The 136,262-nt window shown below is 54.8% G+C and overlaps 7 protein-coding genes and 1 pseudogene across 8 annotated transcripts; 6 read left to right on the plus strand and 2 right to left on the minus strand.

Moving 5' to 3' along the window:
* Nucleotides 1–4,197: 4,197 nt before the first annotated feature.
* Nucleotides 4,198–9,108, minus strand: LOC104308973 (folate receptor gamma). The gene is made up of 4 exons (XM_054164856.1): nt 8,958–9,108; nt 7,551–7,739; nt 6,454–6,589; nt 4,198–4,553 (listed from the first exon to the last, which is right to left on the minus strand). Exons 1-4 carry the CDS (start codon nt 9,093–9,095, stop codon nt 4,198–4,200), a joined length of 819 nt encoding a protein of 272 aa, XP_054020831.1. The 5' UTR covers nt 9,096–9,108.
* A 15,787-nt stretch (nt 9,109–24,895) lies between these two features.
* Nucleotides 24,896–26,435, plus strand: LOC104308965 (hemoglobin subunit rho). Its single transcript, XM_009910219.2, has 3 exons — nt 24,896–24,995; nt 25,270–25,492; nt 26,283–26,435. The coding sequence occupies exons 1-3, from the start codon at nt 24,904–24,906 to the stop codon at nt 26,409–26,411; spliced, it is 444 nt and encodes a 147-aa protein (XP_009908521.1). The 5' UTR covers nt 24,896–24,903; the 3' UTR covers nt 26,412–26,435.
* A 3,072-nt stretch (nt 26,436–29,507) lies between these two features.
* Nucleotides 29,508–31,868, plus strand: LOC104308972 (hemoglobin subunit beta-like; annotated as a pseudogene).
* An 893-nt stretch (nt 31,869–32,761) lies between these two features.
* LOC104308971 (hemoglobin subunit beta) lies at nt 32,762–34,861 on the plus strand. The gene is made up of 3 exons (XM_054164893.1): nt 32,762–32,957; nt 33,127–33,349; nt 34,628–34,861. Exons 1-3 carry the CDS (start codon nt 32,866–32,868, stop codon nt 34,754–34,756), a joined length of 444 nt encoding a protein of 147 aa, XP_054020868.1. The 5' UTR covers nt 32,762–32,865; the 3' UTR covers nt 34,757–34,861.
* Nucleotides 34,862–36,890: 2,029 nt separating this feature from the next.
* On the plus strand, nt 36,891–38,881 carry LOC104308964 (hemoglobin subunit beta). The gene is made up of 3 exons (XM_009910218.2): nt 36,891–37,076; nt 37,246–37,468; nt 38,648–38,881. The coding sequence occupies exons 1-3, from the start codon at nt 36,985–36,987 to the stop codon at nt 38,774–38,776; spliced, it is 444 nt and encodes a 147-aa protein (XP_009908520.1). The 5' UTR covers nt 36,891–36,984; the 3' UTR covers nt 38,777–38,881.
* Nucleotides 38,882–45,406: 6,525 nt separating this feature from the next.
* LOC104308963 (hemoglobin subunit rho) lies at nt 45,407–47,125 on the plus strand. Its single transcript, XM_054164590.1, has 3 exons — nt 45,407–45,506; nt 45,627–45,849; nt 46,992–47,125. Exons 1-3 carry the CDS (start codon nt 45,415–45,417, stop codon nt 47,118–47,120), a joined length of 444 nt encoding a protein of 147 aa, XP_054020565.1. The 5' UTR covers nt 45,407–45,414; the 3' UTR covers nt 47,121–47,125.
* A 1,534-nt stretch (nt 47,126–48,659) lies between these two features.
* Nucleotides 48,660–75,733, minus strand: RRM1 (ribonucleotide reductase catalytic subunit M1). 2 transcript variants are annotated; one of them, XM_054164685.1, is made up of 19 exons: nt 75,641–75,733; nt 74,828–74,916; nt 73,355–73,532; nt 71,673–71,773; nt 69,538–69,597; nt 64,109–64,148; nt 62,887–63,049; nt 61,355–61,496; nt 60,054–60,137; nt 59,346–59,507; nt 58,132–58,211; nt 57,122–57,323; nt 55,834–55,983; nt 54,621–54,842; nt 53,606–53,682; nt 52,358–52,493; nt 51,859–51,954; nt 50,965–51,153; nt 48,660–49,071 (listed from the first exon to the last, which is right to left on the minus strand). In XM_054164685.1, exons 1-19 carry the CDS (start codon nt 75,657–75,659, stop codon nt 48,883–48,885), a joined length of 2,379 nt encoding a protein of 792 aa, XP_054020660.1. In that variant the 5' UTR covers nt 75,660–75,733; the 3' UTR covers nt 48,660–48,882. The 2 variants fall into 2 exon arrangements, with proteins under 2 accessions (XP_054020660.1, XP_054020661.1); XM_054164686.1 differs by lacking the exons at nt 71,673–71,773; nt 74,828–74,916; nt 75,641–75,733 and having other exon boundaries at nt 73,355–73,527.
* Nucleotides 75,734–76,183: 450 nt separating this feature from the next.
* Nucleotides 76,184–95,099, plus strand: LOC104308969 (sodium-dependent proline transporter-like). Its single transcript, XM_054164857.1, has 15 exons — nt 76,184–76,261; nt 87,095–87,725; nt 89,286–89,417; nt 89,813–89,961; nt 90,372–90,421; nt 91,448–91,586; nt 91,668–91,802; nt 91,955–92,058; nt 92,694–92,818; nt 92,992–93,104; nt 93,274–93,408; nt 93,573–93,672; nt 94,027–94,145; nt 94,395–94,568; nt 94,968–95,099. The coding sequence occupies exons 1-15, from the start codon at nt 76,184–76,186 to the stop codon at nt 95,097–95,099; spliced, it is 2,316 nt and encodes a 771-aa protein (XP_054020832.1).
* The last annotated feature ends 41,163 nt before the right edge of the window (nt 95,100–136,262 follow it).

The raw sequence follows: 136,262 nt of genomic DNA on the forward strand, positions 1-136,262 counted from the left end.
ATCTATGCCCACAATGTGCCCAATCTGTGCCCAGATCTGCCCACCTTGTGTCCAGAATGTGCCCACCCTGTGCCCAATCTATGCCCACAATGTGCCCAATCTGTGCCCAGATCTGCCCACCTTGTGTCCAGAATGTGCCCACCCTGTGCCCAATCTATGCCCACAATATGCCCAATCTGTGCCCAGATCTGCCCACCTTGTGTCCAGAATGTGCCCACCCTGTGCCCAATCTGTGCCCAGATCTGCCCACCTTGTGTCCAGAATGTGCCCACCCTGCACCAAACAAGTGCCCAGAATGTGCCCACTTTCTGCTCAAAACAGTGCCCACCACGTGCCCAGAATCTGCCCACTTTGCACCCACCTTGTGTCCAGAATGTGCCCACCCTGCACCAAACAAGTGCCCAGAATGTGCCCACTTTCTGCTCAAAATGGTACCCACCTTGTGTCCAGAATGTGCCCACATTATGCCCAGCAAGTACAAAGAATGTGTCCACCTCGTGCCCACAACGTGCCCACTTTCTGCCCCCAAAATGCACTCTCTACCCAACCTGTGCCCAGACTCTGCCCACCTTCACCGCCAACACCTGGAGGGCTGTCTTCCCCAAGGCTGCCCAGGGGGCACTGGCTGGCACCCCCATCTCCTTCACCCACCTGCTGGCCTACACCTCGGCCTGTGCCAACCCCCTGCTCTATTGCTTCCTGAACCGCTGCTTCCGCCAGGCCCTGCTGGCCACCCCCCTGCCCACCCTTGCCAGCCCCTGCCCCACCCCCAGGAGCTGCCCCCCACTGCCCCCAGCAGTGCCTGGCACTCCAGGGGCAGCTGCACCACTGCCAGCAGCCTGACGGGGGGGCTGTGCCCAGAATGTCTCCACTTTATGCCCATCTTGTGCCCACAATCTACCCACAAGGTGCCCAACCTATGTCCAGGATGTGCCCACTTGGTGCCCCAAAATGCACCCACTCTATGCTCAATTACAGTCCCAAATCTGCCCACTTTGTGCCCAGAACCCGACCACTCTGTGCCCACTTTGTGCCCAAAATTGTGCCCACCCTGTGTCCAGAGTGTGCCCACTTTCTGCCCAAAATTGTGCCCACCCTGTGTCCAGAGTGTGCCCACTTTCTGCCCAAAATTGTGCCCACCCTGTGTCCAGAGTGTGCCCACTTTGTGCCCAAAATTGTGCCCACCCTGTGTCCAGAGTGTGCCCACTTTCTGCCCCCAATAATGTTCTCACCCTGGACCAAACCTGTGCCCAGAATCTGCCCACTTTGTGCCCAGCATGTGCCCCCTTTCTGCCCAGGACTGTGCCCATCTCCTTCTTCCCCCTGCTGGCCTGGGCCTGTGCCAATCTCCTGCCCTGCTGCTTCCTGAACTGCTTCCACCAGCCTGGGCCTACCCTGACAGGGGGGGCTGTGCCTGCAATGTGCCCACCTGATGCCCAGAATCTGCCCAACCCGTGCCCACCTCCTGCCCAGAAGGGTGCTACTTTCTGCCCAACCTGTCACCAGAATGTGCCGTCTTTGTACCCAAAAGTGTACCCACCCCGTGCCCAAATCGTGCCCACAACTTGCTCACCCTGTGCCCTGTTTGTGCCCCCTTTCTGCCCCAAAATGTACCCAGAATGTGCCCAGCAAGCACACAGAATCTGGCTACTTTGTGCCCAACTTCTGCCCACCCTCTATCCACCTTGTATCCAGAATGTGCCCAGAGCATGCCCACTTTCTGCCCAAAAATGTGCCCATCCTCTGCCAACTACTGTCCAGAATGTGCCCACCCAGTGCCCACTTTGTGTCCATGGCCTTGGAAGGTGCCTCCAGCCCAACCCCTCTCCTGCCTCCATGGCCTTGGAAGGTGCCTCCAGCCCAACCCCTCTCCTGCCTCCACCACCTTGGAAGGTGCCTCCAGCCCAACCCCTCTCCTGCCTCCACCACCTTGGAAGGTGCCTCCAGCCCAACCCCTCTCCTGCCTCCATAGCCTTGGAAGGTGCCTCCAGCCCAACCCCTCTCCTGCCTCCACCACCTTGGAAGGTGCCTCCAGCCCAACCCCTCTCCTGCCTCCATGACCTTGGAAGGTGCCTCCAGCCCAACCCCTCTCCTGCCTCCATAGCCTTGGAAGGTGCCTCCAGCCCAACCCCTCTCCTGTCTCCATGAGCTTGGAAGGTGCCTCCAGCCCAACCCCTCTCCTGTCTCCACCACCTTGGAAGGTGCCTCCAGCCCAACCCCTCTCCTGTCTCCACCACCTTGGAAGGTGCCTCCAGCCCAACCCCTCTCCTGCCTCCATGACCTTGGAAGGTGCCTCCAGCCCAACCCCTCTCCTGCCTCCATAGCCTTGGAAGGTGCCTCCAGCCCAACCCCTCTCCTGCCTCCACCACCTTGGAAGGTGCCTCCAGCCCAACCCCTCTCCTGCCTCCATAGCCTTGGAAGGTGCCTCCAGCCCAACCCCTCTCCTGCCTCCACCACCTTGGAAGGTGCCTCCAGCCCAACCCCTCCCCTGCCTCCATGACCTTGGAAGGTGCCTCCAGCCCAACCCCTCTCCTGTCTCCACCACCTTGGAAGGTGCCTCCAGCCCAACCTCTCCCCTGCCTCCACCCTTCACCACCTTGCTGGGAGCAACACTAAAGAGGAGAACTCGAGGAAGGACCATTTGAGGTCAGCGTTGGATCCAAACCCCAGGGCAAGGGTAGAAACCTGACCCAGCTCCATCAGGACATCAGCAGCCCCACCACAGCCATCAGAGAGGTGAACCTGAGAGCTGATCAATAACCTGCAGGAAGGGCAGGGCCTTAATTAATGGCCAATCAATGGCCTCTTGGGGTGGCCTGATGGAAGCTGTCCTCCCTTTGGCGGCTCCCGGTGGGGACCTGATCTTCCAGCTGGCACCTGAGGGGCAGCAGGAGATGGGTTGGAGGCTCCAAGCTGATGGCTGGGGGTGGGGGAGAGGATCTCAGTCATTGCTAATTGGGTTTGGAGGCAGGAGGTGGTGGTGGGGAGGGGGAGGAGGGGGAGAGATGCAGAGTCATGGGCTGGGGGGAGCAGGAGGAGGAGGGGAGAGGTGAGTTGGGGTCTACTGGAGGAGGAGGGGTCAGGAGCCATCCCCCAGGAGGAGAGGACCAGCCCCAGGAGCCATGCCCACCACCCAAAGACTGCCACCCCTAAAAGGAAGACACCCTCCCCCCCCCCCAGAAACCACTCTACCACCAAAAGGCCACCAGCCCCAAGAGCCACCCCCCACAAAGAGACCACCACCCCCAAAAGGAGCTAGCCCAAGAGGAGGACCACCTCCAGGAACCACCCCTCCACCCCCCACAAAGAGACCACCACCCCCAAAAGGAGCTACCCTTCCAGCCCAAGAGGAGGACCACCTCCAGGAACCACCCCTCCACCCCCTCCCCAAAGGAGGACCCCCCCCCCCCCCAAGAGGTACTACCCTTCCACCAGACAAGGACCACCCCCTCCCAAAGGACCCCCTCCAAGAGCCCCCCCCAAAAGAGGGTCACCTCCAGGAGTCATCCTAAGAGGAAGGCCACTTCTAGGAGCTCCCCCTCCACCCTCAAAAGGAAGACCACCTCCAGAAGCCACCCCACCACCAGGAGAGGATCCCCCTTCCTGCCCCCAGGAGGGCTGGAGCCACCCCTCCACCAAAGGAAGACCACCCCCACCACCCCTCCCCACGAGGCTAGGGCCCTGGTTCCTCTCCCATGGCCCAGCTCTGTCCTGCTGCAGGAGTCCCCTGGTGGCTGTGTAAGCAGCTCTGCACCTCCTCCACCACCACAGCCCTCCAGGGCCCCCAGGACCCACTAACATCTTCCCCTTCTTCCTACCTACCCTCCAGAAAGTCCCCAACCCCACCACCCCTTCAGTGTCAGCCCAGCAACTTGTTTCACCCCCCCCAAAAAGGCTTCTACCTCCTCCCTTCTCCTTCACCACTGCAAGGCTGAGCCAGAAGAAGCTTCTTTTATTGTCATCTACAACCCACCAGGGCCTCCAGAAGCTGCTTGAAGGACCAACCCCTCAGAGCTGAAGACCTTGGAAGGAGCACAACCAACCCAACCCACAGCCAGGTGGGGATGGAGGGCTTCTAGAGAAGCCAAAGAGCCTTGGGACAGCCAGGCTGGAAGTAGAGGTAGATATCAAGGCCCACCAAGGTCACTCCTGGAGGTGTGGACCACCAGCAGCTCCACTCCTGGAGCAGTCCAAGGTTCAAGGAGAAGTCCCAGAGAGGCTCCAGCTCCTTCCAAAGGTCACTACAAGCACCAGAGGCACCAACAGGACCATGCCAGAGCAGGGGAGAGGCCTCCTGGCCTTGTCCACCTCAGGAGTCAGGTTGTCCACCCCAGCTGGCGAGGTCCTCCTCTTCCAGGCATAGTACTTGGCCACCACCACGTTGGGGTTGCCCTGGGCAGGGTCAAACCACATCTGGATGCAGCGGCCGCTGCCCCTCTGCAGCGTGGTGTAGCTGTAGGAGTGGGACCAGATCTTCTCACACAGGTCCTTGGGGTGGGGGAAGACCTCCTTGAAGGGTCTGCACATGGCCCCCCAGGGGCAGCGGTTGGTTCCTGGGGGGGCAACAGCAGGAGGGCAGCACCGGGAGCTTAGGGCACTGCAGCCAGGAGGACCCAAGGGCACCAGCCCACAGCTCCTCACCACTGGTGGCTGGTGGGTGAGGAGTCCCAGAGCCATGTCCCAGCACCCAAGAGGACCCAAGGGCACCAGCCCACAGCTCCTCACCACTGATGGCTCTGGGACTCCTCACCCACGTCCCAGCACCCAAGAGGACCCAAGGGCACCAGCCCACAGCTCCTCACCACTGATGGCTCTGGGACTCCTCACCCATGTCCCAGCACCCAAGAGGACCCAAGGGCACCAGCCCACAGCTCCTCACCACTGGTGGCTGGTGGGTGAGGAGTCCCAGAGCCATGTCCCAGCACCCAAGAGGACCCAAGGGCACCAGCCCACAGCTCCTCACCACTGATGGCTGGTGGGTGAGGAGTCCCAGAGCCATGTCCCAGCACCCAAGAGGACCCAAGGCCTCCAGCCCACAGCTCCTCACCACTGGTGGCTCTGGGACTCCTCAGCCATGTCCCAGCACCCAAGAGGACCCAAGGCCACCAGCCCACAGCTCCTCACCACTGATGGCTCTGGGACTCCTCACCCATGTCCCAGCACCCAAGAGGACCCAAGGCCTCCAGCCCACAGCTCCTCACCACTGGTGGCTCTGGGACTCCTCACCCATGTCCCAGCACCCAAGAGGACCCAAGGGCACCAGCCCACAGCTCCTCACCACTGATGGCTCTGGGACTCCTCACCCATGTCCCAGCACCCAAGAGGACCCAAGGCCTCCAGCCCACAGCTCCTCACCACTGATGGCTCTGGGACTCCTCACCCATGTCCCAGCACCCAAGAGGACCCAAGGCCTCCAGCCCACAGCTCCTCACCACTGGTGGCTCTGGGACTCCTCACCCATGTCCCAGCACCCAAGAGGACCCAAGGCCACCAGCCCACAGCTCCTCACCACTGATGGCTCTGGGACTCCTCACCCATGTCCCAGCACCCAAGAGGACCCAAGGGCACCAGCCCACAGCTCCTCACCACTGCTGGCTGCTGGCTCTGGGACTCCTCACCCATGTCCCAGCACCCAAGAGGACCCAAGGCCACCAGCCCACAGCTCCTCACCACTGATGGCTGGTGGGTGAGGAGTCCCAGAGCCATGTCCCAGCACCCAAGAGGACCCAAGGGCACCAGCCCACAGCTCCTCACCACTGATGGCTCTGGGACTCCTCACCCACGTCCCAGCACCCAAGAGGACCCAAGGGCACCAGCCCACAGCTCCTCACCACTGATGGCTCTGGGACTCCTCACCCACGTCCCAGCACCCAAGAGGACCCAAGGCCTCCAGCCCACAGCTCCTCACCACTGATGGCTCTGGGACTCCTCACCCATGTCCCAGCACCCAAGAGGACCCAAGGGCACCAGCCCACAGCTCCTCACCACTGATGGCTGGTGGGTGAGGAGTCCCAGAGCCATGTCCCAGCACCCAAGAGGACCCAAGGGCACCAGCCCACAGCTCCTCACCACTGGTGGCTGGTGGGTGAGGAGTCCCAGAGCCATGTCCCAGCACCCAAGAGGACCCAAGGGCACCAGCCCACAGCTCCTCACCACTGATGGCTCTGGGACTCCTCACCCACGTCCCAGCACCCAAGAGGACCAAGGCCACCAGCCCCCTACAGCTGATGGAGGGTGTCTTGGCCACCATCTAGTTGGAGAGAGAGGTGGAGAGGAGCATTCCATGGTCTTGGGTCCAACCCCCACACTGCTAGGAGGCTTCTGCCCCCTGGCTGAGGAGATGTTTGCTCCACAGTGTCCATCATGGAACCCCAAGGCCAAGAGCCAGCTCCTGGAGGCACCCCCAGAAGAGCACCAGGAGCCAGGACACTGCACCCCTGTCCTGTCACCAACCTGTGGCCCAGTTCCAGCCCTTGTGCCAGTTCTCCTTGCAGGTGACAAAGTCCTTGCAGTCCTCCCACCACTCCTCGCAGTCCTCCTTGCAGAGGGGCACGTGGAGGATCCTCTCCCTGCGCCAGCTGCTGTCCACCTGCAGAGCAACAGGCCCAGGACCCTTGGAACTTGAGGAGCAAGGCACTGCCCCCATCCAAGAGCTTCCCTGGGTCTCCAGAGCTGAGCTCAGAGGGCTTCAGCCCCACAGAGACCACAGGGGTTGCTCCATCACTTGGTGTGACCACCCAAGGGGAAGCCACCAAAGACCTTTCAGTCCCAGCATGGTGGTGGGAAGGGATCTCTGGAGCTCAACCAAGGCCAGGAGCACCCCCAGCAGCTTGCCCTGGGCAGGGGTTGGAAGCTCTCCACACAAGGAGACTCCAGAAGCTCTCTGGGCAGCCTGCTCCAGGCCTCCAGGACCCTCAAAGCCAAGAAGTTTCTCCTCACCCTCAAGTGGAAGCTTCCCCCTGGGGCCCTCTCCAGCAAGTCTCAAGCTCTCTGCAGCTGGGGAGCCCAGACCTGGACCCAGGACTCCAGATGTGACCTCCCCAGAGCAGAGGGGCAGCAGAACCTCCCTGCCCCTGCTGCTGCCCACACTCTGTTCCATGCCCCCCAGGGCACATTTGACCTCCTTGTCCCCCAGGGCACCTTGCTGGCTGCTGGGCACCTCCTTGCCCCCCAGCACCCCCAGCTCCTTCTCCTGGCAGCTGCTCCCCAGCAGCTCCCCCCTGGGCTGTGCTGCTGCAGGAGGTTGTCCCTGCCCAGGGGCAGGACCCTGCCCTTGCCCTGCTTGGCCTTCAGGAGGTTGCTCTCCCCCAGCTCTCAGCCTGCCCAGGGCTTGCTTGGAGCCAATTCCACGCACAGAAAGCTCCTGCCAGACACCTCAGAGGACTTCCAGCTGAAGGTTAACCAAGCCCTAGCAGGTCCTGGGGGTCACACACACCCCACCCACCCCCAATGCCCCAGGGAGGCCAACTCACCCCTCCAGGGGCTGCCAATCCCCACCCCTTCCCCCCCAAGCCCCCAGGGGGCTTCCTGGCAGCAGCCCTTGGTCCTACCTGGTCGATCCACGGCCCCAGGTTGGGGGAGCACTCGTAGAGGCAGGTGTCCTGGATGAAGTGCCGCTTGCACTTGGGGGGCATCACCCCACAGTGGTTCCAGTTGAAGCTGTAGAGGTAGGACTGGTCTCTGTGAGCCTCTGCAGTGGTGTTGGCTGTGCAGCAGGCATTGTCCTTCCAGGGAGAGCACTGCAGCAGGAGACAGAAGCCAGCAGGTGAGACCCCACCTGGAGCACTGCACATCCCAGCTCTGGAGCCTCTGCTCCAGGAGGGATCTGGAGGTGCTGGAAGGTGTCCAGAGCAGGGCCATGAAGAGGAGCAGAGGGCTGGAGCTGCTCTGCTATGGAGACAGACTGTTGAGGCCATTCAGTATGGAAAGGAGAAGGCTCCCAGGAGACCTTCCAATATCTGCAGGGGGCTACAGGAAAGCTGGGGAGGGACTTTTGAGGGTGTCAGGGAGGGATAGGGCTGGGGGGGATGGAGCAGAACTAGAAGTGGGGAGACTCAGATTGGATGTCAGGAAGAAGTTGTTCCCCATGAGGGTGGTGAGAGCCTGGCACAGGCTGCCCAGGGAGGTGGTAGAAGCCTCACCCCTGGAGGTGTTGAAGGCCAGGCTGGAGGTGGCTGTGAGCAGCCTGCTCTGGTGTGAGGTGTCCCTGCCCATGGCAGGGGGTTGGCACTGGCTGAGCCCCTGAGGTACAGGGGGAGACCCAAGAGGCACCCCTGGGGTACAGGGGGAGAAGACCCAGGGGCCTTCTGGGGATGATGGGGGGAGGGACAAGGGGGGAGACCCAATGGCCCCCTTCCAGCACCTGGAGGGAGCCTGCAAGAAGGCTGGAGAGAGAGGCTGTTCCCACAGGCCTGCAGTGACAGGATGAAGGGCAATGGCCTCCCCTCGGGGCTATGTAGCCCTCTGGAGGACTTGATGGCAGGACAAACAATCCCTAACCTACTGCACCACCACCCCAGGAGGGCCAGGGAACCCTTCTCCTCCTCAGGCATGAAGGGTTCAGGGCTGCAGCAGAGTGGAGAGGAACACCAGGAGAAGGTTGGGTCCTCAGCAGGAGTCAGAGCCAAGCTGAGGAAGAGAAACAAACTCTCTTCTCCTGCCACCTTGGCTTGGTCCTAGCCCCATCTCCACCAGGGGCCTGGGGGGGAGGAAGTAGAGTGGGGCAGGGGTCTTCAGTCTGCCAGAAGAGGCCCTAAGATGAAGGAGAAGTAGAGGAGGAGGTCCTCTTCTCAGCAGCTCCACCTGGGCTACCCAAGGTGACTGAAGGAGGTACCACTGAGGTGGCCACATCTACCCTGGCCTTCTGCTGGAAGCAAGCAGCCAACAGGTCCCAGGGCCAGGAAGAGAGGTCAAGGAGACCCCAACAGTCCCAACCAAAGCCACCAGCAGAGTCCTACCTGCTCATAGAGCTTCCCCTCCGGGCCAGGCTTGGTTTTGTGGTGCTTGGCATCCATGCAGACGTTCAGCAGAGGGTCCCTGGTGGACACCACCAAGCTGGCAGCCAACAGGACTAGCAACATCTGCCCCACTCCCATCTCCACAGCTGGATGGAGGAACTGGGGGGTGGCTGGAGCTGTGGAGGAAAGGGCACAGGCACAAGGAGGGCATGAGCCTGCTGGAGCAGGTCCAGAGGAGGGCACAACCACGAGGGGAGGGCAGGAAGCCCTCTGCTGGGAGGACAGGTTGGGAAGAGCTTGGCTTGGCCAAGCCTTGTTGACCTTGGAAGGCCACCTCCAAGGCCAAAACGTTCCATGAAGGTGGTTTGCTAGCAGAAGCAGCAGAGGAGGAGCTGTGTGGGAGCCCAAGTTCTCCTGAGGCCTCAGCAGCCATGGAGTGCTTGGGGTGGGAAGGGACCTTTGAAGGTCACCTAACTCCAGGGACATCCCCAACTCAGGGCAGGTTGTGAAGAGCTCCAACCAACCTGACCAGGACTGGGACCTCTCCAATCTCTCTGGGCAACCTGGGGCCAGGGTCTGGCCACCCTCAAACTCTTCAACCAGAAGATGTGAGGGGACCACCCAAATCAGGGTCCTTCTGCATGAAGCCACTGGGGTGGTGCAGAGCTTCCATCTCCCCAACCCTCCTGCCACCAGGTGTTGCCAGTTGAGAGTGGGTTGGAGAAGGGAGGGAGGTGTAGCACCACACTGACATCTCCTCTGGGCCAAGAGCTGCAGGAGGTCCACCTTGACCTCAAGGAGGTGCTAAGAGAAGTCATTTCCTTTAGTAATCTTCAGCTAGAACATTGGAGGCCTACAGCTGAGGTCCCCTTTGAAGTGTTCCTCAAGTGAGGCCTCCACAGGGTCACCTCTCAACCCCTTGGGGCCACCAAGAAGCTGAGAGGACCTTTGGAGGCCTCCCTTGAGGACCACTTCACAGAGTGACATCTCAGCCTCTCAGCTTCTTGATGGTCCAAAGAGGACCTTTGGAGGCCTCCCTTGAGGACCACTTCACATGGTCACCTCTCAAGCTCTTGGGACCACCAAGAAGCTGAGAGGACCCTTGGAGAGGTCTGCTACAGAAAACCCAACCCCAAAACACCAAGCAAAGTCCCCAAGACCCCACCACAACCCTCCCCCACATCAGCACTCATCAAGGGCCACCACAACCACCCAGGAGCAGGAGAACCTCTTTCCAGCCTCAAAAATCACCCAAAAGCATCAACAGAAGCAGAAACAGAGCAGAAGAGGACATCACAACCTGATGGTTGAGAAGAAGCCACCCAAAACCACCCCAAAGCCCTCAGAACTCCACCTTACCAGCCCAAAAGAAGAGACCCAACCTCTGAACCTTCTGCAGAACCTCAAGACCACTCCTCAGGCCAACTTCCTGGGCTTATCTTTATAAGGAGGATCTTCTGAGGCAGGTGGTGGCACTTGAGGGCCCTTCCCTGGTGCCTCTAATGAGGTTGAACCTCTGCCAGCCTTGCAAGCAGCACCTGGTGGTGGTTTCCACCAGGTAGATCTCTTCTTGGCCTTGGGACCTTCCTAAGGAGCCCGTTGACCTCTTACCACCAGTTTGGTTTCCACCATGGCATGAAGTAAAGAGAGCCAAGGGGGAGAAGATCCAAGGTTCTACCAAGGAAGGATGCCCTGATGGTGCTCCTCACAGCCTGGTTGGGGTTGAAAGGACCTTCCTTGGTGGCTTCCATGGCCTGCTGGCACACACTGGGTCACCAGTGACCTTCTGGATGTTCCTTCTGACCCAGACTTGTTCTTGAAGGTCTTCTCTTGGAGGTGGCAGTGCCCAGACCTTCCCCTCAAGCCTTGTCCCACCTCCATCTCCTCTCCCTTGCCTCCTCCCAGCCCAAGCCAGGTTCTCCTCACCCCTTTCCCATGGGGGAAACCTTCTTCTCCTCAAGGCAGGGGGACCCCAGCCCTTGTTGAACCTTCAGATCCTGGCCCCTTGCTCCTTGCTGAGGAACCTCTGACCTGCAGTTGGGCTTTCTGGAGCTGCTGCCTGGTGGCACCACTCATGGTGGTGACAGCCTGGGGTCCTCAGAGGCCACCAGCAGCTACCAAGCTGTCAGTTGTCATCTGAGGAGGCTTTGCTTGTCCTCAGGAGCATCATTGGATGGTTGATCCCAGCTCTTTGGTTCCTCTCTCTTGTGGTTGGGATGTTCAGTGACTCCTCTCTGTTGGGGTCTCCTGCTGACTGTCCCTCCTGCAGGTCCTCCTGTGCCTGCAGGAAGCAGTAGGACCTTGGTTGCCTTCCTCTGCTCCCAGACAAAATTGGTGTGAGGAGCACAAAGCTTGTTGGAGAGCCATGGAGCTTGGAGCTGTGATTTAGATGCCTGTGGAATGGGTTGGGTTGGAGAAGGCCTTGAGGAGCTTGGCAGGTTGGAAGGACTTCTCTCCTGGTTCTCCTGACTGGGGGATCTTCTACCACCAGGCAGCAGCTCCCACCACAACCTCTTCTCATAGCATGGGTTGGGTGGAAGGCACTTTCCAAGGTCATGGAATGGGTTGGGTTGAAAGGACCTTCAAAGGTCATGGAATGGGTTGGGTTGCAAGGAACCTTCAGGGGTCATGGAATGGGTTGGGTTGCAAGGAACCTTCAGGGGTCATGGGATGGGTTGGGTTGAAAGGAACCTTCAGGGGTCATGGAATGGGTTGGGTTGCAAGGAACCTTCAGGGGTCATGGAATGGGTTGGGTTGCAAGGAACCTTCAGGGGTCATGGGATGGGTTGGGTTGAAAGGAACCTTCAGGGGTCATGGAATGGGTTGGGTTGCAAGGAACCTTCAGGGGTCATGGGATGGGTTGGGTTGAAAGGAACCTTCAGGGGTCATGGAATGGGTTGGGTTGCAAGGAACCTTCAGGGGTCATGGAATGGGTTGGGTTGCAAGGAACCTTCAGGGGTCATGGGATGGGTTGGGTTGAAAGGAACCTTCAGGGGTCATGGAATGGGTTGGAAGTGCCTTCAACCCAACCCAACTCATTCCATGACTCCATGACCTTGGAAGATGCCTCCAGCCCAACCCATTCCATGATTCCATGGCCTCTGAAGGTGCCTTCCACCCAACCCATGCCATGAGAAGAGGTTGTGGTGGGAGCTGCTGCCTGGTGGTAGAAGATCCCCCAGTCAGGAGAACCAGGAGAGAAGTCTTTCCAACCTACCAAGCTGTTGCCTCCTTCTGGGAAGCGGTGGATCTGGAGCAGTGATGATCTGGAGAGCTAAAGATAGCTGGAGGAGGCTTGGAGCTGTGTGGGACCTCCCTCAGGGTCCTCTTTGCTGTCTATTTTTAGCAGCCCCTGGAAGCTGAAAGTTGAATTTTGATGATGTTCTGCTTGAGGTCCAACTTGGAGATGAATCATCCCTGACTCCCAGCGTGCTGCTGGTGGGAAGGGACCTCTGGAGCTCAGCCAGGGCCAGGGGCACCCCCAGCAACTTGCCCAGGGGCACAATGGCCCAGGGGGTGGGGTGGAAGCTCTCCACAGAAGGAGACTCCACTACCTCTCTGGGCAGCCTGCTCCAGGCTTTGGTCACCCTCAAGCCAAGAAGTTTCTCCTCATCTTCAGCTGGAAGCCTTCCCTGGGCTATCTCCAGCAGTTCCCAGGCCCTCTGCAACTGGGAAGCCCAGACCTGGCTCCAGGACTGCAGATGTGACCTCCCCAGGGCAGAGTAGAGGGGCAGCAGAACCTCCCTGCCCCTGCTGCTGCCCACACTCTGTTCCATGCCCCCCAGGGCACATTTGACCTCCTTGTCCCCCAGGGCACCTTGCTGGCTGCTGGGCACCTCCTTGCCCCCCAGCACCCCCAGCTCCTTCTCCTGGCAGCTGCTCCCCAGCAGCTCCCCCCTGGGCTGTGCTGCTGCAGGAGGTTGTCCCTGCCCAGGGGCAAGGGCAAGACCCTCCCCCACCCCTTGCCCTGCTTGGCCTTCAGGAGGTTGCTCTCCCCCAGCTCTCCATCCTGGCCAGGTCTTGCTTGGACCCATTCCAGATGTGGCCTCCCCAGGGCAGAGTAGAGGGTGAGAACCCTCCACTTGCTTCAGCTGAGGTTCCACTCCACCCAAACCTCCATCCTGCCCAGATCCTCTCCATCCTGCCCTTGCCTCTTCTCCATCCTACCCAGGTCCTCTCTAACCTGTCCTGGTTTTCCTCTCCATCCTGTCCAGGTCTCCTCTCCATCCTGTCCATATCTCCTCCCCATCCTGTCCAAGTCCTCTCCATCCTGTCCAGGTCCTCTCCAGCCTATGCAGATCAATAACCACGTCCCAAACCTCAGGTGTCCCTCCCTGTGAACCACTTGGTGGCACACAAGGTGTCCACAATGTCTCCACAAGGTCTTCACGAGGTGTCCAGGTGGACAACTTCTCTCACTTCCGTTCTGTCTCCCACCCCAGGACCTCTGAAGGCCCTAAGGACATCTTTTGGCAGTAGCCAAACATCTTCCATGGGTTCTTCTCTCCTGTCCCACCTTGGGTGGCAACCCACAGCTGAGCCCTGGGGAGCAGACATGGAGTTGAGGCTCCTTGAGCTAACAGTCTCCAACTCCAAGCACTTCCAACCTTCCTTGGGGGATCCTCTTGCAAGGTACCTTCAGTAAGGCACTGAGGGGAGGACCTTCTCATGGGGACTTTGCCTCTGGACTCTTCCTGCTCCAGAGAAAGGACGAGAAGGGGAAGGGGGGAAGGGGGAAGGGGAAAGGGAGAAGGGGGAAAGAGGAAGGGGAAAGGGGGAAGGGGAAAGGGGAAGGGGGAGAAGGGGAAGGAGAAGGGGAAGGAGAAGAAGGAGAAGGGGAAGGAGAAGAAGGAGAAGGGGAAGGAGAAGGGAAAGGGGAAGGGGAAGGGGAAGGGGAAGGGGAAGGGGAAGGGGAAGGGGAAGGAGAAGGAGAAGGAGAAGGAGAAGGAGAAGGAGAAGGAGAAGGAGAAGGAGAAGGAGAAGGAGAAGGAGAAGGAGAAGGAGAAGGAGAAGGAGAAGGAGAAGGAGAAGGAGAAGGAGAAGGAGAAGGAGAAGGAGGGAAGCAACCTCTCCATGAGGTTGACAAACAACCTCCTGGTCGCACCTGGTGGGGAGCAACCCGTGAAGCCTCCATGGATTTGCCTTCTCCTTGGTTGTCTCCAAAGTGGAGACCCCCCAACAGCCAACCCCTCTCCACCGTGGGGTAAGGACCTCGGGGGTGGCAGGGCGGAGGAGATGCCACCAGCAGCACCCAGTAGAGGGCAGCAGTGAGCTGTGCGCCGCAGCCTCCCTTGGGGGGACCTGGAAAGAAGGGTCTGGGGTGAGGTCTGCGGGACCCTGGGGCAACATCTCCATGGTGCTGCTGGCAGAGCTCGGGGAGGGTGAGAGCCTGGCTGGCTCCAACCATGCTGGACCCTCTGGGAAGGACCAGCAGGGCAGAGGCAACCATCTCCTGGGTGACATCTCCAGAGGGTGAGCAGCAGGTGGGGTGAGACCTCCATGTGCAGCGCTGCTTGGAAGGTGCCTCCAACCCAACCCCTTCCATGCTTCCATGACCTCTAAAGGTCCTTCCAACCCAACCCATTCCATGACTCCATGACCTTGGAAGGTGCCTCCAACCCAACCCATTCCATGCTTCCATGATCTTGGAAGGTGCCTCCAACCCAACCCCTTCCATGCTTCCATGACCTCTAAAGGTCCTTCCAACCCAACCCATTCCATGACTCCATGACCTTGGAAGGTGCCTCCAACCCAACCCATTCCATGCTTCCATGATCTTGGAAGGTGCCTCCAACCCAACCCCTTCCATGCTTCCATGACCTCTAAAGGTCCTTCCAACCCAACCCATTCCATGACTCCATGACCTTGGAAGGTGCCTCCAACCCAACCCATTCCATGCTTCCATGATCTTGGAAGGTGCCTCCAACCCAACCCCTTCCATGCTTCCATGACCTTGGAAGGTGCCTCCAACCCAACCCCTTCCATGCTTCCATGACCTTGGAAGGTGCCTCCAACCCAACCCCTTCCATGCTTCCATGACCTTGGAAGGTGCCTCCAACCCAACCCATTCCATGCTTCCATGACCTTGGAAGGTGCCTCCAACCCAACCCCTTCCATGCTTCCATGACCTTGGAAGGTGCCTCCAATCCAACCCCTTCCATGCTTCCATGACCTTGGAAGGTGCCTCCAACCCAACCCCTTCCATGCTTCCATGACCTTGGAAGGTGCCTCCAACCCAACCCCTTCCATGCTTCCATGACCTCTGAAGGTCCTTCCAACCCAACTCATTCCATGACTCCATGACCTTGGAAGGTGCCTCCAATCCAACCCCTTCCATGCTTCCATGACCTTGGAAGGTGCCTCCAACCCAACCCCTTCCATGCTTCCATGACCTTGGAAGGTGCCTCCAACCCAACCCCTTCCATGCTTCCATGACCTCTGAAGGTCCTTCCAACCCAACTCATTCCATGACTCCATGACCTTGGAAGGTGCCTCCAATCAATCCCATTCCATGACTCCATGACCTTTGAAGGTGCCTGTAGAAAGTTCTTTTGCCCTCAAGCTTCTGAACCCCAACAGCAGAAGTCACATCAAGGCAGCTGAAGAGCTTGGCCCAAGCACAGCAGGCTCAGTGCCCACCCTCATGGAGGGGCTGAGAGGACATCACCCTCAGTGCCAACCTTCATGGAGGGGTTCAGAGGACATCACCCTCAGTGTCAGCTTTCATGGAGGGGTAGAGAGGACATCACCCTCAGTGCCAACCTTCATGGAGGGGTTCAGAGGACATCACCCTCAGTGCCAACCTTCATGGAGGGGTGGAGAGGACATCACCCAAGGACCAACCCAAGTGGACCAAAGCTCTGCTGAGGAAGAGGGGCTCTTGTTGTGTGCCAGGTGTAGGAGCAGATGTCCTATGGCCTTCTCCATGTCCTCCTTTCTTGAGGGGACAACCTTCCCTTCATGACACTTTGGGTGCCACCACCTTGCTCCCTGCCTCAGTTTCCCTGCCTGGACTTCTGTTTGCTGGGGAAACCATGGAGTGGTTTGGGTAGGAGAAGACCCTTTGGAGCTCATTGAGCCCAACCAGGCCCTAACTCTACCAAGCTTGGTGCTGCACCATGGCCCTCAGCACCTTCTGCTGCTGAGGCTTCAACCAGCTCCCTGTGGAGCCTGCTCCATGGTAGCTGAGGAGAACTTGGATGCCTTGAGGACCACTTGGATCCCCTGAGGCCCTTCCTCTGGGAGGGAGGATGGAGAAGAGGAGCTGCTTGTCTGGGCACGTTCTCCCATCCCTTGGGGAGATTTGGACTGTGGGGTGGAGGACAAGAAGGTTCTGCTGAGCAGAAGGGAAGTCATCACAACTAACTCCCCCTTCCCCCCCCCTTAAGACCTTCCAGCTGATGCCAGTCAGCAGCAGACCTTTATTTTGCCTAGTCATGACTCTGACTCAGCAGAAAGTGGAAGGCATCTCCTTGGCCAAGGTCCTTATCTCTGCCCAGCCAGGCTGCTGTTTGTCCTCCCCAAGTTATCTTCCCCCTCCCCTCCTGTGCTGCAGCTGGGGCTGGGAGAGGCCAGGGTGACTCAGCAGCCCTGGGCACCGCTGCTGGGGATGGCAGCACCCTGGGCTTGGGGGGGTGGCAGAGCCCAGCACAGAGGCTGGGCAGAGATGTTCCTCAGAGGTCCATGCTGGGACCAGGGAATGTCTCCAGCAGTGACACAGTAGGATGGAAGCAACCTCCAGCAGCTGGGAGGGCACCCCCAAGCCTGAGTGGTGGGGCTGAGACCCCTGAAGGGACAGGATCCAGCCAGAGGGACAAGTTGGAGCAGGGGAACATCATGAGGGGCAACAAAGCCAAGGGTCAGGTCCTGCAGCTGGGCTGGGACAACTCCTGGGGTGCATCCAGGCTGGAGAGCAGCCCTGGGGAGGTGCCAGCTGCAGTGCTGGGGGCAGCTCTGGAAGCCTCAGCACAGGCAGGGAGCTGCTGGAGCAGGACCAGAGGAGGCCACAGCCATGCTGGGAGGGCTGGAAGGGCTCTGCTGGGTCCCCAGGCTGGGAGAGTTCAGCCTGGAGAGGAGAAGGCTGCAGGGAGAGCTGCTGCTGGCCTGGCAGGGCTGGAAGGGGCTGGGGAGAAAGCTGGGGACAGAATGTTGAGCAGGGCCTGTGGGGCCAGGCCAAGGGGGGATGGTTTGGAGCTCCAAGAGGGAGACTGAGTAGATGAAGGCATGAGGCTGGGGAGAGCCTGTGCCAGGGTGCCCAGGGAGCTGGGAGCTGCCCCCTGGCTGGCAGCAGCCCAGGGCAGGCTGTTTGGGGCTCTGAGCTCTGCTTGGGGCTGCAGGGGGCTTGGGCTGGGTGACCTCTGAAGGTCCCTTCCAACCCAACCCATTCCAGGACTCCAGGGGTTCAGGGTGGGCACCAGGGCACCCCTGGGGCTGTGTCACTGCCTGAGGGCTTCTTGCTTTGCAGCTTCCCCAAGCAGGGCCCTGAAGTGCCTGGCTCTGGGCCACCCTCTGCTGACTTCCTCTGCATGGCCAGGAGACAGCAGAAGGACCTTTGGGGTGGCTCTCATTTCACACCATCCCAAAGCCCAGCATGGTGCTGGTGGGAAGGCAGCTCTGGAGCTCAGCCAGGCCAAGCCCAGCCTGCTCCAGCAGGGCACCCCCAGCAGCTTGCCCAGCAGCACCATGGCCAGGGGGGGTTGGAAGCTCTCCACACAAGGAGACTCCACAGCCTCTCTGGGCAGCCTGCTCCAGGCCTCCAGCACCCTCAAAGCCAAGGAAGTTTCTCCTCCTGTTCAGGTGGAAGCCTCCCCTGGCCTCTCCCCAGCACTTCCCAGGCTCTGCCCTGGGCAGCCCAGCCCTGGCCCCAGCCCTGCAGCTGTGGCCTCCCCAGGGCAGAGCAGAGGGGCAGCACAACCTCCCTGCCCCTGCTGCTGCCCACACTCTGCTCCATGCCCCCCAGCACCCCTCCTTGCCCCCCAGCACCCCCAGCTCCTTCTCCTGGCAGCTGCTCCCCAGCAGCTCCCCCCGGGGCTGTGCTGCTGCTGCAGGTTGTCCCTCCCCTGCTCCTTGCCTAGGTCCCTCCAGGAGGTTCCTTCAGCTGCAGGAGCCCTTCCTGAGCTTCCATCCTTTGCTCCCCTCCTGCTTTGGCCCTGCCCAGCAGCTCTGGAGGACAGCCCTGCAGGGACATCACTGGGGGAGCAGTGGGGAAGGTTTGATGCCCAGGAGCCCTCTCCCATTCCCCTGCTGTGTGGTTGGAGGGGATCACTGCTCCTTGCCTGGCACCCTTCATGAGGTTCCTCCACCTCTAGGAGCCCTTCAGGAGCTTCCAGCCCTTTCCCTTTGCTGGAGCACCTAAAGCCCTGTCGTTTGCTACCTCCCACCCACCCTAGAAGCAGAAACTGGGGGTGGGGGGGAGCACAACTCAAGGTACAGCCCCCCCAACACCCCAGCTCCAAGCTGCTGTGCCAACCACACTGGTGGGAGGTGAGGTGTGGATGGAGGCCCACCTGCCCACGTAGCAGAGAGCAGCAGAACCACCCCCTCCAGGCCTCATTTCATCCTAAACCCACGGTCAGAACCCATCTCTTCCCACCTTGAGGGGGTGGCTTTTATCTCTCCTTGCAGCCAGGGTGGTGAGGAAGCTATCTGCTCTTGGGTCCCTAAGGGTGTGGGCCCCCCAGAGGCTGCCCAGGGGCGATAGAGGTGGAGCCCTGGGCACGGTCAGCCCCTCTCAGGTTGATAGCTGAAGTGTTGTCCGACGTGCCCAGGGCTTGGGGATGCTCCAGCAGCCCTACCATGGTGAGGTTCTGCCCTGGAGGACCGGGCTCCAGCACCAGAGTGCGCCCCATGCTGTGGTGGAGGAGCCCAGGGAGCTCCCTCCAGCCTGGCCCATTGCTCTTCTTCAGCCTGGAGGCTGAGGTGAAGGACTCCCTGCACCCCCAAAGCCCAGCATGGTGCTGGTGGGAAGGCAGCTCTGGAGCTCAGCCAGGCCAAGCCCAGCCTGCTCCAGCAGGGCACCCCCAGCAGCTTGCCCAGCAGCACCATGGCCAGGGGGGGTTGGAAGCTCTCCACACAAGGAGACTCCACAACCTCTCTGGGCAGCCTGCTCCAGGCCTCCAGCACCCTCAAAGCCAAGGAAGTTTCTCCTCCTCTTCAGGTGGAAGCTCCTCTGGTGTCACCAAAGCCCTTGTGCAAAGCTCAGCCCCAGCAGGTGCAGGATTCCCTGGCCAGACCTCGTGGTCTGGCCCCATTTGGGTCTGGGGAGAGCTTTCAGAAGCTTTCAGCCAGACCTCTGCTCCATGCCAGTTCCAGATGCAGACTGCTCCCTGGGCTGGAGCCACACTGAGACCTGGCACAGCAGAAAGGCCCTGGGGGGTTGGTGGCAGAGGCTGGAGAGGAGCCAGGGGGTGCCCAGGGGGGCAAGGAGGGCAGCAGCAGCCTGGGCTGGAGCAGCAATGGTGTGGGCAGCAGGAGCAGGGCAGGGATTGTGCCCCTGGGCTGGGCACTGGGGAGCCCACAGCTGCAAGCCTGGGGGCAGGGTTGGGCCCAAGGGCTGCTCCTGAGTGCTGGGCCAAGAGGAGATGGCCTCAGGTTGTGGTCTTCTCCAGCCCAAATGTTGCTGGCATTCCATGACTCCAGCAGGCTCAGGACACATCTCCTGCCATGCCCTGGAGGTCCTCTGTGCATTTTTGTTGCCCCCAGCCCCACATCTCCACAGAGACCCAGATCTGAGGGCAGGGAGACCTCCTGAGCAGAGTCAAAGCCTCAAGAGTCAGAGCCTCAACATCAACCAAACCCCAAAACCCAGCCATGAGGTGCCATGAAAAACCCAGAGCAGACCATGAGCTCCTCCATACCCTCTGGGCTCAAGGCCTGGAGGCTATGAAGGGTTAAGGATGGATCTTCCAACCAGAGGTCCACCTCCTGGGGCAAGGAGACCTTCACCTGACCTGCAGCTCAGGGTTATTTTGGGTGGTTGTTGTTGGAGCTGGAAGGAACAGCTTGAAATGTCCTTTGTGTTGCCATGGGAGATGAGCCACAGGACAATGAGGTCATTCTCCTCCTGGGGAGAACATCCAGCGCTGCTCTGAAGCTCTCCATCTCCTCCCCAAGCCCACCAGACCCCCATGGTGCCTCTGTGGCCTTCCCTCATCCTCCCTTTTCATCCTAAGGAGAGACAAAAAGGCTTTGCCACAGCCTCTCCCTGGCCTGCTTGGTGGCCACTCATGGAACGGGTTGGAGAAGACCTTGAAGGTGATGGAGGCCAAGCATGGCCTCAGCAGAGCCCCAGCACCACCACCCCAGGGCCCTCAGCACCACAGCTGCCAAACCCCTCCAGCCATGGGGACTCCACCACTGCCCTGGGCAGCCTGCCTGATCTTCTGTCCTTCAACCTTCCAGCTGAAGATGGAAGTCCTATCACAGAGGAGGAGACAAATTGCTCCTAACAGACCCAGATCTCAATGAGGTTCTAGCAGGATGTGAAGTGTCCACTCTGAAGGAGTTAAATGGAGACCTGAGGTGTTCAATGGAGACCTTCTGAGGTGTTCAATGGAGACCTTCTGAAGGCCTTCAATGGAGACCCTCTGGGGTGTTCAATGAAGTCCTTCTGAAGGGCTTAAATGGAGACCTCCTGAGGTGTTCAATGGAGACCTTTTGAGGCCAGGCACTAGTGGTGTGCCCCAGGGCTCAGTGCTGGGCCCCAGCCTGTTCAATATCTGTATTGATGATCTGGCTGAGGGCACTGAGTCCATCAGCAGTCAGTTTGCAGATGACACCAAGCTGGGGGCAGGAGTTGAGCTGGTACAGGGTAGGAGAGCTCTGCAGAGGGACCTTGCCAGGCTGGGCAGATGGGCAGAGTCCAGGGGCATGAGACAGAACACATCCAAGTGCCAGGTGCTGCACATTGGCCACAGCAACCCCAGGCTGTGCTACAGGCTGGGGTCAGAGTGGCTGAGAGCAGCCAGGCAGAGAGGGACCTGGGGGTGCTGGTTGAGAGCAGGCTGAACATGAGCCTGCAGTGTGCCCAGGTGGCCAAGAAGGCCAATGGCATCCTGGCCTGCATCAGGAGCAGTGTGGCCAGCAGGAGCAGGGAGGTCATTGTGCCCTGTCCTCAGCACTGGTTAGGCCACACCTTGAGTGCTGTGTCCAGTTCTGGGCCCCTCAGGTGAAGAAGGACATTGAGATGCTGGAAGGTGTCCAGAGAAGGGCAACAAAGCTGGGGAGGGGTCTGGAGCACAGCCCTGGGAGGAGAGGCTGAGGGAGCTGGGGTTGCTTAGCCTGCAGAAGAGGAGGCTCAGGGGAGACCTTCTTGCTCTCTCCAACTCCCTGAAGGGAGGCTGTAGCCAGCTGGGGGTTGGTCTCTTCTGCCAGGCAGCCAGCACCAGAACAAGAGGACACAGTCTCAAGCTGTGCCAGGGGAGGTTTAGGCTGGAGGTGAGGAGAAAGTTCTTCCCAGCAAGAGAGATTGGCCATAGGGATGTGCTGCCCAGGGAGGTGGTGGAGTCCCCATCCCTGGAGGTGTTCAAGAGGGGACTGGATGTGGCCCTTGGTGCCATGGTTTAGCAGTCATGAGGTGCTGGGTGACAGCTTGGACTTGATGATCTCTGAGGTCTCTTCCAGCCTTATTGATTCCATGATTCTATTCTATGGCCTTCTGAGGTGTTCAATAGAGACCTTCTGAGGTGTTCAATAGAGACCTTCTGAGGTGCTCACTTGAGACCTTCTGAGGTGTTCAACAGGGACCTTCTGAGGTGCTCAATGGAGACCTTCTGAGGTGCTCAATGGAGACCTTCTGAGGTGTTCAATGGAGACCTTCTGAGGTGTTCAATAGAGACCTTCTGAGGTGCTCACTTGAGACCTTCTGAGGTGTTCAACAGAGACCTTCTGAGGTGCTCAATGGAGACCTTCTGAGGTGCTCAATGGAGACCTTCTGAGGTGTTCAATGGAGACCTTCTGAGGTGCTCAATGGAGACCTTCTGAGGTGCTCAATGGAGACCTTCTGAGGTGTTCAATGGAGACCTGAGGTCTTAAATAGAGACTTTTGAAGGTCTTCAGTGGAGACCTTCTGAGCTCTTGAATGGAGACTTTCAGAAGGGCTTAAATGGGGACCTTCTGAGGTGTTGGAGACCTTCTGAGGTGCTGAATTGAGACCTGAGGTTAAATGAGAGGTTCTGAAGGTCTTCAATGGAGACCTCTGTGGCCTTAAATGGGGACCTTCTGGGGTGTTGAATGGAGATCTTGTGAAGGTACTAAATGGAGACTTTCAGAGGCCTTAAATGGAGGCCTTCTGAGGTGTTGCATGGAGACCTTCTGAGATGTTCAAGGGAGAACTTCTGAAGGTCTTAACTGAAGACCTTCTGAGGCCTTAAGTAGAGACTTTCTGAGGTGTTCAATGGAGACCTGAGGTGTTAAACAGAGACCTCCTGAAGGTCTCCAGACCTGCTTAGGAAAGGAGGGTGGGTGACCATGGGGCTGCTGTTTAGGTGGGAGCTGAAGCCAGGGCTGGCCACCACTGTGATACTTTTATCTGCAGCCAGCAGCTTCTGCTGCACATCCTCTTATCAGGGCACAGCCCTGGCCTGGTGCTGCTGGCAGGGGCCTGAGGGACCTCCTCTTGGCTCCTGGACTTGACAAATAATGAATAATGGACACCCAGGAGCTGCTGCCAGGTGCCTACAGGCAGGGAGCACCTCAGCTGGTGTTGGAAGAGGTCCTTGAGATGATGGAGGCCAAGCATGGCCTCAGCCCTGCCCCAGCACCACCACCCCAGGGCCCTCAGCACCACAGCTTCCCAACCCCTCCAGCCATGGGCACTCCACCACTGCCCTGGGCAGCCTGACACAGGCCTGGGCACCCCTCCAGGGGCACCAAGTGCTCCTCAGGGCCAAGCTCAACCTCCCCTGCCACAACCTGAGGCCATCTCCTCTTGGCCCAGCCCTCAGGAGCAGCCCTTGAGCCCCAGCTGGCTGCAAGCTGCTCTCAGGGAGCTGCAGAGAGCCACAAGGTCTCCCCTCAGCCTCCTCTGCTGCAGCCTCAACCCCCCCAGCTCCCTCAGCTGCTCCTCACAACTTCTCCACAGCCTTCTCCTCCTTCCCCAGACCCCTCCCCAGCTTCCTTGCCCTGCTCTGGCCCTGCCCCAGCCCTCAAGCTCCTCCTGGCAGGGAGATCCCAACCCTGCCCCCAGGCTTGCAGCTGTGGGCTCCCCAGTGCCCAGCCCAGGGGCACAATCCCTGCCCTGCTCCTGCTGCCCACACCATTGCTGCTGCTGCCCAGGCTGCTGCTGCCCTCCTTGCCCCCCTGGGCACCCCCTGGCTCCTCTCCAGCTGCTGCCACAAGCCCCCCCAGGGCCTTTCTGCTGTGCCAGGTCTCAGTGTGGCTCCAGCCCAGGGAGCAGTCTGCATCTGGAACTGGCATGGAGCAGAGGTCTGGCTGAAAGCTTCTGAAAGCTCTCCCCAGACCCAAATGGGGCCAGACCACGAGGTCTGGCCAGGGAATCCTGCACCTGCTGGGGCTGAGCTTTGCACAAGGGCTTTGGTGACACCAGAGGAGCTTCCACCTGAAGAGGAGGAGAAACTTCCTTGGCTTTGAGGGTGCTGGAGGCCTGGAGCAGGCTGCCCAGAGAGGTTGTGGAGTCTCCTTGTGTGGAGAGCTTCCAACCCCCCCTGGCCATGGTGCTGCTGGGCAAGCTGCTGGGGGTGCCCTGCTGGAGCAGGCTGGGCTTGGCCTGGCTGAGCTCCAGAGCTCCCTTCCCACCAGCACCATGCTGGGCTTTGGGATGGTGTGAAATGAGAGCCACCCCAAAGGTCCTTCTGCTGTCTCCTGGCCATGCAGAGGAAGTCAGCAGAGGGTGGCCCAGAGCCAGGCACTTCAGGGCCCTGCTTGGGGAAGCTGCAAAGCAAGAAGCCCTCAGGCAGTGACACAGCCCCAGGGGTGCCCTGGTGCCCACCCTGAACCCCTGGAGTCCTGGAATGGGTTGGGTTGGAAGGGACCTTCAGAGGTCACCCAACCCAAGCCCCCTGCAGCCCCAAGCAGAGCTCAGAGCCCCAAACAGCCTGCCCTGGGCTGCTGCCAGCCAGGGGGCAGCTCCCAGCTCCCTGGGCACCCTGGCACAGGCTCTCCCCAGCCTCATGCCTTCATCTACTCAGTCTCCCTCTTTGACTTCCAATCCATCTCCCCTTGGCCTGGCCCCACAGGTCCTGCTCCACACTCTGTCCCCAGCTTTCTCCCCAGCCCCTTCCAGCCCTGCCAGGCCAGCAGCAGCTCTCCCTGCAGCCTTCTCTTCTCCAGGCTGAACAACCCCAACCCTCCCAGCCTGGCCTCCCAGCAGAGCCCTTCCAGCCCTCCTCTGGCCTCTGTCCCTGCCCCTCTCTCCTTGTGACCCCTCTGAAACCATGGGATCATGGAATGCATCGGGTTGGAAGGGACCTTCAGGGGTCCAACCCCAAGTGTGCTGGGATCCTGGGAAGGGTCTGAGGATTCCCTAAGCTCCTCCATCAGGACCTCTGTCCCACCAGAGAGCCATCCCTCCAGGTCTGAGAGCCTGCTGAGGGCTCCAAGCTTGGGTGATGCTGACGGGCAGGAGCTTGCCCAAGGGTTGACATCCTGCTGGAGGCCCTTGGGGCGGCCCTGAACACTTCTGTGGTGTGCAGGAGGACAGAGGAGTGGATGGAGGAGGAGATAAGGAAGGTATTGTGTCCTGAGCCTGCCTGTTAAGGACTTTCTTCTTGCAGGCCACACCTCACAGCAGGCTGACCGCTGCCTGGAGACACCAACCCAGCGCCTGCCGGAGACCCCCAGCCAATGCCCCCTGGGGGTGGGACGGGGGAGGAGCTGCTGCTGGGGGGGATAAAAAAGCCACCAGCAGCAGCCTGGGGGTCTGCAGCTCAGCTCCAGCCCTCTGTGTCCTCCTGCAAGCTCCTGAGGAAGCCAGCAGCCAGCAGCCAGCATGGTGCACTGGACAGCCGAGGAGAAGCAGCTCATCACCAGCATCTGGGCCAAGGTCAACGTGGAGGAATGTGGTGCTGAGGCCCTGGCCAGGTGAGCTCCAGGCTGCTCTGGGCATCTCCTCAGCTCCAGCATGGGGGCAGAGGGACCAGGAGGAGCACCCCTGGCAGCCTCTAACCTCTCCATCTCTCCTTTGTGGCCACCTCCACCATGGGGGCAGAGGGACCAGGAGGAGCACCCCTGGCAGCCTCTAACCTCTCCATCTCTCCTTTGTGGCCACCTCCACCATGGGGGCAGAGGGACCAGGAGGAGCACCCCTGGCAGCCTCTAACCTCTCCATCTCTCCTTTGTGGCCACCTCCCTGCAGGTTGCTGATTGTCTACCCCTGGACCCAGAGGTTCTTTGACAACTTTGGGAACCTCTCCAGCCCCACTGCCATCATTGGCAACCCCAAGGTCCGTGCCCATGGCAAGAAGGTCCTCACCTCCTTTGGGGAAGCCATCAAGAACCTGGACAACATCAAAGCCACCTACTCCAAGCTGTCAGAGCTGCACTGTGAGAAGCTCCACGTGGACCCTGAGAACTTCAGGGTGAGTCCTACACTTGGGGCTTGACCTTCTCTCCCTCCAGCCTGAGGAGCACCTTGGTGCCTGGAGGGTTCCAAATGAGCACCATCAACCTGGCAGAGACAGAGGAGGGGGCTTAGGGAGAGGAAGGTTAGGGGAGAGGAGAAGGTTGGGCATCTGGTGACACCAGGGGGATGCCAGGCTCCAGGTTCTGAAGGGCTTGGGCTTGGGAGAAGCTTCTGAGGTCCTGGAGGTTCCTGCAGGCTTGGGTTGGAGAGAAGTGGGAGAAGGCAGTTGAGATCTTGGTTGGGGGTGAGGATGGAGACCATCTTCTTCTCTTCTCCACATCCCATCCACCTTCACTGTTCCCAAGGCTGGGAGATGGGAGAGCAGAAGGAGAAGCAAGGGTGGGGTGGCAAAGGGCAGGAGATCAGTGGCAAGAGGTGGAGAGGCCAGGTCTGAGGGTGGGGTGGAGGGCAGCAGATGTGGGAGGGCAGCAGAAGGGGGCATGAGGCCAAAGAGATGAGGCTGAAGGTGGTGAGGAGTCACTGTGGGGTGGTGAGAAGTCACTGGGCCCTTGGTGCCCTGGGCTGGAGCTTCCAGGAAGCCACCAGAGATCTGGGGTGCCTCCAGACTTTGCTCCTCGGGGCTCATCCTCCACGGATCTGGGTTCCCTCCAGCTCCTGGCCCTTGAATTTCAACCTCCAGAGCCCACCTGCAGGTTGGGTTCCCACCAAGCCTTGGGTGCCAGGGTCCTGTTGCAGGGTGAAGCTGTCCTCAGCACCACACTGACCTGGTTCCTTCTCCTCTCCAGCTCCTGGGAGACATCCTCATCATTGTGCTGTCTGCCCACCTCACCAAGGACTTTGGTCCTGCCTGCCAGGCCACCTGGCAGAAGCTGGTGGGGGTGGTGGCTCATGCCCTGGCCTACAAGTACCACTGAAGCCCCTGGAGCTCCCCCAGGGGTCTGCAGCACCCAATAAACTCAACATCTTCTGTACTGCTTCTTGGTGTCCTTCCATGGCTCAGAGGCTAACCCTGGGGGGTGGGGGAGAAGGAGGGACCAAGGGGCTAGGGAAGGGGCAAGGTGGGCTTCAATCCCTTGGGCTGGTCCTGGACCTCCATCTACCATGAGGTGATGCTGGGGTGGTCCTCACAGGCAGAGCTTGGGACAGAGCTGGGGGTGGGGGGTGGGTAGTGGCTTCTAGAGCAGTGGTGGCCACAGCCCAGCACACCCAGGACCACTGAAATTGAGATGGAAATGGTCTTAGGGTCACCATGGGGCATTTGGAGACCAAGGAGGGCAGCAGCAGCCTGGGCTGGAGCAGCAATGGTGTGGGCAGCAGGAGCAGGGCAGGGATTGTGCCCCTGGGCTGGGCACTGGGGAGCCCACAGCTGCAAGCCTGGGGGCAGGGCTGGGCAACTCCCTGCCAGGAGGACCTTGAGGGCTGGGGCAGGGCCAGAGCAGGGCAAGGAAGCTGGGGAGAGGTCTGGGGAAGGAGGAGAAGGCTGTGGAGAAGTTGTGAGGAGCAGCTGAGGGAGCTGGGGGGGTTGAGGCTGCAGCAGAGGAGGCTGAGGGGAGACCTTGTGGCTCTCTGCAGCTCCCTGAGGGCAGCTTGCAGCCAGCTGGGGCTCAAGGGCTGCTCCTGAGGGCTGGGCCAAGAGGAGATGGCCTCAGGTTGTGGCAGGGGAGGTTGAGCTTGGCCCTGAGGAGCAATTGGTGCCCCTTGAGGGGTGCCCAGGCCTGTGGCAGGCTGCCCAGGGCAGTGGTGGAGTGCCCATGGCTGGAGGGGTTGGGGCAGTGCTGGGGAGAGCCCTTCCTCACCTTCAAGGCCTTCTCCAACCCATTCCATGGCTCTATGGTTTGGATCAGAAGATGATATCTGAATGTGTAGGAATCCAAGAGGAGGAGGTGAGGACAGGACCCCCCCAGGTGTCTCAACCACACCACTCAGGCTTGGTGCCACCTCCCAGCTGCCTGAGGTTGCTTGCATCCCACACTGGCACTGCTGAAGGCATGAACTGGTCCCAGGGTGGACCTCTGAGGAGCAGCTCTGCTCTTGGGCCTGCAGTTACAGGTGGGATCCCACCAGCTCCATGTCCCTCCTCTGATGGACCCAACACTGCAGATGGGATCCCACCAGCTCCATGTTCCTCCCCTGATGGACCCAACCCTGCAGATGGGATCCCACCAGCTCCATGTCCCTCCTGTGCTGAGGGATGGACCTGGGCAGGGATCTCCAGGTGGGAAAAGAAGCTTCTGGTGGGAACAAAGACTCCTGGCTGAAGAGAGAAGAGATGGGATGTGCTGGAGGAGAGAACAAGAAGGTTGGCCATGGTCCAGAGCAGGGTCCAGATGTCTCCTCAGCTGATAAGGCTCTGCTCAAGCTTGGCAGGGGACACAGCTGCAATCAGAGTGACCAACCAACAACCTCTGCTGCCGCCAGGAACCTCCCTGCAGGATGCCTCTTGCCACCACCAGCATGGTTGGGCTCCTGCAAAGGGATCTTCTCCAGCCATGGAAGTTGACCTGGACCACTGTGGAGACAAGGGGTTGTGGAGACAGAGCCTTCTTCATGGCACCTTCCACCCACACCAAAGGCTGGAAGGATCAGAAGGGCCTGGTGTGGTGGTGGTGATGGGACGGGACCTCTTGGAGCTCAGCCAGGCCAGGGGCACCCCCAGCAGCTTGCCCAGGGGCACCATGGCCAAGGGGGGTTGGAAGCTCTCCAAAGAAGGAGACTCCACAACCTCTCTGGGCAGCTGCTCCAGGCCTTGGTCACCCTTAAGCCAAGAAGTTTCTCCTCATCTCCAGCTGGAAGCCTTCCCTGGGCTATCTCCAGCAGTTCCCAGGCCCTCGGCAGCTGGGGAGCCCAGAACTGGCCCCAGCACTGCAGCTGTGTCCTCCCCAGGGCAGAGCAGAGGGGCAGCAGAACCTCCCTGCCCCTACTGCTGCCCACACTCTGCTCCATGCCCCCCAGGACACTTTTGGCCTTCTTGGCCACCAGGGCCAACAATGTCTCCTCATCTCATTTGGGGTCTAAATCTCCCCCTCTGCTCCACGCTGCTGAGACCACAGCTGGAGCTCTGTGTCCAGTTCTGGAGCCTCTGTTCCAGGAAGGATCTGGAGGTGCTGGAAGGTGTCCAGAGCAGGGCCATGAGGAGGAGCAGAGGGCTGGAGCTGCTCTGCTATGGAGACAGACTGAGGGAGTTGGGGTTGTGCAGTCTGGAGAGGAGAAGGCTCTGAGGAGACCTTGTGGTGGCCTTCCAGGATCTGCAGGGGGCTACAGGAAAGCTGGGGAGGGACTTCTGAGGGTGTCAGGGAGGGATAGGACTGGGGGGGATGGAGCAGAACTAGAAGTGGGGAGACTCAGATTGGATGTGAGGGAGAAGCTCTTCCCCATGAGGGTGGTGAGAGCCTGGCACAGGTTGCCCAGGGAGGTGGTGGAAGCCTCACCCCTGGAGGTGTTGAAGGCCAGGCTGGAGGTGGCTGTGAGCAACCTGCTCTGGTGTGAGGTGTCCCTGGCCATGGCAGGGGGGTTGGGACTGGCTGAGCCTTGAGGTCCCTTCCAACCCTGCCCATTCTATGATCTCATCTCATTTTGGGTCTCTTCAGGTCATTTTGGGCCTACACCTCATGTCATTTTGGTTGTTCTCATGTCATTGGGGGTCCCCAGCCCACATCCAGCTCCCAACCTCCAGCTCCCTCTGCACTCCTGTTGTGGGTAACTCCACCTCGACCTTGTGTGGGGAAGGGGCTACCAGCAGAGGTTCTTGGCTATCAGATGATGTTGTCCACTCGAAGGCAGAGGGGGCTCAGGGCCCCTTGGCCACCACCCAAGGTTGCTATCTGTACCTGCACAGCCCAGTTCCCTCTCTAGTCCCCACCAGCAGCTCCCCTGAGCTGAAATTAGAAGCTGTTGCTGCCCTGTAAAAACCCTTGAAGCAGCCTTTGGCTTCCACCACTTCCTTCTCATCCTCCTCCTCCTCCTTCTTCTTCAGGGAAGCCCTGGAAGAACCTTCCACCACCACAGCCAGCATGGTGCACTGGACAGCTGAGGAGAAGCAGCTCATCACCAGCCTCTGGGCCAAGGTCAGCATGGCCAAGTGTGGTGCTGAGGCTCTGGCCAGGTAAGGGCCAAGCTGCTGTGGGCATCTCCTCAGCTTCACCCTAGGGGGCAGAGGAACCACTCCTGGCACCATAAAGGTGTCCTTGTGTCTGCTTGTGTCCATCCATCTCCTTCCCCCAGGCTGCTGATCGTCTACCCCTGGACCCAGAGGTTCTTTGCCTCTTTGGGAACCTCTCCAGCCCCGCTGCCATCACTGGCAACCCCATGGTCTGTGCCCAGGGCAAGAAGGTGAGGACCTTTGGGGAAGCTATGAGGAACCTGGGCAGCATCAAGCAAAGCTTTGCTCAGCTGAGCAAACTCCACTGTGAGAAGCTCCACCTGGACCCCGAGAACTTCAGGGTGAGCCACGCTTGGCCTCCAGCCTTGGCTGGCTCCTGTCCTCTGCAGAGGGCTGCAGGGGGAGGTCCTGGAGGTGTCTCAAAGTCAGTGAGACCTTCAGAAGGGGGCTGAGACCTGGAGCCTGCAGAGGACATGGGTGGTGGTGGAGAAGAGGACATAGTTTGGGAAGAGCAAAGAGGAGTCCTGGGGCTGGGAGCTGTCAGAAGAAGGTCCCAGACTGGAGGAGGTGGATGGAGAGTTGGTGGGACCCAAGGTTGGCCTGGAGCAAGCAGAGAGCAGAAGAGAAGCAACTGAGGCAGGGCTTGGGGGGAAGAGCTGAGCTTGGCTGTGGCTGGAGAGGTTCCAGCAGGAGATCCTCACCATGGTCCCTGCAGCAGGAGACAGCAGGGGTGGGGAGGGGGTTGGAGGACAGGAGAAACCCAGCCATGAAGAGGACACCAAGCAGCAGGCAAAGGAAAGGGTTTGAGGAGGAGGCTCCAGCTGATGGAATCATGGAAGGGTTTGGGTGGGAAGGGACCTCAGAACTGCTCCAGCCCAACCCTCTGCCATGGGCAGGGCCACATGCAGCTGGAGCAGGGTGCTCCAAGGTCTAACTAACCTGGCCTTGGATCTTCCCATGGCTGGGGACATGGTGGTGAGGAGCTGTGCAAGGATCCTTATTCCCTTCCTTGCTTTGGGATGGGGTCCCCAATTGTTGGTGGCCAGATGTGAAGATCTGGGTGGTGGGAAGGGGGGGGGGGGGGGGTTGGTGAGATGGTGTGGAGGCTGCTGAGGTGGTGGGGAGGGTGGTGGGAGGGTGGGGAGGATGGGGAGATGGTGGGGAGGATGGGGAGATGGTGGGGAGGATGGGGAGATGGTGGGGAGGGTGGTGGGGTGGTGGTAAGGGTGGTGGGGAGGGTGGTGAGAGGGTGGGATGGAGGGAAGGGTGGTGGTGGTGGGACAGTGGGGAGGGGGGTGGTGACCTCCATCCTGATGGCCTCTCCTCCTTCCCTTAGCAGCTCCTGGGTGACATCTTCATCGTGGTCCTGGCTGGCCACACTTTGGCCAGGACTTCTCCCCTGCCTGCTAGGCTGCCTGGCAGAAGATGGTCAGGGTGGTGGCTCATGCCCTGGCCCATGAGTTCTGGGCCCCTCAGGTTAGGAAAGATGTGGAGTTGCTGGAAGGGGTCCAGAGAAGGGCAGCAAAGCTGGGGAGGGGTCTGGAGCACAGCCCTGGGAGGAGAGGCTGAGGGAGCTGGGGTTGCTTAGCCTGCAGAAGAGGAGGCTCAGGGGAGACCTTCTTGCTCTCTCCAACTCCCTGAAGGGAGGCTGTAGCCAGCTAGGGGTTGGTCTCTTGTCCCAGGCACCCAGCACCAGCACAAGAGGACACAGTCTCAAGCTGTGCCAGGGGAGGTTTAGGCTGGAGGTGAGGAGAAAGTTCTTCCCAGCAAGAGAGATTGGCCATAGGGATGTGCTGCCCAGGGAGGTGGTGGAGTCCCCATCCCTGGAGGTGCTTAGGAAGAGACTGGATGGGGAGCTTGGTGCCATGGGTTAGTTGATGAGAAGGTGCTGGGGGATAGGTTGGACTCAGTGATCTCAAAGGTCTCTTCCAACCTGGTTCATTCTACTCTACTCCACTCCACTCCACTCCACTCCACTCCACTCCACTCCACTCCACTCCACTCCACTCCACTCCACTCCACTCCACTCCACTCCACTCCACTCCACTCCACTCCACTCCACTCACCACTGAAGGTCCTTCTGCATGTTTGGAGATGCTGTTTGGCTCCTGGAGAAACATCTCCTTGGCTTCTGCTGTTCTCCAGCAGCCCAATAAATGCCAACTGCTTCCAGCCCAGCCAAGTGGTCTCCTTCTGGATGGGGACAGCCCTGAAGAGGTTGGAGGTGACCACAGAGATGGGTGAAGACCTTGAGCTTTTGTCTTGGCTATGACAAGCCACCAGGGAGGCTTGTCCAGGGTGGAGGATCCCAGGGAAGGTTGAAGAGCAAAAGCCAAACAGAAGCACAGATTTAGGGGTGGTGGTGGACACCAGGAAGCATCTTTGGGGCTCACAGAGGAGAACATTTTGGGTTAGGAGTGGGACTGGTGGTCCAGACTGGGACCAGGGCTCCTCCACATGTTCATCAGGCACACAGAGGGATGGAGTCAACCCCAGCAACCTTGGAGGTGACACCAAGGGAAGGGGTGAAGGTGACACAGCTGAGGCATGAGACTCATCTAAAGGTATCTGAGACCAGGAGAACCTCATGAGGTTCAAGTGGTCAATGCAATCAGGTTGCTGCATGGTCACCTAGACCCTGCTGGACCTCCTGGCACTCCATGGCCAATGCAATCAGGTTGCTCCACGGCCACCTAGACCCTGCTGGACCTCCTGGCACTCCATGGCCAATGCAATCAGGTTGCTCCACGGCCACCTAGACCCTGCTGGACCTCCTGGCACTCCATGGCCAATGCAATAAGGCTGCTCCACAGCCACCTAGACCCTGCTGGACCTCCTGGCACTCCATGGCCAATGCCATCAGGTTGCTCCATGGCCATCCCTGGACCACCTGGCATCCCATGGTCCAAAGCCTTCCATGACCCTGGGTCAAAGCTTCCCCTGAGGGCTTCCTGGGGCCCAGAGGAGGAGGTCAATCCCCCTGCAGCTGGAAATCAAAGGCAGGAGGAGGGCAGCCGGCCAGCCCAGCCTGCTGCTGGTGGATCTGGGCACCTTGCCCTGGAACCCCACCCTGATGCCACATCCACCCTTCCCCCCCTCGGGCGGCCCAGCCAATGGGGAGGTGGCTGAGGGAGAGGAGGGGCCGAAGGGAGAGGATAAAAGGAGGTGCCCGGGGGGCCGAGCTGCCATCTCCTGGGGAGCCAGAGCTCAGAGTCGCTCCGTCCCTGCCAGCAGCCACCTTCTGCCCACCGCCCAGCACCGCCGCCGCCATGGTGCACTGGACAGCCGAGGAGAAGCAGCTCATCACCAGCATCTGGGGCAAGGTCAACGTGGCCGAGTGCGGCGCCGAGGCCCTGGCCAGGTGAGCGCCGAGCTGCCGGGGGCATCCCCTCAGCCGGCACCGCGGGGGCAGGAGGAGCCGCTCCTGGCACCGCTGGGCTGTCCCCTTGGGCTCCAGCTCCTCCCACCTACCTTCTTCTCCCATCCATCCTTCTCCTCCCATCCATCTTCTTCTTCCCCCACCAACCCAGGCTGCTGATTGTCTACCCCTGGACCCAGAGGTTCTTCGCCTCCTTCGGGAACCTGTCTGGTGCCACTGCCATCTCTGGCAACCCCATGGTCAAAGCCCATGGCAAGAAGGTGCTGACCTCCTTTGGAGATGCTGTGAAGAACCTGGACAGCATCAAGAACACCTTTGCTCAGCTGTCTGAGCTGCACTGTGACAAGCTGCACGTGGACCCCGAGAACTTCAGGGTGAGCTGGGGGTTGAGGAGGTGAAGGAGAAGGAAGAGGAGGAGGAAGGGTTGGTGGTTGAGGAGAGGAAGGAGAGGGCTGGAAGGGGAGCTGGTGGTTGAGGAGAGGAAGGAGAAGGAAGAGAGGATGAAGGTTTGGAGGTTGAGGAGAGGAAGGAGAGGGCTGGAAGGGGAGCTGGTGGTTGAGGAGAGGAAGGAGAGGGCTGGAAGGGCAGCTGGTGGTTGAGGAGAGGAAGGAGAAGGAAGAGAGGATGAAGGTTTGGTGGTTGAGGAGAGGAAGGAGAGGGCTGGAAGGGCAGCTGGTGGTTGAGGAGAGGAAGGAGAGGGCTGGAAGGGCAGCTGGTGGTTGAGGAGAGGAAGGAGAGGGCTGGAAGGGCAGCTGGTGGTTGAGGAGAGGAAGGAGAGGGCTGGAAGGGCAGCTGGTGGTTGAGGAGAGGAAGGAGAGGGCTGGAAGGGCAGCTGGTGGCTGACACAAGGTCACAATCACAGAGTGTTAGGGGCTGGAAGGGATCTCAAAACCTCATCCAGTGCAACCCTGCTGCTGGAGCAGGAGCTCCTAGAGCAGGGCACACAGGAACACATCCAGGGGTGTCTGGAATCTCTGCAGAGAGGGAGACTCCACAGCCCCCCTGGGCAGCCTGCTCCAGGCCTCTGTCACCCTCAGAGGGGAAAAATTCTTCCTCCTGTTCCCATGGAAGTTCTTTGCCTCACCCTCCACCCAGTGCCCCCCGGTCTGGCACTGAGCCTGGCTCCATCCTCTGGGCACTGCCCCTGCATATCTTGATCAACGACAATGAGGTCACCTCTCAGGCTCCTCTCCTCCATGGGAAAGAGAAGGGTGGAAGAGGTAGAGGAGTTGATGGTTAGGGCACAGAGGAAGGCACAGGAGGGGTTTGGGTGAAGAGCAGCACCTGGAGAGCTTTGTGGAGTTCCCTCCCTCACCACCAGCTTGGCAGTGCTGAGCTCCCCCTCTCCTGCTCCTTGCTCTCATCCACATCTCCTCCCTCCTCTACCACATCTTCTACTCCATGTTCTCAATCACCTCTCACCCTCCTCACTCAACCACATCTCCTCCTCCTCCTCGCTCCCCTCCACCTCTCCTCCTCCTCGCTCCCCTCCACCTCTCCTCCTCCTCGCTCCCCTCCACCTCTCCTCCTCCTCCTCGCTCCCCTCCACCTCTCCTCCTCCTCGCTCCCCTCCACCTCTCCTCCTCCTGGCTGCCCTCCACCTCTCCTCCTCCTCCTTGCTCACCCACCTCTCCTCTTGTGTGTGCCCCCAGCTCCTGGGTGACATCCTGATCATCGTCCTGGCTGGCCACTTCGGCAAGGACTTCACCCCCGAGGCCCAGGCCGCCTGGCAGAAGCTGGTCCGTGCTGTGGCCCACGCCCTGGCCCGCAAGTACCACTAGATCCACGCAGAGGTGGTGGCCAAGGCCCTCCAGCACCTCCCTGAGATCTTCCTCTGGAGCCCACAGCTTCTAACAGCCAAATAAAGCTCAGCCTTGTGAAGCCTCCACCGAGTCCTCTGCGTCCATGGGAGGCTGGGAGAGGGTTGGGGCGGGGGGTGGCCGTGGTGGGGGCTGGGCGGCCGAGGGTGAAGCCTGGGTCCCGTTGGGTCCTTTCATTCCGGGTGGGCTTTGCCTTTGGAGGTCATCTGGAGAAGGTTGGGGGTGGCCCCAAGCCTGCCCTCCTTCTGTGGGGAGCCACACGAGGAGGGAGCCCTTGGGATGCCCCTCTGAGAACCTCCTCTTGCAGGCCAGGAGAGTTGGAGGCGGCTTGGGGGGATCCTGGGGGCACGGGTGGGGAGGACTGAGAGGATCTGGGGGCTGTGGGGAGGCTTGAGAAGGTCTGGGGAGGGGGGAGGTGTTGTAGGTTCAGCACTAAGTGCCCTACCATAAATTCCTCCAGAGGTCTGGATAGACCCAAAGGGAGCTGAGAGTTTACCCCAGAGGGAGGCCACAGGATATTGTCCTTTGTTCTTCCATCCCACATCCTGCCCCTGGGCTGGGACCATCCTCACTCTCCATACAGAGTGGGGGCTGAGGTGGCCGTGGTTGGCTTTGAGCTCCCCTCACAGCTGGGAAAGACCCAGGAGAAGCCAAAGCCTGGCAGGTCCTGCAAGAAAAGGACACCTGGTACACCCCCAGGGGAACTCAGAAGACCAAACAGCTCCAAGCTCTCTGATGGTGCTGAGACCCTGGGGGGATTGGCCACAGAAGCTGTGGGCATCTCATCTCTGGAGGCACCCAAGACCAAGCTCGATGAGTTCTTGAGCAACCTGGCCTAAGTAGGAGCTTCCCCTACCCATGGCCAGTGGGGTTGGCACTGGATCATCTTCAAGGTCCCTTCCAAGCCAACCTATTCTTTGAAGTCCAAGTCCTCAGCCTTGCAGCCATGAGGCATTGGTCTAAGCTGAGGGCCACCAAAGCTTCCTCTGAGGGCTTCCTGGAAGCCAGAGGTGGAGATCAATCCACCCTGCAGCTGGACAGCAAAGATAGGAGGAGGGCAGGTGGCCACCTGGCACTCCATGGCCAATGCAATCAGGTTGCTCCATGGTCACCCACAACCCTGCTGGACCTCCTGGCACTCCATGGTCAATGCAAGCAGGTTGCTCCATGGTCACCTAGACCCTGCTGGACCTCCTGGCACTCCATGGTCAATGCAATCAGGTTGCTCCACGGCCACCTAGACCCTGCTGGACCTCCTGGCACTCCATGGCCAATGCAATCAGGTTGCTCCATGGTCACCCACAACCCTGCTGGACCTCCTGGCACTCCATGGTCAATGCAATCAGGTTGCTCCATGGTCACCTAGACCCTGCTGGACCTCTTGGCACTCCATTGCCAATGCCATCAGGTTGCTCCATGGTCACCTAGACCCTGCTGGACCTCCTGGCACTCCATGGCCAATGCAATCAGGTTGCTCCATGGTCACCCACAACCCTGCTGGACCTCCTGGCACTCCATGGCCAATGCCATCAGGTTGCTCCATGGTCACCTAGACCCTGCTGGACCTCCTGGCACTCCATGGTCAATGCAATCAGGTTGCTCCATGGTCACCCACAACCCTGCTGGACCTCCTGGCACTCCATGGCCAATGCAATCAGGTTGCTCCATGGTCACCCACAACCCTGCTGGACCTCCTGGCACTCCATGGCCAATGCAATCAGGTTGCTCCATGGTCACCTAGACCCTGCTGGACCTCCTGGCACTCCATGGCCAATGCCATCAGGTTGCTCCATGGCCATCCATGGACCACCTGGCATCCCATGGTCCAAAGCCTTCCATGACCCTGGGTCAAAGCTTCCCCTGAGGGCTTCCTGGGGCCCAGGGGAGGAGGTCAATCCCCCTGCAGCTGGAAATCAAAGGCAGGAGGAGGGCAGCCGGCCAGCCCAGCCTGCTGCTGGTGGATCTGGGCACCTTGCCCTGGAACCCCACCCTGATGCCACATCCACCCTTCCCCCCCTCGGGCGGCCCAGCCAATGGGGAGGTGGCCGAGGGAGAGGAGGGGCCGAAGGGAGAGGATAAAAGGAGGTGCCCGGGGGGCCGAGCTGCCATCTCCTGGGGAGCCAGAGCTCAGAGTCGCTCCGTCCCTGCCAGCAGCCACCTTCTGCCCACCGCCCAGCACCGCCGCCGCCATGGTGCACTGGACAGCCGAGGAGAAGCAGCTCATCACCAGCATCTGGGGCAAGGTCAACGTGGCCGAGTGCGGCGCCGAGGCCCTGGCCAGGTGAGCGCCGAGCTGCCGGGGGCATCCCCTCAGCCGGCACCGCGGGGGCAGGAGGAGCCGCTCCTGGCACCGCTGGGCTGTCCCCTTGGGCTCCAGCTCCTCCCACCTACCTTCTTCTCCCATCCATCCTTCTCCTCCCATCCATCTTCTTCTTCCCCCACCAACCCAGGCTGCTGATTGTCTACCCCTGGACCCAGAGGTTCTTCGCCTCCTTCGGGAACCTGTCTGGTGCCACTGCCATCTCTGGCAACCCCATGGTCAAAGCCCATGGCAAGAAGGTGCTGACCTCCTTTGGAGATGCTGTGAAGAACCTGGACAGCATCAAGAACACCTTTGCTCAGCTGTCTGAGCTGCACTGTGACAAGCTGCACGTGGACCCCGAGAACTTCAGGGTGAGTCCTGCTCCTCATCCAGGGAACAATCTCCTCCTCCTCCTGGCCTTGTGGGGAAGCTTCTACCCCACCACCCACAGGAGGAATTCAGCTTGGATGTGTTGGGGTGGGAGGAAGAAGAGGAAGAGGGGTTGGTGGGTAAGGGGATGAAGGAGAGGGGTGGGAGAGGAGCTGGGGGTGAGGAGCTGGAGAATAAGAAGGAGGAGGAGGAGTGGAACTGTTGGTGAGGGCATGGAGGAGATTGGTGGGATAGGAGCTGGAGCATGAGGGGATGAAGGAGAGGGATGGGAGAGGAGCTGGGGAACAAGGGGATGAAAAAGAAGGGTGGGAGAGGTGATGGGGGGTGAGGGGATGAAGGAGAAAGGTGGGAGAGGTGCTGGGGGTTGAGGGGGTGGAGAACAAGAAGGAGGAGGAGTGGAGCTGTTGGTGAGGGGATGGAGAAGTGGAGCTGTTGGTGAGGGGATGGAGGAGAGGGGTGGGATAGGAGCTGGAGGGTGAGGGGATGAAGGAGAAGGATGGGAGAGGAGCTGGGGAACAAGGGAATGAAGGAGAAGGGTGGGAGAGGTGATGGGGGGGTGAGGGGATGAAGGAGAAGGAGGAGAGGAGCTGCGGGGTGAGGGGATGAAGGAGGAGGACAAGAAGGAGGATGAGGGGTTGGAGGTTGAGGAGATGGAGGAGAGGGGTGGGAAAGGAAGAGGAGCTGGTGGCTGGGGCACAGAGGAAGACACAGAAGGGTCAAGGAAGGAACCTGCAGCTTGGGGAGGAAGCCCCTAGGAGGGTGGGGGATGGTGGTGGCTCTGGAGAGGACATCTGGAGGGTGAAAGCCAGGATGAAAGGCAGGGGAGCAGAAGATGCTGTGGGTGAAGGGCAGCATCTAGAGGGACATCAGTGGAGATCCCCCTGCATGGTCCCCACCAGCTTGGCTGTGCTGGAGCTTCACCTCTCCTCCTCCTCGCTCCCCTCCACCTCTCCTCCTCCTCGCTCCCCTCCACCTCTCCTCCTCCTCGCTCCCCTCCACCTCTCCTCCTCCTGGCTCCCCTCCACCTCTCCTCCTCCTCGCTCCCCTCCATCTCTCCTCCTCCTCGCTCCCCTCCACCTCTCCTCCTCCTCCTCCTGGCTCCCCTCCACCTCTCCTCCTCCTCCTTGCTCACCCACCTCTCCTCTTGTGTGTGCCCCCAGCTCCTGGGTGACATCCTGATCATCGTCCTGGCTGGCCACTTCGGCAAGGACTTCACCCCCGAGGCCCAGGCCGCCTGGCAGAAGCTGGTCCGTGCTGTGGCCCACGCCCTGGCCCGCAAGTACCACTAGATCCACGCAGAGGTGGTGGCCAAGGCCCTCCAGCACCTCCCTGAGATCTTCCTCTGGAGCCCACAGCTTCTAACAGCCAAATAAAGCTCAGCCTTGTGAAGCCTCCACCGAGTCCTCTGCGTCCATGGGAGGCTGGGAGAGGGTTGGGGCGGGGGGTGGCCGTGGTGGGGGCTGGGCGGCCGAGGGTGAAGCCTGGGTCCCGTTGGGTCCTTTCATTCCGGGTGGGCTTTGCCTTTGGAGGTCATCTGGAGAAGGTTGGGGGAGGCCCCAAGCCTGCCCTCCTTCTGTGGGGAGCCACACGAGGAGGGAGCCCTTGGGATGCCCCTCTGAGAACCTCCTCTTGCAGGCCAGGAGAGTTGGAGGCGGCTTGGGGGGATCCTGGGGGCACGGGTGGGGAGGACTGAGAGGATCTGGGGGCTGTGGGGAGGCTTGAGAAGGTCTGGGGAGGGGGGAGGTGTTGTAGGTTCTGTGGTGATCCTGTGGGGAAGCTTGAGCTGATTTTGGGGCCACCTGAGATGATTTTGGGGTGGTGAGGGGGGACACTTGAGATGGTTTGGGGAGCTTTGGGGGAGGCTTGAGATGGTTTGGGGGTGGTCTCGAGATGGCTGGGGAAGGTTTTGGGGCCAATTGAGGTGGTTTGGGGGATAACTGAGATGCTTTGGAGGTTCTTTGGGGAGGCTTGAGACGACGTGGGGAGGTTTTGAGGAGGCTGGAGATGGTTTGGGGGCATCCTGGGGAGAACTGAGGGGATTTGGGAGGCTTCTGAGGGGCCATGAGATGACCTGGGGAGGTTTTGGGGGAGGCTTGAGGTGGTTTGGGGATAACTCAGATGATCTGGGGAGGTTTTGGGGGGAAGGATTGAGGTGATCCTAAGGGGTTGGGGGGAGGCTTGAGGTTGTTTGGGGGATAATTGAGATGGTTTGGGGGAAGTTTTTTGGAGGGGGTTAAGATGGCTTGGGAGGTTTTGGGGGGAGGCTGGAGATGACCTTGGGAGGTTTGGGGTTAGTCTTGAGACAGTTTGGGGAATAACTGAGATGATTTGGGTTGTTCTTGGGGGGGGGGCTCGAGGTGGTTTGGGAGGTGTTGAGGAGGCTTGAGATGGTTTGGGGTCATTTTAGGGACAATTGAGGATTCTGGAGGGTTTTGGGGAGCCTTGAGATGATCTTGGGGGGTCTTGGGGGAGCCCTGAGATGATTTGGGGAGGGTTGGGGCTTATGGAGATGATCTGGGGGGGTTGGGGGCGGCTTGAGATGATTTTTGGGGCCAATTGAGATGAGCTGGGGGGGTTGAGGGGAGGACTTGGGAGGGTTTTGAGAGATTTTGAGGAGTCTTGAGACAATTTTGGTGGGGTTTTAACTGGGGGGAAGGGGGGGGTGGCCTGAGATGATTTTGGGAGGCTTTGGGTGAGGACTGAAATGATTTGGGGGCTTTTGGAGGAGCCTGAGAGGATTTGGGGGGGGAAAAGGAGGGGTGGGAGAGGCTTGCAATGATCTTGGGGAGTTTTGGGGTAGGCTGGAGATGATCTTGAGGGGGTTGGGGGGAGTCCTGAGATGGTGTGGGGAGGTTTTGGGGATAATTGAGATGACATTGGGGATTTTGGGGGGGAGGCTTGAGATGATTTTGGGAAGTGTTGGGGAGGCTTGAGATGGCTTTGGGGTTTTCTTGGTGGGGGGTGGAGGAGAAGCCAGGTGAAGGCTGCTGGAGGAAGGCTCTGAGCTAGCAGCTGAGTCATGGTTGGCTTGAGATGGTTTGGGGAGGTTTTGGGTGAGGACTGAGCTGATTTGGGGAGCTTTTGGGTGAGGACTGAGATGATTTGAGGGCTTTTGGAGGAGCTTGAGAGGATTTGGGGGGGTGAGGTGGGGAGGACTGAGCTGATTTGGGGTATTTTTAGGGAGGCTTGAGATGACCTTGGGAGGTTTTGGGCAAGGGTTGAGATGATCTTGGGAAGTCTTTAGGTGATGTTAGGAGGTTTTGGGGAGGCTTGAGATGATTTGGAGACTTTTTGGGGAGGCTTGAGATGGTGTTGGGGTTTTCTTGGGGGGGAGGAGAAGGCAAGTGAAGGCTCTGAGCTAGCAGCTGAGTCATGGTTGGCTTGAGATGCTTTGGGGTTGGCTTGAGGTGGTTTGGGGTTGGCTTGAGGTGGTTTGGGGGTTTTCTGGGGAGGCTTGAGGTGGTTTGGAGAGGTTTGAGATGATTTTGGGAGGTTTTTGGAGAGGCTCGAGGTGGCTTTGGGGTTTTCTGGGAGGCTTGAGATGGGTTTTGGAGGCTTGAGATGATCTTGGGAGGTTTTGGAGGGAGGATTGAGATGATTTGGGGAAGACTTCAGATGATTTTGGGGGTCTTGGGAGAGATGATCCTGAGGGGTTTGAGGGAGGCTTGAGATTATGTTGGGAGGATTTGGGGATAATTGAGATGATTTTGAGAGGTGTTGGGGAAGCTTGAGATGGTTTGGGGGTTTTCTTGGTGGAGGGGGGAGGAGAAGCCAAGTGAAGGCTGCTGGAGGAAGGCTCTGAGCTAACAGCTGAGTCATGGTTGGCTTGAGATGGTTTGGGGAGGTTTTGGGGGAGGCTTCAGTTGGTTTGGGGAGGTTTTGGGGGAGTCTTGAGTTGGTTTGGGGAGGCTTTGGGAGGCTTTGGGAGAGGCTTGAGATGGTTTGGTGAAGTTACGGGGAGTCCTGAGATGATTTGGGGTATTTCTGGGGAGGATTGAGATGGTTTGGGGGTTTTCCTGGGGGGGAGGAGAAGCCAAGTGAAGGCTCTGAGCTAGCAGCTGAGTCATGGTGGCCAAGCAGCTGCTGGGTGGAGGAGGCTCCAGATAAGGACCTTTGCTATCAGGCCCTGGCCAGACCTTGTTTGTCAGCTCCTGCTGTGCCCTGGGAGGTCCCAACCTGCAGCTGGGGGGGGGAGAAGGGGGAAGGGAAGGGGGGCACAAGTCCTGCTAATGATAAATAATAGAGCTACTAATTAATAATGGAGCTAATTGCCCTGATGGCAATTAATGACGGAGCTAATAATGCTGCTAATGATTAGTGATCGAGATAGGACTCCTCCTAATGAGAGCTAATAGGGCTAATAGCGCTGCTAATAATTAATCATATGGCTGCTAGCCCTCCTAATAATTAACAGTAGTGCTAGGAGTCCTTCTAATAATTACTAATAGAGCTAATGGTCCTGCTAATGATTAATAATAGAGCTGAGTCATGCTAATAATAGATAATACAGCTAAGAGTAATAACAGTAGGAATAATAATGATGTTAATAGAGCTAAGAGGCCTCCTAATAATAAATAATAGAGCTAATAGTCCTGTCCATGATTAATAATAGAGCTAATAGTCCTGTTAATAATGATCAACAATAGAGCTGAGTCATGCTAATGATAAATAAGATGGCTAAGAGCCTTAATAATAATAATTAATAATGGAGCTAAGAGGCCTCCTAATAATAAAGAACAGAGCTAAAAGTCCTGGTAATGATAATAATAATAATAAAGAATAGAGCTAATAATCCTGCTAATAATAGTTAATGGAGCTAATAATCCTGCCAATAATGATAAATAATATGGCTAATAATAAGAATAAATAATAGTTAGAGCTAACAATCCTGCTAATAATGATAAATAATATGGCTAATAATAAGAATAAATAACAATTAGAGCTAATAATCCTGCTAATAATGATAAATAATATGGCTAACAAAAAGAATAAATAATAGTTAGAGCTAATAATCCTGCTAATAATGATAGATAATAGGGCCAATAATAAACAATAATAATTAGAGCTAATAATCCTGCTAATAATGATAAATAATATGGCTAATAATAAGAATAAATAATCATTAGAGCTAATAATCCTGCTAATAATGATAGATAATAGGGCCAATAATAAACAATAATAATTAGAGCTAATAATCCTGCTAATAATAGAGCTAACAGTACTGCTAATAATTAATATTGGGGGGAGGGGGTCGAGGCTGCAGCAGAGGAGGCTGAGGGGAGACCTTTTGGCTCTCTGCAGCTCCCTGAGAGCAGCTTGCAGCCAGCTGGGGCTCAAGGGCTGCTCCTGAGGGCTGGGCCAAGAGGAGATGGCCTCAGGTTGTGGCAGGGGAGGTTGAGCTTGGCCCTGAGGAGCAATTGGTGCCCCTGGAGGGGTGCCCAGGCCTGTGGCAGGCTGCCCAGGGCAGTGGTGGAGTGCCCATGGCTGGAGGGGTTGGGAAGCTGTGGTGCTGAGGGCCATGGGGTGGTGGTGCTGGGGCAGTGCTGGGTTGAGGGTTGCCCTCCCTCACCTTCAAGGCCTTCTCCAACCCATTCCATGGCTCCATGGTTAGGATCAGAAGATGATATCTGAAATGTGTAGCAATCCAAGAGGAGGAGGTGAGGACAGGACCCCCCCAGGTGTCTCAACCACACCACTCAGGCTTGGTGCCACCTCCCAGCTGCCTGAGGTTGCTTCCATCCCCCACTGGCACAGTGCTAGGGCCATGCTGGGACTCCCTCACCTTCCAAGGTCTCCTCCAACCCAAACCATTCCATGGCTCTTCTCTGCACCCTACAAGTTCTGCCCCAGCCCTGTCCCTCACTCCAGCTCTCCCACTCAGGTGTTCCTCTCCAGCCACTTGCCAGCCCAGGGCTGAGCTTCTGGAAGGAGACCACAGCCTGGAGCCTCTTTCCAGGACTCTGTTGTCCTCCCACAGTTGATGAGGTGAAGTCCTCCAGTGAGGCTGAAGGGTGAGAGCAACCAGCTTGGGTAGAGGCAGGAGAAAATGGGTGAGTGGTTGGACTTGAAGGTCTCATACAACCTCAACGAGATGGAGGTTGGAGAAGCTGGGGAGGCTGGGGAGGTGGAGAGGTTGGAGAGATGGGGAGGTTGGAGAGATGGAGAGGGAGAGAGGTTGTGGGGAGATGGAGAGGCTGGGGTGGATGGAGAGGTTGGGGAGGATGGAGAGGTTGGTGGGTTTGGGGAACTGGTGAGCATGAAGGGGTTGGGGAGCTGGTGGGGTTGGGGAGGTTACTTTGTGGTGAATAGAATAGAATAGAATAGAATAGAATAGAATAGAATAGAATAGAATAGAATAGAATAGAATTAACCAGGTTGGAAAAGACCTTTGAGATCACTGAGTCCAACCTATCCCCCAACACCATCTCATCAACTAAACCATGGCACCAAGGGCCACATCCAGTCTCTTCCTAAGCACCTCCAGGGATGGGGACTCCACCACCTCCCTGGGCAGCACATCCCAATGGCCAATCTCTCTATGAAGAACTTCTTCCTAACATACAGCCTAAACCTCCCCTGGCACAGCTTGAGACTGTGTCCTCTTGTTCTGGTGCTGGTTGCCTGGGAGAAGAGGCCAACCCCCAGCTGGCTACAGCCTCCCTTCAGGCTAAGCAACCCCAGCTCCCTCAGCCTCTCCTCCCAGGGCTGTGCTCCAGACCCCTCCCCAGCTTTGTTGCCCTTCTCTGGACACCTTCCAGCATCTCAATGTCCTTCTTCACCTGAGGGGCCCAGAACTGGACACAGCACTCAAGGTGTGGCCTAACCAGTGCTGAGGACAGGGCACAATGACCTCCCTGCTCCTGCTGGCCACACTGTTCCTGATGCAGGCCAGGATGCCATTGGCCTTCTTGGCCATCTGGGCACACTGCAGGCTCATGTTCAGCCTACTCTCAACCAGTACCCCCAGGTCCCTCTCTGCCTGGCTGCTCTCCAGCCACTCTGACCCCAGCCTGTAGCACTGCCTGGGGTTGCTGTGGCCAATGTGCAGCACCTGGCACTTGGATGTGTTCAATGTGATGCCCTTGGACTCTGCCCATCTGCCCAGCCTGGCAAGGTCCCTCTGCAGAGCTCTCCTACCCTCTACCAGCTCAACTCCTGCCCCCAGCTGGGTGTCATCTGCAAACTGACTGCTGATGGACTCAGTGCCCTCATCCAGATCATCAATAAAGATATTGAACAGGCTGGGGCCCAGCACTGAGCCCTGGGGCACACCACTAGTGCCTGGCTGCCAGCTGGCTGTGGCACCATTCACCACCACTCTCTGGGCTCAGCCTCCAGCCAGTTCCTCCCCCAGCACAGAGTGCTGCTGTCCAAGCCAGGGGCTGACAGCTTGGCCAGGAGTTTGCTGTGGGGGACGGTGGCAAAGGCCTTGCTGAAGTCCAGGCAGACTACAGCCACAGCCTGCCCCACAGCCCCCAGGCTGGTGGGGCTGGGGAGGCTGGTGGGCTTGGGGAGCTGGTGGGCTTGGGGAGCTGGTGGGGCTGGGGAGCTTGGGGAAGCTGGTGCTGGACATTGCCATGGTGACTCTTGCAGCCCTTTCTCCACAGCTAGGTCCATATCTGGCAGGTCAGATGGAGACCTGCCCCTGCCCAGAGCAGGGCTGAGACCAATCTCCTGCCCTCAGCAGGACCAGAGGCCTCATCTCAGGCTGCCACACCCTGACCACCTCCTCCTGCTCCCCCTCCTCCAGCGGGGGACCCTCCACCAAGGGGTCCCCAGCCAATGCCCCCTGGGGGTGGGACAGGGGAGGAGCTGCTGCTGGGGGGGATAAAAAAGCCACCAGCAGCAGCCTGGGGGTCTGCAGCTCAGCTCCAGCCCTCTGTGTCCTCCTGCAAGCTCCTGAGGAAGCCAGCAGCCAGCAGTCAGCATGGTGCACTGGACAGCCGAGGAGAAGCAGCTCATCACCAGCATCTGGGCCAAGGTCAACGTGGAGGAATGTGGTGCTGAGGCCCTGGCCAGGTGAGCTCCAGGCTGCTCTGGGCATCTCCTCAGCTCCACCATGGGGGCAGAGGGACCAGGAGGAGCACCCCTGGCAGCCTCTAACCTCTCCATCTCTCCTTTGTGGCCACCTCCCTGCAGGTTGCTGATTGTCTACCCCTGGACCCAGAGGTTCTTCTCCTCCTTTGGGAACCTCTCCAGCCCCACTGCCATCATTGGCAACCCCAAGGTCCGTGCCCATGGCAAGAAGGTCCTCACCTCCTTTGGGGAAGCCATCAAGAACCTGGACAACATCAAAGCCACCTACTCCAAGCTGTCAGAGCTGCACTGTGAGAAGCTCCACGTGGACCCTGAGAACTTCAGGGTGAGTCCTGCCTGGAGCCCCTGGAGCTCCTTCCTTGGGGTGTCCTCCACCAGCAGCATCTGGGCTTACTTCCTTTGGCTGATGGAGGGGAGATGGTGGCTCCTGCAGAAGAGTTTGGGGGAGTCTTTGGGACTTCCACCCTGCAAAGGTCTCATTTGGAGGAGAGCAGCAGGGAGGAGAAGGTGCTGGGAGGAGGTCTGGGTGGGGGACAGAAGAAACAAGGCCAGAGGAAGGTCCAGCAGGAACTGGAAGAGGAAGAGGGATGGGGAAGGAAGTGTTGAGGAGGAGGTCATGGAGCCTCCAGCAAGAGAGAAGCACCTGGGGAGGCCTCTCCAGGGAATGGTGGAGGTGGAGAAATCTCCAGCCCTGGAGCTCCAAAGCCACTTGAGGAGGAGGAGAAGAAGGGTGAAGTCCTTCCAGGAGGAGAAGGAAGGGTCAGGAGAAGGCAGGTCAGGGAAACTCAGCCTGTAGGTGGAGTGGGGGAGAAGGAGGAGGAAGACCTAGAGGCAAGGAGACCAAGGAGCTGGAGAACTTCCATGAGTGCAGAAGCCCTCAGAGAAGAAGGTGCTGAAGGGGTGAAGACAGGACAGGGGTGGGTTGGTGAGATGGGAAGGAGGGAGAGGTTGGGGAAGCTGTGAGCATGAAGAGCACAAACCCTCCTTCAAGAGGTTCCTCAGCTCAGGAGGTCCCTTCCAGAGCTCCCCCAGCCCCACCTCAGGATGTCCCTTCAGGAGGTCCCTTCCAGAGGTTCCCCAGCTCAGCCCCACTTCAGGATGTCCCTTCAGGAGGTCCCTTCCAGAGGTTCCCCAGCTCAGCCCCACCTCAGGATGTCCCTTCAGGAGGTCCCTTCCAGAGGTTCCCCAGCTCAGCCCCACCTCAGGATGTCCCTTCAGGAGGTCCCTTCCAGAGCTCCCCCAGCTCAGCCCCACTTCAGGATGTCCCTTCAGGAGGTCCCTTCCAGAGGTTCCCCAGCTCAGCCCCACCTCAGGATGTCCCTTCAGGAGGTCCCTTCCAGAGGTTCCCCAGCTCAGCCCCACCTCAGGATGTCCCTTCAGGAGGTCCCCCAGCCCAGCCCCACCCCAGGCTGCCCCATGGGCTGGTGGAGCAGCAGCCTCCAACCCTTCTCCCTTGTGCTCCTGCAGCTCCTTGGGGACATCCTGATCATTGTCCTGGCTGCCCACTTCACCAAGGACTTCAGCCCTGCCTGCCAGGCGGTGTGGCAGAAGCTGGTGACGGTGGTGGCACACGCCCTGGCACGCAGGTACCACTGAGCCCCCTCCTGCCTGAGGAGAAGGTCCCTGCTCCACCACCAGCACCTTGGAGATGTCCCTTGGGCTCCTGCTGGAGCTCTGAACTACCCAATAAAGGTCTCCTGGAACCACCTCTGGGGTCTGGCTGCTTCTGGGCTGGGAGGAGGAAGCGGGCTGGGGGGGTTGGGGTTGTCACTGCAGGATGTCCTCATGGTCCTGGTCTCACGCTGGGGGTGATGTTTGGTGGCTTCCTCCAGCCTGTGGTGCACCCTTGGGTCCTCTCTCCTGGTCAGGGCAGCCTTGGGCATCTACCAGGAGGGGGAAAAAAACCCTCCTGAGGGTCCTCACCCACCAAGGGGCTGCTGGGGGGCACAGAATCCTTTGGGTTGGAGAAGACCTTGAAGGTGATGGGAGGCCAAGCATGGCCTCAGCACTGCCCCAGCACCACCACCCCATGGCCCTCAGCACCACAGCTCCACAGCTTCCCAACCCCTCCAGCCATGGGCACTCCACCACTGCCCTGGGCAGCCTGCCACAGGCCTGGGCACCCCTCAAGGGGCACCAATTGCTCCTCAGGGTCAAGCTCAACCTCCCCTGCCACAACCTGAGGCCATCTCCTCTTGGCCCAGCCCTCAGGAGCAGCCCTTGAGCCCCAGCTGGCTGCAAGCTGCTCTCAGGGAGCTGCAGAGAGCCACAAGGTCTCCCCTCAGCCTCCTCTGCTGCAGCCTCAACCCCCCCAGGGCAGAGCCTGGCAAGTGCTGGAGAGAGTCCAGGGGAGGCTGGGGAGAGGCTGAGGGCCAAAGGAGGACAACAAAGGTGGGGAAGGGTCTGGGAAAGGAGGAGAAGGGTCTGGAGAAGTTGTGAGGAGAAGCTGAGGGAACTGGGGGTGGAGTTGAGGCTGCAGCAGAGGAGGCTGAAGGGAGAGGTCTTTTATAGTGGAACCTTTAGAGAAAGGTCTCTGGAGAAGTCCTTTGAGATCCATCAAGTCCAAACCTTCTCAACTAAGACTTCAGTTTAGAGAGGAACCTTCAGAGAGAGGTCTCTGGAGAAGTCCTTTGAGATCTGGAGACCCATAGCAGCAGATCCCCATGGTGGACCCCCAAAAGCTCCTCAGAACTCTGCTTTAGGAAGGTCTCCTTTTGGAGAAGAACCTTCAGAGAGAGGGAGAAGCTTCAGAGCTCCCTGGACAAGGAGGAGGAAATAGTGAGGAAAGGTCTTGAGGGGGGACAAGGGGGAGGAGATGGTGAGGCAGGTTCTTGAGGTAGGAGGAGGAAATGGTGAGGAAGGCTCTTCTGGTGGTGGGGCAAGGAGGAGGAGATGGTGAGGAAAGGTCTTGAGGTAGGACAAGGAGTTGGAAGTGATGAGGAAAGGTCTCCCTGGTAGTGGTGGAGTCCTCCAAGCTAGAAGCCAAGTTGTCCCCACCAGAGAGAGCCTCCAGCACCCCTGGAATGCTGCCAGTCCCTCAGGTCCATCTCTTCCTCTGGGGCCACCAGAAGAGATTGAGCAGAACCTCTGAAGTCCTCAGAACAGATCTTTAATCCCCATCCTACCCCACCCCAGAAGACTTCAACATGAAGACTACTCCCAGAAGATGTTTGGAGGAAGCTCCCTAGCTACCAAACCACTACCACAAAGCTTCTCATGAGCCACCTGTGGTCCAACCCCCAAACCACCTGGAGAAGGTCCAAAACCCAGCTGGGACCACCCTGGCCCACCAGGCCCAAGCCCTCCCCAAGGTCACAGCTCAGGAGGACTCCACCCCAAGGTCTTGGGTGGACCTCTTCTAGGAGCCACACATGAGACACTCCTCTCGGTTCTCCAAGGAGCAGACCATGGCTGCTTTGTTCCTCTCCTTCTCTTCTTCCTCCTTGGAGGTCTTCTCCTTCTCCCTCAGCTTCTCCTTGTTGAGGGTGAACTGGATGGGGTTGGCAGCTGGTTTGGTCCTCAGGTAGTACATCCCAGTCTTCAGGCCCTGGAGAGCAAGGAGGGTGAGGAGAAGACCTTCAGAGGTCATGGAAGCATGGAATGGGTTGAGTTGAAGGCACCTTCTAAGGTCACAGAATGGGTTGGAAGGACCTTATAAGGTCATTGAGTCATGGAATGGATTGGGTTGAGGCACCTTCCAAGGCCATGGAATGGGTTGGGTTGGAAGGAGCTTCAAAGATCATGGAATGGGTTGGGTTGGAAGGAGCTTCAAAGATCATGGAATGGGTTGGGCTGGAAGGAGCTTCAAAGATCATGGAATGGGTTGGGTTGGAAGGAGCTTCAAAGATCATGGAATGGGTTGGGTTGGAAGGAGCTTCAAAGATCATGGAATGGGTTGGGTTGGAAGGAGCTTCAAAGATCATGGAATGGGTTGGGCTGGAAGGAGCTTCAAAGATCATGGAATGGGTTGGGTTGGAAGGAGCTTCAAAGATCATGGAATGGGTTGGGTTGAGGTCACCTTCAAAGGTCACGGAATGGGTTGGGTTGAAGTCACCTTCAAGGTGAAGGAATGGGTTGGGTTGGAAGGAGCTTCAATGGTCATGGAGTTGTGGAATGGGTTGGGTTGAAGGCACCTTCCAAGGTCATGGAGTCAAAATGGGTTGGGTTGGAAGGACCTTTCAAGGTCACGGAATGGGTTGGGTTGAGGTCACCTTCAAGGTGAAGGAATGGGTTGGGTTGGAAGGATTTTCAGAGGTCATGGAATCATGGAAGGGGTTGGGTTGGAGGCACCTTCCAAGCCCATCTGGTCAAACCCCCTACACAGGACATCCCCAACCAGAGCAGGTTGCTGAGAGCCCCAAACAATCTATGCTGGACGGGTGCCAGCCATGGGGCATCAACCACCTCTGTGCCATTGGAGAACCTTCTAACCCTTCTGAGACCCAACCAAGTCAACTCTTGTTGGAGGAACATCACCACCTCACGTGCTGTGCCCCTGCCCAGTGCTACCCAGTGTCTCCCAGTAACCTCCTTCTGAGACCCAACCAAGTCAACTCTTGTTGGAGGAACATCACCACCTCACGTGCTGTGCCCCTGCCCAGTGCTACCCAGTGTCTCCCAGTAACCTCCTTCTGAGACCCAACCAAGTCAACTCTTGTTGGAGGAACATCTCCACCTCAACTGCTGGCCCCTTGCCCAGTGCTCCCAGTGCTACCCAGTGTCTCCCAGTAACCTCCTCCTGAGACCCAACCAAGTCAACTCTTGATGGAGGAACATCTCCACCTCCTCCTGAGACCCAACCAAGTCAACTCTTGATGGAGGAACATCTCCACCTCCTCCTGAGACCCAACCAAGTCAACCTCTTGTTGGAGGAACATCTCCACCTCAACTGCTGGCCCCTTGCCCAGTGCTTCCAGTGCTACCCAGTGTCTCCCAGTAACCTCCTCCTGAGACCCAACCAAGTCAACTCTTGATGGAGGAACATCTCCACCTCCTCCTGAGACCCAACCATGTCAACCTCTTGATAGAGGAACATCTCCACCTCAACTGCTAGCCTCTGCCCAGTGCTCCCTGTGCTTCCCAGTGCTCCCTGTGACCTTCTCCTGTGACCCAACCAAGTCAACTCTTGATGGAAGAACATCTCCACCTCCTTCTGACACCCAACCAAGTCCAATCTTGTTGGAAGAACATCTCCATCTCCTTCTGAGACCAAACCAATCCAATATCTTGATAGAGGGACATCTCCACCTCAACTGCTGGCCCCTGCCCAGTGCTTCCTGTGACCTCCTTCTGTGACCCAACCAAGTCAACTCTTGATGGAGGAACGTCTCCACCTCCTCCTGAGACCCAACCATGTCAACCTCTTGATAGAGGAACATCTCCACCACAACTGCTGGCCCCTGCCCAGTGCTTCCCAGTGTCTCCCAGTGCTCCCAGTGACCTGCTTCCAGCCATAGAAGTGCATGCTGGTGAGCTTCCCATAGTTGGGCTCTGCAATGTGGATGTTGAGGGACTGGCTCTGGTCGATGAAAGCTCCTCTGGCAGCTGCCATCTTCAGGATGGTCTTCTGGGAGATCTCCCACACTGTCTTGTAGAGCTGCTTCAGGTCCTCAGGGATCTCAGGGATGTTCTGAGAAGGGAAAAAAACCAAACAGGAAGTGTTGGCCAAGATTGGCCAAGAGTTGGAGGCCAAGCGGTGAGGACCTTCCCAAAAGGTCATCCAAGAGGTACAGCAGTTGAGGAGGCTTCAAGAAGTTAGGGTTAGAAAGAAGGTTTATGGTGGCCAAGGTCTTCCTGAACCTCAGCACCCTGCTTCTGAAGCCACCCAGGCATGGAGAAAGCTCCCAGCTGAAGCAGGAGATCTTCTCCTGGTGGATCTGAGAAGGTTTGTGGTGGCCAAACTTTCTCTGAACCTCAGCACCCTGCTTCTGAAGCCACCCAGGCATGGAGAAAGCTCCCAGCTGAAGCAGGAGATCTTCTCCTGGTGGGTCTGAGAAGGTTTGTGGTGGCCAAACTTTCTCTGAACCTCAGCACCCTGCTTCTGAAGCCACCCAGGCATGGAGAAAGCTCCCAGCTGAAGCAGGAGATCTTCTCCTGGTGGGTCTGAGAAGGTTTGTGGTGGCCAGACTTTCTCTGAACCTCAGCACCCTGCTTCTGAAGCCACCCAGGCATGGAGAAAGCTCCCAGCTGAAGCAGGAGATCTTCTGCTGGTGGGCCTGAGAAGAGCAGCTCTTTGCAACCCATCCCTGTCCTGAGGAACTCTGAGGTCTCCCCACCAACCCCCCAGGAGATCCAGAACTGTCCAAGCCTCTTCTCCCTGGACCTTCAGCCCTACCTGGATGGAGCCATTGTGGGCAATGATTTGGTTCTTCATCTCCTCACTCCACAGGCCTCTCTCTGTCAGGTCTTTCAACAGGTGAGGGTTGACCACCTGAAAGGGGCAGAGAAGGAAAGGGTTGGGGGGACCAAGGGGTTGGGGGGGACCAAAGGGGTTGAGTGATATAAAGGTTGGGTGGCCCAAGGGAATTGGGTGGCCTGAGGCTTGAGTGATCTAAAGGTTGGGTAGCCCAGGGGGAACCAATGCAGGGTGGGGGGACCAAGGCTTGAGTGATCTGAAGATTGGGTGGCCCAAGGGGTTGGGTGAACCAAGGGGATTGGGTGGCCCAAAGGGCTTCCCCATGAGGCTTGTCCAGGCCTGAGGCAGGCTGCCCAGGGCAGTGGTGGAGTCCCCATGGCTGGAGGGGTTTGGAAGCCGTGGTGCTGAGGGCCATGGGGGATGGTGCTGGGGCAGGGCTGGGCTGGGGTGCATGCTGTGGCCCCAGGTGGTTGCTCACCTGGAACTCCCCGGAGAGGACCCTGCGGGTGTAGATGTTGCTGGTGTAGGGCTCGATGGATTCGTTGTTGCCCAGGATCTGAGCCGTGGAGGCCGTGGGCATGGGGGAGATCAGGAGGCTGTTCCTCACCCCATACCTGGGGAGCAGAAGGAGAGGCTCAGCAGAGGGTGGAGAGGGCAGGAGAGAGCCAGAAAGAGCAGAGGTTAGAGGAGCAGTAGGAAGAGCTCAGCTCAAGCTGGTCAGGAGCTCCTCAGGCTGACCTGCAAAACCCTCAGGAGGTCACCTTGAGGAACACAAGAGAAGCTCCACTGGACTCAGGTCACCATGGAAGCTCCACTGGACTCAGGAGGTCACCATGGAAGCCCAGCCAAGTCTTTGCTATTGGGAAGCTCCACTGGACTCGTGATCAAGATCTCAAGAAGATCCCATGAAGATCTCAAGAAGATCCCATGAAGACCCCAAAATCAAGATCCCAAGATGCCAAGAAGATCCCAAGATCTCATGATCAAGATCCCACAATCAAGACCTCAGGATCTCAGGAAGATCCCATGATCAAAATCTCATTAAGATCCCACAATCAAGATCTCAAGATCTAGATGTCAAGAAGATCCCAGGATCAAGACCTCAAGATCAAGATCTCATGAAGATCCCATGATCAAGATCTCAAGATCCCATGAAGATCCTGTGATTCAAGATCAAGATCTCAAGAAGATCCCATTACTCAAGACCTCAAGATCAAGATCCCAAGATCAAGCTCTCATGAACATCCATGATCAAGTTCTCAGGGTCAAGATCCCATGATCAAAATCTCATGAAGATCCCACAATCAAGATCTCAAGATCAAGATGTCAAGATCTCAGGATGGAGATCCCAGAATCAAGACCTCAAGATCTCATGAAGATCCCATGATCAAGATCCCATGATCATGACCTCAAGATCAAGATCCCAAGAAGCTCTCAGGATGGAGATCCCAGAATCAAGACCTCAAGATCAAGACATCAAGATCTCATGAAGATCCCATGATCAAGACCTCAAGATCAAGATCTCAAGAAGATCCCAGAATGGAGATCCCAGAATCAAGACCTCAAGATCTCATGAAGGTCCCACGATCAACATCCCAAGATGAAGATGCCATGATCAAGAGATCTCAGTACCAAGATCCCAAGAAGACCTCTCCAGACAGGAGTCCACAGAAGTCCTGCACCGAACCCTTGAAGCCACCAAATCCCTTCCCTGAGCCTTACTCACTTGGCAATCTTCTCCTTCAAGGTCTTCCAGTCCCAGAGCTGGGTGGGGGTAACGTCCCACATGTCGTACTGCAGCACCTGAGGGACACCAAGCATGGCCCAAATGAGAGAGGAGAACACCAAGCATGGGACAAATGAGACAGGACAACTTCTTCTCCAGGTTTTGGCCCTCATGTTCTCAGCTGACCTCTCCTTTCCTGCTCCTGACCTGAGTGAAGCTCCTCTGCCATCAGCCAAGAACCACTGGGCAGCGATGGTGGTGGGCAGGGATTGTGCCCCTGGGCTGGGCACTGGGGAGCCCACAGCTGCAAGCCTGGGGGCAGGGTTGGGCCCTCCCTGCCAGGAGGACCTTGAGGGCTGGGGCAGGGCCAGAGCAGGGCAAGGAAGCTGGGGAGGGGTCTGGGGAAGGAGGAGAAGGCTGTGAAGAAGTTGTGAGGAGCAGCTGAGGGAGCTGGGGGGGTTGAGGCTGCAGCAGAGGAGGCTGAGGGGAGACCTTGTGGCTCTCTGCAGCTCCCTGAGAGCAGCTTGCAGCCAGCTGGGGCTCAAGGGCTGCTCCTGAGGGCTGGGCCAAGAGGAGATGGCCTCAGGTTGTGGCAGGGGAGGTTGAGCTTGGCCCTGAGGAGCAATTGGTGCCCCTGGAGGGGTGCCCAGGCCTGTGGCAGGCTGCCCAGGGCAGTGGTGGAGTCCCCATGGCTGGAGGGGTTGGGAAGCTGTGGTGCTGAGGGCCATGGGGCGGTGGTGCCCTGGGGCAGTGATGGGCTCATGGTTGGACTTGGATCATCTTCAAGCTCTCTTCCAACCTAAACCCTTCCATAGTGCTAGAACCCAAGGGAGGACAACTCAAGCTCCATTTCCACCCTTCCACCACCACCAGCCCAAGGTGTTTCCCATCCCACAACTCCTCCTGGTCCACAGTTCCATCATCCCCCTCCTGGCCTAGAGTTCCACCTCCTCCTCTGGGCCCAGAGCTTCATCACCCTCCTCGCCCTCCCCCCCGAGTGTCTCCTGCTACTTACTCCTTTGCTGACTGGAGAGCCTTGGTAGGTCTCGTAGGGTCCCTGCTCCTTGGCAAGTTCACAGCTGGCTTCCAGAGCTCCATAATAAATGGTCTCAAAGATCTGCTGGTTGAGGAGCTGGGCCTCAGGGCTCTCAAAGGGGAACCTCATCAGGATGAAGGCATCTGCCAGGCCTTGCACGCCGATGCCGATGGGCCGGTGGCGCCGGTTGGAGCGTTCGGCCTGGGCGGGGGTGGAAGCAAAGAGGTCAGCTCAGAAGGTTGGCTGGGAAGGAGCTCCAGGAAGGACCCAACTTCAGGGGTGCAAGAAGCCTCCTCCCCTGTTTTGCCCAGTTCCTCTCTGTTGGAAGAACTTTGGGTACCAAGGGGAGGGCTCTGAGAAGTCATTGCTGGTGGTGGTCGCTCTTAGGGACCAAGGGGACAGTGACCAAGGAGCCAGGACTCAGGGGTGAAGACCAAGAGCTTGGTGGAGAAGAGGTCCCTGAGGACATTGAAGCTCTCAAGTCATTGAAGCTCAAGGAGTGGTGGTCCTGGGGCAGTGCCAGGGCCATGCTTGGACTCCACCACCTTGGAGGATCTCTTCCAATCCATCCCACCACCAATCCTCAGGATCCCTGGGGCCACTGTGTGGTTGCCCCAAGGCCAGGCTGGAGAAGCTGAGGTCCTTTGTGAGCAGCCCTTGGGCCAGGCAAGCAGCTGGAGGACTGCATCCAGCCCTGGAGCCTCTGTTCCAGGAAGGATCTGATGCTGGAAGGTGTCCAGAGAAGGGCCATGAGGAGGAGCAGAGGGCTGGAGACAGACTGAGGGAGTTGGGGTTGTTCACTCTGGAGAGGAGAAGGCTCCAAGGAGACCTTCTTGTGGCCTTCCAGTATCTGCAGGGGGCTACAGGAAAGCTGGGGAGGGACTTTAGAGGGTGTCAGGGAGGGATAGGACTGGGGGGGATGAAGCAGAACTAGGAGTGGGTAGATTGAGATTGGATGTGAGGAAGAAGCTCTTCCCCATGAGGGTGGTGAGAGCCTGGCACAGGTTGCCCAGGGAGGTGGTGGAAGCCTCATCCCTGGAGGTGTTCAAGGCCAGGTTGGAGGTGGCTGTGAGCAGCCTGCTCTGGTGTGAGGTGTCCCCAGGGTTGGGACTGGCTGAGCCTTGAGGTCCCTTCCAGCCCTGACCACTCTGTGATGATCCTAAGCAGCATTCAAGCTGAGGGGAGGCCTCACCTCTGGCACTGGGTAGTAGTTGATGTCAATGATCTTGTTGAGGTTCCTGACAATGACCTTGGTGACCTCAGCCAGCTTCTTGAAGTCGTAGCTGTGCTCGGGGGTGACGTACATGTTGAGGGCGATGGAGGCCAAGTTGCAGACTGCAACCTGGAGAGGAGGAGGCAGGAGGACAAAAATGGGGGTGAAAAAAGGGCAGCAAAAGCCTCTCCAAACCCTCAGCAGTTCTGCTCTAGGCCTCCATCAGTCTCCATCCAAAGGAGGTAGAGGCAGAGGGCCAAGGAACAGTTAAAGCTGGGGATATGGAATCCTCGTCTCCTTTGTGGCTCCAGAGCTGAGCTGGGTGTGGGGTGGAAGAGACCTCAGGCAGGTTGGAGTTGAGCTGCTGGAGGGGCAGGAGGGAGCTACAGAGGGGTTTGGGACCATGGGGGATGCCAATGGGATGAGGGCACCAAGGGCAAGGGCTGGGACCTGCCCCTGGGCCACAGCAAGGCCAGGAAGGCTCCAGGCTGGGGGCAGAGGGGCTGGGAAGTACCTGGGGGTAAAGGCACTGGGAGGGTTGGTGGCAGAGGCTGGAGAGGAGCCAGGGGGTGCCCAGGTGGGCAAGGAGGGCAGCAGCAGCCTGGGCTGGAGCAGCAATGGTGTGGGCAGCAGGAGCAGGGCAGGGATTGTGTCCCTGGGCTGGGCACTGGGGAGCCCACAGCTGCAAGCCTGGGGGCAGGGTTGGGCTCTCCCTGCCAGGAGGAGCTTGAGGGCTGGGGCAGGGCCAGAGCAGGGCAAGGAAGCTGGGGAGGGGTCTGGGGAAGGAGGAGAAGGCTGTGGAGAAGTTGTGAGGAGCAGCTGAGGGAGCTGGGGGGGTTGAGGCTGCAGCAGAGGAGGCTGAGGGGAGACCTTGTGGCTCTCTGCAGCTCCCTGAGAGCAGCTTGCAGCCAGCTGGGGCTCAAGGGCTGCTCCTGAGGGCTGGGCCAAGAGGAGATGGCCTCAGGTTGTGGCAGGGGAGGTTGAGCTTGGCCCTGAGGAGCAATTGGTGCCCCTTGAGGGGTGCCCAGGCCTGTGGCAGGCTGCCCAGGGCAGTGGTGGAGTGCCCATGGCTGGAGGGGTTGGGAAGGTGTGGAGCTGTGGTGCTGAGGGCCATGGGGTGGTGGTGCTGGGGCAGTGCTGGGCTCATGCTTGGCCTCCATCACCTTGGAAGATCTTTCCCAACCCCTTCCATGACCTTCCAAGGAAGCTTGTGGAGGAGCAGCCCACTCCTCTCCCAAGCTTCTCCAGGAGCCCTTTCTCCCCTCACCTCCTCTTTGCTGGTGTACTCCACGATCTCAGTGCAGAGGTTGCTGCACTTGATGGTGCCCAGGTTCTGCTGGTTGCTCTTCCTGTTGCAGGAGTCCTTGTAGAGCATGTAGGGGGTGCCAGTCTCTGTCTGGGACTCGATGATGGAGTACCAGAGCTGCTGAGCCTTCACCACGCGCCGCACCCGGCCCTGCCTCTCATAGCTGCAAGGGAAGGTGGCCAAAGACCCTCAAGAATGGGCCTCAGAAGAACCATGGTGAAGACCAAGCCAAGTTCTCAGCTAGGCAAGGCCTTCAGTCTAGGAGATCTCATGGAGCTACCTCACCTCTTAGGACCACTTGTCCTCTTGGGTCCACCTTGACCCTCCTGGGGGTGACCTTGCCCCTCTTGGGTCCAGCCTCACCTCCCTTGGGTTCATCTCATCCCTCTTGGGTCCACCTTGCCCTTCCTGGGGCTAACCTTGTCCCTCTCAGGTCTAACCTCACCTCCCCTGGATCCTCCTCACCCCTCTCGGGTCCACCTCACTCCTCTTGGCTCCACCTTGCCCCTCTTGAGTTCACCTCTCCTCTCCTAGGCCCACCCCACCTCTCTTGGGTCTAACCTCACCTCCCCTGGATCCTCCTCACCCCTCTCAGGTCCACCTCACTCCTCTTGGCTCCACCTTGCCCCTCTTGAGTTCACCTCACCTCTCCTAGGCCCACCCCACCTCTCTTGGGTCTAACCTCACCTCCCCTGGATCCTCCTTACACCTCTTGGCTCCACCTTGCCCCTCTTGAGCTCACTCACCTCTCATAGGTCCACCCCCACTCCCTTGGGTCCACCTCTTCCCTCTTAGGTCTAACCTCACCTCTTGGCTCCACCTTGACCCTCTTGGGTCCAACCTCACCTCCCTTGGGTCCACCCTCACCTCCCTTGGGTCCAGCCTCACCCCTCTTGGGTCTAGCCTTGCCTCCCCTGGGTCCTCCTCACCCCTCTTGGGGTCCAACCTCACCCCTTTTGGGGTCTTCTTACCTCTCATAGAGCTTCTCAAATTCTTCCCCCCAGACTTCATCCAGCCCAGGACATTCGTTGGGGCACATCAAGGACCAGTCCTGCAAGCAGGGACAACCTCTGTAGCCACCTTCAACTTCTTCTGCAGGTCCTAACCCCTCTGCTTCTGCTCCTGAGGACCTAGGAACCACCTCTGCCAGCAGAGGAACCTCCTGAAGGTCCACCAGGGCAAAGGCAGAGTCCTGCCCCTGGGCAGGGACAACCTCCTGCAGCAGCACAGCCCAGGGGGGAGCTGCTGGGGAGCAGCTGCCAGGAGGAGGAGCTGGGGGTGCTGGGGGACAAGGAGGTGCCCAGCAGCCAGCAAGGTGCCCTGGGGGGCAAGGAGGTGTGCTGGGGGGCATGGAGCAGAGTATGGGCAGCAGCAGGGGCAGGGAGGTTGTGCTGCCCCTCTGCTCTGCCCTGGGGAGGCCACAGCTGCAGGGCTGGGGCCAGGGCTGGGCTGCCCAGGCCAGAGCCTGGGAAGTGCTGGGGAGAGTCCAGGGGAGGTTGGGGAGAGGCTGAAGGCCAGAGGAGGACAACAAAGGTGGGGAAGGGTCTGGAGAAGGAGGAGAAGGGTCTGGAGAAGTTGTGAGGAGCAGCTGAGGGGAGTTGAGGCTGCAGCAGTGCAGCCACGGAGGGGATCTGTTGGAGAGAGTCCAGGGAAGGCCTCCAGCTGAAGATGAGGAGAAACTTCTTGGCTTGAAGGTGACCAAGGCCTGGCCCAGGCTGCCCAGAGAGGTTGTGGAGTCTCCTTGTGTGGAGAGCTTCCAACCCCCCCTGGCCATGGTGCCCCTGGGGCAAGCTGCTGGGGGTGGCCCTGGCCCTGGCTGAGCTCCAGAGGTCCCTTCCCACCAGCAGCACCATGCTGGAGCTCAGTGAAATGGTTGCTCCTCAAGCTGTAAGCCAAGAGAAGAAGCCTCCCTGAAGCCACCTTCAAGGTTTTGATCTGCTGAGGAACCTCCAAAGTCCACATTGTAACCCAAAGCATCAGCAACCATCAGCCAAAGGCTGGAAGGTGAAGCCCCAAAGCATCTCCAGCTCCACTCTCCACCAGCCAGGAGGGTTCTTGGTTGTCCAGGAAAGTTCTTGGCTGTCCACCAGGAAGTTCCTTCACTGCCTGGAACCCTTGGGGAGCTCCATCTCATGGCTGCTCACCACCTCCCCCCTCCACTTCCCAACCTTCCCAAGCTTCTCACCTGGTTGCTTTCAACTCTCTTCATGAAGAGGTCTGGGATCCAGAGGGCAAAGAAGAGGTCCCTGGCTCTTTGCTCCTCCTTCCCAGTGTTCTTCTTCAGGTCAAGGAACTCAAAGATGTCCAAGTGCCAAGGCTCCAGGTAGATGGCAAAGGCTCCAGGCCTCTGGGACAGCAAAGAGCAGCAAGGTGAGGAGAGCAAGGTCAGGGAGGTGACATCTGCCCAGCTTCTGAGGGCATTCAACAGCCTGAGCTACCCAGAGCTTTGGGAGCCTTTGGGCTTGGGGTTTTGGGGGTTCCTCTTCATCTCTGGGTGGGTTTGGGACTTGCTGCTGTTCCTCACAGCTTCTCCAGAACTTATTGAGTGGCCAAAAGATATCCTCTGGACCACCTGAAGATGAAGGATCTAAAGGCTTCCAACCTTAAATCACTCCAGGCCATGCAAGAGAGACCAAGACCCAGGCCAAGAAGCTCCTGTCCCATGTCCACCACACCCAGGCCAAGAAGCTCCTCTGCCACCTCCATCTCATGGAGAAGATCCCCAACCCCCCCAGATGCCCAAGAAGAATGCTTGGCAAAAACCCTGCTGTGGTTTTTGGGTCCCCACCAAGCCCTCCATCATCTCAAGGACTTCCTGTGGACCACCTTGGGCAGGGGTGGAAGCTGACCCTGGGAGCTGAGGGACCCCCAGGGGGGGCTGTGGGGTTGGTACCTTGTTGCCCCCCTGGTCCACGTAGCGAGCGGTGTTGTTGTAGACCCTCAGCATGGGCACCAGGCCGTTGGAGTTGCCATTGGTCTGCAGAGACAAAGAGGAACCACTCAAGGACCTCTCCCTCAGGAGCTGCAGCTGTACCTCCTGGAGGTCCTGCAGCAAGGGCCTGCAAAGTTCTGCTGCTTAAAAGCCTGGGGCAGAGTGGTTGGGAAAGTGCCCAGGGGGGAAAGGACACAGAGGGGGAGGGGGTGGTGGGTGGCATAGGCTGGAGAGCAGCCAGCTGGGGACCTAATCTGGACCTCCTTGGCTCTGTTCTTCAGCCACCAGCTCCCCTAAGTCCTTCCCCCCAGGGCTGCTCTCCCAGCACAAGACCAAGGGTATAAGGGGCACCAAGGGTAAGGGCTGGGGCACAGCAAGCCCAGGAAGGCTCCAGGCTGGGGGCAGAGGGGCTGGGAAGTGTCTGGTGGGGAAAGGCCCTGGGGGGGTTGGTGGCAGAGGCTGGAGAGGAGCCAGGGGGTGCCCAGGTGGGCAAAGAGGGCAGCAGCAACCTGGGCTGGAACAGCAATGGTGGTGGGCAGCAGGAGCAGGGCAGGGATTGTCCACCCTGGCCACCTCAAATCCTGGGGGCAGGGTTGGGCCCTTCCTGCCAGAAGGACATTGAGGGCAGTGCAGGGCCAGAAAAGGGCAAGGAATTGTTTAAGAACAGCCTGGATGAGGCCCTCAGTGCCATGGTTGAGTTGATTGGATGCTGTTGGGTGAGAGGTTGGACTTGATGATCTCAAAGGTCTTTTCCAACCTGGTTCACTCTGTAGGACAATCCCCTCCCTGCTCCTGCTGGCCACAGCTTCTCTGATCCCAGCCAGGAGGCCTTTGGCTTTCTTGGCCACCTGGGCACACTGCTGGCTCCTCTTCAGCTGCTTGTCCCTTACCATCCCCCAGGTCCCTTCCTGCCAGGCAGCTTTCCAGCCACACTGCCCCAAGCCTGGAGCCTTGCTTGGGGTTGTTGTGACCCGAGGGCAGGACCTGGCCACTTGGCCTTGTTGCCTGAACCACTCAGAAAGAGACTGACCCCTGGGGTGAGCTGCCCAGGGCGGCGCTGGAGTCACCACCTCGGGCGGTGTTTGAACAGAGCCGGGACGAGGCCCTGGGTGCCAGGGCTGAGCGGATGGGATGCTGCAGGGGGAGAGGTGGGGCTGGCTGCTCTCTGAGGTCTCTTCCAACCCCCTCCATTCTGCGCTCTGCACCCTCTGCAGCCCCGCAGAGGCCCCCCGCCGCGGCGGCAAGCCCGGGCCCCGGCTCACCCCAGCGATGTAGCTGCCGGTGGCCCGGATGCAGCTGACGGCCAGGCCGATGCCGCCGGCGGACTTGGAGATGAGGGCACACTGCTTGAGGGTGTCGTAGATGCCTTCGATGCTGTCGTCCTTCATGCACAGCAGGAAGCAGCTGCAGGGCAACAAACAGCTTCAGAGGCCAAAGGACAGCCCCCAAAAGGAGCCAGCGGGGGCTGGGGCAGCCCCGAGCTCCTTGACAGCCAAGGATCAGTCTGTAGCTGATGTTCAGGAGCCGGGGGGAGGAGGAGGGGAGGACTGGGGGAGAGCTGGGGTGCAGCAGGGAGGGCTTGGGCTGGCCTGCATCAGGGAGGGCTCGGCTTGGGTCGGGGACGGCTCAGCTTGGGTTAGGTCTGGTCAGGGAAGGCTTGGCTTGGGTTGGGGAGGGTTGGGGTGGGCTCGGCTTGGGTCAGGGAGGGCTTGGCTTGGATCAGGGAGGACTTGGCTTGGGTCGGCTTGGGTCGGGGTGGGCTCAGCTTGGGTTAGGTCTGGTCAGGGAAGGCTTGGCTTGGGTTGGGGAGGGTTGGGGTGGGCTTGGCTTGGGTCAGGGAGGGCTTGGCTTGGCTTGGCTTGGCTTGGGGAGGAGTTGGCTTGGATCAGGGAGGACTTGACTTGGGTTGGCTTGGGTCAGGGAGGGCTCAGCTTGGGTTAGGTCTGGTCAGGGAAGGCTTGGCTTGGCTTGGGGAGGGTTGGGGTGGGCTTGGCTTGCGTCAGGGAGGGCTTGGCTTGGCTTGGCTTGGCTTGGGGAAGAGTTGGCTTGGATCAGGGAGGACTTGGCTTGGGTCGGCTTGGGTCGGGGAGGGCTCAGCTTGGGTTAGGTCTGGTCAGGGAAGGCTTGGCTTGGCTTGGGGAGGGTTGGGGCGGGCTCGGCTTGGGTCAGGGAGGGCTTGGCTTGGCTTGGGTTGGGTTAGGGAGGACTTGGCTTGGATCAGAGAGGACTTGGCTTGGGTCAGGTTGGGTCAGGGAGGGCTCAGCTTGGGTTAGGTCTGGTCAAGAAAGGCTCAGCTTGGGTCAGGGAGGGCTTGGTGTGGGTTGGGGAGGGCTCAGCATGGGCTCAGCTTGGGTTGGGTTAGGGAGGACTTGGCTTGGATCAGGGAGGACTTGGCTTGGGTCAGGGAGGGCTCAGCTTGGGTCGGGGAGGGCTTGGGTTGGGTTAGGGAGAGCTTGGATTGGGTCAGGGCGGGCTTGGCTTGGGGAGGGCTCGGGTTGGGCTGGGTTTGGTAGCAGATATTGGGATGGCTTGGAGCAGAGCTGGGTTGGGTTGAGTCAGACTTGGGGCAGGATTGAGCTGGGTCAGATTTGGGTCAAAGTTGAGCCGGGTTGGCTCAGAGCTGGGTTGGGTTGAGTCAGGTTGGCTCAGAGCTGAGCTGGGGTGAGCTGGGTTGGCTCAGAGCTGGCTAGGGCTGGGCTGGCTCAAGGCTTCAAGCATTTTGTCTGCAGAGTCCCCACCTCCAACCTTTGCTCTCAGAGCACTGGGGGGCACCAGGCTGGCTTGCAGGAGGTACCTGGAGAGCTGGGGGCGGTTGGTGCCGGCGTTGAAGAGCGTGGGGGAGGCGTGGGTGAACCAGCGCTCCGACAGCAGGTTGTAGGTCTCGATGGCTGCCTCGATGTCCTCCTTGTGGATTCCCACAGCCACCCTCATCAGCATGTGCTGGGGACGCTCAGCCACTGCCCAGGAGCAACACAAGAACCAGAGAACAATTGGTAGGTGTGGAAGGGACCTCAAGGCTCAGGCAGTTCCAGCCCCCCCTGCCCATGGGCAGGGACACCTCACACCAGAGCAGGTTGCTCACAGCCACCTCCAGCCTGGCCTTCAACACCTCCAGGGATGAGGCTTCCACCGCCTCCCTGGGCAACCTGTGCCAGGCTCTCACCACCCTCATGGGGAAGAGCTTCCTCCTGACATCCACTCTGGATGTCCCCACTTCTAGTTCTGCTCCATCCCCCCCAGGCTCCTGGGGGGCACAGGCAACGTGCAACCAACCACCTCCCAACCATGGTCTGCTTAGAAACCCAGAAGGATCCAGCTCTGAAGAACCTCTAGAGGTCTCCATCCCAATCTTCTCCTCAAGAAGGAGAACCAGATCACTTTGGTCAGGACTTGACCCACTCAGGGGGAAAAACTCAAGGATATGGACTCCAAAACTTCCTCCATGACCTTCTCCAGCACCTCCCTGGGCAACCTCCTCCATCAGAAGGTCTCCCTGGAGCCTTCTTTTCTCCAGGCTGAACACCAACTCTCCCAGCCTGGCATCCCAGCAGAGCCCTTCCAGCCCTCCCAGCATGGCTGTGGCCTCCTCTGGGCCTGCTCCAGCAGCTCCCTGCCTGTGCTGAGGCCTCCAGAGCTGCCCCAGCACTGCAGGTGGCAACTCTCCAGGGCTGCTCTCCAGCCCTTCCCCCTCCCAGCCTACATGGACCCCAGGGGTTGTCCCAGTCCAGCTGCAGGACCTGACCCTTGGCCTTGTTGACCCTCATGAGGTCCACCTGGACCAACTTCTCTTCTCGACTCCAGCACAGGGTTGCCACCAAACCAACCCTGAATTTCTTAGCCTAAAAAGACTTCTCCAGAAGACCACCAACTGAGAAGCTTCTGCTGGTTCCCCAACCCAGGCCATAGTGGTTTCCCTGGAAAGATTGGAGGAAGCTTCTTGACCTCCTCAACCCCTTCTTCTGAGCTACCATCTTGACTTTCAAAGAAGACTTGAGATGGACATGGAGACTTCTTACCTTTGGAGTTGATCTTCAGCAGATAGGAACGTTCCAGGGTCTTGAAAAGAGAGAGAAGAAAGGTGGTTGAGAAGAGCTGAAGGTCTGAGGTGGTCTACAACCTCCCCACCACACTCCACCACCTTCATGGTCCTCACCCCAAGATTCAGGAGAAGCAGTACCAAACATCAACTCCATTTCTCCTCCTTAAAACAAGACCTAAGGAGTCCTAAGATCATGGAATGGGTTGGGTTGGAAGGGGCCTTCAAGGTCATCTAAGTCCACTGTGGTTGAGTCCAAGGTGGTTAAGAGCTGAAGGTCTGAGGTGTTCAACAACCTCCCCCCCAAACTCCACCACCAATGCCTACCTTAGAGAAGAAAACAAACACTGATTGCCAGACACTTGAGTCTACTTCAAGAAATGCTGCTGTAAATTGTGTGCACTACCATCCAGCAACAGGGAGTGGAGAATAATAGAATAGAATAAACCAGCTTGGAAGAGACCTTCAAGATCATTGAGTCCAACCCATCAACCAACACCACCTAATCAACTAACCCATGGCACTAAGCACCCCAGCCAGTGTCCTCCTGAACGCCTCCAGGGATGGTGACTCCACCACCTCCCCGGGCAGCCCATTCCAATGGGCAATCACTCTCTGTGTAGAACTTCTTCCTAACATCTAACCTAAACCCTGAGACTGTGTCCTCTTATTCTGGTGCTGGATGCCTAGGAGAAGAGACCAACCTCTGCCTGTCTACAGCCTCCCTTCAGGGAGTTGGAGAGAGCAAGGTCTCCCCTGAGCCTCCTCCTCTCCAGGCTAAGCAACCCCAGCTCCCTCAGCCTCTCCTCCCAGGGCTGTGCTCCAGACCCCTCCCCAGCTTTGTTGCCCTTCTCTGGACACCTTTCAGCAAGTCAACCTCCTTCCTAACCTGAGGGGCCCAGAACTGGACACAGCACTCAAGGTGTGGCCTATCCAGTGCTGAGGACAGGGCACAATGACCTCCCTGCTCCTGCTGGCCACACTGCTCCTGATGCAGGCCAGGAAGCCATTGGCCCTCTTGGCCAGCTGGGCACACTGCAGGCTCATGTTCAGCCTACTCTCAACCAGCACCCCCAGGTCCCTCTCTGCCTGGCTGCTCTCCAGCCACTCTGAGCCCAGCCTGTAGCACAGCCTGGGGTTGCTGTGACCAATGTGCAGCACCTGGCACTTGGATGTGTTCAATCTCATGCCCCTGGACTCTGCCCATCTGCCCAGCCTGGTAAGGTCCCTCTGCAGAGCCTCTCCACCCTCCAGCAGCTCAACTCCTGCCCCCAGCTTGGTGTCATCTGCAAACTGACTGCTGATGGACTCAGTGCCCTCAGCCAGATCATCAATAAAGATGTTAAAGAGCATGGGGCCAATGCAGTTTGCAGAACAAACAGTGGTGTCTACTCAAGTTTCAGGCTCCAAACCATCAGTGAAGCTCAAAATCGCTGCTATCACCTCCCATGGGACTCTGTGCCATGGAAAGATCCTGCATTTCACCTGGAGGCTGCCTGGAAGGGCAGCTGCTGCCAATTCATTCTCCCCACCACCACCCCACCTCCCTTCTGTAGCTACCATGGCTTTGCTGAGCCTGTCAGTTCCCCCTCCCCACCTTCTCTTTCTGATATGAGTCTCTTGTCTACAAAAGTGTGATGGGTTATGCCCATCCTGGAAGCATGGTGGGGAGGGCTTGTGAGAGCATTGCTCTCCCTGCAGGGGGTTTTCCCCCTGGGAAACTGAGTCAGTCTGTTCCACTCCTTCTCCCTGTCCAGCAAGCCTATAGAATAGAACAAACCAGCTTGGAAGAGACCCTCAAGATCATTGAGTCCAACCCATCAACCAACACCACCTAATCAACTAACCCATGGCACCAAGCACCCCATCAAGTCTCCTCCTGAACACCTCCAGTGATGATGACTCCACCACCTCCCCAGGCAGCCCATTCCAATGGGCAATCACTCTTTCTGTATAGAACTTCTTCCTAACATCCAGCCTAAACCTCCCCTGGCACAGCTTGAGACTGTGTCCTCTTGTGCTGGTGCTGGGTGCCTGGCAGAAGAGACCAACCCCCAGCTGGCTACAGCCTCCCTTCAGGGAGTTGGAGAGAGCAAGAAGGTCTCCCCTGAGCCTCCTCTTCTGCAGGCTAAGCAACCCCAGCTCCCTCAGCCTCTCCTCACAGGGCTGTGCTCCAGACCCCTCCCCAGCTTTGTTGCCCTTCTCTGGACACCTTCCAGCATCTCAATGTCCTTCCTAACCTGAGGGGCCCAGAACTGGACACAGGACTCAAGGTGTGGCCAAACCAGTGCAGTGTACAGGAGCAGAATGACCTCCCTGCTCCTGCTGGCCACACTGCTCCTATAAAAAGGAGGACACTGCAGCCATTAGCACTCTTGGCCCCTGCCTTTACCTGCTCAAGGACTGCCACTGGCTCCCTGCTACATCTCTGCCTTTGCAAAGGACTGGGTTTGTAGTTCCTTACATCCACCCTTGTTCCTTAACTGTTATTGTTACATATCTGTATATCTCTCTCTATATGTATATACTGTTTAAGAAAGTTCTTTATCTCTCTACTTCCAAGCTGAATCCAATCCTAAGCAACCCCAGCTCCCTCAGCCTCTCCTCACAGGGCTGTGGCTCTAGACCCCTCCCCAGCTTTGTTGCCCTTCTCTGGACACCTTCCAGCATCTCAACATCTTTCCTAAACTGAGGAGCCCAGAACTGGACACAGGACTCAAGGTGTAGGGGTCAGAACCATGAATATTCAGGCTGTCATCTCTGGCCCAGTGAAGGAGCCTTTTCACTCTGGCTGTTTACCTGCAAGCATTTTCCTTATCTGTGGAGCCAGAGCCTGGCCAGCTCTACCCTTCTGGATTAAAGGAGGGATCTTGCTGACACTAAACACTTCTATAAGTTTGGACCATCTTAGAAAGAAAAAAGAAATAAGGATGCAACACAGCTTTGAAGCAGATTGCAAGAGATAGTGCTAAAGATTGGGTTTGCTGTAGGTGCAGCTCTTTGTGTCTTAGTCCTTGTGTACAGTGTGTTCAGGCTTAATCAAGTCTCCTTTATTAATAAGAATAGGGAAATGTAAGAACTGGAACCAGAAAAGACCTAAGTCCTCCTGTGAGAGATCAGGCAAGTCACAAAGAAGTTTGAGTTCCCAACTGTAGGATGGAACTTTCTGGCTGAAAGAAGCAACTGCTCTGCTTGTGTTCTGACCTTGTAAGAGAAGTGGAAAGGAAGGTGAGCTGGTTGCTGAAATGCAGCTGGAAGTTTTGTTATCTTTCATCATCTCTTATGCCAGTTGTGTTAGAATGAGCTAATTGGTACAGGCTGAGCATTGTGTCCTCGATGGGTTCCATCAGTCTGTTCGACACACTCTGGGGCAGAACTTTTGCTGTATAGTTAGTTTGAATCAGAGAATCAATAGGGCTGGAAGAGACCTCAGAGATCATCAAGTCCAAGCTGTCACCCAACACCTCATGACTGCTAAACCATGGCTCCAAGGGCCACATCCAGTCCCCTCTTGAACACCTCCAGGGATGGGGACTCCACCACCTCCCTGGGCAGCACATCCCTATGGCCAATCTCTCTTGCTGGGAAGAACTTTCTCCTCACCTCCAGCCTAAACCTCCCCTGGCACAGCTTGAGACTGTGTCCTCTTGTTCTGCTGCTGGCTGCCTGGGAGAAGAGACCAACCCCCAGCTGGCTACAGCCTCCCTTCAGGGAGTTGGAGAGAGCAAGAAGGTCTCCCCTGAGCCTCCTCCTCTCCAGGCTAAGCAACCCCAGCTCCCTCAGCCTCTCCTCCCAGGGCTGTGCTCCAGACCCCTCCCCAGCTTTGTTGCCCTTCTCTGGACACCTTCCAGCATCTCAATGTCCTTCTTCACCTGAGGGGCCCAGAACTGGACACAGCACTCAAGGTGTGGCCTTAACCAGTGCTGAGGACAGGGCACAATGACCTCCCTGCTCCTGCTGGCCACACTGTTCCTGATGCAGGCCAGGATGCCATTGGCCTTCTTGGCCCCCTGGGCACACTGCTGGCATGAGCAGTTCAGCCTACTCTCAACCAGTACCCCCAGGTCCCTCTCTGCCTGGCTGCTCTCCAGCCACTCTGAGCCCAGCCTGTAGCTCTGCATGGGGTTGTTATGGCCAAAGTGCAGCACCTGGCACTTGGACTTGTTGAATGCCAGCCTGTTGGACTCCTGCTTCCTTCTATGTATGCAAAGAATGTTGGAAAGGTCAATCAAAAGTGTTGTTCTATCAGAAAAAGAAAGCAGGGGGAGGTGTAAGAGAAGGGTTGGGTTTGGATAGCTTTGGCAGGCTATGGGGAAGATTTGCCTCTGCTCAGAGGCAGGCTCTGTTAGAGCAGGCTCTGTTAATTCTGTGACTCAGAGAAGAAGGTGAACACCTTGGAACTGAAGGAGAGGAACTGGGCAGAATTTGGTTGGATGTGTTAAAATACTGTTTGGTTGTTTTGACCTATTGTAGGCCTTCATGACACAGATGCCAGTAGAAAACAGCCAGTGCAGATGTGACACACGTGCTTTGCTGTGTAACCTGCTGCTCCTGCTTACATCCTGTCCTGGAAGCTGTGCTCGGGGTGAACAGAGCAGCTGCATCACAACAGTGGGCCACCACTTGGCCAACATCCTCAGCAGCAGCCTGGATGAAGGCACAGAGGGGACCCTGCAGCCAGTTTGCTGATGGGACCAGGCTGGGAGCAGCAGTGGCAGCCCTCAGGCTGTGTTGGCAGTGCCTGGGAGCCCTGGGCAGGCTGAGAGCTGGGGGAGACGAACCTCCTGAAGGCCAAGCAGGGCAAGGGCAGGGTCCTGCCCCTGGGCAGGGACAACCTCCTGCAGCAGCACAGCCCAGGGGGGAGCTGCTGGGGAGCAGCTGCCAGGAGAAGGAGCTGGGGGTGCTGGGGGACAAGGAGGTGCCCAGCAGCCAGCAAGGTGCTCTGGGGGACAAGGAGGTGTGCTGGGGAGCATGGAGCAGAGTGTGGGCAGCAGCAGGGGCAGGGAGGTTGTGCTGCCCCTCTGCTCTGCCCTGGGGAGGCCACAGCTGCAGGGCTGAGGCCAGGGCTGGGCTGCCCAGGGCAGAGCCTGGGAAGTGCTGGAGAGAGTCCAGGGGAGGCTGGGGAGAGGCTGAGGGCCAGAGGAGGACAACAAAGGTGGGGAAGGGTCTGGGGAAGGAGAAGGGTCTGGAGAAGTTGTGAGGAGCAGCTGACAGCCATGGGGGGGGAGTTGAGGCTGCAGCAGAGCAGCCCCAGAGAGGATCTGCTGGAGACACTCCAGGGAAGGTGCCTTCAACCCAACCCCTCCCATGGCCTTGGAAGGTGCCTTCAACCCAGCCCATTCCACAAATCTCCTTCCATCCCAAAAGGCCTGATCCCAGAAGGCTGTGGAGATCCTTCCTGGTGATTACCTTGAAGCCAAAGTAGTTGTAGGAGAAGTCTCTGTCATAGATGATGGCTGAGTTCAGACGCTGGCAAGAGACAAAAAGAGAAAAATTGGGGGGAGGTTTATTTTGCAGTCCCTCAAGCTGAGGGTCCACAAAGGTCTTCTGGTGGAACCATTTCGACCTCAAAGGTCTACCAGAAGGATCAATGTGGCAATCAGAAGGCCTCTTGAAGACCACTCAAGGGTTAAAGATGGTGGTGAGAAGCTGTCACGAAGGACACTCAAGGACTGAAGAGGTTGGTAAGAAGCTCTCTTGAAGGCCACTCAGAGGTCAAAGGTGGTGGAGAGAAGGCCTCTGGAAGGCCGCTCATGGGTCGAGGAGGGCGGCGAGAAGGCCTCTGGAGGGCTGCTCAAGGGTTAAAGATGGTGGTGAGAAGCTCTCTTGAAGGCCACTCAAAGGTCAAAGATGGTGGCGAGAAGGCCTCTTGAAGGCCATTCAAGGGGTTGAAGGCCACTCAGGGGTCGAGGACAGCGGCGAGAAGGCCTCTGGAAGGCCACTCAGGGGGTCGAGGAGGGCGGCAAGAAGGCCTCTGGAAGGCCACTCAGGGGTCCAGGAGGGCGGCAGGAAGGCCTCTGGAAGGCCACTCAAGGACTGAAGAGGTTGGTAAGAAGCAATCTTGAAGGCCACTCAAAGGTCAAAGATGGTGGCGAGAAGGTCTCTTGAAGGCCATTCAAGGGGTTGAAGGCCACTCACAGGTTGAGGAGGGCGGCAGGAAGGCCTCTGGAAGGCCGCTCAGGGGTCGAGGAGGGAGGCAGGAAGGCCTCTGGAAGGCCGCTCAGGGGTCGAGGAGGGCGGCAGGAAGGCCTCTGGAAGGCCGCTCAGGGGTCGAGGAGGGCGGCGAGAAGGCCTCTGGAAGGCCGCTCAGGGGTCGAGGAGGGCGGCGAGAAGGCCTCTGGAAGGCCGCTCAGGGGTCGAGGAGGGCGGCGAGAAGGCCTCTGGAAGGCCGCTCAGGGGTCGAGGTTGGCAGCGAGAAGGCCTCTGGAAGGCCACTCAGGGGTCGAGGACAGCGGCGAGAAGGCCTCTGGAAGGCCACTCAGGGACTGAAGAGGTTGGTAAGAAGCAATCTTGAAGGCCACTCAAAGGTCGAAGATGGTGGCGAGAAGGTCTCTTGAAGGCCATTCAAGGGGTTGAAGGCCACTCACAGGTTGAGGACGGCGGCGAGAAGGCCTCTGGAAGGCCACTCAGGGGTCGAGGAGGGCAGTGAGAAGGCCTCTGGAAGGCCACTCAGGGGTCGAGGACAGCGGCGAGAAGGCCTCTGGAAGGCCGCTCAGGGGTCGAGGACAGCGGCGAGAAGGCCTCTGGAAGGCCACTCAGGGGTCGAGGTCGGCGGCGAGAAGGCCTCTGGAAGGCCACTCAGGGGTCGAGGACAGCGGCGAGAAGGCCTCTGGAAGGCCACTCAGGGGTCGAGGTCGGCGGCGAGAAGGCCTCTGGAAGGCCACTCAAGGACTGAAGAGGTTGGTAAGAAGCTCTCTTGAAGGCCACTCAAAGGTCGAAGATGGTGGCGAGAAGGTCTCTTGAAGGCCATTCAAGGGGTTGAAGGCCACTCACAGGTTGAGGACGGCGGCGAAAGGTCTCTTGGAGGCCACTCAGGGGTTGAGGTTGGCGGCAAGAAAGCCTCTGGAAGGCCACTCAGGGGTTGAGGATGGCGGCGAAAGGCCTCTTGGAGGCCACTCACAGGTTGAGGACGGCGGCAAGAAGGCCTCTGGAAGGCCACTCAGGGGTTGAGGATGGCGGCGAAAGGCCTCTTGGAGGCCACTCACAGGTTGAGGTCGGTGATGGAAAAGTCTCCTAAAGGCCACTCAAGGATTGAAGAAGTTTTTGCCCAACTAAAATGAGCCATTTTGGGTCTTTTCTTCCACTAAAGCTCCACCAGAAGATGGTTGAGAAGAAACTCCACCCACAACCCGTCACCCAACCACTAGGGTAGCCTCCATCCCTCCATCTCCAAGACCAAGAAGTTCTCCTCCGCTTTCTCCACCACCTTCTTCTCAACCATCCATGGTTGGATGAAGAAAAGGAAGAAACTTCATTTTTCTGCCCCAAATTGAACCCTTGGAGGTCCCAAGCCCTTCCCCCCAGCCCACGGTCACTTCACTCACATCTTTGTTGGCCACCACGATGTCCAAGGTCTCTTTGGAGATCATGGGGGAGTGCTTCCCGTTGTGAGGGTTGATGTAGTGGTAGAGGTCATCCATCACATCTACAGCAGCAGAGAAAGGGCTCCAAGGAGGGCCTCCCAAACACACACCTCCAGGGAGGGCCTCCCAAACACCTCAGAATGCCCTCTGGATCCTTGACCCCTTCGTGGAATCAACCCAGGTCTGAATCTTGGTTGGCTTGGAGAAGGTTGAGTGGATGAAGTGGTGACCAACCATGGGATGGAGCTCCCCAAGAGGTTCCAGAGAGCAAAGCCAACTGAGCCAACCTCAGCTCTGAGGGAAGGTCCTCCACCATGGCTCAACCTTTCCCAAAGGAGTGGTTGAGCTACCCACAGCTACATCCCTTGGGGGGAAGGTAGAGATGGGTTCCCACCACATCTTGAACCTCTCAGGGTGGCTTCTACCCAAGTCCCTTTCACCCAGCTTCAGCCTTCTTCACCAGTTCCTCCTGTCCCAAGGGCTAAGGCTGGGTCTCAGGAGGTTTGGAGCTTCCCACCAGATGTCCATGCAGGGGGGAAAAAGCCTCTTATGGCTTGAATCAGAGTGGGGTTGGGTTGGAGAAGACCTTGAAGGTGATGGAGTCCAAGAATGGCCCCAGCTCTGCCCCAGGGCCCTACCACCCCAGGGCCCTCAGCACCACAGCTTCCCAACCCCTCCAGCCATGGGCACTCCACCCCTGCCCTGGGCAGCCTGCCACAGGCCTGGGCACCCCTCCAGGGGCACCAATTGCTCCTCAGGGCCAAGCTCAACCTCCCCTGCCACAACCTGAGGCCATCTCCTCTTGGCCCAGCCCTCAGGAGCAGCCCTTGAGCCCCAGCTGGCTGCAAGCTGCTCTCAGGGAGCTGCAGAGAGCCACAAGGTCTCCCCTCAGCCTCCTCTGCTGCAGCCTCAACCCCCCCAGCTCCCTCAGCTGCTCCTCACAACTTCTCCACAGCCTTCTCCTCCTTCTCCAGGCCCTGCCCCACCTTTGTTGTCCTCCTCTGGCCCTCAGCCTCTCCCCAGCACTTCCCAGGCTCTGACCTGGGCAGCCCAGCCCTGCAGCTGTGGCCTCCCCAGGGCAGAGCAGAGGGGCAGCACAACCTCCCTGCCCCTGCTGCTGCCCACACTCTGCTCCATGCCCCCCAGGGCACATTTGACCTCCTTGTCCCCCAGGGCACCTTGCTGGCTGCTGGGCACCTCCTTGCCCCCAGCACCCCCAGCTCCTTCTCCTGGCAGCTGCTCCCCAGCAGCTCCCCCCTGGGCTGTGCTGCTGCAGGAGGTTGTCCCTGCCCAGGGGCAGGACCCTGCCCTTGCCCTGCTTGGCCTTCAGGAGGTTGCTCTCCCCCAGCTCTCAGCCTGCCCAGGGCTCCCTGGCTGCCAGCACAGCCTCAGGGCTGTCAGCACTGCTCCCAGCCTGGTCCCATCAGCAAACTGGTTGCAGGTTCCCCTCTGCCCCTTCACCCAGGCTGCTGCTGAGGATGTTGACCAAGACCTGACCCAAATGCTGACCCCTGGAGACCACCACAACCTTGGCCTGGACTCAGTGGGCACTGAGTGGCTTCTTCTGAAGGACATCTCCCTCTCCCCTCCTGAACCTCTCCCTCCAGCCCTTTCTGGCCTCCTGCCCTCCACGGGGGACTCACCACTGAAGACCTTCTTGGTCTCCTTGTGCAGGTTGGAGACAGCAATCCTGGCAGCCAGGATGGCATAGTCTGGGTGCTTGGTGGTCAGGGTGGCAGCTGTCTCAGCAGCCAAGGTGTCCAGCTCCACCGTGGTGACTCCACTGTACAACCCCTGGATGACCTTCATAGTGATCTGGGCCTGAGAAGGGGAAGGCCTCCAGGTTAGTCCTCTGGCTTTGGGGGTGGGAGGGGGGCAAAAAATGTGGATCTGCTAGTGGAGCAGCTACAGGGGGCACCTGAGCAGCTACAGGGGGCACCTGAGCAGGCTGGAGCCATGGCAGAGACCAATGGGATTAGGATCAACCACCCCCACAGCAGCTTTGCCCCAGGGGCACCATGGCCAGGGGGGGTTGGAAGCTCTCCACAGCCTCTCTGGGCAGCCTGCTCCAGGCCTCTCCAGCAGCCTCACCCCAAACAAGTTGCTCCTGCTGGCACCTCCTAGCTGCCACTTGGGTCCCCTTGAGCCCTGGGCACCACTCAGCAGATGCCAGCCCCAGGCTCTTGCCCCCCACAGCTCCTTGAGCTCTTGCTGAGCATTGCTCAGGTCCTCTCTGGGGCTGCTCTGCTGCAGCCTCAGCAGCCTCCCCCAGGTCAACCTGGGCACCCCTCAAGGGGCACCAATTGCTCCTCAGGGCCAAGCTCAACCTCCCCTGCCACAACCTGAGGCCATCTCCTCTTGGCCCAGCCCTCAGGAGCAGCCCTTGAGCCCCAGCTGGCTGCAAGCTGCTCTCAGGGAGCTGCAGAGAGCCACAAGGTCTCCCCTCAGCCTCCTCTGCTGCAGCCTCAACCCCCCCAGCTCCTTCAGCTGCTCCTCACAACTTCCCCAGACCCTTCTCCAGCTTCCCTGCCCTTCTCTGGCCCTCAGCCTCTCCCCAGCCTCCCCTGGACTCTCCCCAGCACTTCCCAGGCTCTGGCCTGGGCAGCGCAGCCCAGCCCTGGCCCCAGCCCTGCAGCTGTGGCCTCCCCAGGGCAGAGCAGAGGGGCAGCAGAACCTCCCTTGACCTCCTGCCAGCCTCACTCTGCACCATTAGAAGGAGCAGAAACCTTCCTTCTCACCATCACCAAAGACTCAGGAGAATCCTACAACAGGTTGGAAGGGACCTTTAAGGCCCTCCAGCTCCAATCCCCATGCCACAGGCAGGGACACCTCCCACTAAGAGGTTGGTGAAGGCCTCCTCCAACCTAACCTGGAGGACCTCCAGGGAGGAGATGTCCACAGCCTCTCTGGGCAAGAAGGAGGCCAAGTCATGGAGGCCAGTTCAGGGAGGCAAATTTATGGAGGCCAATCCAGGTGGGCAACCCATGGAGGGCAAACCGTCCTCCCCAGGCCAGGGAGAAGAAGGTGGAGCCCCCATCCAGCAGCCTCCTCTCACCCCCTGCTGTGGTTTTGGTGGAGGCCTCCAGAGGCTTTGGGAGGCCCCGGGGGGGACTCACCGGGTCCACAAAGTCGGCGTTGAGGCCGTAGCAGAGCTTCTGGATGCGGGAGGTGATCTTGTCAAACATGACCCTCTCCTGGCGCCCATCTGGGGGGCAAGTGGGGGACAAGGTCACTGCCCCTGCAGTCCCAAGGGACCCCAGCACCCTGCCTTCCCCCCCAGCAGCCCACTTCTTCCCCCACCATGAGGGGAAGAGAAGCCACTTGAGGGCCACCTCAGCTATCCCCCAACGGATGGAGACCTCTCTTCTGGCCAAGGGGTGAGGAGGAAGCACAGAGGGTTTGGGGGGGAGAGCCTCTTAAATCGAACTAGGGGGACCCCACCCAACCTTCCCCAGAGCAGAGGAGGGTCCCCACCTTAGGTGCCATGAGAGGGGTCCTCTCCCCCCGAAGCAGAAGGGGTGCAAGGGCCACTTTAGGGACACCCCCACCCGAAAGTAGAAGGGGCACAAGGGGCATTTTAGGGACCCCCAAAAGCAGAGGGGGTCCAAGGGCCACTTTAGGGACCCCCAAAGCAGAGGGGGTCCAGGTGCCATGAGAGGAGCCCTCCCCAAAGCAGAGAGCTCTCATCCCCTCGCACCAGGTACCCTAAGAAGCAACCCCCAAAGCAGAGGGGGTCCCATGGTGCCCACGAGAGGACCCCCACCCCCCCAGATCAGAGGGGTCAGCCCCCACCCCCGTTGCCATGAAGGGACATTTCCCCCCCTCAAAGAGGTGACCTCACTCTTCCCCTTCCCTCCCCCCCGGTGCCAGGGGACACCCTCCCCCATGCCCGGCTGATGCCCTCCCCGGACCCTGGGGTTCTCCCTCACCTCTCTTCACGACGTGCATGGCTCCGGCCGGCCTCTCTCCACAGCTTCTTTCACCGCTTCCCGCTCCCGCCAACCGCGCTGGCCCCGCCGCGCCGCCGTAGCGCTTTTATCCACCCCCGTGACGCTGCGGACGCCATCTTGCTTCCGGGCACCCCCCCTTCCCTGTTTCTTCCCTTCCTCTTCCCACACCGCCGCGAGTCCCGCGCTGCCTTTCGCTGTAAGTTGAAGCTCTGCCCTTCCTCCTTCCCCACATCTCCCCATTTCTCCTCCCGGCGAACAGCAGCTCGCAAGGGGAGGACCAAACCGTTTGCCCACTTCCAAAATGGCGGCCGGCGGCTAAAAAGAATGCAGTGCAGGGCGGGAAGGAGCGGCGCGGAGCGGCTGGCGGGAGCGGCGTACGGCGGCCGAGCTGGGGCAAAACATCCCTGTCCTCGAGAACAGAACCAGCGCAGTACCGTATGGCTCAGCGCAGCCCAGTATAATGCAGTGAAATGAGGCACAGTCCAGGACAGTCCAGCGGAGCACAACCCAGTACATCCCACTATGGACCTGTACAGCCTTGTACAGCCCAGTACGGACCAGTACAGCCCTGTACAGCCCAATATGCCCCAGTACATACCAGTATGGAGCAATACAGCCCAGTATGGCTCAGTACAGCCCAGTACAACACAGTACGGACCAGTACAGCCCAGTATATCCCAGCATGGAGCAATACAGCCCAGCATGGCTCAGTACAGCCCAGTACAACACAGTACGGACCAGTACAGCCCAGTACATCCCAGCATGGAGCAATACAGCCCAGCATGGCTCAGCACAGCCCAGTACAACACAGTATGCCCCAGTACAGCCCTGTACAACCTGGTATTGCTCAGTACAGCCCAGCACAACACAGTATGCCCCAGTACAGCCCTGTACAGCCCAGTATGGCTCAGTACAGCCCAGCATGGCTCAGTACAGCCCAGCACAACACAGTATGCCCCAGTACAGCCCTGTACAGCCCAGTATGGCTCAGTACAGCCCAGTACAACACAGTACGGACCAGTACAGCCCAGTATATCCCAGCATGGAGCAATACAGCCCAGCATGGCTCAGTACAGCCCAGTACAACACAGTACGGACCAGTACAGCCCAGTACATCCCAGCATGGAGCAATACAGCCCAGCATGGCTCAGCACAGCCCAGTACAACACAGTATGCCCCAGTACAGCCCTGTACAACCTGGTATTGCTCAGTACAGCCCAGCACAACACAGTATGCCCCAGTACAGCCCTGTACAGCCCAGTATGGCTCAGTACAGCCCAGCATGGCTCAGTACAGCCCAGCACAACACAGTATGCCCCAGTACAGCCCTGTACAGCCCAGTATGGCTCAGTACAGCCCAGCACAACACAGTATGCCCCAGTACAGCCCTGTACAGCCCAGTATGGCTCAGTACAGCCCAGCATGGCTCAGTACAGCCCAGCACAACACAGTATGCCCCAGTACAGCCCTGTACAGCCCAGCATGGCTCAGTACAGCCCAGTACAACACAGTATGCCCCAGTACAGCCCTGTACAGCCCAGTATGGCTCAGTACAGCCCAGCATGGCTCAGTACAGCCCAGCACAACACAGTATGCCCCAGTACAGCCCTGTACAGCCCAGCATGGCTCAGTACAGCCCAGTACAACACAGTATGCCCCAGTACAGCCCTGTACAGCCCAGTATGGCTCAGTACAGCCCAGTACAACACAGTACGTCCCAGTACAGCCCTGTACAGCCCAGTATGGCTCAGTACAGCCCAGCACAACACAGTATGCCCCAGTACAGCCCTGTACAGCCCAGCATGGCTCAGTACAGCCCAGCACAACACAGTATGCCCCAGTACAGCCCTGTACAGCCCAGTATGGCTCAGCACAGCCCAGCACAACACAGTATGCCCCAGTACAGCCCTGTACAGCCCAGTATGGCTCAGTACAGCCCAGTACAACACAGTATGCCCCAGTACAGCCCTGTACAGCCCAGCATGGCTCAGTACAGCCCAGCACAACACAGTATGCCCCAGTACAGCCCTGTACAGCCCAGCATGGCTCAGTACAGCCCAGCACAACACAGTATGCCCCAGTACAGCCCTGTACAGCCCAGCATGGCTCAGTACAGCCCAGTACAACACAGTATGCCCCAGTACAGCCCTGTACAGCCCAGTATGGCTCAGTACAGCCCAGTACAACACAGTATGCCCCAGTACAGCCCTGTACAGCCCAGTATGGCTCAGTACAGCCCAGCACAACACAGTATGCCCCAGTACAGACCTGTATAACCTGGTATTGCTCAGTACAGCCCAGTACAACACAGTATGCCCCAGTACAGCCCTGTACAGCCCAGTATGGCTCAGTACAGCCCAGTACAACACAGTATGCCCCAGTACAGCCCTGTACAGCCCAGTATGGCTCAGTACAGCCCAGTACAACACAGTATGCCCCAGTACAGCCCTGTACAACCTGGTATTGCTCAGTACAGCCCAGTACAACACAGTATGCCCCAGTACAGCCCTGTACAGCCCAGCATGGCTCAGTACAGCCCAGTACAACACAGTATGCCCCAGTACAGCCCTGTACAGCCCAGTATGGCTCAGTACAGCCCAGTACAACACAGTATGTCCCAGTACAGCCCTGTACAGCCCAGCATGGCTCAGTACAGCCCAGCACAACACAGTATGCCCCAGTACAGCCCTGTACAGCCCAGCATGGCTCAGTACAGCCCAGTACAACACAGTATTGCCCCAGTACAGCCCTGTACAACCTGGTATTGCTCAGTACAGCCCAGTACAACACAGTATGCCCCAGTACAGCCCTGTACAGCCCAGCATGGCTCAGTACAGCCCAGTACAACACAGTATGCCCCAGTACAGCCCTGTACAGCCCAGTATGGCTCAGTACAGCCCAGCACAACACAGTATGCCCCAGTACAGCCCTGTACAGCCCAGTATGGCTCAGTACAGCCCAGTACAACACAGTATGCCCCAGTACAGCCCTGTACAGCCCAGTATGGCTCAGTACAGCCCAGCACAACACAGTATGTCCCAGTACAGCCCTGTACAGCCCAGTATGGCTCAGTACAGCCCAGTACAACACAGTATGCCCCAGTACAGCCCTGTACAGCCCTGTATGGCTCAGTACAGCCCAGTACAACACAGTATGCCCCAGTACAGCCCTGTACAACCTGGTATTGCTCAGTACAGCCCAGTACAACACAGTATGCCCCAGTACAGCCCTGTACAGCCCAGCATGGCTCAGTACAGCCCAGCACAACACAGTATGCCCCAGTACAGCCCTGTACAGCCCAGCATGGCTCAGTACAGCCCAGTACAACACAGTATGTCCCAGTACAGCCCTGTACAGCCCAGTATGGCTCAGTACAGCCCAGTACAACACAGTATGCCCCAGTACAGCCCTGTACAGCCCAGTATGGCTCAGTACAGCCCAGTACAACACAGTATGCACCAGTACAGCCCTGTACAGCCCAGCATGGCGCAGTACAGCCCAGTACAACACAGTATGCCCCAGTACAGCCCTGTACAGCCCAGCATGGCTCAGTACAGCCCAGTACAACACAGTATGCCCCAGTACAGCCCTGTACAGCCCAGTATGGCTCAGTACAGCCCAGTACAACACAGTATGCCCCAGTACAGCCCTGTACAGCCCAGCATGGCTCAGTACAGCCCAGCACAACACAGTATGCCCCAGTACAGTCCTGTACAGTCCAGTATGGCTCAGTACAGCCCAGTACAACACAGTATGTCCCAGTGCAGCCCTGTACAGCCCAGTATGGCTCAGTACAGCCCAGCACAACACAGTATGCCCCAGTACAGCCCTGTACAGCCCAGTATGGCTCAGTACAGCCCAGTACAACACAGTACGGACCAGTACAGCCCAGTATATCCCAGCATGGAGCAATACAGCCCAGCATGGCTCAGTACAGCCCAGTACAACACAGTACGGACCAGTACAGCCCAGTACATCCCAGCATGGAGCAATACAGCCCAGCATGGCTCAGCACAGCCCAGTACAACACAGTACGGACCAGTACAGCCCAGTACATCCCAGCATGGAGCAATACAGCCCAGCATGGCTCAGCACAGCCCAGTACAACACAGTATGCCCCAGTACAGCCCTGTACAACCTGGTATTGCTCAGTACAGCCCAGCACAACACAGTATGCCCCAGTACAGCCCTGTACAGCCCAGTATGGCTCAGTACAGCCCAGCATGGCTCAGTACAGCCCAGCACAACACAGTATGCCCCAGTACAGCCCTGTACAGCCCAGTATGGCTCAGTACAGCCCAGCACAACACAGTATGCCCCAGTACAGCCCTGTACAGCCCAGTATGGCTCAGTACAGCCCAGCATGGCTCAGTACAGCCCAGCACAACACAGTATGCCCCAGTACAGCCCTGTACAGCCCAGCATGGCTCAGTACAGCCCAGTACAACACAGTATGCCCCAGTACAGCCCTGTACAGCCCAGTATGGCTCAGTACAGCCCAGCATGGCTCAGTACAGCCCAGCACAACACAGTATGCCCCAGTACAGCCCTGTACAGCCCAGCATGGCTCAGTACAGCCCAGTACAACACAGTATGCCCAGTACAGCCCTGTACAGCCCAGTATGGCTCAGTACAGCCCAGTACAACACAGTACGTCCCAGTACAGCCCTGTACAGCCCAGTATGGCTCAGTACAGCCCAGCACAACACAGTATGCCCCAGTACAGCCCTGTACAGCCCTGTATGGCTCAGTACAGCCCAGCACAACACAGTATGCCCCAGTACAGCCCTGTACAGCCCAGCATGGCTCAGTACAGCCCAGTACAACACAGTATGCCCCAGTACAGCCCTGTACAGCCCAGTATGGCTCAGTACAGCCCAGTACAACACAGTATGCCCCAGTACAGCCCTGTACAGCCCAGCATGGCTCAGTACAGCCCAGCACAACACAGTATGCCCCAGTACAGCCCTGTACAGCCCAGCATGGCTCAGTACAGCCCAGCACAACACAGTATGCCCCAGTACAGCCCTGTACAGCCCAGCATGGCTCAGTACAGCCCAGTACAACACAGTATGCCCCAGTACAGCCCTGTACAGCCCAGTATGGCTCAGTACAGCCCAGTACAACACAGTATGCCCCAGTACAGCCCTGTACAGCCCAGTATGGCTCAGTACAGCCCAGCACAACACAGTATGCCCCAGTACAGCCCTGTACAGCCCAGCATGGCTCAGTACAGCCCAGCACAACACAGTATGCCCCAGTACAGCCCTGTACAGCCCAGTATGGCTCAGTACAGCCCAGTACAACACAGTATGCCCCAGTACAGCCCTGTACAACCTGGTATTGCTCAGTACAGCCCAGTACAACACAGTATGCCCCAGTACAGCCCTGTACAGCCCAGCATGGCTCAGTACAGCCCAGTACAACACAGTATGCCCCAGTACAGCCCTGTACAGCCCAGTATGGCTCAGTACAGCCCAGTACAACACAGTATGTCCCAGTACAGCCCTGTACAGCCCAGCATGGCTCAGTACAGCCCAGCACAACACAGTATGCCCCAGTACAGCCCTGTACAGCCCAGCATGGCTCAGTACAGCCCAGTACAACACAGTATGCCCCAGTACAGCCCTGTACAACCTGGTATTGCTCAGTACAGCCCAGTACAACACAGTATGCCCCAGTACAGCCCTGTACAGCCCAGCATGGCTCAGTACAGCCCAGTACAACACAGTATGCCCCAGTACAGCCCTGTACAGCCCAGTATGGCTCAGTACAGCCCAGCACAACACAGTATGCCCCAGTACAGCCCTGTACAGCCCAGTATGGCTCAGTACAGCCCAGTACAACACAGTATGCCCCAGTACAGCCCTGTACAGCCCAGTATGGCTCAGTACAGCCCAGCACAACACAGTATGTCCCAGTACAGCCCTGTACAGCCCAGTATGGCTCAGTACAGCCCAGTACAACACAGTATGCCCCAGTACAGCCCTGTACAGCCCTGTATGGCTCAGTACAGCCCAGCACAACACAGTATGCCCCAGTACAGCCCTGTACAGCCCAGCATGGCTCAGTACAGCCCAGTACAACACAGTATGCCCCAGTACAGCCCTGTACAACCTGGTATTGCTCAGTACAGCCACAGTACAACACAGTATGCCCCAGTACAGCCCTGTACAGCCCAGCATGGCTCAGTACAGCCCAGCACAACACAGTATGCCCCAGTACAGCCCTGTACAGCCCAGCATGGCTCAGTACAGCCCAGTACAACACAGTATGTCCCAGTACAGCCCTGTACAGCCCAGTATGGCTCAGTACAGCCCAGTACAACTCAGTATGCCCCAGTACAGCCCTGTACAGCCCAGTATGGCTCAGTACAGCCCAGTACAACACAGTATGCCCCAGTACAGCCCTGTACAGCCCAGCATGGCTCAGTACAGCCCAGTACAACACAGTATGCCCCAGTACAGCCCTGTACAGCCCAGCATGGCTCAGTACAGCCCAGTACAACACAGTATGCCCCAGTACAGCCCTGTACAGCCCAGTATGGCTCAGTACAGCCCAGTACAACACAGTATGCCCCAGTACAGCCCTGTACAGCCCAGCATGGCTCAGTACAGCCCAGCACAACACAGTATGCCCCAGTACAGTCCTGTACAGTCCAGTATGGCTCAGTACAGCCCAGTACAACACAGTATGTCCCAGTGCAGCCCTGTACAGCCCAGTATGGCTCAGTACAGCCCAGCACAACACAGTATGCCCCAGTACAGCCCTGTACAGCCCAGTATGGCTCAGTACAGCCCAGCACAACACAGTATGCCCCAGTACTGACCTGTATAACCTGGTATTGCTCAGTACAGCCCAGTACAACACAGTATGCCCCAGTACAGCCCTGTACAGCCCAGCATGGCTCAGTACAGCCCAGCACAACACAGTATGCCCCAGTACAGCCCTGTACAGCCCAGTATGGCTCAGTACAGCCCAGAACAACACAGTATGCCCCAGTACAGACCTGTATAACCTGGTATTGCTCAGTACAGCCCTGTACAACACAGTATGCCCCAGTACAGCCCAGGACATCCCAGTATGGAGCAATACAGCTGAGGCAGTGGAGGAACCGCAACGGAAGCTTCAGGTCCTGCACCCTGAGAGCTGAACCAGCAACCAACACTTTGGTCTCCAGAAGGGCCCAGAGCAGATGTGGTGGCCCAAGGTGGCTGCTCACAGCTCAGCTTCTCCAGGGCCAAGTCTTAGGGACCGGTCTTGATCAATGTCTCCACCACTGAGCTGGGTGTGGGCTGGAGGCTCCCTCAGGCAGGTTGCAGATGGCACCAAGCTGGGTGGGAGCTGAGCTGCTGGAGGGGCAGGAGGGAGCTACAGAGGGCTCTGGAGCCATGGGGGAGGCCAATGGGATGAGGGCACTAAGGACAAGGACTAGGACCTGACCCTGGGCCACAGCAAGGCCAGGAAGGCTCCAGGCTGGGGGCAGAGGGGCTGGGAAGTGCCTGGTGGGAAAGGCCCTGGGGGGTTGGTGGCAGAGGCTGGAGAGGAGCCAGGGGGTGCCCAGGGGGGCAAGGAGGGCAGCAGCAGCCTGGGCTGGAGCAGCAATGGTGTGGGCAGCAGGAGCAGGGCAGGGATTGTATCCCTGGGCTGGGCACTGGGGAGCCCACAGCTGCAAGCCTGGGGGCAGGGTTGGGCTCTCCCTGCCAGGGGGACCTTGAGGGCTGGGGCAGGGCTGGGGCAGGGCAAGGAAGCTGGGGAGGGGTCTGGGGAAGGAGGAGAAGGCTGTGGAGAAGTTGTGAGGAGCAGCTGAGGGAGCTGGGGGGGTTGAGGCTGCAGCAGAGGAGGCTGAGGGGAGACCTTGTGGCTCTCTGCAGCTCCCTGAGAGCAGCTTGCAGCCAGCTGGGGCTCAAGGGCTGCTCCTGAGGGCTGGGCCAAGAGGAGATGGCCTCAGGTTGTGGCAGGGGAGGTTGAGCTTGGCCCTGAGGAGCAATTGGTGCCCCTTGAGGGGTGCCCAGGCCTGTGGCAGGCTGCCCAGGGCAGGGGTGGAGTGCCCATGGCTGGAGGGGTTGGGAAGCTGTGGTGCTGAGGGCCATGGGGTGCTGGTGCTGGGGCAGTGCTGAGGCCATGCTTGGACTCCATCACCTTGGAGATCTCCTCCAACTGAACCCATTCCATGACTCCATGAACAGAAGCTCCTGAAGCAACTTTGGTTTGCTTTCTGGGGGCTGTCTCAGCTCAGCCCTGAGCTCCCAGGTGGAACCTGGTGGCTCCCAACGGTTGGGATGAGGCAGCTTGGTGGCACAGAGGAGAACATCAAATAAGGTCCAAGCCCAGGGAGCCACCACCAGCAGGAGACCTTCCAGTCCACCCAGGGTTGGCTCAGTGCTGGCTGGAGATGCAGCATTGCTCAGCCTCAGGAAGTTTGAGGTTGGTTGCTTTGGTTTCCTTCCAAAACTTACCTCTCACAAGAGCTTGTCTTGGGCTTGGGCTGGAGAGAAGGAGGAGGAGGCCCTGCAGATGTTTTGAGGCCAGGAGATGAAGCCACATCCTCCTGAAAGTAACCAACTGCTCCACCATTTATTCCTTCTCCAGATGAGTAAAAGAAAACATAGAGTAGAAGAGCTTCAGGTGCAAACAAGGAGTAAAGCTCAGGTCACCAAGGAGAAGAACTTGAGGGTGAAGAGCTATGGACAGGCCTCAGAAGGACACCAAGGAGAACTTGAGGGTGAAGAGCTATGGACAGGCCTCAGAAGGACACCAAGGAGAAGAACTTGAGGGTGAAGAGCTATGGACAGGGCTCAGAAGGACACCAAGGAGAAGAACTTGAGGGTGAAGAGCTATGGACAGGCCTCAGAAGGACACCAAGGAGAACTTGAGGGTGAAGAGCTATGGAGAGGCCTCAGAAGGACACCAAGGAGAAGAACTTGAGGGTGAAGAGCTATGGACAGGGCTCAGAAGGACACCAAGGAGAACTTGAGGCTCTCCCCATCCTTCTGGTGAAGAACTTCTCCATGACCTAGGAAGATGACTTTAACCCAACCCATCCCATGACTCCATGACTTTTGAAGGTCCTTCCAACCCAAAACATTCCATGACCTTGGAATGTGCCTTCAATCCAGCCTATTCCATGATATCATGACCTCTGAAGGTCCCTTCCCACCCAAACCCTTCCATGACTCCATCACCTTTGAAGGTCATTCCAACCCAACCCTTTCCATGACTCCATGAAAACAGGTCCCACCAGAAGCTTGGTGCTGACCAGGACCACCCCACTGCAGGACCCATAGCTCTGGGTTGACCAACAAGTCAAGGTTGCCCCATCCTTTGAACTTCTTCTCCCCTTCTCCTCTCTCCCCTTCTCCTCCTTCTCCTTCCTCCCCTTCTCCTCCTCCTCCTTCCTCCCCTTCTCCTCCTTTCTCCTTCCTCCCCTTCTCCTCCTTTCTCCTTCCTCCCCTTCTCCTCCTTTCTCCTTCCTCCCCTTCTCCTCCTTTCTCCTTCCTCCCCTTCTCCTCCTTTCTCCTTCCTCCCCTTCTCCTCCTTTCTCCTTCTCCTCCTTCTCCTCCTTTCTCCTTCTCCTCCTTCTTTCTCCTTCTCCTCCTTCTTTCTCCTTCTCCTCCTTTCTCCTTCCTCCCCTTCTCCTCCTTTCTCCTTCCCCTCCTTCTCCTCCTTTCTCCTTCTCCTCCTTCTTTCTCCTTCTCCTCCTTCTTTCTCCTTCTCCTCCTTTCTCCTTCTCCTCCTTCTCCTTTCTCCTTCTCCTCCTTTCTCCTTTTTCTCCTTCCCTGTCCCCTTCTCCTTCTTCTCCTCCTCCTCTCCTCCTCCTTCTCTCCTTCTCCTTGAACCATCAGGTCTGAAGCTGTGGCTTCTGAGAGGCCTTTGGAGGATCTCATTTCAGCAGCTCCCAGACCTTGCCTTGGGGTGGAGCTGCAGGTGGCACAGGGGAGCAAAGTTTGTCACTTTCTGTCCCTCCCTCCTCCTGATGCCACCCAGCAGGAAATGCCGGGCTCAGGGCACCTCTGCATGCCAGGGCCACCAACCACCACCAGCAGCACCCCAACAGAGGCCAAGGTAGGACCTGAGGGACTTTTATCTCCTTGACCTTGCTTGTCCCCCATGCTGCAGGACCTCCCATCTGGAGGTCATCATTCCCAGCCCCATTCCAGCCAGGAAGCCACTTGCAGGGAGCCATGGGTGTGGTGGGTGGGGGGCACCAGAGCTTCTTCAAGGGGTTCTGGGTCACCACAGCTTCTCCAGCTGCTTCTGGGTCACCAGGGCTTCTCCAATGGGTTCTGGGTCACAAGAGCTTCTCCAGCTGCTTCTGGGTCACCAGGGCTTCTCCAATGGGTTCTGGGTCACCAGAGCTTCTCCAGGTGCTTTTGGGTCACCAGAGCTTGTCCAGGGGGTTCTGGGTCACCAGAGCTTCTCCAGGTGCTTTTGGGTCACCAGAGCTTCTCCAGGTGCTTTTGGGTCAGCAGAGCTTGTCCAGGGAGTCCTGGGTCACCAGAGCTTCTCCAAGAGGTTCTGGGTCTCCAGAGCTTCTCCAGGTGCTTTTGGGTCACCAGAGCTTGTCCAGGGGGTCCTGGGTCACCAGAGCTTCTCCAGGTGCTTTTGGGTCACCAGGGCTTCTCCAATGGGTTCTGGGTCACCAGAGCTTCTCCAGCTGCTTCTGGGTCACCAGGGCTTCTCCAATGGGTTCTGGGTCACAAGAGCTTCTCCAGCTGCTTCTGGGTCACCAGGGCTTCTCCAATGGGTTCTGGGTCACCAGAGCTTGTCCAGGTGCTTTTGGGTCACCAGAGCTTGTCCAGGGGGTTCTGGGTCACCAGGGCTTCTCCAGGTGCTTTTGGGTCACCAGAGCTTGTCCAGGGGGTTCTGGGTCACCAGAGCTTCTCCAGGTGCTTTTGGGTCTCCAGAGCTTCTCCAGGTGCTTTTGGGTCACCAAAGCTTGTCCAGGGGGTCCTGGGTCACCAGAGCTTCTCCAAGAGGTTCTGGGTCACCAGAGCTTCTCCAGGTGCTTTTGGGTCACCAGAGCCTCTCCATGGGGTGCTGGTGCCCTGGGGCTCTGCTGGGGCCATGCTTGGCCTCCATCACCTTCAAGGTCTTCTACAATCCAACCTGTTCCATGATCTACCTGGTGCAGGGTTTAGGTTCTCCTATGTCCATCACCCACCAGGAGGGGTGGGGGAAAGCCAGCTGGGGACTTCCACACTATGAGAGGACCTCCTGGATCAATCCACCCAAAGCTGGAGCCTAGAGAGGACTATGGAGCTCTGGACCACCATGGGCCCACTATGGGCTTCCTCTGGGCAGGATTCTGGAAGAGCTCCAAAGGCCATTGAGGAACCAAGATGGTTTTTCATGGCCACCTTGGCCAAGGAACCTTGGAGAGGTTTTGAGGATGCAACCAACTGGTTCCTGATGACTCCCTTCCATCCACAGGTCAACATCTTCCAGATGGATGGTCCAAAGGCCTCTCCTGAGGTGAACATCTTCCAGATGGATGGTCCAAAGGCCTCTCCTGAGGTGAACATCTTCCAGCTGGAAGGTCCAAAGGCCTCTCCTGAGGTGAACATCTTCCAGCTGGATGCTCCAACCACCTCTCCAGGGGTCAACATCTTCCAGCTGGATGCTCCAACCACCTCTCCAGGGGTCAACATCTTCCAGCTGGATGCTCCAACCACCTCTCCAGGGGTCAACATCTTCCAGCTGGATGCTCCAACCACCTCTCCAGAGGTCAACATCTTCCAGCTGGATGCTCCAACCACCTCTCCAGGGGTCAACATCTTCCAGCTGGATGCTCCAACCACCTCTCCAGGGGTCAACATCTTCCAGCTGGATGCTCCAACCACCTCTCCACCATTCCACACCTCCCAGCTGGAAGGTCCTACTGCTGGCCCCACCAACCAGCCCTGGCCAGGACCACAACCCCAAGCTGATGAGATCTTGGCCTCCAGCCCACCACAGATGACCAGTGCTGGAAGATGCCAGGTGCTGGTCACCACCCTGGGCCACGTCCTGGGGCTGGGCACCATCTGGCGCTTCCCCTACCTGTGCTACCGCAATGGAGGAGGTGAGGCCCTGCTGGAGGTCCAGGTGGGTGGAGGAGGACCTCTAGGAACTGCTCCAACCTCCAGAGGGCAAGCCAAGAGCACTAGGAGATGGGGAGGGACAAAATGGTGGTGCCTAAGGGGCTGTCTTCTCCAAGAGCTGGGTGGGGTTTGGGGTGGGGGTCTTGTGGTGCTCAGCTGGAGACCACTACATGAATTCCACCATGAGGACCACAGAGAAGGTTGCAGCCTCCCCTGGGGCTTCTGGGGGATGTCTTCTGGGGTTGGGCCATGCAGGCCAGAGGTGTGGTTGGCTCTAGGGTGAGGTTGGAGCAGCCTTCAGCTCCAGCCTGTCATGGAATGAGTTGGGATGGGTTGGGTTGGAGAAGAGCTCCAAGGTGATGGAGGCCAACCATGGAGCCCAGCACTGCCCCAGCACCACAGCTTCCCAACCCCTCCAGCCATGGGCACTCCACCACTGCCCTGGGCAGCCTGCCACAGGCCTGGGCACCCCTCAAGGGGCACCAATTGCTCCTCAGGGCCAAGCTCAACCTCCCCTGCCACAACCTGAGGCCATCTCCTCTTGGCCCAGCCCTCAGGAGCAGCCCTTGAGCCCCAGCTGGCTGCAAGCTGCTCTCAGGGAGCTGCAGAGAGCCACAAGGTCTCCCCTCAGCCTCCTCTGCTGCAGCCTCAACCCCCCCAGCTCCCTCAGCTGCTCCTCACAACTTCTCCACAGCCTTCTCCTCCTTCCCCAGACCCCTCCCCAGCTTCCTTGCCCTGCTCTGGCCCTGCCCCAGCCCTCAAGGACCTTCTTGGAGCAAGGACCTCATTTCTCCTCCCCTGTCTGCTCCTCAGGATGGAGGAGAGGCCTCCCCAGGAGGGTCCTGAGGCAGCCCCACCTCAGGACATAGCATCTGCAGCACCCAACCCAGCTCTGCCCCAAGGGACAAAGCTCAGCAGAGCCCTGCCCAGGGACTTCCCATCCAGGAGCTTCCCAGAACTGCTCAAAGGTCCTATGGATGGGAGCCAGCAGAGAGCCTTGGAACAGCTCCAGCAGGGACCAAGGAGGGCAGCAGCAGCCTGGGCAGCAGCAGCAATGGTGTGGGCAGCAGGAGCAGGGCAGGGATTTGCCCCTGGGCTGGGCACTGGGGAGCCCACAGCTGCAAGCCTGGGGGCAGGGTTGGGCTCTCCCTGCCAGAAGGGATGAGGACCCCAGGTCCCTGAGTATCCCATGGGCTGAAGATCCTTCATCCATGACCATCTCCTGGGATGAGATTCTCTCAGCCACAACCAACCCATGGGATGAGGATCCCTCACCTATGACCTTCCCACATCCCTGAGGACCTCTCAGCATCTCTACCCACTCCCAAGCCCCTGAGATCCCAGCAGCTCCCACCTCAACCTCCCACTCTTGGCCTCCTCCTCCTCCATGGGGAAGGTCCTCCTCGGATGGCTGCAACCTCTCCTGCTCTGCTTGGTATCCTCCTTGGCCACCCATCCCCCACCCATGGCTCTAAGCCCTGAAGATGTGAGCTCCAGAAGGTGGTGCTGCTCAACTTGACTTCTCCTTCCTTCCTCCCAAGGAGTCTTCTTCATCCCTTACCTCCTGCTGCTGCTCCTGGTGGGGTTGCCTCTGTTCCTGATGGAACTGAGCTTGGGACACTATGGAGCTGCTGGACCCATCACAGTCTGGAAGTGTTGTCCTCTCCTGAAAGGTAGGGTTGGGGCTGGGAACACTTCTCCTGCCTGGTCCTGCAGCTGCTGGGGCCACCAGGAGCTACCTGGGGCCACCTGCGGTGGTTGGTTGGTTGGTCATGATGGAAGATGGTCTTGGTGGAAAGTTGGTCATGCTTGAAGGTTGGCCATGGTGCAAGATGGTCATGGTGGAAGGTTGGCCATGGAGGGAGGTTGGCCATGGAGGGAGGTTGGCCATGGTGGAAGGTTGGCTATGGTGCAAGATGGTCATGGTGGAAGGTTGGCCATGGTGGAAGGCTGGCCATGGGGATTGGTAGGTTAACCATGGTGGTTGGTAGGTTGATTGTGGTGGTAGGTCAGGACCAGAGGTCCATGTGGGGTTGACCCTTTTCTGACTCCCCCCCTCCTGCTGCAGGCGTTGGTGTGGCCATGCTGGTGGTGGCCTCCTTGGTGTCCCTCTACTCCAATGTCATCCTGGCTTGGGCTCTCTTCTACCTGGGCTCCTCCTTCCAGAACCCTCTGCCCTGGGCCTGTGGTGCTCCAGGGGCCGTGGACAGCTGCCAGGTTGGTGCTTGGACCTCCCCCAGCCTTGTGGAACCTGGTCTGGAGGGCAGGACCTCACCCCAGGAGGAGCAGGCTGGGGTCTGGGAAGGATCAAGATGATCCTGGGGAGGTCTAACCCCCGTGGAGATGTCTCCATCTCCATCCTCACCTCATGACTGTGAGGTTGTCCTCAACAGGGACACCCCAAGGTGGATCTGGAGAGGATCAAGATGATCCTAGGGAGGTTTAACCCCCGTGGAGATGTCTCCATCTCCATCCTCACGTCCTGGCTGTGGCAGGTGGTCTCCTGTGGGAGCAGCTTGGCCTGCAGGGGATGGGAGGGGGTTTGGGTGGAGCTGGTGGCCACGAGGGCCCCCAGGGCTGGTGGCAGTGGTGGAGGTGGTGACCTGCCAGGGGTTGTTGTGCTGCAGAACGCCTCGGAGAGGACAGCAGGGCCCAGCGCCAGTGAGGTCTTCTGGAAGTAAGTCCCTGGGTGGGACCCTTGGGCTGTGGCTGGAGGCCCAACCAGGCTCCAGCTCCCCAGGTCCACCTCAAAGCTCACAGCTGGGTTGGGAAGGACTGTCAGAGGTCACATCAGGGTTAGAAAGGCTCTCCAAAGGTGACACTGGGACCTTCAACCAGAGCAGGTTGCTCAGAGCTCCCAGTGGGGCTCTGGAATGACCTGGAATGGTCCCAGGGCTGGAGCAGCTCCAACCTCCCAAGGGCAATCCCAGGAGACTCCATCAAAGAGCTTGGAGCCCAACCTCAGTCACCTTCTGTCCTTCTTGGGAGTCTCCAGCCTGGCACTGGAGCAACCACAATGTCCCCAAGATGCTGAGGGGTGGTCAGGGAATGGGTTGGGAGAGAGCTCCAAGGGGATGGAGGCCAACCATGGCCCCAGGGCACCACCACCCCATGGCCCTCAGCACCACAGCTCCACAGCTTCCCAACCCCTCCAGCCATGGGGACTCCACCCCTGCCCTGGACAGCCTGCCACAGGCCTGGGCACCCCTCAAGGGGCACCAATTGCTCCTCAGGGCCAAGCTCAACCTCCCCTGCCACAACCTGAGGCCATCTCCTCTTGGCCCAGCCCTCAGGAGCAGCCCTTGAGCCCCAGCTGGCTGCAAGCTGCTCTCAGGGAGCTGCAGAGAGCCACAAGGTCTCCCCTCAGCCTCCTCTGCTGCAGCCTCAACCCCCCCAGGGCCCTCAGCTGCTCCTCACAACTTCTCCACAGCCTTCTCCTCCTTCCCCAGACCCCTCCCCAGCTTCCTTGCCCTGCTCTGGCCCTGCCCCAGCCCTCAAGGTCTTTCAGGCAGGAGGGGACTTGAGGTGGTCCAGGGTGGACAATCCCTGCCCTGCTCCTGCTGCCCACCACCATTGCTGCTCCAGCCCAGGCTGCTGGTGGCCTCCTTGGGTGACCTCCAGGGTCAGAAAGTTTGGGTGAAGACCTTGTGGAGGTGGCCAAAGGTTGCTGAGCTCTTGCTGACCACCGTCCCCCACATCTCAGCCAGAAGGTCCTGGGGATGACTCCCAGCTCTGGCCTCGGTGCCCCTGGCCCTGTGCAGTGGCCTCTGGCCCTGTGCCTGCTGGTGGCCTGGGTCCTGGTCTTCTCCTGCACACTGAAGGGCATCAGAACCTCAGGCAAGGTGAGGAGCAACCCCCATGGGGACAACCAAAGGGCTTCCAGGGTGCTGGAGCCAGGCTGAGCCCCACTGTGTCTTTCCCAGGTGCTTTACTTCACAGCCACCTTCCCCTACCTGCTCCTCCTCATCCTCACCATCCGAGCAGCCACCTTGGAAGGGTCCCTTGGTGGGGTCCGCTTCTACCTCTCCTCAGACTGGAGCAGGCTGCAGAGGGCTCAGGTAGCTCCAACCCTGTGGTGGGAGGGTTCCATAAGGGCAACCCCCTGAAGTGGGCTTGGGGGAGCAGAGGGAGTGGGTTGGAGAAGACCTTCAGCCTTGGCTTGGAGGAGCCCTTCAGCTTCCTTCCCCAGTCCCAGACTGTTGTCCTGCAGGTGTGGAGCGATGCAGCCTCTCAGGTCTTCTACTCCTTGGGCATTGGCTTTGGGGGACTCCTCTCCATGGCCTCCTACAACTACTTGGACACCAATGTCATCAGGTGAGCAGCGGGCAGGACATGGGGCACCTGGGACACCCCAAGTTGGGTCTAGGAGGAGCAAGGTGGTGATGGAGAGGTCTAATCTCCATGGAGATGTCTCCATCTCCATCCTCACCTCATGGATGTGAAGTTGTCCTGAACAGGGACACTCCAAGTTAGAGCTGGGGAGGAGCAAGGTGATGATGAGGAGTTCTAGCCTCCATGGAGATGTCTCCATTTCCATCCCCACCCCATGGATGTGAAGGTCTCCTCAAGAGAGACACCCCAAGATGGATCTAGGGAGCAGCAAGCTGCTGATGGAGAGGTCTGACCCCTATGGGGATGTTTCCATCACCATCCTCATCTCATGGATGTGAAGATCTCCTCAAGAGGGACATCCCAAGATGGATCTGGGGAGGAGCAAGGAGATGATGGAGAGGTCTAACCCCCATGGAGATGTCTCCATCTCCATCCCCACCTCATGGATGTGAGGTCTGGGGAGGATCAAGGTGGTCATGGGGAGGTTTAAACCACGTGGAGATGTCTCCATCCTCACCTCATGGATTTGAGGTCTGGAGAGGATCAAAATGATCCTAGGGAGGTCTAACCCCCATCCTTAACCCCTGGCTGCGGGTCTGTGCTGCTCTCCTCAACAGGGACACCTTGGCCATCACCCTGGGGAGCTTCTGCAGCAGCTTCTTCTCAGGCTTTGCCATCTTCTCTGTGCTGGGCCACATGGCCTGGAGGAAGGAGGTCTCTGTGGGCAGCGTCCTTGACTCAGGTGTGGCCCTGGGCAGGAGGTCAGTGGTGTCCTGGTGGAGGACATCAGACCACAGAGCTTCAGCCAAGCTCACAGCCAAGCTTGGCCACCACCCTGCTGGGCTCCACCTGGCCCACCAGGACCTTCTGCAGACCTTCATCTCACCAGGACCTTCCTCCCCACCCCTGTCACAGGTCCTGGGTTGGTGTTTGTGGTGTACCCTGAGGTCCTCTCCATGCTGCCAGGCTCCCCTGTCTGGGCCATCATCTTCTTCTTGATGTTCCTCATGCTGGGAATGGAAACCTTGGTGAGTGTCACCTTGGGCAGCTCCAAGTCCCCTGGCCTGGGCAGGAAGGTGGCACCATGGGCATGGACCAGGATGGAGCTGGGCTGAAGAAGATGGGACAGGGATGGAGCCAAGGTGGAGGGAGAGGGATGGACCTGTGACACCCCCCCTGCTATCTGCCCTCCCTCAGCTGAGGACCATTGATGTCATCACCACCTCCATCCTGGAGCAGCTCCCAGCCCTGCGGGGCTGGAGGAGGAAGATTCTGCTGCTGGCTGCTCTCTGCTCCTGCTTCTACCTCCTGGGGCTCCTGCTGGTCACCCAGGTATGGGAGGTTCTTCTGAACCCTGCTGGGATGACCTGGGCCTGCTTCCTCTGCCCCCCAGCCTCTACCCAAGGCTGCAGGGGAGGCTGAGTGGACCCTGGAGCTGATGGTGATGTCCACCCCTGGCCTGAGCCATGGCAACCTTGTCCCTGCCCTCCACCCAGGGTGGGATCTTCTGGCTGACCCTGCTGGACACCTTCAGCACCAGCTTTGGGCTGCTCCTGGTCACCATCTCCATGTGCTTGGGAATTGCCTTCTGCTATGGTGAGTGGAGCTGGGGGGGGCCTGGACCAGCTTGGAGCCACCCCTGGGGGAACTGGGACACTACCACCAGTGGGGTGGTTGTGGCCCAGAACAACTCTTGGCTGCCACCAGGCCAAGGTTTGGTGCTCCTGGGACTCGTGGCCAAGCTCCTCCCCAGAGCTTGGAGTTGGGGTGGGGCAGGAGTGAGCCATGAGGACATCCCTGTCCCACCTTGGCTCCATCCCTGTCCCTCCACCCTGGCTCCATCCCTGTGCCACCATGGTTCCATGGCCATCCCACCTTGGCTCCATCCCCTTCACACCCCCCTGGCTCCACCCTCGGCTGTGGTTTTACCTCCCCTTGGCCTCCCTGCAGGTGTCACTGAGTTCTGCCGGGACATCAGAGCCATGATCTGCAGATGTCCTCCTTGGTGCAGCCACATCTTGGCCTACTTCAGGCTCTGCTGGCCCTTCCTCACTCCCTGCACCCTCCTGGTGAGCACCAAGCACCCACCTGGGGCTGGGGGTGGAGGGCAAAAACTCTCCTGTCCCACCACCACCTCTCCTTCTCCTCCTAGAGGACTTCCCTGCTCCTGCTGCCCTCCCAAGCCTCCCTGTGGTTGCTGCAGGGACTTTGAGGTGGCCTTGAATGTCCTTGTGGTGCCCAAGGTGGCCAAGCCCCACCTCTGGTCAGGCCAGGGGGGTGTGGTGGTACACCTGGGTCCTGTCCTCTCTGACCACCAGTTTGCCCTGATCTACATCCTCCTGGACCTGCCCAGCCTGGCCCTGAGCTATGGCAGCTCCAAGGAACCAGCCTGGGCCACCAGCCTGGGGGTCTGCATCAACCTCCTGACCTGCCTGCAGCTCCCCCTCTGGGCCACCCTGGCCCTGAGCCAACAGTCAGGGACCCTGAGCCAGGTGAGTGTGGGAGGTGGGGTGGGGACAGGGGGACAGGGATGAGGACAGGGAGGGGAGGCATGGAGGGGGCTGGGGGCAGGGATGGGGTGATGGGGGCAGGGATGGGGATGAGGGGACAGGATGGGGGCAGGGGGACAGGGATGGGGACAAGGGGACAGGGATGGGGACAAGGGGCCAGAAGGTGACCTGTGGGAGACACCAAGGCTGGAGCAAAGATGCTGGAGGCCCTCAAGAGAGAAGCAGAGCTGAAGCCATGAGGGCGGGGGAGGAGAGGTTTGGTTTGAAGCCTTCCATGGCCACGCCCAGGGATGCCTCTTCCCACCACCACCACCTTGCCCTCAGCCCAAGGAGGCTCAGGGGGGCACCTCCTGGAGCTCACCCTCAGCCCTTCCTCTCCAGCGCTTCCAGAAGGCCTCCAGGCCCCTGCGCTCCTGGAGGACAGCCAGGAGCCGGGGCACGGCCAGGGAGGTCACCACCAGCCCCTTCACCATCACCACCGCCAGCCCAGCCCAGGGCAGCAGCGAGGCCTGAGGCCCGGCCTGGAGGAGCTCAGGTACAAACAACAGGACGGAGCTGGAGCCACCAGGCTGGATGGGGCTCCAGCTGTGCCACCAGCACCAGCATTGCCCAGCTGCCCACTGGTGCCGGGGGCTGGGGACCACTGGTCCCAGGGCTGGGGCTGAATTCATCCCTGTCCTTCCGCCGCACCTCCCTGCCTGTGCCTCCACCACACCTCCCTGCCTTGCCTCCACTGCACCTCCCTCCCTGTGCCTCCACCACACCTCCCTCCCTGTGCCTCCCTCCCTGTGCCTCCGCTGCACCTCCCTGCCTGTGCCTCGGCCGCACCTCCCTGCCTTGCCTCCACCACACCTCCCTCCCTGTGCCTCCGCCGCACCTCCCTGCCTGTGCCTCCACCACACCTCCCTGCCTTGCCTCCACTGCACCTCCCTCCCTGTGCCTCCACCACACCTCCCTGCCTGTGCCTCCGCCGCACCTCCCTCCCTGTGCCTCCGCCGCACCTCCCTGCCTTGCCTCCCTCCACCACACCTCCCTCCCTGTGCCTCCCTCCCTCTCCTTCCACCACACCTCCCTCCCTGTGCCTCCCTCCCTCTCCTTCCACCGCACCTCCCTTCCTGTGCCTCCACCGCACCTCCCTCCCTTGCCTCCACCGCACCTCCCTTCCTGTGCCTCCACCGCACCTCCCTCCCTGTGCCTCCCTCCCTGCCCTTCCACCGCACCTCCCTCCCTCTCCTTCCACCACACCTCCCTCCCTCTCCTTCCACCACACCTCCCTCCCTGCCCTTCCACCGCACCTCCCTCCCTCTCCCTCCAGGAAACCTTCTGGAAGCCTCCCAAGATGTCTCCCAAGGAGACTTCCCCAGGAGCAGGACCTGCTGCCAAGGCCACCACTGCTCAGCCCTTCCCCTGGACAACTGGCAGCCCTGGGGAGCAGTGGTGTGGGGGTGGGGTAGTGCCTGGGGAGGGCAGCATGGACGGGGTTGGGAAGGACCTTCAGAGGTCACATCTGGGTTGGAAAGGATCTGGTTGAAAAGGCTCTCCAAAGGTCACGTCTGGACCTTCAACTACAGCAGGTTGCTCAGAGCTCCCAGCGGGGCTCTGGAATGACCTGGAATGGTTCCAGGGCTGGAGCAGCTCCAACCTCCCAAGGGCAACCCCAGGAGACTCCATCAAAGAGCTTGGAGCCCAACCTCAGTCACCTTCTGTCCTTCCTGGGAGTCTCCAGCCTGGCACTGGAGCAACCACAATGTCCCCAGGATGCTGAGGGGTGGTCAGGGATTGGGTTGGGAGAGAGCTCCAAGGGGATGGAGGCCAACCATGGCCCCAGGGCACCACCACCCCATGGCCCTCAGCACCACAACTCCACTGCCCTGGGCAGCCTGCCACAGGCCTGGGCACCCCTCAAGGGGCACCAATTGCTCCTCAGGGCCAAGCTCAACCTCCCCTGCCACAACCTGAGGCCATCTCCTCTTGGCCCAGTCCTCAGGAGCAGCCCTTGAGCCCCAGCTGGCTGCAAGCTGCTCTCAGGGGGCTGCTGAGAGCCACAAGGTCTCCCCTCAGCCTCTTCTGCTGCAGCCTCAACCCCCCCAGGGCCCTCAGCTGCTCCTCACAACTTCTCCACAGCCTTCTCCTCCTTCCCCAGACCCCTCCCCAGCTTCCTTGCCCTGCTCTGGCCCTGCCCCAGGCACAAGTTGCTGCTCCTCAACCTTCAGCCTCTGCTTCCCACTCCTGGGGGCTGAGCTTCTGCTTTTGGGGGGTGGTTTGGTTTGGTTTTTTTCATCTTCTATGATTCCTCCCCTGCCCAGGCCTTGAAGCAGAGGCAGAGAAGCTCCAAATTCTATCAACTTTGTATTTTTATTGGTTTTTTTTCCCCTGTTCTCCACCAAAAGACAGAAAATATCTATAGCTTTGATTTGGAGTTGGCCTTTTTGTCTTCTCCTCAATCACAACCTTGACACAACCTCCTCCCCCCTCATGCACCAAGGCCTTCAGCAAGCAGCTCCTGGAGGGCTCCTAGCACGTTCCTGGAAAGCTCCAAGCAAGTTTGTGGAGAGCTCCCAGCCCCAGCAGCTCCTCCTGGAGGGAGAGCTCCCAGCCCCAGCAGCTCCTCCTGGAGGGAGAGCTCCCAGCCCCAGCAGCTCCTCCTGGAGGGAGAGCTCCCAGCCCCAGCAGCTCCTCCTGGAGGGAGAGCTCCCAGCCCCAGCAGCTCCTCCTGGAGGGAGAGCTCCCAGCCCCAGCAGCTCCTCCTGGAGGGAGAGCTCCCAGCCCCAGCAGCTCCTCCTGGAGGGAGAGCTCCCAGCCCCAGCAGCTCCTCCTGGAGGGCTGCCCCCAGCCACCCATCCTTGGTTCTGCAGGCCCTTTGGTGACCACCTGTGGCCCAAAGCAAGCCACAAGTTGCTGCTCCCCAACCTTCAGCCTCCGATTCCCACCCTGGGGGCCGAGCTCGCGCTTTTGGTGGGAGGGGGACGGGGCCCTGCCGGCCAGAAGCAGCAGCAGAGGCCAGGGGCCGGGCAGCAGGGGCCGGCTGGGGGCCCCCAGGGGCCGGCTGGAGCCGTGGGGGGCCCATACCTGACTGTGCCAGGCGGTCCTTGGCGCCGTGGCACTGCAGCTGCTCCACCCTGCTGCAGAGCGAGGTCACCTTGGTGTGCAGCCTCTCCAGCTCGTAGGTGGAGCACTCCAGCTGCAAGGACAACCACAGGCACTCACCTGAGGGCCCCCCAGGAGCTGCCCACCACGGGGGGAAGGCACCTCTGGAGCTCAGCAGCTCTGCCCAGGGGCACCACGGCCGGGGGGGCTGGAAGCTCTCTACAGCCTCTCTGGGCAGCCTGCTCCAGGCCTCTCCAGCAGCCACCCTCCAAACAAGTTGCTCCTGCTGGCACCTCCTGGCTGCCACCTGCTGCCCCTTGCCCCTGGGCAGCACTCAGCAGATGCCAGCCCCAGGCTCTTGCCTCCCACAGCTGCTTGAGCTCTTGCTGAGCATTGCTCAGATCCCCTCTGGGGCTGCTCTGCTGCAGCCTCAGCAGTCCCCAGGGCCCTCAGCTGCTCCTCACAACTTCTCCAGACCCTCCCCCCCCCTTCCCCAGACCCCTCCCCACCTTTGCTGTCCTCCTCTGGCCCTCAGCCTCTCCCCAACCTCCCCTGGACTCTCCCCAGCACTTCCCAGGCTCTGCCCTGGGCAGCCCAGCCCTGGCCCCAGCCCTGCAGCTGTGGCCTCCCCAGGGCAGAGCAGAGGGGCAGCAGAACCTCCCTGCCCCTGCTGATGCCCACACTCTGCTCCATGCCCCCCAGGACACCTCTGGCTGCTCTTTTCCAGCCTGCTCCACCTCTTGAGCTCTGCTGCTCAGAGCTGCTGAGCAGTGAGCTTAAGAAGCTGGAGGAGGCTTCTGCAGCTGAAGCCAAGCCCAGCAGAGGTTGCAGCTGGTACCTGCTGGATCCTCTCCACCATCTCCATGACATGGATGTAGTCCAGGTAGACCAACCCTGCCACCTCCCAGTCCTGGATCAGGGAACTCCTCTCTGCTGGGGCCAGATCCTCCAGGAAGCCCTTCAGGTACTTGTAGTTCTCATTGATGATGGCATCTGAGGAGGACAAGGAGATGAAGGGCCAAGCAAACTCCCTCCTGCCACCTCCCCAGCCTTGGTGGCTAGGAGGCCAAGCTGCTGCTGGTGCCCTCAGGGAGAGGCCTGGAATGGTTGAGCATCACCAGACAGGGTCAGGGGGTGCCCAGCTTCCAGCCCCACCCTGACCTCAGCCCAGTGATGGCCACCAGGGGCATGGCCAAGAGGAACCCTCCCCTGCTAGGAGGACATCAAACATGGCCTGGCCTGGAACACCTGGAGAGGGTGGCCAGGGTGGACAGAGTGGGGCCAGGGCTGGTGGTGGAGGAGGACACCAAGGTGGGGTCAGAGTAGTGGAGGAAGAGGAGGAGGACAGTAGTGTGGTGCCAGGGTGGTGGAGGAGGAGGACACCAAGGTGGGGTCAGAGTAGTGGAGGAAGAGGAGGAGGACAGTAGTGTGGTGCCAGGGTGGTGGAGGAGGAGGACAACCTGGCCAGGGGTTGGAGGAGGAGATGGAGAAGCAGCTGAAGATGCCAATTGCAAGCTAGAGCCTAACCTCCAGCTGGTGGCCAGAGGGCTCTGAGCTGTGTCCAGCAAGCCCCAGGAGCATCAGGATGGAGAGGAAGGGGCTGGGCTGTCTGGCCCCTGCTGGCCCCTGCCCCCCAGCATGGGAGCAGCTCCACCTCTGTGAGCAAACCTGGGCTGGGCTCTCGCCAGCCTCAAGCTAAAGCTCTCCTGCAGGGGGGACTCGAAGCAGGTCCCCAGGAAGCTGCTCAGGGTCCTGCCAAGGCTGGGGAGGAAAGCAGCAAGTGAAAGAGCTCAGAAGAGCTCCGAGAGCAGCTCGGAGAGCAAGCGGCAGCCGGGGGCAGGCAGCCGGGGGGCAGGGGGCAGCGGTTGGTGAGGTCAGCTCCCTGGCACCTAGCAACTGCCACCAACTGTCCCAGCTGCCCTCCTCTCCCTCAGCCCTGCCTGCAGGAAGCTCCAGCGGCTCCAGCCAGCCAACTTGCTCCAAGCCAAGCTCCAAGGCCAAGCGGCTGGGAAGCCGAAGGCAGCGAGTCGGGAGGGGAAGCAGCGAAAGCAGCCAAAGCATCTCCCTGCGCTCGGCAGCTGCCAGGCCACCTCTCCAGGCTCCCCGGGACCCCTCCTGCCGGTACGGGACACCTCCTCCTCCCCTTGCCCAGGGCTTCCCAAGCCCTCCCGGGGACCCTCCAGCCCCCCAGCGCTCCTTCTCCCAGGGCCCCTCAAGCTCCCCCTGCCCCCGGCCCCTTCGCCAGCCCCCAGAGCTCTCCAGCCCCAGGGACCTCCAGGCTGCCCCCGCCCCAGGGACCCCCCACGTCCCCCGGCCCCTTCGCCAGCTGCCGGCACCCTCCTGGCCCGGGGCCGCCTCTCTGCCTCTAGCCCAAAGGCAGCTCCCAGGACCCCCTGCCACAGGGACCCCCCCGAAGTCCTCCTAGCCCAGGGACCCTCAGCCCTGACGCTGCCCGGACCCCAAACCTCCGCCAGCTGCCGGCGCCTCGGCCGCTGCCTTCCCTTGCTCCGGGAGCTCCGGAGCCCCCCCAGCGCCCACCCCGACTCCTGTGCCCCCCCGGTGCCAGCGCCCCCCAGGGCCTGCCGCTGCCCCCCGTTCCCCTCTGCCCCCGAGCCCCCAGCGCTCCCCCCGCCGAGCCCCGCGCCTCAGCCGCCCCTTCCCCGCTCCTCTGCTGCAGCCTCAACCCCCCCAGCTCCCTCAGCTGCTCCTCACAACTTCTCCACAGCCTTCTCCTCCTTCCCCAGACCCCTCCCCAGCTTCCTTGCCCTGCTCTGGCCCTGCCCCAGCCCTCAAGCTCCTCCTGGCAGGGAGAGCCCAACCCCGCCCCCAGGCTTGCAGCTGTGGGCTCCCCAGTGCCCAGCCCAGGGGCACAATCCCTGCCCTGCTCCTGCTGCCTCTGCCTTCAGCACTCCTTCCACATCTGCCCTGCAGCTGGAGCAAGGGGGGAGAAGAAGGGCAGGGAGGTGACAGCACCAGCACTGGAACAGGCTGCCCAGGGAGGAGGTGGAGTCCCCAGCCCTGCAGGTCTTCAACAAGTGTGTGGCCATGGCCCCTGGGGACAGGCTTTGGTGGCCATGCTGGTGCTGGGTAGATGCTTGGACTGGATGACCTTCCAGGTCTTCCTGGGGACCTTCCAGGTCTTAGTGATCTTAGAGGTCTTCTTGGTGACCTTAGAGAACTTCTAGATGACCTTAGAGATCCCTCTGCACCCTTCATGGTTCCCTGGCTCTTGCTCAGCTGAGGAGCATTTAGTCTGCCTCCAGCCCAGGCTTTGATGGCCACAGTGGGCTTGGGTTGGTGCTTGGACTCAATGAGCTCAGAGAGCTTCTCCAGCCCAAGCCATTCTCTGCTTCTCTGGCCTGCAGGACCCCAAGTCCCCAGTGCAGGAGGTGCTGCATGCACAGCACCTTGGGCCCTGGCTCAGCTGCCCCCAGGGAGTGCAGCAGGCAGCTGAGGGTGGAGCTGCAGCTGGAGAGGGCTTCCCCCATGGGCTCCTTGGCCATGGCTGAGTGGGCATCCAGGAGAGCAGAGCCCTTGGCTGGCCTTGGCCCCAGCCTCCCGCTCCTTCTTTGCTCTCAAGCTAAAGCTCTCCTGCAGGGGGGACTCGAAGCAGGTCCCCAGGAAGCTGCTCAGGGTCCTGCCAAGGCTGGGGAGGAAAGCAGCAAGTGAAAGAGCTCAGAAGAGCTCCGAGAGCAGCTCGGAGAGCAAGCGGCAGCCGGGGGCAGGCAGCCGGGGGGCAGGGGGCAGCGGTTGGTGAGGTCAGCTCCCTGGCACCTAGCAACTGCCACCAACTGTCCCAGCTGCCCTCCTCTCCCTCAGCCCTGCCTGCAGGAAGCTCCAGCGGCTCCAGCCAGCCAACTTGCTCCAAGCCAAGCTCCAAGGCCAAGCGGCTGGGAAGCCGAAGGCAGCGAGTCGGGAGGGGAAGCAGCGAAAGCAGCCAAAGCATCTCCCTGCGCTCAGCAGCTGCCAGGCCACCTCTCCAGGCTCCCCGGGACCCCTCCTGCCGGTACGGGACACCTCCTCCTCCCCTTGCCCAGGGCTTCCCAAGCCCTCCCGGGGACCCTCCAGCCCCCCAGCGCTCCTTCTCCCAGGGCCCCTCAAGCTCCCCCTGCCCCCGGCCCCTTCGCCAGCCCCCAGAGCTCTCCAGCCCCAGGGACCTCCAGGCTGCCCCCGCCCCAGGGACCCCCCACGTCCCCCTGCCCCTTCGCCAGCTGCCGGCACCCTCCTGGCCCGGGGCCGCCTCTCTGCCTCTAGCCCAAGGGCAGCTCCCAGGACCCCCTGCCACAGGGACCCCCCCGAAGTCCTCCTAGCCCAGGGACCCTCAGCCCTGACGCTGCCCGGACCCCAAACCTCCGCCAGCTGCCGGCGCCTCGGCCGCTGCCTTCCCTTGCTCCGGGAGCTCCGGAGCCCCCCCAGCGCCCACCCCGACTCCTGTGCCCCCCCGGTGCCAGCGCCCCCCAGGGCCTGCCGCTGCCCCCCGTTCCCCTCTGCCCCCGAGCCCCCAGCGCTCCCCCCGCCGAGCCCCGCGCCTCAGCCGCCCCTTCCCCGCTCCTCTGCTGCAGCCTCACCCCCACCCAGCTGCCTCGGCTGCTCCTCACTGCTTCCCCAGACCCCTCCCCAGCTTCCTTGCCCTGCTCTGGCCCTGCCCCAGCCCTCTAGGTCCTCCTGGCAGGGAGAGCCCAACCCTGCCCCCAGGCTTGCAGCTGTGGGCTCCCCAGTGCCCAGCCCAGGGGCACAATCCCTGCCCTGCTGGCTCTGCCTTCAGCACTCCTTCCACATCTGCCCTGCAGCTGGAGCAAGGGGGGAGAAGAAGGGCAGGGAGGTGACAGCACCAGCACTGGAACAGGCTGCCCAGGGAGGAGGTGGAGTCCCCAGCCCTGCAGGTCTTCAACAAGTGTGTGGCCATGGCCCCTGGGGACAGGCTTTGGTGGCCATGCTGGTGCTGGGTAGATGCTTGGACTGGATGACCTTCCAGGTCTTAGTGATCTTAGAGGTCTTCTTGGTGACCTTAGAGAACTTCTAGATGACCTTAGAGATCCCTCTGCACCCTTCATGGTTCCCTGGCTCTTGCTCAGCTGAGGAGCATTTAGTCTGCCTCCAGCCCAGGCTTTGATGGCCACAGTGGGCTTGGGTTGGTGCTTGGACTCAATGAGCTCAGAGAGCTTCTCCAGCCCAAGCCATTCTCTGCTTCTCTGGCCTGCAGGACCCCAAGTCCCCAGTGCAGGAGGTGCTGCATGCACAGCACCTTGGGCCCTGGCTCAGCTGCCCCCAGGGAGTGCAGCAGGCAGCTGAGGGTGGAGCTGCAGCTGGAGAGGGCTTCCCCCATGGGCTCCTTGGCCATGGCTGAGTGGGCATCCAGGAGAGCAGAGCCCTTGGCTGGCCTTGGCCCCAGCCTCCCGCTCCTTCTTTGCTCTCAAGCTAAAGCTCTCCTGCAGGGGGGACTCGAAGCAGGTCCCCAGGAAGCTGCTCAGGGTCCTGCCAAGGCTGGGGAGGAAAGCAGCAAGTGAAAGAGCTCAGAAGAGCTCCGAGAGCAGCTCGGAGAGCAAGCGGCAGCCGGGGGCAGGCAGCCGGGGGGCAGGGGGCAGCGGTTGGTGAGGTCAGCTCCCTGGCACCTAGCAACTGCCACCAACTGTCCCAGCTGCCCTCCTCTCCCTCAGCCCTGCCTGCAGGAAGCTCCAGCGGCTCCAGCCAGCCAACTTGCTCCAAGCCAAGCTCCAAGGCCAAGCGGCTGGGAAGCCGAAGGCAGCGAGTCGGGAGGGGAAGCCGCGAAAGCAGCCAAAGCATCTCCCTGCGCTCGGCAGCTGCCAGGCCACCTCTCCAGGCTCCCCGGGACCCCTCCTGCCGGTACGGGACACCTCCTCCTCCCCTTGCCCAGGGCCTCCCAAGCCCTCCCGGGGACCCTCCAGCCCCCCAGCGCTCCTTCTCCCAGGGCCCCTCAAGCTCCCCCGGCCCCTTCGCCAGCCCCCAGAGCTCTCCAGCCCCAGGGACCTCCAGGCTGCCCCCGCCCCAGGGACCCCCCACGTCCCCCTGCCCCCGGCCCCTTCGCCAGCTGCCGGCACCCTCCTGGCCCGGGGCCGCCTCTCTGCCTCTAGCCCAAAGGCAGCTCCCAGGACCCCCTGCCACAGGGACCCCCCCGAAGTCCTCCTAGCCCAGGGACCCTCAGCCCTGACGCTGCCCGGACCCCAAACCTCCGCCAGCTGCCGGCGCCTCGGCCGCTGCCTTCCCTTGCTCCGGGAGCTCCGGAGCCCCCCCAGCGCCCACCCCGACTCCTGTGCCCCCCCGGTGCCAGCGCCCCCCAGGGCCTGCCGCTGCCCCCCGTTCCCCTCTGCCCCCGAGCCCCCAGCGCTCCCCCCGCCGAGCCCCGCGCCTCAGCCGCCCCTTCCCCGCTCCTGAGTGCTCAAGGAAGGGAAAGATGGGGTTGGGCTGGAGGTGGTGGGATGGAGGGGGTAGGAGGAGAGGTGGGATGGAGGGGCTTGGAAGGTGAAGAGCAGAGGGGGCATCAAGGTCCCCTCCCCACAGAGGACTTCCCAGCGCTGGGGGTGGGGCAGAGGAGGGACTGCCTGGGGCTGAGCTGCAGCCAAGCCTTCCACCAGCACAGCCAGCTTGGCTTGAACCTCCTGCAGACCCCCAGAGGTGCCCCCAGAGGTCCTCACCCTCCCTGCCAAGCCTGGTAGGTTCCTCTCCCCACCACTCTTTGTCTTCTCCTCCCCACAGCTGCTGTGGCTTCTGCTCTGCCCCATGCAGAGCCCCCAGGGGGCCGTGGCTGGGGGCACGGAGTCCTGGGCTGTCTTCTCCTTGACCTTCCCCTGCCCCACAGGAGGATGTGAAGCCCATGGAGAAGCCCTGGAGCTCCAGCCCTGCCTGCTGCAGCCCCACACTGGTGAGTAGGCTGCTGGGCTCCGTCTGCAGGCCTGGTGACACCTCCAGGTGGGGTCACCAAGTCCCTGGCTGCCTGCTTGAGCTTCCCTGGGGGCTGCTGAGGTCCCCATGGGCTTGGCTGATCTCCATGGGCTTGGCTGACGTGCAGCTGAGGATCCCTGTCTGCAGGAGCTCCCTGGAGGAGGAGCAGCTGAAGAACCTCCTGCAGCAGCTGGCAGCAGGCAGCTGGAGGCCTTCTCAGCCGCCGCTGCCGGCGGCACGCAGCTGGGCACCGAGGCCCCAGCCTGGCACAGGCCCCTGGAGTGAGGCAGCTGAGGAGCCAGGAGGTGCCACAGAAGCAGGGCAGGCAGGTGGAGGCCGTGCTGAGGTGCAAGGAGGGCTCCCCACGAAGCCTCCTGTCAGGTTTGCTCCCCAAGGGGCCCCGAGGTCAAGCCTTGGACCTGGCCTGGGCTGCCAGGCAGCCCGGGAAGGCTCCAGGCCTGGGGGGGTCTCCAAGCCCTGGAGCTGTGGTGCTGAGGGCCACAGCTTGGTGGTGCTGGGGCGGTGCTGGGGCGGACAGCAGCATCTCCAAGGCCTCTTGCGAGCCATCCCCTGGCTGCAGGAGTCTGCTGCCCCCAGCTGCAGCTGGTGATGGCTGCTTGGTGCCAGGCAGGTGTCCTGCTGCCCGTCCCACTGCCAGCTGTCCCCTGCCCCTGGCAGCCTCTGGCCCCAGGGCAGGACCATTCCTTGTGCCCCCCTGCCCAGGTGCCCCTGGGGATGTCCCCACAGCCCCAGGAGGCTGCCAGCAGCTGGGCAGCAGGCAGAGAGCCTCCAGCTCCCCCAGCAGGCATCTCCCTCAGCTTCCCAACCTCCTCCCACCTCCTGCCCAGGGCTCTGCCTGCCCCATGCCAAGCCCAGTCCTCACCTGGGGCTCGCTCCTTCTCCCTAGAGGCTGAGAAGAAGAGCCAGCAGAGGCTCCCCTGAGCTGCAGCAGCCCTGCTGCAGGCCCCTGCCAGCTCCCTGCAGGGCAGGAAGGAGAGGCAGAAGCAGCTTCATCCCCCAAAGCAAAGAGGCCAGGAGAGGGGACAGCAGAGGGGCCAGCAGGGACATGAGGCTGTGTCCCAGCTGCTCAGGTAGGTCCTTCTGGCTGGCACCCAAGCACCAGCCAAGCTCCTGGAGCTCAGCTCTGGAGCTCTGTCTGTCCAGCCAAGCATCAAGCCAGGCCACCACAGCTGCAAGGTGGCCCCAAGCTGGAGTCCTGGCTGGGGCTGGAGCCAGGGAGGGACAGCATGGGGTGGCAGCAGGACATGAAGCCACCACAGCTGCAAGGTGGCCCCAAGCTGGAGTCCTGGCTGGGGCTGGAGCCAGGGAGGGACAGCATGGGGTGGCAGCAGGACATGAAGCCACCACAGCTGCAAGGTGGCCTCCAGCTGGCCCCATGGCTGGGGCTGGAGCCAGGGAGGGACAGCATGGGGTGGCAGCAGGACATGAAGCCACCACAGCTGCAAGGTGGTCTCCAGCTGGCCCCATGGCTGGGGCTGGAGCCAGGGAGGGACAGCATGGGGTGGCAGCAGGACATGAAGCCACCACAGCTGCAAGGTGGCCTCCAGCTGGCCCCATGGCTGGGGCTGGAGCCCGGGAGGTGCCCTCCTGAGGTGCCAGCCTGCCATGGGGAGCTTGACGGAGGCCAGCAGCCTGGCACCTCTCCTTCCCACAGGCACCTTCAGCCCGGAGCTGCTGCCTAGCCACGCTTCCAGCCGTGGGGAAGAAGCCCTTGGTCCAGCCTTGGTGCCCTGTGCCCTGTGCCAGCTGCCCTTCGGGGGGGGCAGAGCTGCAGGGCCCTGCCGGCTGCCAGCGGACACCCCCTGAGGCCCCCCAGAGCAGGGGGCAAGGACAGAGAGCTGGGCTGGGGGCAGGCAGGGCATGGGCAGGGGGGAGGGCAGCTGCTGGGAAGGGCTGGGGATGGGCTGGGAATGCAGCTGGATTGGGGTGGGATTGGGACAGGATTGGGGTGGGAGAGGAGCAGCACTGGGGCTGGGATTGGAGCAGCACTGGGGCTGGGATTGGGTGGGAGAGGAGCAGCACTGGGGCTGGAATTGGGAGGGAGAGGAGCAGCACTGGGGCTGGAATTGGAGCAGCACTGGGGCTGGAATTGGGTGGGAGAGGAGCAGCACTGGGGCTGGAACTGGAGCAGCACTGGGGCTGGGATTGGGTGGGAGAGGAGCAGCACTGGGCTGGAATTGCAGCAGCACTGGGGCTGGGATTGGGAGGGAGAGGAGCAGCACTGGGGCTGGAATTGGAGCAGCACTGGGGCTGGGATTGGGAGGGAGAGGAGCAGCACTGGGGCTGGAATTGGAGCAGCACTGGGGCTGGGATTGGGAGGGAGAGGAGCAGCACTGGGGCTGGAATTGGAGCAGCACTGGGGCTGGGATTGGGTGGGAGAGGAGCAGCACTGGGCTGGAATTGGAGCAGCACTGGGGCTGGAATTGCAGCAGCACTGGGCTGGAACTGGGTGGGAGAGGAGCAGCACTGGGCTGGAATTGGAGCAGCACTGGGGCTGGGATTGCAGCAGCACTGGGCTGGGATTGGGTGGGACTGGAGCAGCACTGGGGCTGGGATTGGGTGGGATTGGAGCAGCATTGGGGGTGGAATTGGGTGGGAGAGGAGCAGCACTGGGGCTGGAATTGGGAGGGAGAGGAGCAGCACTGGGGCTGGGATTGGGTGGGATTGGAGCAGTATTGGGGGTGGGATTGGAGCAGGATTGGAGCTGGGATTGGAGCAGCACTGGGACAGTATTTGGATGGGATTAGGGTGGGATTTGGGCAGAATTGGGAAGTTTTGGTGGGATTTGTGCAGGATTCTGCCAGACTGTGCCCAGGTTTTAGTCAGGACTTGTTCTGGCTTGGGCCAGGACTTGGCCAAGTTCTTTCCTAGGACAATGGGAGGTTTTGGGCAGGATTTGGGAGGTTTTGGGCAGGTTGTGGGGGGTTGGTGCAGGATTTTGGGGGTTTTGTGGGGATTTGGCCAGGCTTTGGCCATCTTCCTCCCTAGGACATTGGGTGGTTTTGGTCAGGATTTGTTCTGGCTTGGGTCAGGACATGGCCAAGTTCTTCCCTAGGGCTTTGGGAGGTGTTTGTGGGGATTTGGTGAGGATTTGGTCTCTGCACTGAAAGAATTTTTGGCCAAATCCTGTCCAAAATTTGGGAGGTTTTGTTCAGGATTTGGGAGGTTTGGGTCAGGCTGTGGGGGGGTGGTGCAGGACTTGGGAGGTTTGGGTCAGGCTGTGGGGGGTTGGTGCAGGGTTTGGGAGGTTTGGGTCAGGCTGTGGGGGGTTGGTGCAGGATTTGGGAGGTTCTGGGGGTATTTCGTCAGGCTGTGGCCAAGGTCCTGCCTAGGGCTTTGGGAGGTTTTGGGAAGGGTTTGAGAAGGTTTGGGGAGGTTTTAGTCTGGGTTGGGTCAGGATTTGGTCAGGCTGAGCTCAGGATTTGGGAGGTTTGGAGCAGGCTGTGGTGAGGATTGGGCCAGGACTTGGGGAAGTTGTGCTGAGGCTTTGGGAAGTGTTTGATGCTTTTGGTGAGGGGCTGGGAGGTTGGGAAAGGCTTCAGGAGGGTTTGGGAGGGTTTGGTGTGGACTGGGTCAGGGTTTGGGGAGGTTGAGCTCAGGGTTTGGGAGGTTTTGGTCTGGCTTGGGTCAGGTTCTGCTCCAGATGTGGAAGGCTTTGGTCAGGCCTTGGTCTGGAGACGGCTCTGGGAGGCTGTGAGGTCCTCTGGGGGCATCCCCTGATAGTAATTATTAGCCCTATTGTTATTAGCAGCACAATTAGCTGCTTTATTATTATTATTATTATTATTATTATTATTATTATTATTGTTATTGTTATTGTTATTGTTATTGTTATTATTATTATTATTATTATTATTATTACTGCTGAGACTATTGGCCACATTGTTTATCATCATTAGCAGGATTATTAACCACATTGTTTATGATTATTAGGAGGATTATTATCCCTATCAATTACTTTCAGCAGGACTACCAGCTCTACTATTAGTTATTACCATTATCAGGACTATAGCTCTATAATTAATCCCTAGCAGGACTGTTAGCTCTATTAGTTATTGGCTGTATTAGTTATTATTAGGAAGTCTTTTAGCTCTATTATTTTTCTTATTAAGACTATTAGGCACATTCTTTATCAGTATGAGCAGGACTATTAGTTGCATTAATTATTATTAGCTCTTTTAAGTATTACTATTAGCTCTATTATTAGTTATTAAGAGGAGGATTAGCTCTGTTAGTAATTATTAACAGGATTATTAGCACCATTACTCAATATTTGTGGGATTCTTAGCTCTGTCATTAATTATTTCCATTATTAAGATGCTTAGCCATATTATTCATCAATATTAGCAGGGTTCTTAGCTCTTTGAAGCATTAGCATTAGTGGTGTTATTAGGTCTGTTATTAAACATTACCATAAGTCAGATGATTAGCCATAGTATTTATCAGTATTAGCAGGAATATTAGCTCCATTACTTATTATTAGCAGGAATATTAGCTCTAATTCGTTGCACTTCTTATTGTTTCTCAGGCTCTTAGCCAAATTGTTTATCATCCTTAGCCTGATTACAGCTCTGGTATTAATCCCCAGCAGGAATGTTAGCTCTGTTAGTTATTCTTAGGAGGACTTTTAGCTCTGTTAGTTATTAGTAGTATTATTACAGTAGTATAAAGACTCTTAGCCATATTATTTATCCATTATTATTATTAACTCCATTATTAGTTCCATTAATTATACTTACTCTTATTAGCACTATTAGGTATTTGCAGTAGTAGGAATGTAAGACTTATTATTAATTATTACCATAAGTAAGAGTATTAGACATATTATTTAGCAATGTTAGCAGGATTCTTAGCTCCAGTAATAATTGTTACCAGGATAATTAGCTCTAGTATTAATTATTGCCATAGTTAAGAAAGTTAGCTACATTATTTATAGGTATTAACAGGATTTTTAGTTCTATTAGTTATTATTAGCAGTATTATTAGCTCTAGTATTAATTGTTGCCATAGTTAAGATTATTAAATAGGTATTAGTAGGATTATTAGCTCTAGTATTATTTACTGCCATAGTTAAGATTATTAGCCATATTCTTTATAGGTATTAGCAGGATTATTAGCTCTAGTATTAATTACTGCCATAGTTTAGATTATTAAATAGGTATTAGAAGGATTATTAGCTCTAGTATTAATTACTGCCATAGTTAAGATTATTAAATAGGTATTAGAAGGATTAATAGCTCTAGTATTAATTACTGCCATAGTTAAGATTATTAGCCATATTCTTTATAGGTATTAGCAGGATTATTAGCTCTAGTATTAATTGTTGCCATAGTTAAGATTATTAAATAGGTATTAGCAGTATTATTAGCTCTAGTATTAATTACTGCCATAGTTAAGATTATTAGCCATGTTATTAATAGGTATTAGCAGGATTATTAGCTCCATTAATAATTATTAGCAGTATTATTAGCTCTATTATAAATTATTGCCATAGTTAAGATTATTAGCCATATTCTTTATAGGTATTAGCAGGATTATTAGCTCTATTATTACTCATTGCCATAGTTAAGATTATTACATAGGTATTAGTAGGATTATTAGCTCTAGTATTAATTGTTGCCATAGTTAAGATTATTAGCCATGTTATTAATAGGTATTAGCAGGCTTATTAGTTCTAGCATTAATTGTTGCCATAGTTAAGATTATTAAATAGGTATTAGAAGGATTATTAGCTCTAGTATTAATTACTGCCATAGTTAAGATTATTAGCCATATTCTTTATAGGTTTTAGCAGGATTATTAGCTTTAGTATTAATTGTTGCCATAGTTAAGATTATTTAATAGGTATGAGTAGGATTATTAGCTCTAGTATTAATTGTTGGCATAGTTAAGATTATTAGCCATGTTATTAATAGGTATTTGCAGGATTATTAGTTCTAGTATTAATTATTGGCATAGTTAAGATTATTAGCCATGTTACTAATAGGCATTAGCAGGATTATTAGCTCTAGTATTAATTGTTGCCATAGTTGAGATTATTAAATAGGTATTAGAAGGATTATTAGCTCTATTATTAATTACTGCCATAGTTAAGATTATTAGCCATATTCTTTATAGGTATTAGCAGGATTATTAGCTCTAGTATTAATTATAGGCATAGTTAAGATTATTAGCCATGTTATTAATAGGCATTAGCAGGATTATTAGCTCTAGTATTAATTACTGCCATAGTTAAGATTATTAGCCATGTTATTAATATGTATTAGCAGGATTAATAGCTCTAGTATTAATTACTGCCATAGTTAAGATTATTAGCCATATTCTTTATAGGTATTAGCAGGATTATTAGCTCTAGTATTAATTACTGCCATAGTTAAGATTATTAGCCATGTTATTGATAGGTATTAGCAGGATTTTTAGCTGTAGTATTAATTAGTGCCATAGTTAAGATTATTAGCCATATTCTTTATAGGTATTAGCAGTATTATTAGCTCTAGTATTAATTGTTGCCATAGTAAAGATTATTAAATAGGTATTAGCAGTACTATTAGCTCTAGTATTAATTGTTGCCATAGTTAAGATTAGTAGCCATGTTATTAATAGGTATTAGCAGGATTATTAGCTGTAGTATTAATTAGTGCCATAGTTAAGATTATTAGCCATATTCTTTATAGGTATTAGCAGTATTATTAGCTCTAGTATTAATTGTTGCCATAGTAAAGATTATTAAATAGGTATTAGCAGGATTATTAGCTGTAGTATTAATTACTGCCATAGTCAACATTATTAGTCATATTCTTTATAGGTATTAGTACGATTGTTAGCTCTAGTATTAATTGGTGCCATAGTAAAGATTATTAAATAGGTATTAGTAGGGTTATTAGGTCTATTATTAATTATTGCCATCGTTAAGATTATTAGACATATTCTTTATAGGTATTAGCAGGATTATTAGCTCGAGTATTAATTGTTGCCATTGTTAAGATTATTAAATAGGTATTGGTAGGATTATTAGCTGTAGTATTAATTACTGCCATAGTTAAGATTATTAGCCATATTCCTTATAGGTATTACCAGGATTATTAACTGTAGTATTAATTACAGCCATAGTTAAGATTATTAGCCATATTCTTTATAGGTATTAGTAGGATTATTAGCTCTATTATTACTCATTGCCATAGTTAAGATTATTAGCCATATTCTTTATAGGTATTAGCAGGATTATTAGCTCTAGTATTAATTGTTGCCATAGATAAGATTATTACATAGGTATTAATAGGATTATTAGCTCTAGTATTACTTCCTGCCGTTTTAAAGATTATTAGTAGGATTATTAGCTCTAGTATTAATTGTTGCCATAGTTAATATTATTAAATAGGTATTAGTAGGATTATTAGCTGTAGTATTAATTAGTGCCATAGTTAAGATTATTAGCCATATTCTTTATAGGTATTAGCAGGATTATTAGCACTAGTATTAATTATTGGCATAGTTAATATTATTAGCCATGTTATTAATAGGCATTAGCAGGATTATTAGCTCTAGTATTAATTGTTGCCATAGTTAAGATTATTAAATAGGTATTAGTAGGATTATTACCTCTAGTATTAATTAGTGCCATAGTTAAGATTATTAGCCATATTCCTTATCGGTATTAGCAGGATTATTAGCTTTAGTATTAATTGTTGCCATAGATAAGATTATTTAATAGGTGTTAGTAGGATTATTACCTCTAGTATTAATTACTGCCATAGTTAAGATTATTAGCCATATTCTTTATAGGTATTTGTAGTATTATTAGCTCTAGTATTAGTTGTTGCCATAGATAAGATTATTAAATAGGTATTAGTACGATGATTACCTCTAGTATTACTTACTGCCATTGTTAAGATTATTAGCAGGATTATTAGCTCTAGCATTAATTGTTCCCATAGTTAAGATTGTTAAATAGCTATTAGTAGGATTATTACCTCTAGTATTAATTACTGCCATAGTTAAGATTATTAGCCATATTCTTTATAGGTATTAGCAGGATTATTAGCTCTAGTATTAATTATTGCCATAGTTAAGATTATTAGCCATATTCTTTATAACTATTAGCAGGATTATTAGCTCTAGTATTAATTGTTGCCATAGTTAAGATTATTAAATAGGTATTAGTAGGATTATTAACTGTAGTATTAATTAGTGCCATAGTTAAGATTATTAGCCATATTCTTTACAGGTATTAGCAGGATTATTAGCTCTAGTATTAATTGTTGCCATAGTTAAGATTATTAAATAGGTATTAGTAGGATTATTAGCTGTAGTATTAATTAGTGCCATAGTTAAGATTATTAGCCATATTCCTTATAGGTATTAGCAGGATTATTAGCTCTAGTATTAATTGTTGCCATAGTTAAGATTATTAAATAGGTATTAGAAGGATTATTAGCTCTATTATTAATTACTGCCATAGTTAAGATTATTAGCCACATTCTTTATAGGTATTATTACGATTGTTAGCTCTAGTATTAATTACTGCCATAGCGAAGATTATTACCCATGTTATTAATAGGTATTAGCAGGATTATTAGCTCCAGTATTAATTGTTGCCATAGTTAAGATTATTAAATAGGTATTAGTAGGATTATTAGCTCTAGTATTAATTAGTGCCATAGTTAAGATTATTAGCCATGTTATTAATAAGTATTAGCAGAATTATTAGCTCTAGTATTAATTGTTGCCATAGTTAAGATTATTAGCCATGTTATTAATAGGTATTAGCAGGATTATTAGCTCCAGTATTAATTGTTGCCATAGTTAAGATTATTAAATAGGTATTAGTAGGATTATTAGCTCTAGTATTAATTGTTGCCATAGTTAAGATTATTAGCCATGTTATTAATAGGTATTAGCAGGATTATTAGCTCTAGTATTAATTGTTGCCATATTTAAGATTATTAGCCATGTTATTAATAGGTATTAGCAGGATTATTAGCTCTAGTATTAATTGTTGCCATAGTTAAGATTATTAAATAGCTATTAGAAGGATTATTAGCTGTAGTATTAATTACTGCCATAGTTAAGATTATTAGCCATATTCTTTACAGGTATTAGCAGGATTATTAGCTCTAGTATTAATTGGTGCCATAGTTAAGATTATTAAATAGGTATTAGCAGGATTATTAGCTCTAGTATTAATTACTGCCATAGTTAAGATTATTAGCCATATTCTTTACAGGTATTAGCAGGATTATTAGCTCTAGTATTAATTGGTGCCATAGTTAAGATTATTAAATAGGTATTAGCAGGATTATTAGCTCTAGTATTAATTACTGCCATAGTTAAGATTATTAGCCATATTTTTTATAGGTTTTAGCAGGATTAATAGCTCTAGTATTAATTGTTGCCATAGTTAAGATTATTAGCCATATTCTTTATAGGTATTAGCAGGATTATTAGCTCTAGTATTAATTACTGCCATTGTTAAGATTATTAGCCATGTTATTAATAGGTATTAGCAGGATTATTAGCTCTAGTATTAATTACTGCCATCGTTAAGTTTATCAGCCATGTTATTAATAGGTATTAGCAGGATTATTAGCTCTATTAGTTGTTGTTATGAGCAGGACTATTAGCACCATTATTCTTACCATCATTCAGGCTATTAGCCATCTTGTTGATCAATACAGGCAGCATTATTAGCTCCCTTGGTTGTTATTGGCAGGAATCTCAGCTCTGTTCCTTATGCTCAGCGCTGACTTTTAGTAGCAGTAGCAGTAAGCCTCTTAGCCATCTTAGTTATCATCAATAGCCTGATTGTAGCTCCAGTAGTGATCATTACCTGTGCTATTAGCTCTGTTAGGTATTATTAGGGGTCTTTTAGCTCTGTTAGTGATTACTGTTACAATTATTAAGCCTATTAGCCATATTATTTACCTTTAGGATTATTACAGCCATTAATTATTAGTAGCAGGACTGTTAGCTCTCTCATTAACTATAGGCAGGGTTGTTAGCAACATTACTTAACATCAGCAGCATTCTTAGCTCCATTAGCAATTATTTCCATTATTAGGGCTATTAGCCATGTTATTCATCAATATAAGCAGGATTCTTAGCTCTTTTAAACACTGCTATTACTGGTATTATTAGGTCTATTAGTAATTATTCCCATTATTAATATTACCAGCCATATTATTTATCATTATTAGCCTGGTGATGGCTTCAGTATTAATCAGCAGCAGGACTCTTGGATCTATGAGTTCTTATTAGGAGGCCTTTTAGCTATGAATAATAATAATTGTAATAATAGTAATAGTAATAATAGTAATAGTAATAATAGTAATAGTAATAATAGTAATAGTAATAATAATAACAATAATAATAATAATAATAACAATAATAATAATAATAATAATAATAATAATAATAATAATAACAGCAACAACAACAACAACCACCCTCAGCACCCCCCCCAGCCATGGTGGTGCTGGCTCCCAGCAGGATCCTCAGCACCATTCCTTCTCCCCAGCAGGGCTCTGAGCTTTATTCATCCTGAGCAGGACTCAGCTCTAGGGAGAATGATTTGGAGGGCTCCGTGCCCAGGAGCTGGGAGGCTCTGCTCAGGCTCTGGGGGGCTGGGAAAGGCTTGAGGAAGTGTTGGGGGGAATTGGGCAGGAGTTGGTCAGGTTGTGGCCAGGTTTGGGAGGTCTTGGTTAGAGCTTGGGAGGTTTGGGTCAGGATTTGGGGGGTTGGTACAGGATTGAGGAAGTTTTGTTGAGGATTTGGGAGGGTTTGGGGAGATTTGGTGAGGATTTGGTGTCTGGATTGAAGCAGGCTCTGGTCAAATCCTGGCCAGAATTTGGGAGGTTTGGGTCAGGCTGTGGGGGGCTGGTGCAGGATTTGGGAGGTTTGGGTCAGGCTGTGGGGGGTTGGTGCAGGATTTGGGAGGTTTTGGGGGGAATTGGTCAGGAGTTGGTCAGGTTGTGGCCTGATTTGGTAGGTCTTGATTAGAGCTTGGGAGGTTTTGGGGGATTTGTTCATGATTTGGCCAGGTTCCTCCCTGGGACTTTGGGAAGTTTAGGGCAGGATTTGGACAGGATTTGTTCTGGCTTGGGCCAGCACTTGGCCAAGTTCTTCCCTAGGACTATGGGAGGGTTGGTGCAGGATTTGGGAGGTTTTGGGGGGAATTTGGTGAGGATTTGACCCAGTTCCAACCTGGTCTTTGGGAGGATTGGGTAAGGATTTGGGAGGTTTGGGTCAGGTTGTGGGGAGTTGTTGCAGGATTTGGGAGGTTTGGGGGGGATTTGGTAAGGCTTTGGCCAAGTTCCTGCCTGGGACTTTGGGTGGTTTGAGGCAGAATTTGGTCAGGAGTTGTTCTGGCTTGGGCCAGGACTTGGCCCAGTTGGTCCCCAGGACTTTGGGAGGTTAGAGGAAGGATTTGGGAGGTTTTGTTCAGGATTTGGGAGGTTTGGGTCAGGCTGTGGGGGGTTGGTGCAGGATTTGGGAGGTTTTGGGGGGAATTGGTCAGGAGTTGGTCAGGTTTTGCCCAGGTTTGGAAGGTCTTGGTTAGAGCTTGGGAGGTTTAGGTCAGGTTGTGGGGGGTTGGGATAGGTTTCAGGAGGTTTTGGGTGGATTTGTTGAGGATTTGGCCACCTTCGTCCCTGGGACATTGGGAGGTTTAGGTCTGGGCTTGGTCAGGATTTGCTGTGGGTTGGTGCAGGCTTTGTTCAAGTTTTGCTCAAGGGTTGGGAGGTTTTGATCAGGATTTGGGAGGTTTTGGTCAGGTTGTGGGGGGTTGGTGCAGGATTTGGGATGTTTTGGTCAGGTTGTGGGAGGTTGGTGCAGGATTTGGGAGGTTTTGGTCAGGCTGTGGGAGGTTGGTGCAGGATTTGGGCAGTTTTGGGGGGATTTGGTAAGGAGTTGTTCTGGCTTGGGCCAGGACTTGGCCAAGTTCTTCCCTAGGACTATGGGAGGTTTGGTGCAGGATTTGGGAGGTTTTGGGGGGAATTTGGTGAGGATTTGACCCAGTTCCAACCTGGTCTTTGGGAGGATTGGGTAAGGATTTGGGAGGTTTGGGTCAGGCTGGGGGGGGTTGGTGCAGGATTTGGAAGGTTTGAGTCAGGCTGGGGGGGGTTGGTGCAGGATTGAGGAAGTATTGGGGGCAATTTGTCAGGCTTTGGCCAAGTTCTTCTGTAGCACTTTGGGAGGTTTTGGGAAGGATTTGGGAGGTTTTGGTTCTGGTTTGGACCAGGATTTGGCCAAGTTGTGTCCTGGACTTGGGAGGTTTTGGGCAGGATTTGGGAGGTTTTGTGAGGATTTGGTGCAGGACATGGTGCTGGATTGATGCAGGCTTTGGTCAAATCCTGCCCAGGATTTGGGAGGTTTTTTGGCAGGATTTGGGAGGTTTGGGTCAGGCTGTGGGGGGTTGGTGCAGGATTTGGGAGGTTTGGGTCAGGCTGTGGGGGGTTGGTGCAGGACTTGGGAGGTTTTGGGGGGAATTGGGCAGGAGTTGGTCAGGTTTTGCCCAGGTTTGGAAGGTCTTGGTTAGAGCTTGGGAGGTTTAGGTCAGGTTGTGGGGGGTTGGTGCAGGATTTGGAAGGTTTGAGTCAGGCTGGGGGGGGTTGGTGCAGGATTGAGGAAGTATTGGGGGGAATTTGTCAGGCTTTGGCCAAGTTCTTCTGTAGCACTTTGGGAGGTTTTGGGAAGGATTTGGGAGGTTTTGGTCTGGTTTGGACCAGGATTTGGCCAAGTTGTGTCCTGCACCTGGAAGGTTTTGGGCAGGATTTGGGAGGTTTTGTGAGGATTTGGTGCAGGATTTGTTGCTGGATTGAAGCAGGCTTTGCTCAAATCCTGCCCAGGATTTGGGAGGTTTTTTGGTAGGATTTGGGAGGTTTGGGTCAGGTTGTGGGGGGTTGGTGCAGGATTTGGGAGGTTTGGGGGGGATTTGGTAAGGCTTTGGCCAAGTTCCTGCCTGGGACTTTGGGTGGTTTGAGGCAGAATTTGGTCAGGAGTTGTTCTGGCTTGGGCCAGGACTTGGCCCAGTTGGTCCCCAGGACTTTGGGAGGTTTTGTTCAGGATTTGGGAGGTTTGGGTCAGGCTGTGGGGGGTTGGTGCAGGATTTGGGAGGTTTTGGGGGGAATTGGTCAGGAGTTGGTCAGGTTTTGCCCAGGTTTGGAAGGTCTTGGTTAGAGCTTGGGAGGTTTAGGTCAGGTTGTGGGGGGTTGGTGCAGGATTTGGAAGGTTTGAGTCAGGCTGGGGGGGGTTGGTGCAGGATTGAGGAAGTATTGGGGGGAATTTGTCAGGCTTTGGCCAAGTTCTTCTGTAGCACTTTGGGAGGTTTTGGGAAGGATTTGGGAGGTTTTGGTCTGGTTTGGACCAGGATTTGGCCAAGTTGTGTCCTGCACCTGGAAGGTTTTGGGCAGGATTTGGGAGGTTTTGTGAGGATTTGGTGCAGGATTTGTTGCTGGATTGAAGCAGGCTTTGCTCAAATCCTGCCCAGGATTTGGGAGGTTTTTTGGTAGGATTTGGGAGGTTTGGGTCAGGTTGTGGGGGGTTGGTGCAGGATTTGGGAGGTTTGGGGGGGATTTGGTAAGGCTTTGGCCAAGTTCCTGCCTGGGACTTTGGGTGGTTTGAGGCAGAATTTGGTCAGGAGTTGTTCTGGCTTGGGCCAGGACTTGGCCCAGTTGGTCCCCAGGACTTTGGGAGGTTTTGTTCAGGATTTGGGAGGTTTGGGTCAGGCTGTGGGGGGTTGGTGCAGGATTTGGGAGGTTTTGGGGGGAATTGGTCAGGAGTTGGTCAGGTTTTGCCCAGGTTTGGAAGGTCTTGGTTAGAGCTTGGGAGGTTTAGGTCAGGTTGTGGGGGGTTGGGATAGGTTTCAGGAGGTTTTGGGTGGATTTGTTGAGGATTTGGCCACCTTCGTCCCTGGGACATTGGGAGGTTTAGGTCTGGGCTTGGTCAGGATTTGCTGTGGGTTGGTGCAGGCTTTGTTCAAGTTTTGCTCAAGGGTTGGGAGGTTTTGGTGAGGTTGTGGGATGTTGGGGCAGGATTTGGGCAGTTTTGGGGGGATTTGGTAAGGAGTTTTTCTGTCTTGGGCCAGGACTTGGCCAAGTTCTTCCCTAGGAGTATGGGAGGTTTGGTGCAGGATTTGGGAGGTTTTGGGGGGAATTTGGTGAGGATTTGACCCAGTTCCAACCTGGTCTTTGGGAGGAATGGGTAAGGATTTGGGAGGTTTGGGTCAGGCTGGGGGGGGTTGGTGCAGGATTTGGGAGGTTTGAGTCAGGCTGGGGGGGGTTGGTGCAGGATTGAGGAAGTATTGGGGGCAATTTGTCAGGCTTTGGCCAAGTTCTTCTGTAGCACTTTGGGAGGTTTTAGGAAGGATTTGGGAGGTTTTGGTCTGGTTTGGACCAGAATTTGGCCAAGTTGTGTTCTGCACCTGGAAGGTTTTGGGCAGGATTTGGGAGGTTTGGTGGGGATTTGGTGCAGGATTTGTTGCTGGATTGATGCAGGCTTTGGTCAAATCCTGCACAGGATTTGGGAGGGGTTTTGACAGGATTTGGGTGGTTTGGGTCAGGTTGTGGGGGGTTGGTGCAGGATTTGGGAGGTTTGGGGGGGATTTGGTAAGGCTTTGGCCAAGTTCCTGCCTGGGACTTTGGGAGGTTTGAGGCAGAATTTGGTCAGGAGTTGTTCTGGCTTGGTCCAGGACTTGGCCCAGTTGGTCCCCAGGACTTTGGGAGGTTAGAGGAAGGATTTGGGAGGTTTTGTTCAGGATTTGGGAGTTTTGGGTCAGGCTGTGGGGGGTTGGTGCAGGATTTGGGAGGTTTTGGGGGGAATTGGGCAGGAGTTGGTCAGGTTTTGCCCAGGTTTGGAAGGTCTTGGTTAGAGCTTGGGAGGTTTAGGTCAGGTTGTGGGGGGTTGGGATAGGTTTCAGGAGATTTTGGGTGGATTTGTTGAGGATTTGGCCACCTTTGTCCCTGGGACATTGGGAGGTTTAGGTCTGGGCTTGGTCAGGATTTGCTGTGGGTTGGTGCAGGCTTTGTTCAAGTTTTGCTCAAGGATGGGGAGGTTTTGATCAGGATTTGGGAGGTTTTGGTCAGGTTGTGGGGGGTTGGTGCAGGATTTGGGAGGTTTTGGTCAGGTTGTGGGGGGTTGGTGCAGGATTTGGAAGGTTTGAGTCAGGCTGGGGGGGGTTGGTGCAGGATTGAGGAAGTATTGGGGGCAATTTGTCAGGCTTTGGCCAAGTTCTTCTGTAGCACTTTTGAGGTTTTGGGAAGGATTTGGGAGGTTTTGGTGTGGTTTGGACCAGAATTTGGCCAAGTTGTGTCCTGCACCTGGAAGGTTTTGGGCAGGATTTGGGAGGTTTGGTGGGGATTTGGTGCAGGATTTGTTGCTGGATTGAAGCAGGCTTTGGTCAAATCCTGCCCAGGATTTGGGAGGTTTTTTGGCAGGATTTGGGAGGTTTGGGTCAGGTTGTGGGGGGTTGGTGCAGGATTTGGGAGGTTTGGGGGGGATTTGGTAAGGCTTTGGCCAAGTTCCTGCCTGGGACTTTGGGAGGTTTGAGGCAGAATTTGGTCAGGAGTTGTTCTGGCTTGGGCCAGGACTTGGCCCAGTTGGTCCCCAGGACTTTGGGAGGTTAGAGGAAGGATTTGGGAGGTTTTGATCAGGATTTGGGAGGTTTTGGTCAGGTTGTGGGGGGTTGGTGCAGGATTTGGGCAGTTTGGGGGGATTTGGTAAGGAGTTGTTCTGGCTTGGGCCAGGACTTGGCCAAGTTCTTCCCTAGGACTATGGGAGGGTTGGTGCAGGATTTGGGAGGTTTTGGGGGGAATTTGGTGAGGATTTGACCCAGTTCCAACCTGGTCTTTGGGAGTATTGGGTAAGGATTTGGGAGGTTTTGGTCAGGTTTTGGGGGACTGGTGCAGGATTTGGGAGGTATTACAGGGTATTTATTAAGCTTTGGCTAAGTTCTTCCCTAGGACTTTGGGAGTTGTTGGGCAGGATTTGGTCAGGAGCTGTTCCAGCTTGTGCCAGACTTGGGAAGTTCTTCCCTAGGACTTTGGGAGGTGTTTGTGGGGATTTGGTGAAAATTTAGTCTCTGGATTAAAGCAGGCTATGGTCAAATCCTGGCCACAATTTGGGAGGTTTTGGTGAGGTGGTGGGGGGTTGGTGCAGGATTGGGGAGGTTTTGGTGGGAATTTGTCAGGATTTGGCCAAGTTTTTCCCTAGGTCTTTGGGAGGTTTTGGGAAGGATTTGGGAAGTTTTGGGGGGAATTTGTCAGGATGTGGCCAAGTTCCTCCCTGGGACATTGGGAGGTTTTGTTCAGGGTTTGGGAGGTTTGGGTCAGGTTGTGGGGGGTTGGTGCAGGATTTGGGAGGTTTTGGGGTGGAATTTGGCCTGGATTTGACCAAGTTCCTCCCTGGGTCTTTAGGAGGATTGGGTAAGGATTTGGGAGGTTTTGGTCAGGTTGTGGGGGGTTGGTGCAGGATTGAGGAAGTTTTGGGGGGAATTTGTCAGGATTTAGCAAGTTCTTCCCTAGGACTTTGGGAGGTTTTGGGCAGGATTTGGTCAGGAGTTGTTCTGGCTTGGGCCAGGACTTGGCCAAGTTCTTCCCTAGGACTTTGGGAGGTTTTGGGCAGGGCTTTGTGAAGGTTTTGGGAGGTTTTGGTCTGGGTTGGGTCAGGATTTGGTCAGGCTGAGCTCAGGATTTTGGAGGTTTGGAGCAGGCTGTGGTGAGGATTGGGCCAGGACATGGGCCAGTTCGTCCCTGGGACTTTGGGAGGTTTGGGGCAGAATTGGGTCAGGAGTTGTTCTGGCTTGGGCCAGGACTTGGCCAAGTTCTTCCCTAGGACTTTGGGAGGTTTTGGGAAGGATTTGGGAGGTTTTGTTCAGGATTTGGGAGGTTTGGGTCAGGTTGTGGGGGGTTGGTGCAGGATTTGGGAGGTTTTGGGGGGAATTGGGCAGGAGTTGGTCAGGTTTTGCCCAGGTTTGGAAGGTCTTGGTTAGAGGTTGGGAGGTTTAGGTCAGGTTGTGGGGGGTTGGGATAGGTTTCAGGAGGTTTTGGGTGGATTTGTTGAGGATTTGGCCACCTTCATCCTTGGGACATTGGGAGGTTTAAGTCTGGGCTTGGTCAGGATTTGCTGTGGGTTGGTGCAGGCTTTGTTCAAGTTTTGCTCAAGGGTTGGGAGGTTTTGATCAGGATTTGGGAGGTTTTGGGGGGAATTGGTCAGGAGTTGGTCAGGTTTTGCCCAGGTTTGGAAGGTCTTGGTTAGAGGTTGGGAGGTTTAGGTCAGGTTGTGGGGGGTTTTGGGCAGGATTTGGGAGGTTTTGTGAGGATTTGGTGCAGGATATGGTGCTGGATTGATGCAGCCTTTGGTCAAATCCTGTCCAAGATTTGGGAGGTTTTTTGGCAGGATTTGGGAGGTTTGGGTCAGGTTGTGGGGGGTTGGTGCAGGATTTGGAAGGTTTGGGTCAGGTTGTGGGGGGTTGGTGCAGGACTTGGAATGAAGTTTTTTGGGGAATTTGTCAGGCTTTGGCCAAGTTCTTCTGTAGGACTTTGGGAGGTTTTGGGCAGGATTTGGTCAGGAGTTGTTCTGGCTTGGGCCAGGACTTGGCCAAGTTCCTCCCTAGGACTTGGGGAGGTTTTGGTCTGGGTTGGGTCAGGATTTGGTCAGGCTGAGCTCAGGATTTGGGAGGTTTGGAGCAGGCTGTGGTGAGGATTGGGCCAGGACTTGGGGAAGTTGTGCTGAGGCTTTGGGAAGTGTTTGATGCTTTTGGTGAGGGGCTGGGAGGTTGGGAAAGGCTTCAGGAGGGTTTGGGAGGTTTTGGTGTGGACTGGGTCAGGGTTTGGGGAGGTTGAGCTCAGGGTTTGGGAGGTTTTGGTCTGGCTTGGGTCAGGTTCTGCTCCAGATGTGGAAGGCTTTGGTCAGGGCTTGGTCTGCAGACAGCTCTGGGAGGCTGTGAGGTCCTCTGGGGGGATCCCCTGATAGTAATTATTAGCAGGATTATTAGCCCTATTGTTATTAGCAGCACAATTAGCTGCTTTATTATTATTATTATTATTATTATTATTATTATTATTATTATTATTATTATTATTATTATTATTATCATCGTCATCATCATCATCATTATCATCATTATCATCATCATCACTGCTGAGACTATTGGCCACATTGTTTATCATCATTAGCAGGATTATTAACCACATTGTTTATGATTATTAGGAGGATTATTATCCCTATCAATTACTTTCAGCAGGACTACCAGCTCTACAATTAGTTATTACCATTATCAGGACTATAGCTCTATAATTGATCCCTAGCAGGACTCTTAGCTCTATTAGTTATTGGCTGTATTAGTTATTATTAGGAAGTCTTTTAGCTCTATTATTTTTCTTATTAAGACTATTAGGCACATTCTTTATCAGTATGAGCAGGACTATTAGCTGCATTAATTATTATTAGCTCTTTTAAGTATTACTATTAGCTCTATTATTAGTTATTAAGAGGAGGATTAGCTCTGTTAGTAATTATTAACAGGATTATTAGCACCATTACTCAATATTTGTGGGATTCTTAGCTCTGTCATTAATTATTTCCATTATTAAGATGCTTAGCCATATTATTCATCAATATTAGCAGGGTTCTTAGCTCTTTGAAGCATTAGCATTAGTGGTGTTATTAGGTCTGTTATTAAACATTAGCACAAGTCAGATGATTAGCCAGAGTATTTATCGGTATTAGCAGGAATATTAGCTCCATTACTTATTATTAGCAGGAATATTAGCTCTAATTCTTTGTTCTTCTTATTGTTTCTCAGGCTCTTAGCCATATTGTTTATCATCCTTGGCCTGATTACAGCTCTGGTATTAATCCCCAGCAGGAATGTTAGCTCTGGTAGTTATTCTTAGGAGGACTTTTAGCTCTGTTAGTTATTAGTAGTATTATTACAGTAGTATAAAGACTCTTAGCCATATTATTTATCCATTATTATTATTAACTCCATTATTAGTTCCATTAATTATACTTACTCTTATTAGCACTATTAGGTATTTGCAGTAGTAGGAATGTAAGACGTATTATTAATTATTACCATAAGTAAGAGTATTAGACATATTATTTAGCAATGTTAGCAGGATTCTTAGCTCCAGTAATAATTGTTACCAGGATAATTAGCTCTAGTATTAATTATTGCCATAGTTAAGAAAGTTAGCTACATTATTTATAGGTATTAACAGGAATTTTAGTTCTATTAGTTATTATTAGCAGTATTATTAGCTCTAGTATTAATTGTTGCCATAGTTAAGATTATTAAATAGGTATTAGTAGGATTATTAGCTCTAGTATTAATTACTGCCATAGTTAAGATTATTAGCCATATTCTTTATAGGTATTAGCAGTATTATTAGCTCTAGTATTAATTGTTGCCATAGTTAAGATTATTAAATAGGTATTAGTAGGATTATTAGCTCTAGTATTAATTGTTGCCATAGTTAAGATTATTAGCCATGTTATTAATAGGTATTAGCAGGATTATTAGCTCTAGCATTAATTGTTGCCATAGTTAAAATTATTAAATAGGTATTAGAAGTATTATTAGCTCTAGTATTAATTACTGCCATAGTTAAGATTATTAGCTATATTCTTTATAGGTTTTAGCAGGATTATTAGCTTTAGTATTAATTGTTGCCATAGTTAAGATTATTTAATAGGTATGAGTAGGATTATTAGCTCTAGTATTAATTAGTGCCATAGTTAAGATTATTAGCCATATTCTTTATAGGTATTAGCAGGATTATTAGCTTCAGTATTAATTATTGCCATAGTTAAGATTATTAGCCATATTCTTTATAGGTATTAGCAGGATTATTAGCTCTAGTATTAATTGTTGCCATGGTTAAGATTATTAAATAGGTATTAGAGGGATTATTAGCTCTAGTTTTAATTACTGCCATAGTTAAGATTATTAGCCATATTCCTTATAGGTATTAGCAGGATTATTAGCTCTAGTATTAATTATTGGCATAGTTAAGATTATTAGCCATGTTATTGATAGGTATTAGCAGGATTATTAGCTTTAGTACTAATTGTTGCCATAGTAAAGATTATTTAATAGGTATTAGTAGGATTATTAGCTCTAGTATTAATTGTTGCCATAGTTAATATTATTTAATAGGTATTAGTAGGATTATTAGCTCTAGTATTAATTGTTGCCATAGTTAAGATTATTAGCCATGTTATTAATAGGTATCAGCAGGATTAATAGCTCTAGTATTACTTACTGCCATAATTAAGATTATTAGCCATATTCTTTATAGGTATTAGCAGGATTATTAGCTCTAGTATTAATTGTTGCCATAGTTAAAATTATTAGCCATGTTGTTGATAGGTATTAGCAGTATTATTAGCTCTAGTATTAATTACTGCCATAGTTAAGATTATTAGCCATATTCTTTATAGGTATTAGCTCTATTATTAGCTCTAGTATTAATTGTTGCCATAGTTAAGATTATTAGCCATATTCTTTATGGGTATTAGTAGGATTATTAGCTCTAGTATTAATTGTTGACATAGGTAAGATTTTTAGCCATGTTATTAATAGGTATTAGCGGGATTATTAGCTCTTGTATTGCTTACTGCCATAGTTAAGATTATTAGCCATGTTATTAATCGGTATTTGCAGGATTATTAGCTCTAGTTTTAATTTTTGCCATAGTTAAGATTATTAGCCATGTTATTAATAGGTATTAGCAGGGTTATTAGCTCTAGTATTAATTACTGTCGTGGTTAAGATTATTAGCCATATTCTTTACAGGTATTAGCAGGATTATTAGCTCTAGTATTAATTGTTCCCATAGTTAAGATTATTAAATAGGTATTAGAACGATTATTAGCTCTAGTATTAATTGTTGCCATAGTTAAGATTATTAGCCATGTTATTAATAGGTATTTGCAGGATTATTAGCTCTAGTATTAATTGTTGCCATAGTTAAGATTATTAGCCATGTTATTAATAGGTATTAGCAGGATTATTAGCTCTAGTATTACTTTCTGTCATAGTTAAGATTATTAGCCATGTTATTAATAGGTATTAGCAGGATTATTAGCTCTAGTATTAATTGTTGCCATAGTTAAGTTTATTTAATAGGTATTAGTAGGATTATTAGCTCTAGTATTAATTGTTGCCATAGTTAAGATTATGAGCCATATTCTTTATAGGTATTAGTAGGATTATTAGTGCTAGTATTAATTGTTGCCATAGTTAGGATTATTAGCCATGTTATTAATTAGCTCTAGTATTAATTGTTGCCATAGTTAAGATTATTAGCCATGTTATTGATAGGTATTAGCAGGATTATTAGCTCTAGTATTAATTGTTGCCATAGATAAGATTATTCAATAGGTATTAGTAGGATTATTAGCTCTAGTATTAATTACTGCCATTGTTAAGATTATTAGCAGGATTATTAGCTCTAGTATTAATTGTTGCCATAGTTGAGATTATTAAATAGGTATTAGAAGGATTATTATCTCTAGTATTAATTACTGCCATAGTTAAGATTATTAGCCATATTCTTTATAGGTATTAGCAGGATTATTAGCTCTAGTATTAATTACTGCCATAGTTAAGATTATTAGCCATATTCTTTATAGCTATTAGGAGGATTTTTAGCTCTAGTATTAATTGTTGCCATAGTTAAGATTATTAAATAGGTATTAGCAGGATTATTAGCTCCAGTATTAATTACTGCTGTAGTTAAGATTATTAGCCCTATTCTTTACAGGTATTAGGAGGATTATTAGCTCTAGTATTAGTTACAGCCATAGTTAAGATTATTAAATTGGTATTAGTAGGATTATTAGCTCTAGTATTAATTACTGCCATAGTTAAGATTATTAGCCATATTCTTTATAGGTATTAGCTCTATTATTAGCTCTAGTATTAACTACTGCCATAGTTAAGATTATTAAATAGGTATTAGAGGGATTATTAGCTCTAGTTTTAATTACTGCCATAGTTAAGATTATTAGCCATATTCCTTATAGGTATTAGCAGGATTATTAGCTCTAGTATTAATTATTGGCATAGTTAAGATTATTAGCTATGTTATTGATAGGTATTAGCAGGATTATTAGCTTTAGTACTAATTGTTGCCATAGTAAAGATTATTTAATAGGTATTAGTAGGATTATTAGCTCTAGTATTAATTGTTGCCATAATTAAGATTATTAGCCATGTTATTAATAGGTATCAGCAGGATTAATAGCTCTAGTATTACTTACTGCCATAATTAAGATTATTAGCCATATTCTTTATAGCTATTAGCAGGATTATTAGCTCTAGTATTAATTGTTGCCATAGTTAAAATTATTAGCCATGTTGTTGATAGGTATTAGCAGTATTATTAGCTCTAGTATTAATTACTGCCATAGTTAAGATTATTAGCCATATTCTCTATAGGTATTAGCTCTATTATTAGCTCTAGTATTAATTGTTGCGATAGTTAAGATTATTAGCCATATTCTTTATGGGTATTAGTAGGATTATTAGCTCTAGTATTAATTGTTGACATAGGTAAGATTATTAGCCATGTTATTAATAGGTATTAGCGGGATTATTAGCTCTAGTATTGCTTACTGCCATAGTTAAGATTATTAGCCATGTTATTAATCGGTATTTGCAGGATTATTAGCTCTAGTTTTAATTGTTGCCATAGTTAAGATTATTAGCCATATTCTTTACAGGTATTAGCAGGATTATTAGCTCTAGTATTAATTGTTGCCATAGTTAAGATTATTAAATACGTATTACGAGGATTATTAGCTCTAGTATTAGTTAGTGCCATAGTTAAGAGTATTAGCCATGTTATTAATAGGTATTAGCAGGATTAATAGCTCTAGTATTACTTACTGCCATAGTTAAGATTATTAGCCATGTTATTAATAGGTATTAGCACGATTATTAGCTCTAGTATTAATTGTTGCCATAGTTAAGATTATTAAATAGGTATTAGTAGGATTATTAGCTCTAGTATAAATTATAGCCATAGTTAAGATTATTAGCCATATTCTTTATAGGTATTAGTAGGATTATTAGTGCTAGTATTAATTGTTGCCATAGTTAGGATTATTAGCCATGTTATTAATTAGCTCTAGTATTAATTACTGCCATAGTTAAGATTATTGAAAAGGTATTAGAAGGATTATTAGCTCTAGTATTAATTACTGCCATAGTTAAGATTATTAGCCATATTCTTTATAGGTATTAGCAGGATTATTAGCTCTAGTATTAATTATTGGCATAGTTAAGATTATTAGCCATGTTATTAATAGGTATTAGCAGGGTTATTAGCTCTAGTATTAATTACTGTCGTGGTTAAGATTATTAGCCATATTCTTTACAGGTATTAGCAGGATTATTAGCTCTAGTATTAATTGTTCCCATAGTTAAGATTATTAAATAGGTATTAGAACGATTATTAGCTCTAGTATTAATTGTTGCCATAGTTAAGATTATTAGCCATGTTATTAATAGGTATTAGCAGGATTATTAGCTCTAGTATTAATTGTTGCCATAGTTAAGATTATTAGCCATGTTATTAATAGGTATTAGCAGGATTATTAGCTCTAGTATTACTTTCTGTCATAGTTAAGATTATTAGCCATGTTATTAATAGGTATTAGCAGGATTATTAGCTCTAGTATTAATTGTTGCCATAGTTAAGTTTATTTAATAGGTATTAGTAGGATTATTAGCTCTAGTATTAATTGTTGCCATAGTTAAGATTATGAGCCATATTCTTTATAGGTATTAGTAGGATTATTAGTGCTAGTATTAATTGTTGCCATAGTTAGGATTATTAGCCATGTTATTAATTAGCTCTAGTATTAATTGTTGCCATAGTTAAGATTATTAGCCATGTTATTGATAGGTATTAGCAGGATTATTAGCTCTAGTATTAATTGTTGCCATAGATAAGATTATTCAATAGGTATTAGTAGGATTATTAGCTCTAGTATTAATTACTGCCATTGTTAAGATTATTAGCAGGATTATTAGCTCTAGTATTAATTGTTGCCATAGTTGAGATTATTAAATAGGTATTAGCAGGATTATTATCTCTAGTATTAATTACTGCCATAGTTAAGATTATTAGCCATATTCTTTATAGGTATTAGCAGGATTATTAGCTCTAGTATTAATTACTGCCATAGTTAAGATTATTAGCCATATTCTTTATAGCTATTAGGAGGATTTTTAGCTCTAGTATTAATTGTTGCCATAGTTAAGATTATTAAATAGGTATTAGCAGGATTATTAGCTCCAGTATTAATTACTGCTGTAGTTAAGATTATTAGCCCTATTCTTTACAGGTATTAGGAGGATTATTAGCTCTAGTATTAGTTACAGCCATAGTTAAGATTATTAAATTGGTATTAGTAGGATTATTAGCTCTAGTATTAATTACTGCCATAGTTAAGATTATTAGCCATATTCTTTATAGGTATTAGCTCTATTATTAGCTCTAGTATTAACTACTGCCATAGTTAAGATTATTAAATAGGTATTAGAGGGATTATTAGCTCTAGTTTTAATTACTGCCATAGTTAAGATTATTAGCCATATTCCTTATAGGTATTAGCAGGATTATTAGCTCTAGTATTAATTATTGGCATAGTTAAGATTATTAGCTATGTTATTGATAGGTATTAGCAGGATTATTAGCTTTAGTACTAATTGTTGCCATAGTAAAGATTATTTAATAGGTATTAGTAGGATTATTAGCTCTAGTATTAATTGTTGCCATAATTAAGATTATTAGCCATGTTATTAATAGGTATCAGCAGGATTAATAGCTCTAGTATTACTTACTGCCATAATTAAGATTATTAGCCATATTCTTTATAGCTATTAGCAGGATTATTAGCTCTAGTATTAATTGTTGCCATAGTTAAAATTATTAGCCATGTTGTTGATAGGTATTAGCAGTATTATTAGCTCTAGTATTAATTACTGCCATAGTTAAGATTATTAGCCATATTCTCTATAGGTATTAGCTCTATTATTAGCTCTAGTATTAATTGTTGCGATAGTTAAGATTATTAGCCATATTCTTTATGGGTATTAGTAGGATTATTAGCTCTAGTATTAATTGTTGACATAGGTAAGATTATTAGCCATGTTATTAATAGGTATTAGCGGGATTATTAGCTCTAGTATTGCTTACTGCCATAGTTAAGATTATTAGCCATGTTATTAATCGGTATTTGCAGGATTATTAGCTCTAGTTTTAATTGTTGCCATAGTTAAGATTATTAGCCATATTCTTTACAGGTATTAGCAGGATTATTAGCTCTAGTATTAATTGTTGCCATAGTTAAGATTATTAAATACGTATTACGAGGATTATTAGCTCTAGTATTAGTTAGTGCCATAGTTAAGAGTATTAGCCATGTTATTAATAGGTATTAGCAGGATTAATAGCTCTAGTATTACTTACTGCCATAGTTAAGATTATTAGCCATGTTATTAATAGGTATTAGCACGATTATTAGCTCTAGTATTAATTGTTGCCATAGTTAAGATTATTAAATAGGTATTAGTAGGATTATTAGCTCTAGTATAAATTATAGCCATAGTTAAGATTATTAGCCATATTCTTTATAGGTATTAGTAGGATTATTAGTGCTAGTATTAATTGTTGCCATAGTTAGGATTATTAGCCATGTTATTAATTAGCTCTAGTATTAATTACTGCCATAGTTAAGATTATTGAAAAGGTATTAGAAGGATTATTAGCTCTAGTATTAATTACTGCCATAGTTAAGATTATTAGCCATATTCTTTATAGGTATTAGCAGGATTATTAGCTCTAGTATTAATTATTGGCATAGTTAAGATTATTAGCCATGTTATTAATAGGTATTAGCAGGGTTATTAGCTCTAGTATTAATTACTGTCGTGGTTAAGATTATTAGCCATATTCTTTACAGGTATTAGCAGGATTATTAGCTCTAGTATTAATTGTTCCCATAGTTAAGATTATTAAATAGGTATTAGAACGATTATTAGCTCTAGTATTAATTGTTGCCATAGTTAAGATTATTAGCCATGTTATTAATAGGTATTTGCAGGATTATTAGCTCTAGTATTAATTGTTGCCATAGTTAAGATTATTAGCCATGTTATTAATAGGTATTAGCAGGATTATTAGCTCTAGTATTACTTTCTGTCATAGTTAAGATTATTAGCCATGTTATTAATAGGTATTAGCAGGATTATTAGCTCTAGTATTAATTGTTGCCATAGTTAAGTTTATTTAATAGGTATTAGTAGGATTATTAGCTCTAGTATTAATTGTTGCCATAGTTAAGATTATGAGCCATATTCTTTATAGGTATTAGTAGGATTATTAGTGCTAGTATTAATTGTTGCCATAGTTAGGATTATTAGCCATGTTATTAATTAGCTCTAGTATTAATTGTTGCCATAGTTAAGATTATTAGCCATGTTATTGATAGGTATTAGCAGGATTATTAGCTCTAGTATTAATTGTTGCCATAGATAAGATTATTCAATAGGTATTAGTAGGATTATTAGCTCTAGTATTAATTACTGCCATTGTTAAGATTATTAGCAGGATTATTAGCTCTAGTATTAATTGTTGCCATAGTTGAGATTATTAAATAGGTATTAGAAGGATTATTATCTCTAGTATTAATTACTGCCATAGTTAAGATTATTAGCCATATTCTTTATAGGTATTAGCAGGATTATTAGCTCTAGTATTAATTACTGCCATAGTTAAGATTATTAGCCATATTCTTTATAGCTATTAGGAGGATTTTTAGCTCTAGTATTAATTGTTGCCATAGTTAAGATTATTAAATAGGTATTAGCAGGATTATTAGCTCCAGTATTAATTACTGCTGTAGTTAAGATTATTAGCCCTATTCTTTACAGGTATTAGGAGGATTATTAGCTCTAGTATTAGTTACAGCCATAGTTAAGATTATTAAATTGGTATTAGTAGGATTATTAGCTCTAGTATTAATTACTGCCATAGTTAAGATTATTAGCCATATTCTTTATAGGTATTAGCTCTATTATTAGCTCTAGTATTAACTACTGCCATAGTTAAGATTATTAAATAGGTATTAGAGGGATTATTAGCTCTAGTTTTAATTACTGCCATAGTTAAGATTATTAGCCATATTCCTTATAGGTATTAGCAGGATTATTAGCTCTAGTATTAATTATTGGCATAGTTAAGATTATTAGCTATGTTATTGATAGGTATTAGCAGGATTATTAGCTTTAGTACTAATTGTTGCCATAGTAAAGATTATTTAATAGGTATTAGTAGGATTATTAGCTCTAGTATTAATTGTTGCCATAATTAAGATTATTAGCCATGTTATTAATAGGTATCAGCAGGATTAATAGCTCTAGTATTACTTACTGCCATAATTAAGATTATTAGCCATATTCTTTATAGCTATTAGCAGGATTATTAGCTCTAGTATTAATTGTTGCCATAGTTAAAATTATTAGCCATGTTGTTGATAGGTATTAGCAGTATTATTAGCTCTAGTATTAATTACTGCCATAGTTAAGATTATTAGCCATATTCTTTATAGGTATTAGCTCTATTATTAGCTCTAGTATTAATTGTTGCGATAGTTAAGATTATTAGCCATATTCTTTATGGGTATTAGTAGGATTATTAGCTCTAGTATTAATTGTTGACATAGGTAAGATTATTAGCCATGTTATTAATAGGTATTAGCGGGATTATTAGCTCTAGTATTGCTTACTGCCATAGTTAAGATTATTAGCCATGTTATTAATCGGTATTTGCAGGATTATTAGCTCTAGTTTTAATTGTTGCCATAGTTAAGATTATTAGCCATATTCTTTACAGGTATTAGCAGGATTATTAGCTCTAGTATTAATTGTTGCCATAGTTAAGATTATTAAATACGTATTACGAGGATTATTAGCTCTAGTATTAGTTAGTGCCATAGTTAAGAGTATTAGCCATGTTATTAATAGGTATTAGCAGGATTAATAGCTCTAGTATTACTTACTGCCATAGTTAAGATTATTAGCCATGTTATTAATAGGTATTAGCACGATTATTAGCTCTAGTATTAATTGTTGCCATAGTTAAGATTATTAAATAGGTATTAGTAGGATTATTAGCTCTAGTATAAATTATAGCCATAGTTAAGATTATTAGCCATATTCTTTATAGGTATTAGTAGGATTATTAGTGCTAGTATTAATTGTTGCCATAGTTAGGATTATTAGCCATGTTATTAATTAGCTCTAGTATTAATTACTGCCATAGTTAAGATTATTGAAAAGGTATTAGAAGGATTATTAGCTCTAGTATTAATTACTGCCATAGTTAAGATTATTAGCCATATTCTTTATAGGTATTAGCAGGATTATTAGCTCTAGTATTAATTATTGGCATAGTTAAGATTATTAGCCATGTTATTAATAGGTATTAGCAGGATTATTAGCTCTAGTATTAATTACTGCCATAGTTAAGATTATTAAATAGGTATTAGTAGGATTATTAGCTCTAGTATTAATTACTGCCATAGTTAAGATTATTAGCCATATTCTTTATAGGTATTAGCAGGATTATTAGCTCTAGGATTAATTGTTGCCATAGTTAAGATTATTAGCCATATTCTCTATAGGTATTAGCAGGATTATTAGCTGTAGTATTAATTACTGCCATAGTTAAGATTATTAGCCATATTCTTTATAGGTATTAGTAGGATTATTAGCTCTAGTATTAATTGTTGCCATAGTTAATATTATTAGCCATGTTATTGTTAGGTATTAGCAGGATTATTAGCTCTAGTATTAATTGTTGCCATAGTTAAGATTATTAAATACGTATTACGAGGATTATTAGCTCTAGTATTAGTTAGTGCCATAGTTAAGAGTATTAGCCATGTTATTAATAGGTATTAGCAGGATTAATAGCTCTAGTATTACTTACTGCCATAGTTAAGATTATTAGCCATGTTATTAATAGGTATTAGCAGGATTATTAGCTCTAGTATTAATTGTTGCCATAGTTAAGATTATTAGCCATATTCTTTATAGGTATTAGCAGGATTATTAGCTCTAGTATTAATTAGTGCCATCGTTAAGTTTATCATCCATGTTATTAATAGGTATTAGCAGGATTATTAGCTCTATTAGTTGTTGTTATTAGCAGGACTATTAGCACCATTATTCTTACCATCATTCAGGCTATTAGCCATCTTGTTGATCAATACAGGCAGCATTATTAGCTCCCTTGGTTGTTATTGGCAGGAATCTCAGCTCTGTTCCTTATGCTCAGCGCTGACTTTTAGTAGCAGTAGCAGTAAGCCTCTTAGCCATCTTAGTTATCATCAATAGCCTGATTGTAGCTCCAGTAGTGATCATTACCTGTGCTATTAGCTCTGTTAGGTATTATTAGGGGTCTTTTAGCTCTGTTAGTGATTACTGTTACAATTATTAAGCCTATTAGCCATATTATTTACCATTAGGATTATTACAGCCATTAATTATTAGTAGCAGGACTGTTAGCTCTCTCATTAACTATAGGCAGGGTTGTTAGCAACATTACTTAACATCAGCAGCATTCTTAGCTCCATTAGCAATTATTTCCATTATTAGGACTATTAGCCATGTTATTCATCAATATCAGCAGGATTCTTAGCTCTTTTAAACACTGCTATTACTGGTATTATTAGGTCTATTAGTAATTATTCCCATTATTAATATTACCAGCCATATTATTTATCATTATTAGCCTGGTGATGGCTTCAGTATTAATCAGCAGCAGGACTCTTAGCTCTATGAGTTCTTATTAGGAGGCCTTTTAGCTATGAATAATAATAATAGTAATAATAGTAATAGTAATAGTAATAGTAATAGTAATAATAATAATAATAATAATAATAACAACAGCAACAACAACCACCCCACCACCATCCCCCCCCCAGCCATGGTGGTGCTGGCTCCCAGCAGGATCCTCAGCACCATTCCTTCTCCCCAGCAGGGCTCTGAGCTTTATTCATCCTGAGCAGGACTCAGCTCTAGGGAGAATGATTTGGAGGGCTCCGTGCCCAGGGGCTGGGAGGCTCTGCTCAGGCTCTGGGGGGCTGGGAAAGGCTTGAGGAAGTGTTGGGGGGAATTGGGCAGGAGTTGGTCAGGTTGTGGCCAGGTTTGGGAGGTCTTGGTTAGAGCTTGGGAGGTTTGGGTCAGGATTTGGGGGGTTGGGAAAGGCTTGAGGAAGTTTTGTTCAGGATTTGGGAGGTTTTGGGGAGATTTGGTGAGGATTTGGTGTCTGGATTGAAGCAGGCTCTGGTCAAATCCTGGCCAGAATTTGGGAGGTTTGGGTCAGGCTGTGAGGGGTTGGGTCAGGATTTGGGAGGTTTTGTTCAGGATTTGGGAGGTTTTGGTCTGGTTTGGACCAGGATTTGGCCAAGTTGTGTCCTGGATCTGGAGGTTTTGATCAGGATTTGGGAGGTTTTGGTCAGGTTGTGGGGGGTTGGTGCAGGATTTGGGAGGTTTGGGGGGGATTTGGTAAGGCTTTGGCCAAGTTCCTGCCTGGGACTTTGGGAGCTTTGAGGCAGAATTTGGTCAGGAGTTGTTCTGGCTTGGGCCAGGACTTGGCCCAGTTGGTCCCCAGGACTTTGGGAGGTTAGAGGAAGGATTTGGGAGGTTTTGTTCAGGATTTGGAAGGTTTGGGTCAGGCTGTGGGGGGTTGGTGCAGGATTTGGGAGGTTTGGGTCAGGCTGTGGGGGGTTGGTGCAGGACTTGGGAGGTTTTGGGGGGAATTGGTCAGGAGTTGGTCAGGTTGTGCCCTGGTTTGGGAGGTCTTGGTCAGAGCTTGGGAGGTTTTGGGGGGATTTGTTCAGGATTTGGCCAGGTTCCTCCCTGGGACTTTGGGAGGTTTTGGGGAAGGATTTGGGCAGGATTTGTTCTGGCTTGGGCCAGGACTTGGCCAAGTTCTTCCCTAGGACTATGGGAGGTTTGGTGCAGGATTTGGGAGGTTTTGGGGGGAATTTGGTGAGGATTTGACCCAGTTCCAACCTGGTCTTTGGGAGGATTGGGTAAGGATTTGGGAGGTTTGAGTCAGGCTGGGGGGGGTTGGTGCAGGATTGAGGAAGTATTGGGGGCAATTTGTCAGGCTTTGGCCAAGTTCTTCTGTAGCACTTTTGAGGTTTTGGGAAGGATTTGGGCGGTTTTGGTCTGGTTTGGACCAGAATTTGGCCAAGTTGTGTCCTGCACCTGGAAGGTTTTGGGCAGGATTTGGGAGGTTTGGTGGGGATTTGGTGCAGGATTTGTAGCTGGATTGATGCAGGCTTTGCTCAAATCCTGCCCAGGATTTGGGAGGTTTTTTGGCGGGATTTGGGAGGTTTGGGTCAGGTTGTGGGGGGTTGGTGCAGGATTTGGGAGGTTTGGGTCAGGTTGTGGGGGGTTGGTGCAGGATTTGGGAGGTTTGGGGGGGATTTGGTAAGGCTTTGGCCAAGTTCCTGCCTGGGACTTTGGGAGCTTTGAGGCAGAATTTGGTCAGGAGTTGTTCTGGCTTGGGCCAGGACTTGGCCCAGTTGGTCCCCAGGACTTTGGGAGGTTAGAGGAAGGATTTGGGAGGTTTTGTTCAGGATTTG

The sequence above is a fragment of the Dryobates pubescens genome, chromosome 10 (assembly GCF_014839835.1).
Source record: "Dryobates pubescens isolate bDryPub1 chromosome 10, bDryPub1.pri, whole genome shotgun sequence".
Taxonomy (NCBI): Eukaryota; Metazoa; Chordata; class Aves; order Piciformes; family Picidae; genus Dryobates; species Dryobates pubescens.

Bases quoted from the DNA above. Each gene is read 5' to 3' on its own strand.
- LOC104308973 (XM_054164856.1), bottom strand. From the start codon at position 9,095: ATGGGAGTGGGGCAGATGTTGCTAGTCCTGTTGGCTGCCAGCTTGGTG. The intron at 7,740-8,957 runs GTAGGACTCTGC...CTCCTGCTGCAG, and splicing joins AGGGGAAGCTCTATGAGCAG to TGCTCTCCCTGGAAGGACAA. The intron at 6,590-7,550 runs GTAGGACCAAGG...GTTGCTCTGCAG, and splicing joins TGGGGCCGTGGATCGACCAG to GTGGACAGCAGCTGGCGCAG.
- LOC104308965 (XM_009910219.2), top strand. From the start codon at position 24,904: ATGGTGCACTGGACAGCCGAGGAGAAGCAGCTCATCACCAGCATCTGG. The intron at 24,996-25,269 runs GTGAGCTCCAGG...ACCTCCCTGCAG, and splicing joins GGTGCTGAGGCCCTGGCCAG to GTTGCTGATTGTCTACCCCT. The intron at 25,493-26,282 runs GTGAGTCCTACA...TCTCCTCTCCAG, and splicing joins TGGACCCTGAGAACTTCAGG to CTCCTGGGAGACATCCTCAT.
- LOC104308971 (XM_054164893.1), top strand. From the start codon at position 32,866: ATGGTGCACTGGACAGCCGAGGAGAAGCAGCTCATCACCAGCATCTGG. The intron at 32,958-33,126 runs GTGAGCGCCGAG...CCACCAACCCAG, and splicing joins GGCGCCGAGGCCCTGGCCAG to GCTGCTGATTGTCTACCCCT. The intron at 33,350-34,627 runs GTGAGCTGGGGG...GTGTGCCCCCAG, and splicing joins TGGACCCCGAGAACTTCAGG to CTCCTGGGTGACATCCTGAT.
- LOC104308964 (XM_009910218.2), top strand. From the start codon at position 36,985: ATGGTGCACTGGACAGCCGAGGAGAAGCAGCTCATCACCAGCATCTGG. The intron at 37,077-37,245 runs GTGAGCGCCGAG...CCACCAACCCAG, and splicing joins GGCGCCGAGGCCCTGGCCAG to GCTGCTGATTGTCTACCCCT. The intron at 37,469-38,647 runs GTGAGTCCTGCT...GTGTGCCCCCAG, and splicing joins TGGACCCCGAGAACTTCAGG to CTCCTGGGTGACATCCTGAT.
- LOC104308963 (XM_054164590.1), top strand. From the start codon at position 45,415: ATGGTGCACTGGACAGCCGAGGAGAAGCAGCTCATCACCAGCATCTGG. The intron at 45,507-45,626 runs GTGAGCTCCAGG...ACCTCCCTGCAG, and splicing joins GGTGCTGAGGCCCTGGCCAG to GTTGCTGATTGTCTACCCCT. The intron at 45,850-46,991 runs GTGAGTCCTGCC...GTGCTCCTGCAG, and splicing joins TGGACCCTGAGAACTTCAGG to CTCCTTGGGGACATCCTGAT.
- RRM1 (XM_054164685.1), bottom strand. The intron at 64,149-69,537 runs GTAATCACCAGG...TCTCTTTTCAAG, and splicing joins ACAACTACTTTGGCTTCAAG to ACCCTGGAACGTTCCTATCT. The intron at 49,072-50,964 runs GTCACTGGGAGC...CTTGCTCTCCAG, and splicing joins ACTTCTATGGCTGGAAGCAG to GGCCTGAAGACTGGGATGTA.
- LOC104308969 (XM_054164857.1), top strand. From the start codon at position 76,184: ATGGACCTGTACAGCCTTGTACAGCCCAGTACGGACCAGTACAGCCCT. The intron at 76,262-87,094 runs GTATGGAGCAAT...TTCCATCCACAG, and splicing joins ATATGCCCCAGTACATACCA to GTCAACATCTTCCAGATGGA. The intron at 89,962-90,371 runs GTTGGTGCTTGG...GTTGTGCTGCAG, and splicing joins GGGCCGTGGACAGCTGCCAG to AACGCCTCGGAGAGGACAGC.